General features: G+C 36.8%; 1 protein-coding gene, 1 long non-coding RNA gene and 1 pseudogene across 3 annotated transcripts; 2 read left to right on the forward strand and 1 right to left on the reverse strand.

Moving 5' to 3' along the window:
- Window positions 1–25,007: 25,007 nt before the first annotated feature.
- Window positions 25,008–51,946, forward strand: RGS18 (regulator of G protein signaling 18). Its single transcript, XM_017649991.3, has 5 exons — window positions 25,008–25,329; window positions 25,816–25,917; window positions 26,949–27,010; window positions 42,901–43,067; window positions 44,531–51,946. The coding sequence occupies exons 1-5, from the start codon at window positions 25,211–25,213 to the stop codon at window positions 44,786–44,788; spliced, it is 708 nt and encodes a 235-aa protein (XP_017505480.1). The 5' UTR covers window positions 25,008–25,210; the 3' UTR covers window positions 44,789–51,946.
- A 5,720-nt stretch (window positions 51,947–57,666) lies between these two features.
- On the reverse strand, window positions 57,667–102,244 carry LOC140846136 (uncharacterized). 2 transcript variants are annotated; one of them, XR_012125052.1, is made up of 3 exons: window positions 101,817–102,244; window positions 98,886–98,963; window positions 57,667–57,705 (listed from the first exon to the last, which is right to left on the reverse strand). It is a non-coding gene; the product is annotated as an uncharacterized lncRNA (long non-coding RNA). The 2 variants fall into 2 exon arrangements; XR_012125051.1 differs by lacking the exon at window positions 57,667–57,705 and adding an exon at window positions 95,607–95,697.
- Window positions 100,103–100,952, forward strand: LOC108390756 (calcyclin-binding protein pseudogene; annotated as a pseudogene).
- Window positions 102,245–144,179: the final 41,935 nt, after the last annotated feature.

Raw genomic sequence — 144,179 nt, forward strand, 5'->3', positions numbered from 1 at the left:
CTGCGTGAATTGCACTACGACTATATAATGGACTGCAAGCAAATATGAAAAATAAAAGGCTGATCTAGAAGAATGTCCCTGATATATTGTTAATGGAAAAGGTTTATAGAAACCTGTAATGTATATTCTCCTTTTTTAAACACTAAAGAAAAAAGAAAGATGTGTATCCCAATTAAAATTTGATAACTTGGAGTAGAAAATATAGGTAATTTATGGATTTTCATGCCTGAATTTTTCTATTTTGCTTTAGATCAAATATATTAATTATGCAATAAGAGGTAATCACATACCAAGAACCATTACTTTGGAAAAAATCATTAAAATGATCTGAATGCATCCAGCATGTGGAAAGGATACATAGAGACACAACGGATGAGAGAAGCAAATCACGAATCAAGAGTCATAATCCTCCTAGTACACATTTTCATAGAAAATAGGATCCACGTAGTCAGCCTGAAATACAAGAAAATGACATGTTCATTTTGTACAGAATCCTTAGAGAGACTGGCCAGTATAATGACAACAGAAAAGGCATTTTCCAGCTAACGTCTTCCTATGTTGTTGGATAGTAACTGCACTACTTGGGGTGAGGATTTAATAATGTGGATAACTGTTGAATCACTGTATTGTAGACTTGAAACCAATATAAAACACTGCATATAAACTATGCTTCAATGAAATAAAGAAAGAAAGACATTGGGGGAAAAAAGCATTTTTCCTAAAAGTATCCAGGGCCCTATCCTTTTTTAAATATTGAAGTTCAAAATAAGTTTGATAGATCAAGTGCTAATTTCAGTTCTTCATACTACAAATTCTGAGTTTAGGGATGCTCTCAAACTATTTTTGAAAGTGTATTAGGACTATGTTTTTATCAACTTAATCTTTATTTGTGGACAGAATTAGTATAACTGTCTTTTATTTTCCAAGATGACTATTTATAGGATATTTGGAATATAGACTATTACCAGGACAGAGCATAGTGACAAGTCAATTAGCTGAAATTGTATTTCAGGGCTGGCTGCCTGGGCAAGTGACTTGTGTAGTCAAACAGGGCCCAGTGTGCTGGTCCCCAGATTTAGTATAAGGCTCTGACATGGTCATCTTGAAATTCTTAGTTATTTTTGAACAATAATCACTTAATTTTACTCTGCACAGGACTCCACAAATTATGTAGCTGATCCTGCTTATAGTACATGTTATAACTTGTGAGCTGCATTGTTCTGGGATGAGATGGGAAAAGTCATACCATCAAAACCAGAAGACTGACTCATTGGATGTGAAGTATGCAGGTATTAGGCATACAGCCAAATGCTTATTTGAGTATTGACTAAAGTGAATTAGTTTGAAAGCTATTGGGGAAATTTAGTTTTAGAAAGATTATTATAAGTTTGGTTCCTTGGTAAAGTAGAAATTACTGCTTAAGATTTGTATAGAGCAGAGTATCAAAGCTGTGCATGCATTCATGGTTAGCTTCAAAGGTGTTTTGCTTATTGCTTCAATTATTTCCTGATATAAAAGAACTCCTTTGTAAAGGATTTGAGTTAACAAAATCAGGAAGTAAAGTAGAATTTCTAGAATGGGATGCATTATTTGAGCATGACTTTGACTATGTCAGGATTTGTGACCATCAGAAGCTGGCAATTACAGGCAGGCCCTGGATCTTGTGAGAGTGATAAGAAGCAATTCAACAATTTTCTTCTTACTCATTACATATAGGATTTACCCAAGTTTTGTTCCTGCTTCTTCTGAATTTCTTAAAATGCCTTTCAAAAGACAGGATGTAAGATGACAGTGGTAGCCTTTAAGGAGAACATTTTTTTTTTTAAATGCTAGAAGGTGAGAGAGAAGAGATTTTGTTTTCCTAATAAAAGTGGAACACAGTTTGGGAATATGACACCTCCTCACAAATCTATAAAGAACTGAAAGTTTATGCAATTTTAAAGTACCTCAGGAAATGTTCATGAATATCTTTTAATTCCAAGTCATTTAACTTGCATTTAAACATGCTGTCCTAGCAAAATCATACTGGCAATTTCATTGGTACAAATGAAATAGATCTGAATGAAGTGGGATTTGGGGAAAAGAAAGAAAATTAAAATTATTGCCTTTAGGAAAATAACACTTTTATACGTAAGAAAATTTTAATAACTTTAAGTTTATCTACCAGAAAAAAAAAACTTTTTAAAGAGTTTGAATCCAAGCAATTAGTTGAGCTGGAGAGCCTAGTGTGGGAATCCTCACTCCCTTACTTAGAAGCTAATTTAGGGCACATTGCATAAGCTCTCAGGAGCACATTGCTCATCTTCAAACTAGGGCTGATTGTACTGCTTTTTTCTCGTTGTTGGAAGAGTAAATGTGAAAATATATGCAAAATGATGAGTACATTGTTGATGTGCAACAGATGCAACTTTTCCTCTTGATCTCTATTTTTATTTAATAAAACACTGTATACATATGCCACATGTACAAATATTTGCCTTTCAGTTTATTATCTGTCTACTCAATTGGCATAAAATAGGAGCTAGGGTATGTCTCTCTGTCTTCCCTGCTCCCCTCTTAGCTCCTATGACCTTCTCCCAGGACCTGACTTGTTTTTTCCTCAGTTTCTAGCCTAGGTCAGCTAGTGCCATCAGGTGCTGGGAGGGTATGGAATTCCAGATATAATTTAGGAATTTAGAAATTCCAGATGGGAGGGTAAGTAAAAAAGATGATATCTTTCCAGTCCAAAGACAAGACAAATACATCTCACCACAACCGAGAGTGTCCACCACTTAGCAGTAACTCGGCACGTGAATGCGCTGAAATGAGTCTTCTTTCCTCTTGCGACCACCCTAGAAGCACTTGAGCTCCACCTGATGGATTGGACATCACCGGAAGGTAATGTGGAGCTGGCCCTGCTCTGAGAAAGAGGTAAACCTGGCGGTCAGGGATTCTAGAAAAAGAAGTGTACAGATAACATGTATCCATAAATAAAGAGTGTATTTCGTATAATCAATTAGTTGGTAAGTGAGACACATTTGAACATTTGTTGGATAAATGGACTATTCTGGGATATTTGGATAGTTTTACTGCAGGAAGATGATCACAGCAGAGCCAGCTCAATAAATATTGATCTGACTGAAAGTAGACACAGACTCCACACCGGTTAAATCTTCCCACTAAAAGTACGAATTAGTTAAATTAGAATATCAGATGAAAAGCAGTAAGGCCTCTTACAAGAATAATTAAGCAAGTCTGAATGAGTCCAAAAAATGGCAGTGGAAAAGAATCATTTGCTGTGCTGCTGTTTCCTCTTTGAATCTAAACATGTGTGCACTAAGGAGTATATGGTAGAAAAATTCTGCTCCATGTGAAGTTTTAATTTGTCCAACAATAATAGAGAAAAGACAAGAAGTTATACTGTTCAAAAAATTACTTGACAGTTTAAGGTAAATATTAAGTAAATATGCCTTTGTTTGTCATTAGGACATCACAGTGAGGATCATAAATTACATGCCTGGGAAATGCTGTAACTTAATGACATTAATTTTTTAAATGTTACACAATGCACTGACATGGCAATCTGTACATGACAGTGTATTTTTAAACTGTTTGTATAAGAGAGGTCTTTACATTACTTTATATGTATTTTTATATACAGACTCTATACTTGAATATGCCTGTATGGTTAATTGCCCTGACATTCCTGAAGGAAGAATCTATGTAAGGAAGCTCCTTTTCCTTTCCATGAAAGCATGTTAAGGACCATGCTAAGCTACCTACATCCCAACACTTTGGAAAATTTCCATTCTGTGTCTTGCAACATGTAGCACCTCTAAGTTGACAGACTCAAAGCTTCTTTGCTCCCTAAATTATCAGAGTTTAGGAAATGGGTGTCTTTTCTGGTCAAAGTCTAGTATTGAGTTTGTTCTCACCAACCAACCCATGAAAATATTATCTACTTAAAATTTTTAATAACTGAGAAGAAGTCAAGGAGCAAAGTGTCTTCCAGAGTAAGAACAGTGCATATCTCTCTTTATGTTAACACATGACCTACACATCAGCACATAGTCCAAGAAACATACAGACATATACCACAGATGCACATTCAGATGAAATAACAGTGTTTATAGGAAGTCAATAGCAACCATTTCAGATATTAAATTTAGTATCATTAAATAAAATTGGTTTGATGTAACTATTTAGTAAAGGTGTTCAGCCGTATTGTAATTGGTTTATATATTAATTCCTTATGTAAATTATCTCCACCCTAAGAAATTATTCCATATGTTTTATGTGCATGCTAAAAAATGCTCCTGGGAACTGCAGGGTGATCTCCTTTCCTGCCAAAGGATTTGCACTTAAGATCAGAAAGCAATAAACAGGACTTTTATAAAATAGTCAGAAATGGTGTTATTAAAAGGATTGTCAAAAGATGTTCAAAATCCTGAGTTAAAATAGCTTGGCCACACTCTTAACAAATTACTCCTTTGTTTAAAAATAATTTTTCAAATTAATTTTGCAAAATTATTGTCATAAATATTAAATCCTGTAACTGTTGCCATACTATATAGAAATAAGTAATTTATGCTTTATCTCTTACTCACTTCTATGCAGTGTCCGCACCAACTAGGAACAAATAGGAATACACCTAGAATGAATATTTATGGAACTCTTGGGTTCTAATGCTTGTAACCAAAACTGCATGCTTAAGATCCAGTAATCCCACTTGTAGGTATATATGCAAAGAAAACAAAATCAGAATCTTTAACAGACAAACTGTACTCCCAGCTCATTGCAGCATTATTCATGATAGCCAAGATGTGGTAACAACCTAAGTGTCTGGATGAATGGATAAAGAATATATTGTGTATATATAAAATGGAATATTATTCAGCCATGAGAAAGGAGATCCTGCCATTTGTTACAATAAAGATGGACCCTGAGGGCATCATGCTGAGATAAGTCACCCAAACAAAGACAAATACTGTATGATCTCATTATATGGGTAATCTAAAAAAGCCACCTTCATAAAAACATGGAGTGGTATGATGGTTACCAGGGCCTTGGGGGTGAAAGAAATGGGGAGATGTAGGTCAACTTTCAGTTTTGAATAAGTTGTGAGGATCTAATGTACAGCATGGTGATTATAGTTAACAATGCTGTATTATATACTTGAAAGTTGTCCTCACAGAAAAGGAAATGGTAATTTGGTGATGCAATAGACGTGCTAAGTTAATGCTATGGTGGTAATCATTACACATACTCATGCATGAGTATATGTCAATTATATCTCAATGAAGCTAGAAAAAATAAAATAGGATATGTTTATAATAAAAATTTAAAAAGTAGATTGCTTGCATTCGTCAGTTATTATGTACATGTCCCTAAAAACGCTCATTCATCAATATTGGTAGTGCATCTTTATGTTCTAATCCAGAACATGACATTGTGATAGAGACTGATGAAATTCTGTAAATATGTAAAAATATGTAACTTTTACTCCATGCTATAAAAAAACTGACTTACTTAGTCTTTCTGTAATTTAAAACATGTTCAAAATTACCTTTAGTTTTAATGAAATTATAATAAAGAATCTAATCCTTTTTTCTTTTGCTAAATCCCATACCTCCATGTGTGGACCAAGACCCATCTTTAAACTACATTCAAAAAAATAGAAAATTTGTTGTTTTCCAGTTAAGGATGATGTTTACAATGTAAGGTAATGATCCAAAATGCATATTGAAACATTTCACATTCTATTAAGACCATTTTATAGGACTTTCTTTAGAATAATAGAATAAATTGCAAGCATTGCATGATCTGTGAGATACTCTAATTTCTCTTCTCCTTACTTCACTACCCTTTTCACACACCTTGTTAACCCCTGACTCATTCTTCACACCAAGGGCCACAGGATTAAAGTCTTTGGAAACTTGACAGTTCATCTAAATGTGTGCTCACAGTTAGACCCTCTTCCCTAACTCATAACTCCACCTCTGAATTCCCCTGCAGCTATAAATAACAATTTTTGGCATGTTGATAGCCTCTCCCTCTAAACACTGCATCTCTCTCCTTCTGGGCATGAGGACTGATTCTAGCCCCTGAGGCTTGCTGACCAAGGGCAGTTGCAACTGAAGTGAGACCATCAAGGTTCAACCTTCAACCAATGGTGTGTGTGAAGGGGTAGAAATCGGTGAATAAATGCCCCAGTCTCTCCACCATCTCACAGAGCACACACTTCAGAAGTAGCTCTGCATGGTTTCTCAGAGGGTCTCTAGTAGAATTGAGTCCCAGTTCATCAAAATGTAAACCCACTTATTAACACACATCTTCTTTTTCTTTCTTAGTACTTCCTGGGATTATCACTTAACTGCCTTTTCCCTGTCCTTCTTCCAGGTTTGCTTGACTTCAAAGGAGTGGCAAGCACTCTATTGAGCTAGAGAATTAATAACCAACATAAAAACATTTGATGTATTTTAAACAAACCAAGGCAGGGGAGAGGGACGTCCAGCAGAATAGGACCCTGGGATGAAGCTTTCTGATACTGAGTTGCTAGAAGTTCCCTGAATACATTATTTTATTTACTGCTTCTGCATCTTATTTCATGATATTTTATAATGGAATGTCTTTCCCTAGCTTCTTCACTTGGATACCTTCTTATCCTTAAGAAACAGCTCAGACATTCTGTTTGAGGAACCCAGAGTCAAGTTTTCTCCATAGCAACCAACATGGATTTCATATTACAACACTTTTCACATGATGTTGAGATGGTCTTTGTGAGCCCCAGGCTCCCACACTGCATTGTAAGTTCTTTGGAAACAGAGGCAACAACTCATTCCCCTTTGAGACCCCAGGATAACACAGTGCCTGGTATGTACTAGGCACTTACAATAATAAATGAGTCAACACTTTTTTTCAAAAATCACTTAGATGTTAGTGATTTACCTGTATTAACTCAGTCCTCATGACAACCTCTTGAGGTATGTACTATTATTATCACCATTTCAAAAATGAGGAAACAGAAGCCACATGAGGATAACTGACCTGCAGGCTAGACAGCTGGTAATTTATGGGCCCAGGACAGGCTGAGGCTGGAATCTATTTTCTTTACAACTCTCTGTCATTGCACCTCTTGAATTAAATACCAAACAGTAACATCTAACTAATATGAAACACAATTTCCTATCGTTTTACTAGAAATCTTGGTATCTAATCTGGACTAAACCCTGTTCCATGTCTCTACCTACTTTTCGCAAGAAGCAGCTTTACCTGAAGAAAATGAGATCCTCATTCAAAAAGACATCTCCACCCATATGTTTATCGCAGCACTATTTACAAGAGCCAAGATATAGAAGCAACCTAAGTGTCCACCAGTAGATGAATGGATAAAGAAGATGTGGTACATATACACAATGGAATGTTATTCAGCCATAAGAAGAAAACAAATCCTACCATTTGCAACTACATGGATGGAGCTGGAGGGTATTATGCTCAGGGAAATAAGCCAGGTGGAGAAAGACAAGTACCAAATGAGTTCCCTCATTTGTAGAGTATAACAACAAAGCAAAACTGAAGGAACGAAACAGCAGCAGACTCACAGAACCCAAGAATGGACTAGCGGTTACCAAAGGGGAGGGAGTGGGGAGGGAGGGGAGGGAAGGAGAAGGGGATTAAGGGACACTGTAACTAGCACTCACAAAATAGGCAGGTCATGGGGAGGGCAGTATAGCACAGAGAAGACAAGTAGTGACTTCATAAGTTCATCTTATTACGCTGATCAACAGTGAGTGCAATGGGGTGGGGTGCGGCTTGATAATGTGGGTGATGGTGAAATCATAAAGTTGTTCATGTGAAACCTTCATAAGATTGTATAATCAATGATCCTTTAATTTAAAAAAAAGAAAAAAGAAGCTAAAATTCTTTCTCAAATCAAACAATATTATTTACAGAAACACCAGTAGGAAAATATTTTCAATACTGCATTCCTAAACATCATATGATTTGTAAATAATCAATATAGACTTCCTTGAATCCAGAAATTTACTTCAGATAGATATTGAACACTGCATGAAAAATAAGATGCTCTCTCTGGGTGTTACTGGCTTTTAAGGATTACTACTTTTTTGAGAAAAGATTTAATTATTATTTATGAAATATGAATGATAAATGGCAAATTTTCAATACATTGTTTAACTATGTAAATAAAGCCAAAATGTGATGCTCTTTCTACACAGGCTGTTACTGGCAGTAGACTTGGTAAATTTCAGAGAACAAGCCTCAGGTGACACTGCAAGTCGTGTTTCCCACTGTGCACACCCTATTTCCTGTCCACAGTGGCTATAATGGGCACATAAACTAAAATTTATGCACTATTTAATCTGCAAATGTTCTGTGTCCTTAGCCCTTAGCAATGGAAATATGCCAGTATCTTTTCCTTATATAAAACACCCCTTCTCCATCAGATTTGAGGAAATTTTAACTATGATGGAGTTATAAACTGTTAATGTCATTTCTGCACTGGTAGACCCCTGAAAATTCTTAAATCCAAATGAAGAGTTAAAGTTAGAACATACTGCAGTCATCTGATCAGAAGCGTACAGTACATATCCAAGATAAATTCCATTAAAAACAACTTTAAATGTATCATCTAAGTAAATTTGAGGAACTGCTTAAAAATTTAGTTCTTTGCCAAATCTTAACTGAGAGATAAAATTTCTAAAAGCATTATCGAAATAAAATCAATGGGACAATATAAAGAGCTTTATTTTATTAGCCAAACTGTATCATTTAATATTGAGCTTTACTTTTTACTAACCTAAATTGTCCACAATCTCATTTAAGCCATTATTTTAGGTACATGATTTATCCTCCACATTCTTCTGTTCTAAGAAAATCCAATAAGTAAACAGGGAAACTTTTTAAATGTGATGATTATTTAAAATTTTAACTTCTTTTATCTTTTCTAATAAATGTTGTAATAAAAAGTAACTTTATCAAAAGCAGAAGAAAAAAGGAAAATTAAATGAAAGGCTTTGAAAATATATAGAAACAATATTTGTCCATTAGTAACTGTGTTTACATATCTTATCAAATGCATTCTTTTTATTTTTCCTAAAGTTCTTTTCTAATTTTGTTTCCATAAATCACAGCAATCTCTCCAGCATAAAAAACTATTCAATGAAGCAGTTATATTTCAGGTGTCAGATAGACAGCTTAATATTTTTGTAAGTGCCTACAAAATATTCTTCACTTGTATGGAACTGGGGTTTATCATTAAGTGGGCACACTATTTTTTAAAGGCTTAAAAATCAGGAGTAAATTTAAATACACGTGTGGATCAACAATTTTTTAAAAATTGTTCTGAGGTATTTTAGGTTAAATTACCAAGTAGTATTTTATGAGAATACCTTAATCCTGCAAATTAAAGGAATTTTCAATTTTATCTTTATACTATATAATACCAGAGATAATTATGAAAAATCAATTTGAACATTTCTGTGTCAGAATTTTCAACACTTTTCCCCATTTATAGGCTTTTTATTCTTTTTAAGTGTCAAAAATGAGGCGGTAGCAAGATATGGAAGCAACCTAAGTGTCCATCAGTAGATGAATGGATAAAGAAGATGTGGTACATATACACAATGGAATACTATTCAGCCATAAGAAAGAAACAAATCCTACCATTTGCAACAACAGGGATGGAGCTAGAGGGTATTATACTCAGTGAAATAAGCCAGGCAGAGAAAGACAAGTGCCAAATGATTTCCCTCATTTGTGGAGTATAACAACAAAGCAAAACTGAAGGAACAAAACAGCAGCAGCCTCACAGACTCCAAGAGGGAACTGTTGGTTACCAGAGGGGAGGGGTGGGGGAGGGGGAGTGTGGAGGGAGGGAGGAAGGGGATTGAGGGGTATTATGTTTAGTTCAGGTCCTGCGTTCCTCCACATGGTGTGGGGGATCACGGGGAAGACAGTAGTAGCACAGAGAAGGCAAGTGGTGAATCTGTGGCATCTTGCTACGCTGTTGAACAGTGACTGCATTGGGGTATGGGTGGGGACTTGATAACACGGGTAAATGTAGTAACCACATTGTTCTTTAATGTGATACCTTCATAAGAGTGTATATCAATAATACCTTAATAAAAAGTTAAAAAAAACACGTGGCAGTAGTATTTTGGAGTGCTCTGAAATATTTGAACAAAAAATTGTCCTGCTGATGGAGACTGGAAAGATAGAGTTGAGACGGTTTTGACTTTCGTGTAAGTAGTTCACTGTTTGGGTTTACCATGGATTTCTGGAGTGCCGTGTTACTACCAGAGACCTATGATCCTAACTATCTATGTGTACAAAGCCATGTCTATAAAATGAATACACAGAGTGTCATCATACACTTCATGTTTCATTATTCAAAACATATGCATGCATATGTCATGATGAAGAATGTACAAACTTATTTAAAACCATTAGTAAAATCATGATAGTATCTGTGGTAGTATATTTCTCAATCAGCAGATGCTGAAAGTATCACAACTAGCCTGGTTTAAAATTGTATTGATATCATAAGATTTTGTTTTCAAAATATTTTCAAAACACTGGAAGACTTGCTACTAATAGAGACATTATTTATATTATCAACTTCAGGGTATTGACTGTTCATTTTGAAGGTGACTTAGAGGATAATCTTAATATGTCATTTTATTAAAAGAATCACTTTCTACCAGGAGTAGAGAAATGCAGGACCTGAGTGGATTGTGGAGGCAAAAAAATTCTCTTCTTTCCACAATTACATTTTTTTAGAGATCTGAGCTCTAAAATTTAGGCATTAGTCAAAGAGATTGTAGAGGAAACCTGTATGAACAATGAAATATATGTTTATTCAAAATCACTCTTACCCTAAAAATTATATATTGACATGTAATGAAACTTCAACTATCAGATTATTTCATTTTACCCCCACATTATTTTCTAGCCATTTCTTGTTATGAATATGTGTGTAGGTAAACAGAATAATGGTTCTCCAAAGATGTTTAGGTCTTTTCTCTAGAATTTATGGATATATCACATGGAAAAAAGGAATTAAGATAACAGATGGAATCAAGATTACTAGTTACCAGACCTTAAAGTAGAGAAATTAGCAAGCATTATCCAGGAGGAATCAGTGTGAGTCTTCAAATGTGGAAAGAAACAGAAAATTAGTGTTAAAGTGATGCCATGAAAGAAAGACTCAAATAGACACTGCAGGCTTTGGAGGGGGCAATGAGCAGCCTCTAGAAGCTAGAGTACTTACCCCTAGTGCCTCCAGAAAGGAACACAGCCCTACTGACACTAATTTTGTCCCAGTGAGCCACATCTTGGATTTCTGACCTCCTCCAGAGTTGTAAAAGAATAAATTTGTGTTGCTTTAAGCCACTAGGTTTATGGTAACTTGTTGTACTAGCAATAGGAGGAACTGATAGAGTATGCTAAGGTGTATTGACTTGATAAATATGTAAATTTTCATGAACATAGAAAGAATTCAGGTGAAATAACAATGAATTAGGCTAGCCCTTTCCCAACATAATTGATGAAACATAATGATGTTTGTTGCAGAACTAAACACAGTATAATGAGAGAGACACCCTGCTTCTCCTCAGAAACCAGTATCTGAGCCGGTAAGAATTAGGCAGAAAACTGGATAAGGTGCACCCAGTTGGTGGTGAGGAGCAAAGCACTGGGCCCAGAGCAGTCAGTCGGGGCCAGTTCAGGACCAGAGGGTCTTTGATTTGATCATCACACTGCTGATTCTGAGATAGTGAGTGCAGGTTCTGGCCTTTCTCATAAAGAAAACAGATTCAAAGACTAAACTCAGGACCCTCACCCCAACCAAAAAACAAAACAAAACAAAAAACAGTGTTTCCTGACCATTTCCCTAAAAAAGGTTGAGCCATCCTAAAGGAATGAAGAAGCAGATTTTACCTAGAGAAATAATTTGGGTGCTAAAAGCTATGGGGACCGGGCCAAATTGGACTGCCCCTAGACAGACTCCAAGGTTGACTTTTCATCAGCTTTTCCCCTCATATAATATTAAAAATCATGCCCAGGGGCAGAGATTGAACTTGCCAGTGAGCCATGTTCTGTATGAGGAGCACGTTCTGCCGACTGTGCTTGCACATCCAAATTCCTGAACTTTTTCTCTACATGCTTAGATGTCCCACAACAACCTCAAAACTCTCCCCCCTCCACCTTTGGAGAGCTAGCTAGAGCAATCCCCCTCTGTGCTGCCTCCCTTGTGTTTGAGAATAAACCCCCACAAAGTCTTGTCCAAGGTAAATTTTGGGACTGATGCTAATTCTTCTAGCATAGAACTCAAGGGCCCTAAGATGACAGCATTTCTTCACAAAGGTGGGCAGAACAACAAATGGAGCCACTTGATTCATGGGTAAGTGTGAGTGATCAACAGATTTTAGGACTTGTAGGAGAAGAAATGCCTGGGGGTCAAGAATAGGAGTGAAATTAGAAAGGAAATTATGAATTTTCCAGAAAAGTAACTATAATTTTGTTGCTTAAAAAATCCCAAGTAGTCAAAGGTAGAAAGACTGTCATTTGACTTACATTTGAATTTGCCTCTTAGTGGATTAACAGAGGGGGGAAAAAACACAAAAGAAACCCTTGTTTTTAAAAAAGAGGCAGGGTAGAGGACGGTTAGCTGGTAACTCAAGAGCATCTCAAGGTGACAGAGTAACTTCAGTCCCAGGTCTGGTATCCACTTTGTCGGGAGACCAGTTTTGATAGTACAAAGTTGACCAGGCCCTAGAAGATGGACTTCCGCAATCAAACTTGAAGGAAACTGATAATAAAACGGGAATTAGATTAATGTGTTCAAAACCAGAGCACTTTATCCCTGGGTCTTCTGTTGAGAGCACTTCCTTCTCAGTCTCAAGGCAACTGATGTGCTTGGAAGCCCGAGTCTGTTTGATGCACAGAGAATAAGAGCAAAGGAGTTGGAGGACCTGAAGAATATTTCATTCAGTCATGAAAAAGGTTTATGAACCATCCTTGTTCGAAAACCTAACTTTTCAGTGAGCTGAACACTAATGTCACTTGAAATACTTTTTCTCTCACTTTCTTGGACTTGTGCTAACCTGGAATGATAATGTCAAATTTTAGTATTTAAATCATTTTTATGAGCTTCATGTGAACCATATTTAAATGCAAAGTTATGAAAAATGGTTTAAAATATAAAAAATGTATTTTATTTGTTTCATACATTATTTTTAGTTTTGTTTCTGTCTTAAGGATGAAACCTGGTCACCTGGCATTTGAGGGCTAACTGCCTTCATTAGGAATCCAATTATAAGTAATACTTAATGTTGAATTTCTGAACGTAGTCTCACCCCACTTCCCAGACACACGGTTATTTTATCTATTATTAGTTTCCTTTTCAGTTTTGACATCAGTGACATAGCCTAGACATACCTCACTCTAGCCATCTATATTCTAGCATTAAAAAAAAAGAAAACAAACAAAACTTTTTTGATTAATCCTTAGGGAATGTAGATACAAAAATCGCCAAGTTAAAAGAGCAGAGTAAAACTAAAACTAAAGATTTCCATAACAACTATTTTTCAAAGGTCATCTCTTCTTAACACTTTCTAAGAATGATAAAATACTCATCATAGAAGGAAAGTTGGAGTCATAGGTAATCACTGATAAATGTTAGTGAGTGTAGTCAAGACCACAAAGGAAATGTAAGAATATCACCAAAACAGCAGCCATTGTTATCTTCAAAAAAAGAGTAGTTTGAACTGGTGCAGTCACTATGGAAAATAGTATGGAGATTCCTCAAAAAATTATGAACAGAACTACCACATGACCCAGCTATTCTACTTCTGGGTATTTATCCAAAGAATACAAAACAATTCTTTCACTCCTATGTTCATTAAAATATTATTTACAATAGCCAAGGTATGGATAGAAACTAAGAGGCCATTGATAGATGAAAGGATGAAGAAGATGTGGTATATTTATACAATGGAATACAACTCAGCCATAAAAGAGAATGAAATCTTGCCATTTGCAACAACATGAGTTGACCTTGATGGTATTATGTGAAGTGAGATAAGTCATATGTGGAAAGATAAATACTATGTGATATCACTCATATGTAGAATCTAAAAACAAACAAACCACGAAAAACTGAACAGACAAAATGAAACAAAAACAAACCCAAGGATACAAAGAACAGACTAGTAGGTACCAGAGGAGAAAGAGGCTGGGGTTAAGCAAAATGGGTAAAGGGTGTCAGCTCTATGGTGACGGTAACTAGACTTGCAGTGGTGATCACTTTGTAGTGTACATAGATGTTGAATTATAAAGCTGTAGGCCAGAAAATTATATATTAAGAATGAGAGAGAGAGTAGTGTAAGTGAATATGTGCATGTGGAGTTGGGACAGGATTTCATTATAAAAGCTATCCAGGTCTCTGGGTGAAATGTTCATGAAATTAAAAATAACAACAAAAGTGTGTGGAAATTTCCAACAGAGATACCTACAACTTAGTTATTACTGGCCTCCTCTGATTTAACCTCTTATCTATAGAATATGTGAGCCATGTGTACTGAAAGAGACACTTATAAGTGAATATTACTTCACATGGGTTCGGTGGAGAATAAACATGTTAGAATAAGGATTTCAAGCCTTTGGATTTTCTGTCATTACTTTAAAAATTCTAATCTAAAATCACACTTGTTTTATTTACCCATGTCTTCACTGAAAAAGACTGTGTGAACTTACTGCAGAACCTGCCAAGATGGTACGAGGTGGTCGCTGTCTATGAAGAGCCCTTACTCTGTGAGGGGGACAGTCATGCCCAATTTTTCATATGATGAAGCAAAGGAGGATTCCGAATTCAAGTTCATATAGTGTTCTTGTTTTTATCCGCTCTTGACTTTGGACTTCCCTAAGTATTCCTGTTCATAGAGGCTGCATTTTATGACTCTTTCAGCAATAATCCACTTTTATTAAACTGGAGCCCCTTTAGTGTGGCAGTAAAGTGTGGGGGAAGAGAAACATCATATAATCTTCTGATTAAGTTGCAGTCACGTGGCACGCCTGGTTCTGAGGTTGCGACCTCCACAAGCATTTCTCCAGTGCTGCCCCTTCTTCGCCTTCAGCCCCCACTCCCTTCTCTGGCTGCAGTATTGCCCAATGGCTTCCTTGACATCCTGATGCCAGATGCCTCTGCTTTCCTGCTTCTTCACTGAGATGGGAAGGCTGAAAGGACTTCCCTCCCTTCAGCTGGGATAAAGTTCCGGAACTGGGCTCTGGAAAAGTCCTTTCACCTGGAAAGTGGGCTTTTATTAGGGAGAAAGCTCTGAGGTATTTCACAGTGGCTACTCTTCCTATTTCCTGCCAGAGCCACCAGGGGATCTTTCTCAGACTTTCACCATAAAAACCTGGTAGGATCCTGAAAGGAAAGCCCACACACGTGTGGGGCCCCTAAGGCTGTGGCTCTCAGGAGTTTCTCACCCTCACACTAGTCCCCACCCAGGCTAGTGGAATTCACCAAAATTACCACTTATGTATTCCCAGCAGTTTGTGGCTCTAACAGCTTCTATTCCAGGTAAGCATATCTTGTCTCAATTCCAGGTAAGCATCTCTCTGGATTTACTTATCTCACTAGATTTTGGGCGGCAGTTTGCCCATGAACTAGTTCTCTGATGGGTCCAAAACACCAGTTTTTTCTTGTGCAAAGATAAGAGTTACGACCTCCAAGCTCTTTACATGTTCTGGCCGAAACTAGAAACCACAGCTCAAAAATGAGTAAAGTATAAAGCTTTACTATTGTGATGTAATTTCTAACATTCCCATTTAGAGATGATTTATAAGAAAAATATTCTTGTTTTCATCTCTTTGAAGATGAAACATAAAATAGCAAAAATGTAAAAAATGCATCTGGAGCAAAACTCCTTAAATACAGGTAGAAAAATTATTTTGAACTTAAAAATTATGCACAACATTAATAAAATATCAGTAAAGATACAAACAGTTGCCCCTGCCCTGAAACCAGAGTCAGACAAATTAATTTAAACAATGATACAGAAAAAAAGACTAAATAAAAATATCCAAGAAAACCATGCAACAAAGGGAAGAAGTCTACAAAATAGTTAACATATTATAAAGTCTCTACAGTTTCAAAAATGTGATTACTACGTTTTTGAATAGGCCAATAGGACAAAATTTAAAGTTTACAAATCTCAAATTGGTGGAAAAGATTGCACTTTTAAAACACTATATTGGGACCAATGTATAACCATTTTTAAAAGATAAATATAGATCCTTAACTTGCTACTTACAAAATAATAAGTTCTGAATGCCCCAAAGATTTGAATATTAAAAATGAAACTATACAAGTATTAACAGGAACCATGATAAATTTCATTAAAACCTGGGAGAGTATAGAATTCTTCCTAAAATGACTCCAAGTCCAAAAGTAAAGACTAAAATATTGGAAAAATTTGGCCATATTAAAATAAAAACAGAATTTTATTAAAACATGAGCTAGAAAACCAAAGCAAAAGACAGACAGACTGTGAGACAAATGAAGTATGGAGAAGATAGAAAGGGCTAACATCCTTGATATTCTAAAAAGCTTTTAAAAATCAAAAAGAAAAAGAAAAAAACTCAAGGGGAAATGAGTAGATGCTATAAAAAGTGTTCATGGAAAAGTAAATATAATTGCGATTTAAATAACATGAAACTATGCTCAGCTTCAATCATAGAACAAGGGGAAAACTAACCAAGCATTTAGAGGCATTTATGGAAATATTGGTGATGTCTGAATAAGGTCTTAACATTAGTGGAAGAATAGTGAAATCCAAATAAAGTTTACTTTAGTTACTAGTGATGCACCTATGTTAATTTATCAACTAATGTACCATGGTTATGTAAGATGTGAATAAAGGTGGAAACTGGGGAATAAGTATTTGGAAAGTCCTGTATAATTTTTGCAGCATTTCTATGAATTTAGAACTCTTCCAGAAGAATAAGCTTATTAAAAATTAAATAAATCTTTAATAAAATTTAAAATGTTATAACATATTGGGTCCTAGCAAAATTAGCAATTGAAGATCAGAAAAGAAGCCCTTTACATGACTGCAGATGAAGAACGCTCTCGAACTGTGCAGTAGCAGCGCACACTAATGGAGGATTGCCAGGGTCTGGAGAATGGAAGAGGGGGGCAGGCTAACAGTGTCTTTTTCCAGTTGCAGGTTAAAGCCCCAGAGAAAAAGGAAACTTGTAGGACTCTAGTTAGTAATCACAAGCAAAGAGAGGAATGCTGGACATGGTGCATGAGGAGAGCATTTTCCTGACCAAAAGTTTTTAGCCACTTGCCAATGAGCTTAAGGAAAGCGTAGGAGTTATAAAAATCATTCTGGTTTCAACTCTACCAGCAATATGCTGACAGTGAGCAAGTCACTTCATTATTCTCATTCTTGATTCACTCAACTGTGGATTGAGATTCATCCATAGCTTTGATTCTATGATTTTACAAAGGCAGGTTTCTCGGTCCCTTTGGATATGTTGAATGAAGTTTTATATTTGACAGTGGCATAGAAAATTAAAATACATTGCAATGTAAAAAGGAAATAAAAGTAGTTTTTGTCAGTATATAAAGATTTAAATTCTCACTTCGGCAAGTCCTTCAATGTGGTAAGAGGTAATTTATCATACAATTGCAATGTAAATAAGTTCGACCATAGATACTTATGCCTTTAATTCCTAAAATATTCATCATACTTGCCATAATATTATCTGCAAGTATCATTCAGAAGCAGAGTGCTGGATGTGGAACTGCCCCATGAATGTGCGATCAGCAGGATCCAGATGGTGGGGGACCTACAGCCCAGTTTTTCAACAGATCAATTTTAAGGAAAAGCATGGGATTGATGAGGGACTTACTTAAAAAGACATTAAAGTCGTATTAAGTTTAAAATGGAAAAGATAAATATAATATCAAAGGATGCATATTGGGGTTATAAAGCTAAAAATGAAGTGATCATTATGAAATTTGGGATAATAGTTACCCATGGGAAGATGGACAATTTGTAATTGTGTAGGACGGTGGATGACCTTCTGAGTGGTTGGCAAAGTACTATTTTTTGACCTGAGTAGTGGTTACAAGGATGTTAGCACTTTAATAATTTTTCCAGCATACATTTGTTTTGTGTGTTTTTCAACTTTTCTCTATATTACAATATGTAATAAGATCTTCATGTGTCACTGGAAAAATGCTGTGTGCTACATTTAGAAAAATGAGTAAGATAATCATAGGAATGGAAGTATAGTGCTGAGAATTCAACCAATAATATTGTTAGTATCTTGATATGGTAGCAGTGATTTACCCTGGTGAGCATTTACTAGTGTATGTAAGTACTGAGTCACTATGCTGTACATCTGAAGCCAGTATAATATATCAACTATATTCCAATAAAAAACAAAAAAAGAAAAGTGAAAACAATGTATTTTGTCTTTAAATAAAAAAAGAATAAGAATCTTCCTATAGTCAGTGGCTACAATCAAGTAGAAAAGAAAAGAAAAACAGGTGACAAAATGAGTAACAGAAGCTTGCAATTCTCATTATGCAATTATATGTTGCGTACAGTGGAGCGCAGTGGATGGGGTGCTTAGTTTTGCCTCACTAAGTTATGAATAGCTCTGAAGAAGACATAATGTAATGCTTAAACTTAATATTTAAAATTAAACAATGTTTTCACGGACAAGAAGATGGAGTCATCTATAAAAAGAGGGCCAACTACTTTGTTAAAAATATTTTTAAAAAGGTAAAATCATGGCTCTCATACAAATGTAAAATAAATACTAAAGAATTTGTTTAACTCACAAGGTAATGAGGAAATCAGTAAGATGTTACAGGTTTTTCAAAAGAGAACTCAAAATGTACTTATTTTGGCCATCATAAGTTATTACAATAAATTTATGAATAGACACAAAATTTATAAAATCGCTTGTGCAATAATTGAATACATCTCCACAGGGTTAATCTGAACTTACATGAACAAGAAGCATGAGCATTACTATCAATGTTTGATAATTTATAGAATTGTAAAATACCTCAAAGACAATGAAAAGGGAAGACAACTCCAAAGAGTGAACTGGACAGGACTCTCGGTAATCCAGTCCCAATTTCAAAGTCTGATTATTTTTCCTGACAGTGTAAAGACTAGGTGCTGCAACACAGCATGACCTGTTCTAAGAATGTCAAGAACACTGCACAGCTAGGGTCAAAAAGGTAGAAGGGATGAGGCTGGAAACAGGACTGGAAAGATGGACGGGAACATTTCATGAAGCTAAGGGAAGACTTTTCTTTTGTTTGGCACTAAGAAATATACAAATAAATTTGGAGGGCCATGGTGGCCATTTCCTCTTCATTTTCTGTAGCTCATGTATAACTTAACACAGCAGTTGTGAGCTCAGTGGGAGAGTACAGCAAACTCCTTCAAATAAGGGCATTTCCTCAATGAAGACACTCCCTCTGATACACAGATGCTATCTGTCCTCATTTCCTTATAAATATTTTCAGTGATTGAGGTGAAGTCTCTCTATTGGGGCCCTTCCATGAAGGGTCAAGTGCAGCAATGCCCACAGTAAGCATGCTTTAATGTGGAACCATGCAAGTGTGCAAGAGCCTGCGTGTTCTACTGCTTCTCTGCCCGTGTTTCCTCAAGAAACCATATGCAGATTTTCACTGTGAATCTTAGCAATGTTTGTATCATTTTCCCCTTTGTATTTGATGTAGTCAATGAATTTGTTTTCTAGAAGTAGCAGTAATATTTTATTTTCAAATTAGCATAATCAGAATTTTGGAAGAACTAGTGTGATCCAGTATTTGCACTGTGTTACTATGTTGAAAAATAACCAAATTATTATAACTGACAATAGTTTGGGGATAATTATGAAGAGGGAAACTTAATTAGTTTTCTGGCATCTAAGTTCTTTTAGAATTCCCTTACTACTTGGTAAGTAGTAGAACATGGCTGTTTCCTAGATAAAATCAAACCCTCAGACTTTCAGGTAGAATTAGACAATTAGCCCTTTATTCAGAAAATATAGTTTGCCTATAGATTTATGTTTTCCATTCAATCCACAGAAACAATTTTATCTCCCCCTCATTTCAATTTATCTTTTTCTTACAATTTACCCATTGAAGAACTGGATGTAGTTTCCCCACAGTCCAGATCTCACCTACTGCAGATTTGTGGTGCAGTTCAGCATGTTCTTCTGTCCTCTGTCATTCCTGCTAATTGGCAGTTGGGTCCAGTGACTAGATCAAACTCAGATTTAATCTCTTTGGAAACATGTAAGTAGAGTATGGCAAGGCTATAGGAAGAATGTAATAGTCTGCTTATCCCTCTTTTTGTGATCTGAGCAGTCATTGAAGCTTAACACATAGCTAATCATTTGTTGTTGGTTTAGAAGTTGAAACTTTAATACTATTATTCCATTATTTAATTTGTTAGGATATTTGAAAGATATACTTTCTCTCATCTACTGTTCTGTTACCTACAGTAGAATAAATAGGAAAGGCAGGATAGCTGCTTAATTCTTCCTTTTATTAACCATTTTCATGACAATGGGTTAATTTCTATAATCCTCTGGAGGTAGGCATTTCTTTTTAAATATCACTATGAACCCATAGTTTGATCTGTTCAATCCATTCTAATGATTAAAATTTGAATCAAATGGTATCATTTTAGTTAGTAGAAGACTAGCAGAGTCGGCTCTTGAATAATTATAAATTGGCTCCATTAGTCTTTAACAGCTTCCTTTCTAACCAGATATAACCAGATCTACCAGGCTCATCTAGTACAGTTCCTGTTCAGACCTCAGCAATGTCTCCACTTTTAAATTGAGATTGACTTTATTAAGGAATAACATTTCAAGACCTCAATCTGGGTCTCATTGCCAATGCACTAGTCACTGTATCCATGTCTGTGTAGTCGGAAAGAGGTAGGAAATATTTACAGGTAGGAAAAAATATATATCCTAGTTCCATCCAATATAAAAAGACTAGAGACAATCACCCACCCAGTAGCAACTTCCAGAGTTTATACTGATATTTGCAATCAAACTGCATGACTAAAGAGATTTTAATTAAACTCTTCCCTATTCCATCTATATGTCCGTTATTCCACACTAAGAATTCTGTTTCTGAAGGACACAGGGAAGGATAAATTAGAACATCCACTAATTATTTACTTTCAAAAATTATTCTCAGAATGCCAATACTAATGCTACCACCACTGTGATTATTAAAAGTAAATAAACTAAAGCAAAAAAGCTTTCTTGAATACTCATTCTAAAAGTGTAAGAAAACTAATTTCACATGAAAATAAGCAACAGGGATATATCAAATTCAATTCCATACAAAGTTATAATAAGAAAGTAAGAGAATAAGGAGCATAAATGTATAAATGCACATATTCACAAAAGATAACTCAAACCCAACCTCATTTTAATGGGCTTTGGTTTCTCTTAATATTAAGGAAAAGATGATAAGGATTCCAACTTTCAAATTAATATACTGAAGTTATAAATTAGAAGATAAGTTAGAATATAACACTTGGGAAAGGGTTGCTGAAAACTAATGTTATATTTATTGTATATATTATAAGTAGTCTATTATTGAAAAATTTAAGAAAGCTAATTGAACAGCTATGAATAATTTTAAAGTAATAATAGCAATGACAAAATTCAGTAAAGTAAAAGAATATATCTTTCAGGAAAAAGATGACCATCATAATGGAATAACGGACACAACACATTATTTTCCACTGAAAACAACTTAAAAACTGGATAAAGAGGTATAATACAATTGTTTTCAGAAACTGAAAATAGGTAACATACCCCTGTGATCCTTAATAGAACAGATGAATCAGGCCATGCAACTTCAACCACTTTCTTTAAAGACTTCAGTGCAGAAATGCAAGTCTCATTTAGAGACAGAGAAGTTTACAGGGTGCTCCTTAAAAAGGGCAAAAAGTACTGATTTATTTTGAGGAAATAATGTTCTTCATTTAGTGAGAGCAAGAGGACTAAAATTTGCAAGACAGAGTATAGAAAGTGCACAAGAAGTTTGCACAAACTCAGGGAATTTGACTTTGGCTGATAAGCAGCTCACACAGGATTGACTCCACGAGAACTGGCAAGGGGTACCCACTATAAGATATGCATGAACAATAGCCAGAGCTTGCACAGGACTGACGGACATTCAAGTTCTTAGTATCCAGAATATAAAAGCTTTAATAATCACTCTGGGAATTTATTAGAAGTTTTCACACCTTAGTAATTAATAATCTAGATGCACCATAACAGAGTTCAAATAAAAGACTTTAAAAACAGAGCTGATACTCAAATAACTGCTGGCTCAGACCCCATCATTGTTAGATAAAGACTAAAAAATTGCTATATTTAATATCATAAAATTAAAAATGTCCAGCACCCAATAAACAATCACTAGATATTTAAAGGAGCAAGAAAATATGCCATCATCGGGGGAAATATCAGTGTAAAAACAGATCCAGAATCACAGGGATTAATTTTCAGATAAGAACTTCAATATGGGTATTTAAAATATGTTCAAGTACTTTATAAAAGAGAACACAGTGAGAAGAAAAAAATGCAAATTATTAAAAAATGGAATTTCTGGAGCTGAAATAAAAAATTTATTAGATAACCTTAACAGATTAGGCACTGTAGAAGAAAAGATGAGTGAACATTGCTATGAAGACACCATCATGAACAGTGTCTGAGGAACAAACAGCACAGAGACTGAAGTAAATGGAGGTTTTCCTCAGTGACCAGCAGGACAATGTACGGGCGCACCTGTAATTAGTTTCTCAAGATGGGAGAACAAGAAGCAAAAAATGGGAAACTAGTACCTAAAAGTTTCCAACTTTGATGAAAACTGTAAGCCCACAAGTCCTAAAAGCTTGACAAATCCAAGTCAAATAAACACCTTTCGCATCTTAATCAAATTTTTATAAGTCAGAGAAAAAGAAAAGAATCTGGAAAGTAGCCACAGAAAAAAAGACACATTAGTGCTTAAGACCTATAGCATGAATTTCCAGACTTCTTTGCTGAAATAATGGAGGCCCGAAGACAAAAAATGCAACATTTTTAAAAGCACTGAAAGAAAAAAAAAAGGCAACAGTCACCCTAGAATTCTTTCCTATGAAAATATCCTTCAAACAGAAAATTTAAAAAAATTCAGAAAATCAAAGCTACAGACTATATTGCAAGTCTTTACAGTAAAGGAAACCAATACTGGATGAAAACTCAGGTCTGCACAGAGGAGTGGAGAAAGCCTGAAATGCCAGTCATGTAGGTAAACATAAAATACTGTTCCTTCTCATTAAAAAAACTTAAAAGATAATTGTGCCCAAAAGAATGATTCTTAGGTGAAGTCACGATGCAGAATTTTCCTTTTCTTCTTCTCCTGCTTCCACCTGTGTATGCATAGAGGAAATCCACCTATCTCTCAATTCTCTTTCAGGCCTTTAATGCAGTTTACTTATGTCCATATTTTCACAATATCTCTCTCCATAGTTGTATCAGCTTGTGTACAGCACAACTTGCACACAGTTTCAATAAATCTTATGATAAAAAGTTCAGTAAGTTTATGTCTTTCTCTCCTCTGGATATTGTAATTCAAAAAAGTCTTAAGGACCAGTTGATGTCCATGCTTCTCTGATATTCCCTTGTTTGCATTTACCTTTACAAAATTAAACCTCATATAAATAGAATAAATGCTAATAAATACTAGGGTACATCATAGGGAAAGTATAGTCTGCACTGTCAGCATCTGTTTCCAGCCAAACTTGTCATAAAAAAAGCCCTCATGTATGATATCTTAAACAGTTTTCAGCCAAGGTGAATTTAAAAACATGTTCAAAATAAAGTTACTTTGCATAATAACTAAAAATTTAATTTCACTTCTGCAAATGTTTTGAAGTCCTAGCTGGTATTCCTGACTTTCTTGAAATCAGTAGTTCAAGATGACTGAAAATAAAATAAATTTTCTTTTAGATTTGTTAACTTGTTTTGTAACATATACTCTTTTGGAGGAATTAAAGCTTTCGCTACTGGAGATCAGAGGCTCTTGGGCAGACTAAGGCATATTTCTTTTGGTGATCAAAGGTTCTGATAATTCTGGAGCTCTTTTACTGACGTCTGTATTTTCATAAGAATAAATCACTTAATTCTATCATTTTTGGTTTCTTCTGTAAAATGTAAGTTATGGGCCAGGTCAGTATTTCTTAATATTTAGATACCATGAAATGGGAAAGAAGTGAAGGCTGAACCAACTTGGAGTTACCATTTCTTTGTTAAAAAGGACATAAATAAACAAACTACCATCTCTAGCTAAAATATTTCATTGAAAAACATTTTAATAATTAAAAAGGCAGAAGGGCAAATTCAAAATAAGGAAAGACTTCATACTAAAAAATAAATATATACTTTAAGAAAAAAATTACCTAATTTCTTTCTCATTTTCATCATGGACTGGTACAAATTTCATAAATGTCTAAAGTCATTCCATAGACCTGTACTTAAAAGATTATGGAATGAAACACTTTCTATTGTCTCTTTCAGACTGTAAAACTCTATGACCTATATTCCTATTTCGATACTATATATTAAGCAAAAGTAATTAACATTATATACCACTATGTTGATTAAATGTATTTTACTGAATTCAATGTAATTAAAATAAGTAAAAATACATTTTTAAGAACATGGGGATATAACTCCTAATATTTGATATATTATTGCATCATGACACATTTTAACTCACACTAGACATATTAAAGAACTTTTCAGAAAACTAAGGAAATGACAGCGTCATTTGGGTCTATTAAAGCATCCTTCTGATTGCACAAACTAGAAAGAGAAGTTGCACTGTGGTAACACAAGTCTTTATCTCAGAGACCAAGAGTCATTTTGCAAATTTGTAGTATCATTTCCTTAAACAATGCAGGGCCAAACTGTACTTCTCTTCCTCAGTTCAACATTTTGCAGAAACAGAAACACAGCTCTTGGCTTTTTTCTTTTTTTAAGCATTGCTGACAGAGTGGAGACAAATTTTTATTCTACCATGTATAACTATGGAATAGCATTAACAAGTGAAAGATGTAGTAATTTAGACATTTCTTCATTTTAGAGAGAGAATATGGAAACATCATTGGTTTTCTTTTCTCAATTAAGTATGTGTGAATCAAAAGAAAAAACTTTTTTCAAGTTAATACATGGTTCAGGGAAAGAAGAAACAAGCAAAGAAGCCAAAATCAGGTAAAATCCTAATATTTAAATCATTATTATACTTTTAAAAACATGATTGGTGTTGAATATTTGTTAGCATGGGTTATTAAAATATCTGGTTGAAAATATGTTGCTTATGCTGTTACAATTGCAAAGAATCTTTTTATTTACTAGGAGTAAAGAACTTGTAAATCTAAAGTGTTTAGATTTTTTTTAAAGTGCAGCAATTTTAACCACACAGAAAAACCAGCAACAATCTTTACTGAAATATGATCTCAAAGACTTTACAGTCGCTGAAGGAAAAAACAAATATATTTCACTTACGCTATTCTAGGTCCTCCATAAACATAGTGTTTTAATGAATTCTTTAGCAATCCCATTGTGCATGCGTGGGGGTGGCGGGTGAGTGAGAAGGGGTGTTAAAGTAATTACCAGTCCCAAACTTTTTTGACAATGGGACAGACAGATTTTCATTGTGATCCAAATTGTCCTGAAGCAAATGCCTTTTCATTGCAGAGCTAAGGAAAAAAGAAACAGGCTAAGTCTTCTGGTTCAGAAACCTGAGTTTCACGAAGATACCCACTCCAGTAAATCTGGGCACTTGGCCAGAGAAACAAGGTGAATACCTTTTAATTGCTGGAGGGGGGCCGGGGAGGGGGAGATTTTGCTGGTTTTATCACTAAAGATAAGAAAGAGAAAATTCAGGATTTCTGTTTTTTTGAAAGTTACAAAGTAATTCACGGAAGGTTAGAGATCTCATTTTTAAAAACTAGGAAAACTCCATAAAATCAAACCATTTTAATAGCTTGAATTAAATAATCTTACAAAAATTTAAAGGTGTTCTTTTAAAATTACATACTTGTCCATTTTAAATGATGTATTTTATTCCTTATAAACTGATGAAATACTCATTAGTTTAAGAGTTTTCCCAATGTAATATTGTCATAGAGAAGAGCTATTCATCTCTTTCCTCAGTAATTTGAAAAAATGTCCTAGGTATAATAGCAGGTAAAGCACAAAAAGAGATGTTTTGTAATTTTTAGCTATTTCTTTCATTCAAACAGAAATGGAATAGCCTTATATATTAGTATTACCCAAATTCTTCCAAATATGAAATATGACCGAGAAAGTTCCAAGACAAATAAATATATTCAACTCCCTAAATTATCAACAGCTCTAAAATATTTGGGTTAAAATCTTTTATCCCGTTAAAACTTCATTAGTCAAACTTCCTGTGTTTTAAAAAAAAGTTGCTGCATATTGTGGTAAGAGCTTCAAGGAAATTGCAGTTAAAAAAAGGTTTGATGGAAAGATACTCTCAGTCTAGGTTCTTCTATTTACTTTAAGAAAAATAATTAACCTGATTTCTTTTTCTTTGCTTTTAACCTAACACATGATTATTTTTCCTTAAAAATAAGTCATACACTGATGAGAAAATAGTTTTTTAACACATTATTTCAATTTCCAAAAGAAAGTTGACCAATGCTTTTGAAATTTCCAATGTTATATACAACTTTCATTATGTAATAATGAAAGGAGAAACTCTGTGAAGTATGACTGAAAAGAACAGTATTATAGTTTATGTTCAAGCAGATTCATAAAGAGACTTTCTACCTACTCCATTATAAAACATTTTGTTTCTTGAACAGAGCCTCCCCTGAAGAAGCAGTGGTATGGGGTGAATCATTTGACAAACTACTTTCCCATAAAGGTTAGTGGTATTTTCCCAAAATACTTTATTCTTTACTGGAAAATTATACAAACTATGCATATACCTACACAAAAGAGGCTGTCATAAAAATTTAGTCTGATTGATAATTTATGGCAATCTGTATCTAATCAACAGAAATAGCTAAGAATAGAGTGGTCAACTAATAGAAATATATTTTTTAATATTTTCATCTTATTAAGAATTGCTTAGTGTGGTTAAAATAATATTTCTATGTGCTATGATTAACATTTTAAATTAAATTTTTTTGAATAGAAGCCTTGCTTTTATTAAAGCCCACATTATCCACGCTATTTTTATTAAGTGATCTCAAATTGAAAGTAGAGATAAAATGATAGACATGCAGGAAACCTTCATGAAAAGAGGTTCTTTTTAATTTTCTAAATGCTTCATCTTCATATCAATCACATATTTTTAAAGCAGAATTTGTAGAAGAGTTGAGAATCAGGTGGGTATTTAAGGTGGAGCTTTGTAGATGCGGAAAGTGAGGACAAATACTTGAGTTCCCATTTAACTGTCCAGCTCCATGATAAAGCGTGGTTAGACACAGGCTTCCTGGTCGTTGAGCTATTTCAGTCTTTATTGAGTCCGTGATTTCTTTCAGGTAGCAAAACTGACAGGTTTAACTGAGTAGGCAGTGAGTCTCGGTAACCACGGGATTCATTATTTTCCACACTGAGCCGAGCAGGGTCTGCTTAAGAAGCAATACTTTATCATTACCAAATACCCACACACTTCCTCAAGCCCACAGCTTTTATTTGTATTTCAAATGTTTCCTGTGCCCTACCACATTGTTTTTCTAAACACAAACCCTTCCTAGCTCTTCCTCAGACCATTCCAAGATGAGGCTAGCCAGACTTTCAAATAACTGGTACTCTAATGCTGTTTACAACACTGTCAGGTGGGTTCACACTCTAAGGTCTACTGAAAGAGGGGCTCGCGTTGCTAAGACAGCTGGGAATGCAATATTTGTAATTCAACCTCAAGTACTGTGCTCCATTTGTTGAAACACCGTCTTATCTTTCTTCTCATTATCTGTGTTTTTCTACTTCTTAATTGCCCATCTCTCTGACAGGTCTTGGCAACCAGTTAAGGCTCCTCTGAATTTACTGACCTAAGAATTCTATTTCTGCAGACTATCCCTGGGTTCTCTCCTCCTTCCGTTGGTTGTAAATTCTACCTCTAAATTGTAATATTCACTTAAAGAAAGAAAAGCTATAGGAAGAGAAATCAAAGCTTAATTTAGCCAAGGACATAATCAATGAAAATGGAAAGCAGTGGTTAAAAAAAAAGGAAGTTTGTGCTGAAAAACCGTAACATTCTTCTCCTTCCTTCTTTCACTTTAGTACTCTATCACTTCCTATTGCGAAGAAGACTAACAGCTTTTCTCAACTACTCACCTTTCTTCATTCTCCATATCCAATCCTTTCTTAACTGTTATTAAAATTCTTGCCAAATATATGTCAGATCTGTCCATCCTCACTATCTTGATTCAGGTGTTTGTCAGTTTTTAAGACTAACTATGACAGCCTGTGTAAAACTTTCCTTCACAATCCATGCCCCCCAAATTTGGTTCTTTTTAAAAATCTATTAATTTCCAACATTTTGGCTCATTGCATGAAGCCTGTTAGTCCCTTCACTAGTCAGAGCAAAAATAAAAAAGAGTAGTGGAATTCCTTTATTTATTTATTTGGGATTTGACTCTTATAAGGAAGCAGATGTCTTTTCATCTGTGGATCCTCAAACTCAACACATCACCTGGCAAATAGATTTTTTTTAAACCAAATTTTTTTTATTGAAGTACAGTTGATACATAATTTTATATTGGTTTCAAGCAACACAGTGGTTCAACAATTATCTATATTACAAAGCCTCACCCCAACTAGTGCAGTTACTATCTGTCAGCATAGGAAGATGTCACAGAATCATTGGCTGTATTCCATGTTGTACTACCATCCCTGTGTCACCTGGTAAATATTAAGTGCTCAGATATCATAATCAAATTAGTTGCTACGAAAAAAATTAATTCCTTTGAGATTTGAGTTCTGGTTCTCTTTGGCAATGTAATGATTATATAATCTTAGTTAATTTTCCTAAGCACTCTGACTTTTAGCTTCCTCAGTTACAAATGGAAATTAATAATCCTTTTAGCTCCAATAGAAATCAATGTGTGTCAAGATTAAATGAGATGATGAATAAGAAAGCAGTAACTGTTTGGCACTACACAATGTAAATGGTTACTGCCATTATGAAAAATAATAATTACCAACAATAAATTTAATAATATTTCTCTGTTTTTCAGTCTACTCCCAATTGGAAAATACCACTTAGAAGGTTAAATCTCAAATACAAATATATAAGCTGGATTTATTTCTTTAGCTTAATATATGAGTATTTAATAATTTCACTATACTCTCACAACCCACCCAGAAAGAAGAGAGGTTTAGCAAGGGAAATTAGTGTAGAAAATCCTTCCTTGAAATTTTGTAATCATTCTGTTTTACAAATAGTGAAAACCAAATGGAAAAAATTTATTCTGCTCTTATGTCTCCTTTCTCTACTGGTAGAGATATTTAAAACCTGTATAACAGCAGCAATTTGAATCAAGAGGGGAAAACACAAATAAGACTAAATCAGCACAGACCCATTTGGACATTATTATCATCACTCATAATCAAAGCACTAATTAAATTATGTTTAATTCACAAAAAATTGTGTTACTAGTATTCTTTTAACAAATCCCCTTAACACAATTATTTTAAATGGCACAATCATTATATTAAATTATAAAGTTTAAAATCAGGTAAATAAAAAGCTCTTGGTTGCAATGATTAATTCAGTTCATTTTTATTGAACGACTCTAGGCAAAAATAGAAAAGGGAAGATCTTATATCTGTGTGTGCACATACACACACTTTGAGAAAGATCTTGCTCTATCAGATTTTATAGAGATCAAATATCAAAGTTTTAAATATCAAGAAACTTGGTTAAATACCAAAGTTTCTCAAATTTCTATATGTCATGTCTATATAAAGGGAAGAGAAATTATATTAAATTTTATGAAATGGAACATGGAGTAATAAATCAAACAAAAAATAATAGAAATTTGAGTATTCAATTTGACAAAAATGGCTGATATTACAACCACTGTAGGCTGGTTATTATAGAATGGAGCCACAGAGTAGATGGTTCTTACTCTAGATTCTAGGGATTCGATCAAAATTCACTAGCTAGACAAGGAGATAAAGAGACTATCCAAGCAGAAAGCCAGCGTAGACTTGGGGCATTAATCAGTACAATTTATTTAGAGGACTAAAAAGAAAATAATTCTTTACTGAGAAATATAACTTGAAAAGGACAACTGGCATAGGGTGACAGAGAAGAGACAGGTAAGGCTGAAACAGAAAAGGCCTGGTGTTTGCTCTGTCCTACAGAAATCATAGAAACCTAGGAGTGTTTTAATAATTACACTATTTTATTAAGACTTAATTATTAAAATGTAATTTAACAAAATCACTAATCTGAAAAGATACATGCACTCTTATGTTTATTGCAGCATTATTTACAATAGCTGAAATATATAAACAATCTAAATGTCCATCAATATATAAACATTGTAACTCCAGGGGGAAAACATTCTCCCAGCCTGGGCAAATTTCCTTTGAAACCAAAATAAGTCAAAGGGAGAAATAAAGTGGAAGAAAGCCGTCTATTGCCTACAAGCAGTCATCCACTTCTTCTCACCCATGTCTCTTGCGACCCAGCTGCAAAAAGTGACCCCACCCAACCTCTCCAGTCCTATATACCTTTGCTTCCACTTGTAATCACCTATTGATATGGAGATGGACTACGTCTCTCCACCCCTTGGGAACACTTATTAATATGGAGATGCACTAAGGCCAGGAAAGAGATTCCAAAAATATTGCAATTATACCCACAAATGGATAAAGATTTGGTACACGTATGCCATGGAATATTTCTTCATCATAAAAAAGAATGAAATCTTGACATTTGTGGCAACATGATGGACCTAAAGGGTATCATGTTAAATGAAATAAGCCAGGCAGACAAAGACAAATATATAATTTCACTTTCATGTGGATTCTAAAAACAAAACAAATGAATACACAAAACTGAAATAGATGCATAAACATAGAGAACACACCAGTAATTGCCGTAGAGGTAGGTGAAATAGGTGAAGGGAAAAAATTAGTGAGAATGTTTGATTTCTTGATCTGGGTGATGATTACATGAGTATATACAAATGTCAAAATTTTTAAACTGCATACTAGGTTATAAAAAAATGTAGGTTACCCTCTTAAAATTAAAAAAACACATAGCAGATAAAATCTAAAGAAATCTAAATGAAGTATGGACTTTAATAATACATTAATATTTGTGCATTAATTATGACATATATATATTACCAATGTAATATGATAAAAGTAGGAGCAAACTGGATATGACATGTATGGAAACAGTCTTATCTTTATAAGTTTTCCATAAGTCAAAATCTATTCTAAAAGAAAATGTTTAGTTAAATAAATGAACTACGAAAATGTTAATTAGTAAATTTTAGCACAATGATCCATCAATAATTTAACTTCTGTTCCTCATTTGTTTTATGCAGACATTATGATAATTTTTTTCTGTCATCCCTGTTTATTGTCTGAAATTTCAAAAAGTAATCAGAAAAATATATAATTTAACTACATATATATATAAATCAGTATTTCTAAATGCTCTTTAACAAAAGCAAAAAGAATGAAGAAATCAGAAGCCAGTATCAGACTTTATCTGGCATTCATAATTATCAATTTTGAAGTTAGTCATCAATCTCACTGATTGACTTTATGAAAATAAATGTTATCCATATGAAGTTAGCAAATCACTTTTCAATAAAATTATATATGTATGTATATTATGTTCACACATACCTGTGTGTGTAACACATCTTTGAAAGCAAAATGATGCTGCCAAATAACATTTAACATTGTCTGAAACTTAACATTGTCTGAAACTAATTGTCTACATAGTTTAAAAAGCACTATAGGACTTGCAATGTATCATGTACGCTTCAGAAAATCATTAAAAGAAATTATATAGATGTGCAAGATTTCAGCAGAGAAGAAAAACTAATTCCTGAGCACACAAAAAGGCAAGAGAAAGGTAGAATTGTGTGCATATAATAAGGACAACCTACAGGGCTATAACAAATACAAAAGCGACCCTCAAGATAAAGGCTATTTTGGAAAGAAAATGGATGAAGTTGGTGACTGATTGAATGTATAAATGTGTCATAAAGAGGGGACAGTGAAGAAATAGGAAATGAAGTCAAAGGATGAACCAAAGATCTCTAGATTATTAATTAGAAGATGATAGTGCCTTTTATGGATGAGAAATAGAGGAGAGAGAACAAGATAGGTGAAAAGATAACAGGTTAGCTGCTGGTAAACTTTACCAGTTTTGTAGGATCTTATAGACACACACCTAGAATATGGAAGATTGATTGATTATGGATAGAGATTTCTAACACAATTGATAACTGAAGATTTGTAAGAGAGTGGTATTCCTATGAAGAGTGTCTCTGTCAAAAAGAAAATCTCCCAACTACTACATAAATGTTTATTTCTCTGTCCACCCTTTTTCCCAGATATTGCGAATAATTCCAATATTTTAACATTTTTATTAATGACTATTTGCTTGAACATTTTACACCTGTAATTGCCATTCTATTAAGCTTAATTTTGAGAATAAATCATAATGGATAAGATATAAGTAGAATATGTAAGTCATTGTGCCTCCATGATTTAAAAATATAAACTGATTATGCTGTGAAAAATACTTGTTATTGACTATGAGCAAAGGTGCAAGGAAATGTTTACTTCTGTTTTGGGGAAGGAAGTGAGTACTTCTTACACTTTTCACCTTGTGGCTTTTCAAGTTGCCCTTCCCAATTTTTAAACTACCTATTTTCTGTGTATGTATTTCAGTATTCTGTAAGGTTCAATTTCTGAATCAGGCTGTCCCATAACAAACATGAATTTCTTAATCTAAAGAATAAAAATACATAAAACACAGTCTAGAATATAAATGGATCACATTAATAAATCACTATTGCAAAAATAACTACAATATTCTGTGGCAGGTCAAGAGCTATGAACCCAAATATTAAAGGAGAAACAATACAACCTAGTACTTAGGATATTATAACGTACTTAAGTTTCCAACTTCAGTGTTTCTAGAATTTTTGTTTCATTTGGTTTCTTGGCATCAGAAAAATACTCCAACAGATGCCAGAGGTTCAATTTAGAAACATGCAATTACAAGCATTTCATATTTGTATGGCACATTGAGCCAGCTTCTTCTAGTGTGAATTCTAATCCCAGGTTCTATCAAGCACTTGGGCAGCTGCATTCCCCACTGCCTGCCTTCTAAAGGGCTGTTAGTAGTTACTGCCTTGGTGTGAGAAATAGTTCTATTGTTTGGACTTAATGCAGCTGCCCAAAGTAAGAGAAACAGGAAGTAACTAAGGTGCTGGGATAATCTTACAGAACATTGCATATTACTTCTTTTAAAAGTAATTTTCTTGAAGTTTAAAATAAATGAACTGCTTTCTCTTTCAGCATTAATTTATTGTATCAATATTTATATTACGTCAACAAAGTCCATTCACTTTTATAAAGTCATCATGGGCACTCTAAGCATATAGCACTTTTCCTGATACTAGGAATCTGCAATTGCCCTTCCTCAATCCTTCCTCAATGGGCCTGTTTTGCCCATTAACCTTCATATTCCTTAACAGTGGGGCTTTGTAATTTTATGGCAGTTTAGTGATAAAAATTTTATAATTTTAAACAAAATAAAACTGGGTTCAAACCCCTGCCCTGTCTTTCACTAGCTGTAAATTTAGGGCAACTTAACTCTCTGAACTTCAATTTATTCATGTGTAAAAATGCTTATGCATGACATATGGATACAATAAACCAAAATAAAATAAGCTTTCCCCTTCACTGGGGTCAGTCTAACTTAACTCAGAACCCCAGTAAAGCATTTATTTAGTTTCCTCTTTCCAAACTAGATCTGACCTGAATCGACAGTACTCCCATTGCAAGGTAGCAGGCATTATTTTTACTCTAAAACATACATTTTTAGGTATTTGGGGAAAATTTCTCTAACAGAATGCTGCAAAGAATCATTACCCATTTATATTTCCCTTCTACATTCTGAGAAAAGCATACTACTCAGCATGAGAAATAAATCTTGATAATCAAACACTAAATGAGCTAGAGAAGTAAGAGTGTTTAAATATCAACCACATTGATCATTCCTGCTTTTTGTCAGTGATTAGAATTTGTTGACTCATTCAGGAGCCACTTAGCACTAAGGCCTTGTTAAGAGGGTTCTGTTTGACTAGGAATTATCTTACTAGCATCTAATGACTGCAGACAAGTTCTGAGTTGCTCTTAGTCTTCAGATGCTTTCTCAAATTCTTGCTGAGCCTGACCTTTGTTTGCCTTCCTGGTTTCCTCGCTAATATTTAACCACTAACTTCTGGTGCTCAGGGTCAGTTTACTGCAGAAAGGAAATGGCAGAATCGCCCCTGTGGGAATGAAACTGCCAGAGGAATGAGCAGTGGGATAGAAAAGACCCACATGGTTCTTGGTCACACAGTGGTTGCAGTCATCCCATACTCTGTTCTTAGGAAACACCTGTAAGTAGTCATGTCATTTTCTGACTACTGATTTGAACGTTAAGTTCTTGGATCTCTAATGCATTCAAAAGATTGCTTTACTACTTTAAAGAAAAACGATGCTTCATGAAAGATAAGTTCTGTATGTGGGAGAAATATGTAGTGATAAGAAAAGCATAATTTGAGGATTGTTATCAGTTTTCTATCGCTGCTGTAACAAATTACCACAACTTTGTGGCTTTAAACAACACAAATCTATTATTCTGTAGGTCAGAAGTGCAGTAGGAGTCTCAAAGGAAAAAAAATCAAGGTGTTGGCAGGCTCTTGCTCTTTCTGGAGGGTGTAGGGGAGGATTCATTTTATGCTTGTTTGTGTTTTTGGCAGAATTTAGTTCTTTGCAGTTTTGGACCAAAGTCTCCATTCTCTTGTTGGCTCTAACTTGAGGGTCATTCCCACCTTCTAGAAGCCTCCACATTCTTTGGCTCATGGCAATCTTCTTGCATCTTCAAAGTCAGCAACAGCACCTTATGCTGCATCTCTGACCCACTCTTCAGACTGCCTCTTCCACTTCTCAGGACTCATGTGGATAACCCGGCATAATCACCCATCTCACTGTCCTTAACCATAATTGCACCTGCCAAGTTCCTTTTCCTTGTAAGGTGACACATTCATAGGTTCTGGGGATTAAGCACGGGCATCTTTGGAGGGCTGTTATTCTGCCTACCACAGGAAATATTGTTTTCCTGTGAAAGATACACTTCTACAATTTGTTTGCTTCTTTTGAAAAGTGAGATCTGGAGCAGCTGAACTTACCGGAAACTCAGTTTCCTCATCAATAAAAATGAACATAGGCCATATTCCAGGCATCTGTTGGAAAGATTGTGTAATGCATATAAACAGCACTTAGCCATCACAACCTCTAAACATGTTATAAATGCAAAACGTCTTAGTTATTGCCATAATTCTACCAATAGAGATTCATTCTTCTGTATAAGCGCTAACCATGAGGAACAGTTCCAGAGAGCAGTGAACATAAGAAATGAATATAAGTGAAAATGAGTTAAGTAAAGAACACTATCACTTTATTGCACAACTTTTTTTCCAGCCATAATGCTAAAATTGTTGCTTCTCCTTTTATAAATTGCTGTATTTACACCTTTGATAGTTTGCTCAGAATCTTTGCATTTGTGATCACGGTGGATGTTGGTCTGTAATTTTCTTCCCTTTATTTTTTTTTCTTAAACTTTATTATAGGGTGCATTATATATATGTACATATACATGTCAAGTTTTGGTATTAGAGTTACCCTAGCCTCTTAAAATAAGATGGAAAGTATTCATCCTTCTGATGTTTTCTGTAAAAAGTTGTATAAGATTAGAATAATTTTCTTAAATATTTGATGACATTCACTAGATCTGGGCTCAAAGATTGTTTTCATGGAGGGGAAGGTATTTTTATTATAAAATGTATTTATTAATTGAATTGGGGCTATCAGATTTCCCACTTTGGTGTAAGGCTTTTTTCTTAAACAGTTTCTCCATTTTATTTAAATTATGTTTATTGGCATAAAGTCATTCACAATTTTTCCTTATTATCTTTGTAATATCTGTAAGATCTGTGGTAATATCCCTAATTTGCTTCCCACTATGAAACACGCTTGCTAGGCATTCTGTTTTATTAATGTTTTCAAAGAACCAACTTTTGGATTTGTTAATTTTCTCAACAGTTTGTTTTCTTTTATATAGACTTCTGCCCTGTTTTTATTTTATTTTATTGCCCTTCTACACTGTGCTTATGTTTTCAAGCTTCTTAAAATGGAAACAGATCTTGATTTTTGCATTCTTCCTTTTTCACTAGATAGTTTTTATGCAATAAATTTCCCTCTCAATACTGTTCAAACTATCCCACAAATTTTGATGTGCTGTATTTTCATTACAATTCAATTGTAAATATTTTCTCATTTCTCTTATGATTCCTTCTTTGACCTATGACATATGTATGTTGTTTTATTTCCAAATATTTGGGGACTTTATAGTTACATTACTAGTGTTGATTTTTTATTAGACATTTGTGGACAAAGACACACTCTATAAGGTGTCAATCTTTTGAGGCTTACTTAGATTCCTTTCACATCCTAGCACGTGTTCCAGCTTGGGTGACCTTCCTGTGCACTTGAAAAGATGTGCTGGGTAGACTGTTTTGTGATTGTCAGTTAGGTCAGTTGGGTTAATAATGTTATGCCTTATATATTATCACTGATATTTTACTTGCTCTGTAAATTTATGAATGAACAGAATGAAAATCTACAACTATAATTTTGAAATTTTTTCTACTTCTTTCAGTTTTGTCAGTTTGCTTCGTGTATTTTAAAGCTCTACAATTAAGTCCACATAAAGTTAGGATTGTTATTTACTAGTAATGGTGACCATTTTATAATTGTGAATGGAAATACTCTTTATTTTTGAAGTCACTTTGTCAGCCGCATTAGATTTCCTATGCTTAACTCTTGTGTTGTATGTCATATTTCACCTTTCTTTTACTTTATTTTTAATATTTGTCTTTGGTAGCAAATATATAGTCTAGTTTTAACTTTCAATGAAGTCTGACTTTTAATTGGAGTGTTTATTTAGTCCATTTAAATGAAATGTCATCATTGAAACAGTTGGCCTCTATAGCTACTATCTGTTTATTCTGTTTGTCTCATAATTTTGTTGTTGTTACTCTTTTTCTCCCTTTCTGTCTTTTTCAGATTAAATAATTTCTATCTACCTTCCAGTCTACTTGCCCTTCTGCAGTCTTTAATCTGTTGTTTTGCCCAGCCAATGCAGTTTTTACTTCAGTTCTGGATTTTCCATTTGATTGTTTCTATAGTTTCAGTTTTTCTGCTGACTTTTTGCATCTATTCACTCATAATGTGTTTTTTTACATTCTTTCCCATATTAATAGAAGCTTTTTTAACATCTTTGTATACTATTTCCAACACTTTGAATTCCTTATGGTCAGTTTCTTTTGACTGCTTAGGTTATTGATAATGGGTCACATTAGGCATTTCTTTGCATGTCTAATAAGTTTTTATTGTTTGTGAATATGATGGAATATGTAGGAGTCTAGATCCTGTTGTCTTCCTTTAAACAGTGTTGGGTTATTTTTCTGGCAGTCAGTTAAATCACTAATGGATGCTCATGATTCTTTCTAGCTAGTTTGATCCTTCTAAATCAATCTCTTTCTGATTTGTCTCAGAACTAGGACAAGGGCCTTGACTTAAAGCATAGTATTCATAGCAAAAACATAGCCTTTGTTAAATCTCTCTCCAAAGCCTCCCAGACATAGGTCAATTCTCATGTTTCTATTTTCCTCTTAGCCCCACTTTGAGATTTTGCTTCCTTTTACTCTGTCATGACCTTCCTCTTATTTATAGCTTAGTAGTAATATTTCTAATTAAGTTCTGCATATTATAGATCAAATCAAGGACTTTGTCTACCTTATAGTGCTGGATCTCCAATACCTTAGAAGAATGTCTGGGACAGTTAGTGCTCAATACTTTTTTTCAATAAATTAATGAATTGCTCAATAGAGAGTTCAGGATTAAAGCAAACTTAATTTAATAAGATAGTTGACCAAAGTTAGGAATGTAATGTAGAATTAGGAATATGATTGAATAGCCCACAAATGATATCCAAGTGTACCTCTAGGAAAGTTTGTCAGCTTGTCTGAAGCCATGTAGACTGGCATTTACCACAAACTCAAACCTTGCAGGTTGTAAATACTCATATCCTCAATCTTGTTAGTGTGCCAAGAGGGACTCAGCTGTCAGTAGAAGGCTCACAGTGGCAGAACTCATGAGGCCATCTTCAAAGTTAATAACGATTCAGAAATGAAACTCACTGGTAACTTTCCTTTTCTGTTTGCTCAAAGAAACAAAAGCATAATAAAACTTTGACAAGCTTGAAATTAGGACATTAATTAAGTGTTTAATGACATCAGGTTAAGATAAGGATTCATTTCTTTAATGGATTAGTATATTATTAATTTAATATACTTGTGTGACATGTATTTATAAAAGGACAAGATTTTGCTGGTTTTTATTTGTTTATTGCCTTTTTTATGCTTACTACTCTAACAATTTTTTTTGTAAATATTATAGAACTAATGTTTCATTAAAAACATGAAACATTTCCTGGAACTTTTAATGAAGCTTTGTATTTTTTCTCATGAAGTTACTTATATATTGATTATCTCTTTCAGTTAGTAATTATTGAGTGACTTCTTCATGTTGGAAGTTTGCTGACAAATTAGACAAGGGTCTTCGTCTCATAGACCTTACAGTGCAGCATGAGAGACAGAAGTAAATAAGCAGCTTCTGCCCAATGTTTTGAGTGCTTGGAGCTTAGAGTATAAAAAAGACAGTAGTAAGAGATGAAAGGCACTATTGGAAAATTTTAAAGAATGATAAAACAATATGAAATCTGTACCAGAGAAAGATATTACTGACTGAAATGTGGATAATAAACTAGAAGGATGTGTGAGAAGCAAGGGAAGCCCAGAGTCAGTCACCAATTAGATGTTTGATATGATTATCTATGTGAAAGATAATCCTGGTCCCAATAAAAATATTTCCAGATTACATAACAATATAAGGACAGATTTATGATATATAAAAGAGGTGAAGTCAACAAGATTTGATTATCAGTTAGATGTGGAGTAAGAGGGAAATTGGGAGTCCCTGAGGATGCCAGGGTTGTGGTTTAAGTTGTTGAATGGGTGGTATCATTGAATAAGAATCATTTCTAGGAAAGTTTTGGCTGAGGACATTGAATTCAGCTGTATTATGATTATTTTGGTGGGAAATTCGACGGAGAAGTTTACCACATGTTGGTTAATATGAGGTTGGGGTTCAGGAGAGATATCTGGACTGGAAATGAGTTATGACAATCATCAGCATATTTATTGTATCTGAGTGTTGTTAGAGTGATTCAAGAAATGGAGTTAAAGGAAAAGATGAAGAAGGATAAACTGAGAAGTGAAGTATTCAGAGAATAGTCATAGGTATAAGAGGAAACTTGGGACTGTAAGTGCCATAGCAGAAAATTAGACATATCCCAACTGTGCCTGCTGTCATAGACAGATGAAGTAACATATGGATGGAACAAACAGTTCACTAATAAAACAGTAAGTCATTTTGGTGAAAAAAGATTTAAGTAAAGTGTTGAGTAGAAATCACATATTAGTTTGGGAAGTAAATGAAGTGGATGAGATTAAGAGACTAAATGTAGAAAATTTACTCAAAAGAGAAAGATACAGATCAGTAGATAAAGGAATACTTGAAGTCAAGAGATCATTTTTCCTTTAATGAGTTCTTGTAATAAGATTAAAATATTTTAAGGACATCAAATGAATATTAAACATTAATGATATCAAAATTTAACTCAGAAAAACTTTATTATTTTCCAAGATTTCTTTGTAATGCCTTATTTTGCCTGCAGATGCCAGCCATATGCATAAAGCACAAGGGGAGGTAAGGGCAAAAAGGAGTTTCTGTAAAAATGTTGGAAGAGAAGATAGGAGGATAGTACAGACAAAAAAGGAAATAGAAGGGGAGAGAAAAGGAGAAATATGTAAAGAACAAATCCTAGCAAACTTCACATTTAACCAGGAAACAGAAGAAGTTAAGTCAGCATAGGTGATTGCATAATGTGATCAGATAGTAAGAATTGAGATCTGGTGTCCTACAATCACGGGAAGAAGAGGATCTCAAGAAGGAGGGGGTCAGTGTCATCAAATGCTGGCAAGTGAGGAGTCCAGACAGGACTCATGAAATTTCCCTGCTTAGTAACTTATCTGTGATGGCGGAAAATGAAATAGGTCATAGCCAGAGTGTGAGACCAAATCTAAAGAAAGATTGGCAAAAATCCCTTATATCCAACACAAATGTGAATTTCTTGAGAAGATTTATGAAAAATCCAGAAGGAATATATTTCCCTTTTCTCAATGCTTCTACAATGCACTCTTTTGCATTACTCTTGCCATATGACCTAACAATTTCACTTCTGAGGACTTATTCCAGAGAAACAAAGACTTACTTTACATTAAAAAAAAATCTGTATGTATATGTTCATAGCATCTATATCAATAATAGAAAAAAAACACCTGTATCTCTTTTAATGGGTAAATAACTGATTTTATATCTATACCATGGACATAACATAACAATGAAAAGGAACAAATTAATGGTACATGGATGAATATTGAATATGGATGAACCTCCAGAAAATCAAGCTGAGTGAAAAAAGCCATCCCAGGCAATATATATGATCACATTTCATTTATATAACATTCTTTTTTTTCTTTTGCCAATAATTACCTCTTAAACAAGATGAAGAAACATGACTTGGATATCTACTAAAACAGATTATGAGAAAACATAAAGACATACAATAAAAGTATAAACTAGTATCTCAGAGATATAGTTCATCTTACAGCCTTTTAATTAGAAACTAAAGGAAGCTAAGAAAACAAAAAGTCTATCAGCCTATAACAATCTAACTATAGCTCAGTAATGAGGCCAAACACTCTGTATAATTAATAGAACATCATTATTTAATTCCTTTGTAAGAATTCTAGACTGAGTTTTTAAGAGTTTTCTAAATAAAAATATTCCTGAGGGGAAATAAGGCTGATTTTATACAGGAAGTGTCTTGGCATGAATTCCCTTATTACATATTACATCATGTATAATGCTATTGAATTGACAAAATTATAGCAATAGAGAACAGATTTGTGGTTCCCAGATTTTAAGGAGGAGTTGGGTATAGAAGAGATGTGAGTATAGCTATAAAAGGGGATATGAGACATCCTTATAATGGATGTATTTGGACTATATTCAGTACGTTATCCTTGTTGTGATCTTTTATTATGTTTGCAAAATGTTACATTCATGAAAACTGGATAAAGAGTACATGGGATCTCTAATATTTCCTGCACCAACATGTAGATCTATAAGTTTCTCAAAGTTTAATTTTTAAAAATGCGTATAAGGCCAAAGAAATGGTAGAATGTTATAAATAATCGAAAGAGCACTAGTGTTAAAGTCAGATTGTCTTAAGGTTGAATACTGGGTCTACCGCATTTTTAGTTATGTCAGCTTTACCTGACTGAGCCTTAAATAAATGACACTCATTAAGGTCAGTCAGCATCGCCATCATCACCAAAACCCACATAGAGTACCTACTGTGTGCCAGTCACTGTTTTAAACACTTTACATATTTAAACACCTTTAATTTTCTAAACTGCCCTATAATGTAGTCATATCATTATCTCAGTTTTAAGTAGGGAGACACTGAGGCATGGAAAGGAAAAGTAATTCACTTGGGACTGCATAGTAACTAGGCAAACATGAATCTGAAACCTGGAAATATTCCACAAGACTTAATACCTGCCCTGAACATTGATTGAGCTGAGGACAAAAATAGGGACCCCATACTAAATATGTAACTGTTTGAGAGTCATGAATCAAACCAACAAACTTAAATGTACTGGGTAACCCCTTGGAAGGCTAGGTTTGAGTTTAAAATTCTCGGGCTCTACACAGTTCTACCTTCCTTTTTTCTACGCATGGTTTGGTTCCACATTGTGAGAAGCCTCTTTGCACATTTGACTGGACACCTCAGCACGCAAATTCAAGTCCTGTTCACACTCAGGCATAAGGGCACGCATAACACCAAGTCTGTGTGCTTTGGATGCATGACCTTGGGGAAGAGGACCGTGCAAACCCTGGAATCTCAGAGCCTTTAGATGGGGAATCCCAGGGTACTAGGTATCAGAAGTAAGTTCTAGAAGTAATGGGAAAGTTTCTTGCCTGTCTAGATCAACCCCCACCCTCCTGGGAGAAGTACAGCCTCAAAAGACCCAAAGCAAGGTCCAGAGAAGGGACGCTCTTACTTATGTCTAAGTGTGATACTGACCTCCTTCAACAGGAATGATACTTACTGCTCATTATTGTGAAGATTACAGTTAATTTACACGAGGATACTCACGTATATGGTGCAAGATGTGTAATACTTTGCTGAAGTAAACATGTGGCTATCCTGTTACTATTTGCAGTTAATACTTTCATATCAAGCAGTACATTTTCTTAACATTAATATTTATACTTAAAATATATCATTTTTTTCCTTGGCAGATGGACTGGAGACTTTTACCAGATTTCTTAAGACCGAATTCAGTGAGGAAAATATTGAATTTTGGAAAGCCTGTGAAGATTTCAAGAAAAGCAAAGGACCTCAACAAATGATCTTTAAAGCAAAAGCAATATATGAGAAATTTATACAGAATGATGCTCCACAAGAGGTATAGTAAAGATGTCTTTAAAAATTTACAATGGTTTGAAAAGTTTCTGAGAAAATCTGCCTTCACCAAATAGGTGCCTCCAATACCTTCTACCAGAAAGGTCAGGATTGTGTTGAAGCAAAAATGAGTATTTATATAGATTTTCTACATACAAACGAATTATAAGATATTGCTGTCTAAGTAAAGTTATAATTGAAGTCACTATTCAGGGTTATTTTTATTCTAGATTAAGAGTGAATACAATTGCTTGTGATACTTAAAGTCATCCAGTTAATCCACATTAATCACCTTTGCATAAGCAACCTCTCACAGAAACTAAAGATTTCTGTAAGTGATGAAGTCAAGAAAAATCAAAAAGTTTGATTCATGTACCATTTTAATGTTGGCTCATCTACCCATACAGCTTTGCTGGCCCCCAGATGATTGTTCCTCCGCCTTAAAATAGGGTAAAAGAAAATGCCACAATAGAGAGATGAGGGGAATAGTTCAAGTGAGAAAACAACTGTGATATTTCTTGACTGCTAGCTTAGTATGAAATAATCATATGCTACAATTGCCAAATTACTGTAAAACTAGCAAATATCTTACTATCCTCAAATATGACTAAATAGAATTTCTATATATTTGTTACGTGTTCAATAAATCGCTCTTCATTGAGGCAGTGGAGCTGGAAGTCTCTCAGTGTCTGAGAGTGTTGTTTGACTCTGAACCAGTGTCGCCCGTAAGGCAGCGCCGTCCATGGATATTCCGCACGCAATGATGGCTGTTTTCCTGGTTCCAGTGATTTCAGTCTGTTTTGTTTTTCTGTGTATTATTCTGTTTTCCTCACAGCCAACCTTATGCACAGATTTAAAAGGCAGCTGGTTGTATGGTGTTACCCACAGGGATGGGAAAGGCCCCTACCTGAACACCCAACCGCCATCAGTGAATAGATATATCAAAAGTACTTTTATAAAAAAGATTAAACAATTTTATATCCTTAAAAGATATCCATTTGCAGCATACATTTGCTTGTAGAAAAGCATCATAACATAATGAAAAGAGCACTGGATTAAAAAAAAATAAAGCCCCATGTTGCAATCCCAAATACACCCGACTCACTGTGCCCTCACTCAGAGGGATTTAGTTTCTATAAAGCTTAGTTTCCACTTTGAAAATGAGTTGAACCTAGTGATCTTTATGATACTTACAACATGCCATTATTCTAAATTAGCGAAGATAGAGTGAAGTGTCAAATGAATATCAGCCCAGAGTAAATCACTGGATCCCTAGACCCATAACAGAAAAATCCCCCAGGCATCTAATTGCACTGTGCTCCCCCCAGCATCGGGTCAGTCCTGTATCGTTTCTAACAGGCATTTGCTTAAATAAATTGACTATAATAACATTATCATCATTACCATATTATTATTATTATTATTATTATTATTATTATTATTATTATTATTACCATCATCATCCAGGTCAACCTTGATTTTCACACCAAAGAAATCATTACAAAGAGCATCACCCAACCCACCCTCCACAGTTTCGATGCTGCACAGAGCAGAGTGTACCAGCTTATGGAACAAGACAGTTACGCACGTTTTCTGAAATCTGACATCTATTTAGACTTGATAGAAGGAAGACCTCAGAGACCAACAAATCTTAGAAGACGATCCCGCTCATTTACCTACAATGAATTCCAAGATGTAAAGTCAGATGTTGCCATTTGGTTTTGAGGAAAACTTATTTGGCTCATTTTGATAGCAAACTTGTACATCTGCTTCTAAAATATAGCACGTTTATGTTAACAAATGGGTGCATCTTTTAAGATAAAGTGCATCGTCTGAAAGGGTTTTTAAAATGTAAGTCAAAGCTTTTATTCTAACAATACATACTGTAACTGCCACTATATTCTGTAATACCTTCCATTTGACTTCATTCCATTCATAATAAAAAAAGCTTATTATTTAATTAAAAGACAGTAAAGAAGTAATAAGAATGTTTTATAAGACCATAAAGTTAAGTAAAGGTTAAGCTTTTGTAAAATCGTCAAGTTTGGTGAAATATCTCGTTTGACTTTTTTCTAGATGTTAACAACTAATGCTCAGATATTCATATATTCAGACATTTCCATAATGATGAACATTCAGTCATAGATAGAGTATAAGTGATTCAGTTCTTACAATGACAGAGGACAATCATTTGTCTTTGGTTTACTAACCCCAGCTCAAGAATAGCAATGTGTGATTTCTACTTAGACACCAGCAATAGGAACTTTAGGAAAGTAACATCAATCTCTGTAGAACTTCCAGGTTAAACATAATGTAAGTTGTTGATTGAAGATGGGTTCCACTCATCCCCAAGTGAGCTTGGGTTCACCTCCTTAAGTGGAACACACTTCTGATGGTTACAGACCGTGATTATGCTTAGCTCCAGATGGGGTCTGGATAGAAATAGGTAGATAGAACATCTGCTCATTTGTTAACAGAATTTCTACTAAAAGAGTGGGAAAACAGTGAGTTGAATGATACCCAAAGGAGGTATATCCCAAGAGTAATTAGGGTTCATGTTGGGGCTTTTAGGATTGAGATTAAAAACTAAAAATGAGAGGAAGTAAAGAAGCAAAGAGTCCAAGGCTCTGGAGACGCATGCATCTTCCACACCAGCGCATATTCAGAAAGTCTTCCCCCACTGATCTTTTTCCAAATTTCATTGAATCATTTAATACTATGTTATTTGAATAAGATTTTGCTAATAAATCTATGTCTCTAATTTAAAGAAATGGTTAATTTTAGGTGTATGTGTGTTGCATGATCTGTAAATGTCCATATTTAAAGATGCTATTCATTTGGCTTTGGCAAATACTATTTTAGTTGATGTGTAAAATAGAAAAACTGTAGATCACCTATAATAATTAATATTTTTAATTTCTTCATTCATATAGTTAATAGTTAATATTTGCTTGACCACTAAATCCTCTTACTAATTACTGACTCCTGTCAACTTAGACATAGACATAAACATGTTTTCTTAGTAAGATAGAAAGTACTAATTGAAGTATTTGCCACTGATCTGAATGCTAAATCAATTCCTATACTGTTGTGAATATGAAAAAAAGGTAGCATGCAGTTCAAGGATCAACTAAGAAGTGACTTTTAATTTTATTTGATTTGTATATTATTTTTTGTATCAATGTCTTCAAAGAGTTTGATTGCTTCATACACAGAGTTAATTCTTGATGCAGCTTTCTGATCTCATCAGAAAAATCATGGACTAATTTTTAACATCATTTGTCTAAGGCAACAAATACATATTATGAGCTTTTTCATTTGAAATACTCTTCAGAATTATATGATACCTTGTTTAAATTATGAAATATTCAGTGAGACTCTTCAAAAACATACCAGGACTTTTTGATGAAGTTAATGCCTGACTTCAAGGAATTTGATAGGTGGGGGAAATAACATCACCAAATACAGAAAACAAAACAAGCAATTGAGGAAGTGAAAGAAGCCGAGTAAAAATGTACAGACAGTACTGAATGCTAGCTGAAGCATTGCAGAAGTTACAATAAAAGTCTGAGAATTTGCAAGCCTCAGTGAGATCCTTAAGTGGATGTCTGATCCTCAAAAATTCACTTAACTTTGAAAAAACCTTAACTTCTACTTTCTTTTTAAAGATAAGGACTCAGGATTTCTAATTTCTAATCATCTTTATAGTTTCTACATTTATTGATTCTAAGTGGATTACCTAATATTCTCCAAACAACTCTTGATGGATACCCAAGTAATGAAAACACACAAATAAATGTGGTTAATAAAGAAAGGTTTCAGGCTATTTAAGATGAGTTATTGCTCTAAGAGTAAGGAGTGGTTTTGTAGGAAACTTGGAATTACACAAAGGGAAAGAAACCATAGAAAGTATAGCTTTAAAGTTGGAGTTGGGTTGAGTTAAATAATTAGGGTATCTTGAAGCCCATAGACAAAAGTCAATACCTATGCTGTCATATTTTGTATGTAATAGAAGCTCAACAAATGACTGTGGAGTCAAGTGGGAGATAAAGGAAGCATTATGAGAAAGTGTCATATTTCAGCAAAGAGAAAAGGCTTTAAAATGTGGCATATTTTTATTTGAATCCTGGTTCTGCCACTTATCAAGTGCAGTATACTGGGAAAGTTGCTTAAATATTCTGAACTTCAAGTTTTCATTTGCCATACTGGAATAAGACATTTATAGTGTTCTTAAGATGATTAAATTTTAAAATATTTGTAAAGTGCTAAGTATAGATTGATTTTGATATGTGGACATGATTACCGAAATTATTCCTGGTATTTAAGTATCAGATTTTAATTATAATATATATTTCCCTAATAATGTCTATGTTAAAAATCAAACAAATGTCCTTTGAGAATAATGAGATTTTCTTGAGTAAAATATGGGGACAGTTATTGCTGTCATCAAATCTCATAATTTTGCACTGCATAGAAGAGTAAATAATAATATTTTAGCTAAATGAGGAATATGAGAAAATTATAATCTTAAAAGTCTTCTAAAGACAAAACTGAAAAAATAATGAACTTTTAGTTATATGCAATGTATGCCTTCTTTAAGAAACAAAAAAAAAGGACAGAGCACATTGAAGATGTATACCCATCAAAAGGCTTACAGACTTGAGTATAGCATTAACTAAATTTAAATACATTAAATTTATTTTCATTGTGCCACATTAACTTATCTTTAATTTCCTCACTCTTTAAATACCATGTCTATAAAAGAGAAAAAACAAAAACAAAAACCCTTGCCAATTTAATCACATTTGCTCATCTACATACCTGAAGTCTTTTCAACAATAAAAGTAAAAGGTGATATAATATATCCAAATCCATCTTCTATAACATGTAAAATGAATGAATAAATATTTGTTGAAACTGTATTTTATTTATCTGTTAGATGCTGGACATTCAGAAGTGAATCAGAGAGGAATGAACAGGCGAGAGAAAGAGGGAAAGAAACTTCATTGTATGTTCTCTGATAAAGTTTGAATTCTACAAAATACAGCTGAAAGCCATGTTTTAAAATAGACACTCCTTCATATTTATCCTAAATAGGAAATCTTTGACCGAATTTATCTTTTGAAACTAGAAGTAACCTAGTTTTTCTTTTTCTAATTTCTTTAAGAGAAACAGAGAAGACCCACTAACTTTCACAATTGTGCATCTTTTTTTAAATGAAAGCAGAACTAATAGCAATCACACAGATAAAAACACATTTTATTTAAGACTTGCCTTTTAAATGAACCAATTGTAGAAAAGACCTTCAAAAGAGTAAAAAAAGGAGACAGAGAACATAATTTTAGGCAACATTTTAAGAAATCATATAACTTAAGAAATGAGAGAAAAATTAACAGCATAAGCGGTAAAATATTACATTTGAAACATAGAGCCAGTATGAACTGTGATTCTAAAGGATAAAATCATTTTATAGAAAATACATTTATGTGGAAACTTGCCTTTGAATTGAACTTTCTAGAGTAGAAATGAAACTTTTAGAAATAATAACCAAAGGAAATATTTTAAAAATCATGAATTTAGTAAAAACAACATTATTAGCTTTCAGATTGTATGTTTATAGTTTCATCTCTGACACCTTTACCTATCTGCAGAGAATAAACAGTAGTTGTTAAGTATGAAGACTGAAACATTGCTAAGTTTAGAGCTACTAAAAAATAGCAAAATTTTGCTTAATAGACTATTTATTAGAGCAAGGAAGTGAATGAAAAACATTTAGAAGATTGTTATCGGCCTGTGAAACCCAACAATTATTTTCTGAACATTGAACAACACGCAGAGAAATGTGAATATTTAAACATGAACTCCAAAGAGGTCAAGCCAGTATGAATGATACATGTATTTATCAACCCATACCTGGGAATACTCTGTATCTAATTTAGCCTTGTTTAATTACACAGAGTTTTTGTAGTTCAATAAACATTTGCTGTGCTTTACTTCTTTTCCAGTCATTGTACTGGACTGTAGGAATGAAAAAGCTAATAATATAGTGTAGAGTCTATTGTTGAGGCTATCACACCCAATGGCAAACACACAAACCAATAAATTCCAATAAAACATATAAAACATTCACGTATATTTTGCCTTGTCTATCTCTAAAACGTGGCAAGATAGTTTCACACAATGCAGCAAAACACCAAAGTCACACCTTTGTGTCTTCACAATATGTTTGAGTATATCTTACAGTCTGGGGTCAGATATTGAATTTCTATCTTTCCATTGAAACCTGCTTTAAAATACCAATCTCAGGAGCCCCAAACTGATCTCATGGAAGAGATACATGAAAGTTCATTCACATTATAATATGATTCATTACAGGCTTCCTTAAGTCAAGATCCCAGAAAAGTATTTAGGTATTATTCACCGGAAATTACTTAACATAGAGGCTTACTTAACATAGATAAGTGTAGAGTGTTAAAAGACACTGATTAATGAATATCAACCAAAACATCAGATACATGATGTCTGAAACTATGAAGAAAATTCATTCAAATATCATGATTCAACTGATTAAATTTTATCTATATTTTTCATAAGCATATCTGTTGATATTTCACAAAATAAAATACATTCTCTTAAAAAAGTCACATGATCATGAAGGAAGCAGTAACTTTGTAATATGGTCCATAATTTAGTTTTTTGCTAGCCAATTTAGGTTACACCATGGTTTTTAAAAAGAATTATAAACATATCAAAAAGAAACCACATTTAATTCTAATATAACCTAAACAAATATAAAATCTTAAGAGCATAAATTGAAATTATAAAGACCTCTAATCTTCCAATTTAGAAAGAAGCATTTTAGTACATAATTACATTTCCTTCTAATCTTTTAAAAATCTGCTTAATATTGTCACCATCATTCAGACTGTGGATTATCAATATGAATACTAATTATCAGAGAATTCTGCCTATTGATTACTAAAAATTAAATTTTAAACATTAAAATTCATGTGTGAAAAAAATCTCTTAATTTAAAATACATAATTTATGACATAAATATGAACTAGCCAAATGGAGCCATGAAAAGAATATAGATAAATCTCAAAAATGACAGGTGATGACATACTTGAAGTAAATTCTAGATGGAATATGTGAAAAGATAAGATGTATGAAGACAGGGGCTGAGGAAAAGTCAAGGAAGTCAAAAAAACAGAAATACATGATGGATATAGCAATGTCTTCTAAAAGGCAATATTTAATTAAAATAAAGCCTTGTAGAATGTTTTTGAATGAGAAAAGATGAGAGAATTGAAAATTTTTATTCAAATCATGCATTTTTCCGATAAGAAAATTTTCATTTCATTACTGGCTTTCATTACTTAACTTTTATTCCAGCACTGAACACTAGTGTTGGAAGACTTATCATGTCCCATCAACCTTTCACATTGTTTAAGTCAGAATAATGAAATTATCTCTAGAATAACTTAGAACAATGAAGAATTTGAGTGAAAACATGACTCAGATATCAACCAATATCATTTATTTATTCATCTCATCAATAACAATTTATTAGCGCTTACTAAGTATTCAGATTCTTTTCCAATAAAACACAGCATCAGATGAGTATACTAAATACACCTTCCTGTCAAAAAGTCATCTTTGCTTTATTGGAAATTAAGTCTTAATCAGGGCTCAGTATGAAATTAGAGTATTTTCTTCAAATTTATTTTTACTGATATTATAAATACATGTTATTAGTGAATATATACATTCACATACATCATTATTGAAAAAATGGAAACTATATTAAAGTCAACTGTTTTTTAAATTTAATTTTACTTATAAAATGCCAAAGATGTTATAATTTAATTGAATGGTAATCTTTGAAGCAATGAAAATTAAGAGAATTTTGTTTTATGGAAGAGATGAATGAAGTAAATTAATTGTGCTTATGTATAGTATCTAAATTTGTTAGTCAAAATTCCTAACAGTGTTAAAATTTTAGTCATATGTGTACTTATGACTACATATGCACACCACTCCTGACTTTCAGTTTAAATCACTAAGATACTTAATAATATGTTACACGTTTAATTTAATAACTATTACACAATTGTAAAATACTAAGTTTTGGTAGTTCTGTCTTTGGTTTCTATAATGAGGATATATATCATATATTACAGGAGTTAATCTGTTAAATTCATTTTTAAATAGAAACTACCTTAATTTTTAGATATTTCATTGAATATTTTTTAAGACTTACTAGAACTTCTGATTTATTCTTTTGTTTTTAGAAAGTTTCACTGCTTTTCTCTTATACTTTATATATGCTACATATACTTGCTTCCAAAATTCTAATATATTTATACTGACTATTACTGGTTAAAATTCATAGTATCAAAAGTGAAAATTTAACTTGTTAAGTTTTGACCAAAGAGGTTAAGTTTCTTCTCCATGTTATAAGGCTGAGTCTTTAGCAAGGATATTAAATGGGTTGCTCGGTCAAGTCTCTTCAAAAGGCACATGATAATTCAGACCAGACTTGGCATCAACAAGAGAAAAATTCTCAGATACCAAATGTAAAACCACAGCATACATGTGAAAATTTTGTTGGATGTATGCTTTTTGAAACCCCTAATTACACTACATAAAGTAAAGGAGCACTTAAAGTCATAGTACAACAATGAATCATGCAGAAGGAAATGCTGGCTATGATGGAAATTGGGGAAAGGGGTGGATGTGGGTGGGATGGATGGTGGAGCTCTGGGAGAACCATAGTATTAATCTGTACAAAAACATCCTCATTTAGAAAGAATTCTGTGTATGTATCAATATGCTACATGTAACTGAATCATAGACTTTATTAAACAATCATTGAATCTATTTGTTTTGTTTTGTTTTTCAACCCTTAAAGTTAACAAGCTTGATGATTTTACCTTATATGTTATTCTTTCTTCTACTTCTTTCAAAATTAAAATTGCTGAAATACCAATTGGGTCTCACGTGATTTTATAGACTTGGTTGTTTTATTCCTCAGACTTCATCTCCCTAAACTAAGTAATCATTTACTGAGATTATTCTGAAGTCTATAAATTCTGTCTTTATAGGTGTGTTCCCCTTAAACATGGCTTATAAACAAAACTATCCTGGGTGCAAAAATAACACCTACACTTCTGTTTTTTACTCCATGCATGATGTTACATTAAAAAACACTTTAATACAAAAATTGAATAAGGAAGTTTAGATAAAGGAAGTAAAGTCCATATAATAGGATTTCAGAGTGTTGAAAAATAAATGCAATGTGAATTTAAAACAAACGGTGCATTGGAAGCCCAGAACTTTTCTCCTCCTTCCTTAGTACACAGGTGCTGCTGGACATCACAAGTTTATATTTGTGAATTTTAGGAAGCCAGCGGAGATTTTGCAAACAGAAAATACAGAGCCTGTAATGTTATTTTCTTCAGATATCATTAGATATAACTAAACTCTTTAAAAGCACTCTTGGATAAAATAGAAAATAGTTGATTATTTGTAACAACATGAAAAAAAATTTTTTGTTTCTAGGTATTGAGGAATTTTTGTTTCTTAATATGTCAACATATTTATGGAAATAGAAATTGAGGATCTTCATATATTTACAGAATTGAATTGTCTTTGTCTCAATATGTGTCTCACCAGTTTCAAGCAGTCTGACAAAAACATGAGATATGCCAGTTTAATGGTATTTTCATACCATTAAACTGGCATATCAATAAAATGGTATTTTTTCATGCCATTAAATATTTTCATGTCTTGAAAATATTAAGGGCTAACTGTTACAGGGTCTTTCTTCTTTTCAGCTATATCCCAATATTCTAAACATTGTCTCATTTATATCCTGAGAAAACATTTTATTTTTTTTACCAATTATCTAGAGTCTCATTTCACTTTATAATGGCATTGATGATACAGAATACTAAAGACCTCTCTTAAACCTCACCAATGTGGAAGACGTACTTTCTCAAAAAGGTTTTCCTAAGTAGATTCATTTTACAATTTAATTTCCTTCAATGAGGTAAAGGTCAGTGTGAAGCTATAAGAAAGTTAATTTGCATGAGGTATGCACATGGAATATGAAAATAATATAAAATATTCATAATTCAAGTTTTTAAAAGCCACCTCAAGGCTAAAAAAGCAATTATATAGGGAATGGCTCAACAATTACAACAGTTTTTTTGATGATATCAACTAATACACTTTGATTCTGAGAGACACGAAGAGACAATTGTGTAGGATAGTAACAAATTCTAAGAATTAGCAATCCTTTGTTCTACATTCTTCATATGTTCATCAGCATTAGAAAATGTTTATCAATGCTAAATTTGTCAACCACTAATATAATTCTCTATGCAGTTCTACTAATCTAGTAATTCTACATCAGTTTTGTATCTACGCTGCTTATCAATTTGCCTATCCCCACACTTATACAAGTAATTTTTTAACAATGACAACGAACACATATTGAGTATGTCCCATATTTATCTATTTGAATAAGGCTGAAATTGTGTTCATATTCACAATAGTGTGGCAGACATCTGTTCATCTGTTGCTTCTTTATCTTGAAATCAAGTGACTTTAGTAACAGTGTCATAGAAGTACAGTGTGTCTTGGGGTGACTCAACTGATTCTTACCTTGTTCCCTTCAAATAAAAAAAACAATAATTCTCTATATTTCTTAATAAAGAAGTTTGATTATCTTGAACCCTAATGAGTATATAAAAGAGTTCCTTAAGATTTTATGAAGGATCCTACAAAATATTAATTCTGGGACATGATCCTGTTTCTCTGCTAATCTGAATTGCTGTAATGCCTAAATAAGCATTGACATGCTTATTATTAATGCATGACACATCCTGGCCCCAGATTTCTCTCTGGAGCATCTGGGTGCTGAGTACTACATGTCACAGCATCCTTTCTCCCACAGCCACCTCTGCCTGCGACAGCAGCCCTGACATGGAGTCCCGACTCCTAGGAATTTGCTGGGCTTTGAAGTCTCTGTCTCAGTGAGAACTGTGTTTGAGGGCACAGTCAGTACTTGGGGGTGGGAGCCATGGTGATAAGAGATGAGAAAAAGACACTGAACTGTGGCTGCCTCACACTCAGCTCTTGGGAACCGAAAAGGACATTGCCCAGGTTTCTGTAGGAAGAGCCAAAACCAGGCTTTGAGAGAAACAAAATATGATTTTGCTAAGCTCCTTTTCTATGAGGTCAAAGTCAGATTATGTCACTTAGGGAAACCTGGGTTAAATGATTTTCACTCACTGTCTTCTTTCTTCAATATGATGGAGATCTTACCAGTGTTGGTTTGCTGCTGTTTTAGAATTTATGGTCACTTTTATGATTTTTGTCATTTTCCCCCCAGGTTTTCTTAGTCGATATACTACCCAGAATCCTGGCCCACTGCTAAGTTTGTGGTAGTTTTTCTGCCATAGGAAAAACACTAATAAATGTCCTTAAATCTCCAAGTCCTTTATGTATCAACTTTGCATGACATTTATGTAGTAATCATCTGAAATTAATTCAGTATTAAATATGTATTGAACAAATATTATGTATCATGAACCTATAAGAAGTGCTAGGATACATGAACTGATAAATTAGACATGATCAACCACTCCTTTTTAAAATGCTCTACCCAAAATCGATCAAACATATCAGATGATTTCAGACCAGTGCAAAGTTCAATGGAACCATTGATTTGACTGTACACTTTGAGGCAGACAAAGGCAGAGATGGATTTTTGGGGGCTATTTATTCAATGTTAGGTCATTTACTCCCATAGGGAAAGTTCTTTTTGCAATGATATTTTTAGAGAAGAAATCTGTTCCATTTTTCACCTTGTACTGCTGTGAAGCAATACAAAGACACTAGAAAAGCACTTTAAGCCTCTTGAAGGAAAACAGTTTGTAAATGCAAAAGAAAATTACTACTAAAAAAAGGTATTTTAATGATCTTATTTATAGAATCACCATTATCCAAAATACTTCAATGGTGTCTTATTAATCTAAGAACAGACTTGATTTTAGTTACTTCATCATATCAAGTATCTTCCCCTACCTTTTAAAATATCTTAGGCAATGATTAGTGCTAAAAATGAATGTTAAATGACACTTTTATAATCATAATTTTAACTTTAAGTTAAACAGGCATCAGACTCATAGTTGATTATGGCTTCATAATTTCAGGTCATACAGTCAATTAAAATACAACCAACCTTATATTGATCCTAAGTACAATAAATTTAGAATTCCTGAAACATATGTCAGACTATAATATTGTCTAACCTAATTACTTTATTATTGTTTAACCACCAGTTCTTATAGGCTGCAAAAAGAAACAATTGTTATATTAAAATTCTAATGTCCAATTGCCTACTGCCATACTTAACAACTATAGAAAGCAGAACACTTGAATCAGCTTCCAATGAGAGATGGAATAAAAAACACTACAAATATAGGATACATACCTTTTCAAAAAATGTCAGTGAAACCTGACTATGATTTGATTTGAAAAGAACATTGGTAAAACACTTGTTTTTCATATACATATACACATTCATCAGTCTTTAGTTTGAAGCAGAAAGTAAAATGTCAATTAGAAACACCTACTATTGGTGCTATGGAGTTGACTCTAAACCAGAAAGCCATTGTTGCCATTTCTAGAAACATCTACTGTCATGGCGATTTGGAGATTGATGCCTAGTTAAAACTGTTTTACAAGTAGCTTACAACATGCTAAGTATTTGAACTTCTGAAAAATTCTTGAATGTACTTAAAGTTATCAACAATTTAAATAATTCTATGTTCTCTGAAAAAAAATATTAAAAAAAATATGACATGACTTAAGAAATAAATATCTTTCATGCAGGGTCTCTGTTTTCTCTCATTTAGGAACATTTTCCTTGTTTATCTTGTGACTGAACTTGTGTCTCACATACTAGGAGACTTTACAGGAAGATGAGTTAGAAAAGGTTCAAAAGGTGGTAGAAGGGCAAATGAATTATTCCCACATTAGTTCCTCAAATTCCAGGAATGTGTCAAAAAGAATCACCTGCAGGGACAAAAAAGTGCTTATGAAACTCTACTTATAATAATAAAAGTAGTAAATCCCAGTCACCATTACCCTAGCTGTTTGCTTGCCTATCTTCCCATGAAATCTATGAGTTCCGTAAGGATATGAATGCAGGTAGGCAAACCAGAAAAACATAGTGGCAATGGAGTCTCTCATACCCATGTTTTTTCCTGGCCTTTCCCTTTCTATCTGTGTAATAATTTTATTAGTCAAAAATTAACAGTGGCTTTAAAACGTTTCATTTTTCCCATATAATAAGCAGGCCAGACTGGTCTGGCTGCACAATCTGACATTTGTGGTCTCGTGTCCTTTGGCCTCTTGGCTTTACCTTTGTTCTCTACGCCTTTGGTCCTCGCGATGGCATACGCTGCAGCAACTGCCGGGCTGGTGTCTGTGGCCCAGCAGAAAGAAGAGAAGCTGAAGGAGGAAGGAAGGGGCTTCTTACTAGGGAAGCTCCAGCCCCTTTCTGAAAGGTCGCCCTCCCAAAGAACTTCCACCCCTTCACCTTGACCAGAGCTGTGCTCCGGGGCCAGGGACAACCGAGAGACACAGCTATTTTAATTTTATGATTTTAACTGGGTGACAATTCAATAAAGATAAGGAAAACCTATCACAGCACCAGTCTCATACTGACACTGACACACAATGAATATCAAGTGTAGAAATGAATACACAGAATACACGTATTTAGAAATAAATATTTGCTGAAGTTCTGTTGTTGGTTTTCTATGTGGTGACGCTGTGGCGAGTTATGCACATGTTGTTCGGAGTTAAAATGAACCACATCCTGATTGGGGCGGGGCATTGGGATGTGTATACTGAGATGCTTGCATATCAGTTTATGGGACTATAATTACATATGGCATATACTTATGTGTTTATATGCATTTAATTGTTTAAATAGCAGTATCTAATTTTTTTATTTAAAATATGAGTTTCACTCATGTCAGTGTATTCTTATACTGTCTTTTGAAAGTCATGAGACAGGCAATAATTAATAGATTTATTTCTAGACCATATGGTTTCTCACAGATCAGTTAAGGGTGCACTGAACAGACAGGTAGGAACTCTTAGAACAATGGCTCAAACTTTTACTTCTAAACAAATTAATTCATGTAATGAAGATAGTGTGAATTTCATTGTAACTGTAATGACTGTTCCAATTGCCTGTCTAGTTTACTGTACCTAGCCCAGAATTTAGTTGTTAATATCAGGTGGAATGGTGACCTCAGATCAGAGGGTTATCAACTCTGCATTAAATCGTTTTCATGGTAGATCGGAAGCTGATATTGGTACGCCATTTCCCTCAGTTTGTTTCTCTGCACTATAGTTTTTTAGTTACAAGTACATCTTTGAGCCTTCCTGGGCTCAAATTCTCTTCCTGGGGTGCACAGGAATGGATAATGGTTATAAGCATATAAGCAAAATAACTGGAATATAATGAAGCCTATTTTAAGTCTCTGTTCCAAAACTTAATAGTATGATGGACTTACCCAAGTTGCTAATTGCTGTTTACTCGTAAGTTTTCTCATCTGTCAAATGAAAATAATTATTCTTACTTCATTTACTTATTGTAGGAAAAATGAGATAACACATTTATCCAATTAATATTTGTTTAACAGCCATGATGTTCAAGGTTTATAGTACTTAGTACAGGGAAGTTATTTTACTTTGTCATCAGTAAAATACTTATCGTCTGGCCTACTTGACATCTCTTGATTTTGCTTCTGCTGTGCATTGATGGAAGCCTCGTATTCTTTTCTCAGCGCTACTCTCTGCTGAACACTCCCTGACTCTGAACTAAAAATTGTGCAGTCCTCTGCATATCCTCAGTACTTTTTATTTCCTTAATTTTTGCTTAGATGATTCTCTGAGACTTCTCATCTCTTTTCTCCTGTAGAAATAGTAGACATACCTCAAGATAAGTACAGTGATCTCTCCCTCTTCACACTTCAACTCCTGACGGTGGGAAATGCTCTAAATTCTAAAAACACATTGATCACATTTTGATGCAATTATCCACTACACCTATTTTATGGTTATTTATATCACATCCTGTCATCTTCCCTATAAAAAAGGCTCATTGAAGATACTAACTATGGTTTGTTTTTGTATTCAACATAGAGTCTCATATACAATAGAAATTGAAAAGAGTTTCAATGAATGAATGAATGTCTGAGCTGAAAAGCAGATACTAACTTTTTAAGACTTTACAATAAAAACTGTTTTGAAATATCCACCCCTGTTTTAACTACTTTAAGATGATAGTGGTTGAAATGAGATTAAAAGTCAAATCTAAATGTAAAATTCAGAGGTTTTCCAATTACAATATCCCCTCCCCATTATTTTCCTAATCAAAATGATAAATGAGAAGTACAAAGTTTGAAACATTTAAAGGTACAATTAGAGCATTGATAAAAGGGCTTAGTTAGGTTTATATTCAAACTCAATTTAATCTAAAATATTTTGTCTCATACTAAACTAAAACTAAAGAAGAATCATAATCAGAATTTAATGAAAAAGAGAAACAAAAAGAAAAATGTAATAGGTAATTTCATATGCATTGTCATATATCAGACCCAACATATTTTGTTTTTGAAACTTTAATAATGTGGAGATTTCTGATATTCTCATTCACATTTAGCCCAAATAGCTGTCATTCACCACGTTCTGTGCAAAGCCACTCATACTTTTAAAAGACTCTAGAATTATGTAAAAAAAAATCTTCTTCCAAATCAGTTAACCATACTTCAAATGTCACCCACACCATTGCTTGGCAGTCAAAAAAATTATCAAAGTGAAAAGGTAAATAACGCTAAGATTTACTTCTTACTCCCATCCAAGGACACCAAATCTTCCACATGCTAGCATGATACACTTTGAATTACTCTGGGGAGTTAGAGAGAGAAATGGGCGCAAGAGAAAAATATGTGCAAGAAACACCTATATTTTTATAGCCATGTGTGGATAAAATTACAGTATCTCCAGAATCTCTCACCTGGCCTTAGCTTATCTCCATATCAATAGGTGTTTTCAAGGGGTGGAGAGAAATAGGCTATCTCCATATCAATAGGTGATTACATGGGGGAGGAGGGCATTTCTGGACCAGAGTGGTTTGGTGGGGTCCCTTTTTGCATCTGGGTTGTGAGAGACACAGGCAATAAATGGATTTATTAAAACCCTTCTTTGAAATGACTTTATTTCTCCCTTTGAGTGATTTTGGTAAAAGGTAATTTGCCCCAGGCTGGGAAAATATTACCCACCCCCCTCACCTCTGGTTACACCAGGTCTACCCAGAAGCCAAGTTGTTTATCCACAGAAGATATTAAGAAGACAATTTTAGTACTGATGCCAGCTCTGAGGAGAAGACCCTGCAGCTACCAGCTTTATAGTGCTGGTACTGCTGACGCACAGTTTATTCTTGTTCATGAAAGTGCCTAAGTACTTCTGCAAAATCAGCTTCTCAGAGAGCCCAGACAGCTCCTACCAACATGTCAAAGCTGGGGTAGGCGTGGTTACCCCCAACCATAGAGGGGCTCTTTTCTCTTCCACAGTTATCACACTGGAGTTTCCTCAAGGGATTTTAACATCTAGGAGATAAATAGGTCAAGAAGACTTGGCATGGAAGAAAGCCATGGTGGCAATTTATTTTAACAACCACATATACACAGACACAAGTCTATATAAATTTGAGATTTTTATAAGGAAAAACTATATACTCACAATTTCCCAGGAGGGCCAGTGACTGTGGGGGAAGAGCAAGGTGGCTGAGCGCACAGAAGCTGCCGTAATTCATCTTTACTACAAACACATCAATATTATTCTGTCACTGCCCCCAAACACAGGACAACTTACTTGCAGTTTAGAAAAATAATAGAAATCCACTTCCTTTCATACCAAAGGAGAACTGTAGCACTGTATGAATAAGGAAGATAATAAGAGGAAGATTTTTCCTTGAATTTTAATTTTCAGAAATTCATGTATCTGTTCCCATCACTTCTAAAGTTCCGCTTGTACAAACATTGGCTCATCCCACCATGGAAGTTTTATATGGTTGCCAAGGTATTGGCAATGCATTGAATCATTTAGGTTCTGCCAAAGGGAAAAATAATCACAGAGTTAATTCTGAAAAGTAATTTCTTAGCAAATAATCTAATTGCCTTTTATCATATCAAAGGAAAGAACACTTGGTTTTCTTTCATCTCAAATATGCTAATAGGCACAAATTGCTGAAAAAAATAAAGATTTAATACTCTTTCAATCAAGAAGAAAGATTTTTAATCTAAGGGGATGTTATTTTAGCCATAAAATATGATAAGAATGACTAAACAAAGAATGAGGAAAGCAAAGACACTGTGCACTTATGAGGTTGCTGTCATTACTGAAACTCACTAAGCATGCTCAGTGCATTGGGTCACATATGTAACAAAGGTTGGACCATATCTGACTTCAGAAATAAGGAGGTGAACATTTGTTCTTTTATCTATGGACTATTTTGTATCATTCTCTGTATTGCTTACTGTGTGCATTCAGAGCAATTACATTCAATTTCTGCCATGAAAGATTCAGTATATCAAAACCAAGGTGAAAGTGGAAAACCATTATAAATTAAGCCTGCCAAGAGTATACTAGACTGCATAACAGGACCGTCAAGGAAAACTGTCGGAAACAAGCTACTGCCTTCAGTTTTCAGATAGTCATTATGGATATAAGGCTTTGTACCATCACCAAAAAAAAAAACAAAACTGCAAGTTATTATTGGGAAGATGTAGATCATTGTTAATTTGCCTGCCTTCTTGTTTTAGGTTCATAGTATCTTCCCTTGTAGGGAAGTATTTTTTAACTATGTACTGTAGTATCTTTTTTACCATGGTGATCACAACTAATCCCTTGACACAGTAACATGAAAACCCTCTCTAAGATGCTTATGCAAAGTGATGTTTTTAAGTTTGTTGTGAACAGCCTCTGGATATTACAGCAAAATCAGCAGCATTGTTTGAATACTAGTGTATAAGAAACTTTCTTTCAAGACTGATTCAAAAGCAAGGTGGTGCTGAGACACATCTTGTATAATGAGTAGAATCACAGAGAATATAGATGGCAAAGGGGCATTTAAAACCCGTGAAGAAAAGGTAGCCAAAGTCCAGACACTGGAAAGCACTTGTCATACTCTGAGAATGGCTAGTACATACCTTGGAAATATGGCACATGAAACAGCAGATGGGCATGGGTATCTGCGGGGGGAGCTTTGGGAAGGATGTGGCTGGAAAGAGACTAAGGGGCAAATTGTAAAGAGATTCAGTGGTTACTGAGTTCAGAGAGAGAATGGATTTTGGAGCCAGATTTCATTCCATCATTTAGCAAATATTTTGAGCATCTGTTAAGTACTAGGTATTGTTTCAGATGCTCAGTTCGGTATTGACAAAAAAAACTTCATAGGGCTTCATAGAGGCTGGAGTATGACTAGGATGACAATTAGATTATTATTTACAATAAATTTTAACAAAAATACACTGTCATGCCAATCAGTAATAAAAAGACACCTAACATTTGAGGATGTCAAGGGCAAATTTCTGAGTAAGTAACATTCAAACTAAAAATTGATTGGAATCATAGACCTCTTGGAAAGGAAGAAGGACGCTAACATAAAAAGAGACTGTATCGCAGGAAAAAAGAGAGGAATTATTGCAAAAACAAAAAGTGTATGGAGATGTCAGGATTCAAAGAAATAAGAACCTTCCTCATTGCTGTTGGAATCTAAAACGGGGTAGCAGCTTTGGAAAACTTCCTGCCCATTTTTTCAGAGGTAAAACATAGAGTTACCGTATGACCCAGCAGTTCCATGGAAAATTATACATCCAAGAGAACACTGAAAACACATGTCCACACAAAACATATGCACAAATGCTCATAGCAGCACAACTTACAATAGCTAGAAAGTGGGGAAAAAAAACACATCAGCTGATAGGTAATGAGATGCAATAATATCCATACAGTGGAGTATAACTTGGCAACAAAAAGGAATGAAGTACTTAATCATGCTAAAACATAGACGAACCTTGAAAACATTATGTTAAATGAAAGAACACAGACACATATCAAATGTGTATGATTCCATGTATGACATGTACAAAATAGGCAAATCTAAATAGACAGAACTAGATTTGTGGTTGCCTAAGCTTGCAGGAGGGTGTGGTGGGGAAAAGGGGACTAGAGGACAATAGGGAATCACTGCTGATGGGTGTGGGGCTTCTTTCGGAGGTGATAAAAAGTGTTCTTACTGATTGCCGATGATTGCACCATTCAATGAATACAGTAAAAGCCACTGCATTGTATACTCTAAGTAGGTGAAACGTATGATCTGTGAACTAAGTCTCAATAAAACTATTGGACATATTGCAGAGCCCAGGATGCAGGAAAAAGTCTAAGCGCTTCAAGGAACAGAAAAATCCAGTATAGTTAAAACTGGAAATATATGCTAAATGGTGATACTAGAAAGGTAAGCAAGAGTTAGAGATTTCTGGACCTAAAAGCCATATAGAGAGAAGTTTGGGTTTTATTCTAACACACAAAGAAAACATTAAGTTTTATGAACTAGGAGAATGACATGATCAATTATTTCTTCTAGAGAGGTCATTAGGTTTGACATTAAGGAAAATGGATTAGGGAAAAATAAGACAAGAGGCAAAGAGATCATTAAACTGCTGTAGCAGTAACCCAGGAAAAATGATGGTGAATTGGTCTACTGTATTGGCAGTGGAGACAGAAAGAAATGGATGGCTTGGAAAACAATTTACAGTCATGTACAATGAGACTTGATTTCTTAGAAAGCATGAAAAAGAACGCATGATGGTTAACAGACTATGCCTTGATTCCTGATTTGGCTGTTTGGGTAGGTATTAATATAATTCATGGAAATGAAAAACTGAGGAGATGTAAGGTTTTGTGATGCTGGGTAAAAGGAGACAACATTACCCTATTAACTTTCAAACACCCATGAAATAACCAAGCACACAGGCAAAGTCGGAAAACAGCTGTATGGCTCTAGAGCATAGTGATTAGATGTGAATTAAATTTTTAAGATACTTATAAAAATCATGTCTTTACAATTTTATTCTTCTACATGAATTTTACTCTTTTACAATTCTACAAGAATACATATATTAAAGTTTCCTTTTATATTTCTCATTAACGTTTTGTATTATTCTTTACAGATAAATCATAGAATCAATGAAATGTTTTCTTCCAGTTTGAAAATGTATTCTAAATACAATTTTTAAATTATTTTTGTTGGGGGTACAATACTTTGTATATCACATCACAAGTTAAAATCCATATGTACAAACAAGGCAATAGAGTAAATATTCAGTATTTGATATCTCTATGCATTTTTGATACCTTTTGGTTTTGTGTAAGTCTAACATGTATCTATCAGGCTTTTTAGTAATCTGAAACAATATAAAAACTTTATTCTACTTATTCAAGTAAAATACTGAATATAGGATTTTACTGAAGCATAATGATTAAATTTTGTCACATTAAGATCTTGGCCAATTTCATAAATACTAAAATAATAGTTAAAAATGTTTTTCAAGTCTAGGTTTAAATCAGTAAGTTATACTTGATCTCTGAGGCAATGCATTTTATGTTAAAAGTGTAGATGGTAAGTATGGTAAGTATGGATATGTAATAGGTATCTTTGAAATGAAAGAATCTTTGAAAAAATAAAGTTCTAAAATGAGATTCTTCATTAGATAATGGACATTCAAATAAAATTATAAATATTTTTATAATTTTAGAAACAAAATTAATTGTAAATATTAGATGGTAGTGATTTGTTAAAGTTAGGTGTGGTGCTAGTAAATACTATAAGTTAGAGTAATACTGATAGAAACACCATTATTTGAGCATCTTTTATGTACCAGGAATTAAACTAGATAATGTATGTATGTATTCCTGATCCTCAGAAGAACTGTAAAAGAAATGTACATTTTTATAGCTGAGAAAACTGAGTGGGGGAGAAGAGCATAAGAATCTGGAATTTAAGAAAAGTAATTGGGTCACAATAGCAACATTTACTTACCTACTCCTCTTACTGAATTCTAGAAGGGGAAGTCCCCTTACATTGCATGAAAATGCTTCTAGGAAAATACGGAGTAGATTCTTTTAAATTTAATGCAAAATAAAAAGCACTGTTATATCTCTGTTGTTTAATATATTTACTGTAAACTTGAAATCATGTACTTTCTTCCAAAGTCTTTTAGAGTTTTAGATTATTACAATTTTAGTGATGTTTAGTGCTCACATTTGAATTGCAAGTTTTTAATAAAACTAATATTAATTTTGCCTATATTTTAATTATAAACTTTTCTTTGTATTTTGCTTTGGGTATGTATGTATAAGCACAAGTGCAAAGATGAATTTTTATTCAAAATAATCTTAATAATCTTTGTTTTACAATAGTAAAGTATAAACAAAATTTGTTTTTATCGACTACTGTCTGGATTAGTCTCACTTTCTTTCTATTTTTTTGTTTCACCTGCAATACAGGCCTTCTATAATATGGCAAATTCTCAAAGTCTTAAAGTAAAAAAATGTCCAGAGAAAGCTATACTTAGCAAAAAGATCCATCAGGAATAAAGATGAGATACAGACATATTAAAACTGAGACTAACAACAGAAGAGGTGGATACTTGTCATCCTATATTTGTCAAAACCCCATAGAACATCCAACATAGACTGAACCCAGTGTAAGCTATTGATGATAATGGTGTGTCAGTGTCGGTTCATCCACTTTGACCAATGTCCTGGTGTGGAACGTTAAGGCGGAAGGCTTGCGTGGGGTGGAGGAGAAGGGGAGGAAGTATATGGCAAGTCTCTGTACTTCCTGCTCAGTTTTTCTGTGAACCTAAAAGTGTCCTAAAAAACACATTCTGTATTTTAAAAAAGATGTCAGGTAGAAAGTCAGTGTATCAATCAGTTCTAAGACACAGAAATGACACAATACTTTTAATAGAGAATATTTAATATAAATAATAAGGAACTGTAATGGGAAATTGGGTTAAAGAGAATTTTAAAAATGGAAGAGCAGATACAAATAACAGTCACTATATCATAGCCAAGTAAATGACCCTACCTCCCCCATACTGAGATGAAGGCTGTCCTAGAAAGGGTACAGCTTTAGCTCACTGGATGGTAAGGTTGTTAGGGTGTAGTGCTGGTGCAACTGGCTAGAAATCTACCATCAAGAATGCTGGGGGAAGCTGGGAGAGATGTCACACCTAAGAACTTGATGCAAAGCCACCAGAGAAATGGGAAATCATTAATGGAGATGTGGCTCACCAATGACATTCCACTGTAAAGTCACTTAATGGGGCCCTGGGGGAAGTTCTTGGTGCTGACAGCTGCTGTGTGTCCCAGGGGACTGGTGCTGGATAAACTGTCCCAGGAGCACAGCACTGGAGAAGCCCCGCACAACACAGACACTACTGACAAGGGCACCTTCAAACAAGGAAGAGAACAGTTCCACTGCCCACTGTCTTGTGCACACCCTTCGTTAACAAAATGTAACATCACATAAACCTGCCAAGACAGATTTATAGTGCCAATTTCTGTCCATGATCACAAAACAGTCAATGATGAGTGAATTTTGATCTTAGAAATGATAAATTGGTAATTGGCACCAACAGAGATGCCCCTAGAAATAAAACAAAGAAAAAGTTAAGTAGTTAAGTGAATATAAATCAATATTGACTGCACCAACTATAACAATCATTTATTTGAGCTTTAAGAGAAAATGAAAATAACATGACTACAATAATATATATGTTATTGGACATTAAATATCGTGCATGCAATAGTCTAACCAGCTATTGAAATGGTAAAGGAAAATACAGTAACTATATTAATGGAAAACAAAATTGTTAAAAAATATATATTTCAACCAAAAAGCTGAGAAGAACAAAAATACTTTAAAAAGGCAGTACAAATAGAAAACAAATAGTAACATGGTAGATTTAAACCCAAATAGATCAATAATTATATTAAATGTGAATAAATGTGAACAAATTAAATATTGCAGTTAAGAATGTTAGATTGGAATTTTTTAAAAAAGTAAACATACACTGCTTTTGAAAGACATACCCTAAAGTTCAGAAAGGTAAAATACAAAAGGATGAGAAACAAAAACAACTAAAAAACTGCCCAGAAGAAAGATGAAGTAGCTCTACTAGTATTTTATAAGACAGACTTTAAAGAACAAACATATTAGAATACAGAGAGATAGTTTGTAATGCTGAGAATGTTCATTCATCAGTATGATACAAAAATCCTAACTTTTTATGTACCTAATAACATAGCCTCAAAAAATATAAAACAATAGTGACTGAATAAAAGAGCTACAGACAAAGCAATAAAATCACTGTAAAATACACTTCCCAAATAAATAAGGATTAATTACTATTTAAAAGTGAATTTAGGGAAGTTTTGATGCAGCTTCAGTGTAAAATATGTTTCCCTATATACTATAACCAATCACTAGGAAAATAAAAATTTCAAAGATGCAATATTAGCATCAAAATACATCAAATATCTATATATAAAACAATTGAAAGAAGTTCAAGGCTTATACATTGAAGAATACACAATGTTGCTGAGAGACATTTTAAAAACCTAGAGATATATCATGTTATAGATGGTAAAATTCTACTCTGAAAATATAATTTCCCCCCAAATTAACTTAAAGTTAACAAAAACAAAACACTCACAAAGTCCCAGAGGATATTTTTATAAAATTGACCAATTCTAAACTTTATATGGAAATCTAAATAGCCAATAGCCAAGACATTCTTGAAGAAAACAAGTTGAGTAGACAACCTCTATCAGATACTAACTTCTTAAAAAACTATAGGAAGTAAAATATGGCATTAACCCAAGTAGAGACAAGTAGTCTAATATTAGCAAATTAAAAAGACCATAAAAAGACTTGTTAGTGAATATCCATGTTTTTAAAAAGTTACATCCAACATTCAACCATAAAATTCAATTTCAGGTTCATTGTAGATCTACATGTGACAAGTAAAACAATAAAATAATAATGCTACTATACAATAATATAGGAGAATGTCCTCATGATCTTGGGATAAGGAAATGTATTTTAAACATGACACAAGAAGGATTAACCATAATAACTATCAATATATTGATGAACATTAAAATTAAGATTCTGTTCATCATTAAACTCATGAGAGGGAAAAGGCAAGCTAAAGTATAAAGAAAAGATTTTTTTTGATACATAAAGGCTAAAGAGCTAATAATACCCAGAATAGACAGCTTTTAAAAAGAAAAGAAAAATAATTCTATGGCTCATAGACTGATAACCCAATACAAAAACAAACAGAAAAGCGTCATAAACACCCAAAGATGGTAGATGGTACCCACATGGCCAATAAACATATCAGCAAGTATTCAACATCATTTGTCATCTGCAAAAAATGAAAATTAAAAATACAATGAGATATACACACACATATACAATGCATGCATGTGTGTATGTACCTACGCATATGTGAATCTAACAGAATATGGCTAAAAATAAAGACTGAACAAAATATGTAGTTAAAGAGCAATGGGAACTTCTACATGGTGTTGGTCAAAGTATGAATTTGTAAATGAATACTGAAAGAGAAGTGCCATTGGACAGAAGCCCTATTTCACAAAGAAGTTTCCATGGGGAAGTTGATATGGCTTATCAAAAGTTGGTTGGTGTAGCATTCATACCAGCCAGGTCAGATGTGGGGGGCTGGGGTGGCCTCCACTGGTGGACCTCCCATTCAGGCGTTTTATTTCAGGGTAAAATGAGCTCCATTTTTGGTCCTCATTACTATGCCAGAGGCTTTGATATAGGAATAGTTGCTCCTGGTTTCTATTTCCTAGATTATTTCTTATTCTTTATTTTTTCAGTATATTTTGAAGTCTGTCCTTCATCATTCCTTCTTTCAGTATTTTTTCCCCTTAATTTTAAATGTCCCTTTGTGTGTCATATACTGTTTGGAAAAAGTTACCAAGTTATCTTAAGTAGTAAACAGTTTAAACATAAGTTACCTAAAAACTTTTCAAAAACTGCATTTTATTATGGTTTATAATTCCCTGAAGCCCATGCAAATATTAGATAACATCTCTGGTTTCTAATTTCCTTCAGTAGGGAAGGCTACAAATGTTCAAATATTAAACATACAGTCTTTTCCGAATGGTTAAGAAACTGCATATAATTTTTTTAAAAAAGCTCTGACCCCATCAAAACAATGGCCATTCACACTAATTGTTCCATTAAAATTAGCTGGTGATGTTTAATTCCAGACTCTTTCTCTTTAGCTCAAGAAATTGACAGAGTGGCACCTAACAGTGTATGTTCCTTTTTCACAGGTTAAAATAATTATTCTTTTGAGAACATTTTGTTAACTTCATTTATGGACATCTAAATTCTACCCAAGCCAAAAAAAAAATGTGATAAATGAAAACTCAACAGAAAAAATAACTGGATAGATGTTTTTACACTGTAGAAATACACTTTGGAATAAAAGGTAATTGCATAACTTTAGTAACCTTCCCTTTTACTAGGACATGTGTGAAACAAAACTCAGCTGTCAGATGGAAGTGAAAAGAAGACGATACATAGAAGTAGTGGAGTCTGTGCTTGTCCTCAAGAGATGGAAGCAAAAAGGAGAAAAGTGCTCACAGTGTCAGACACAGCAAGTACGATGAGCAGCTCTTACCACGTAACAATAGAGTCGGGGTTGTTTTCAGTACCTGAGGGGCAGCGCTGCGGCATAAAACAGATGTTATGAAAAAGGTTAAACTGCTTATAGAATTGTTTCAACTGGTTCAGAAAATCCCCCAAACAACCTGGGCTGAATGAATTTACCTCCTTTCATTCAGATATCCTTATGCATGCTTCTTTTTATTATGGTGTGATTGTTTTTCATTTTATTATAGTAATATAAATCATCTTGTAGTATTTTTTTTTCTGAAGAAAAATTTACCAGGTATAATTACTAGGTCCTCCCTAGTGGAAGGTTATTTGTCAGTTCTTTGGTTGATTTTACTCTTCTCTTTAAATTTCAAGAACAGTGATTACATTTACGGATGTGAGAGGGAATTCGTCAGAAACAGACTGTCATTTCTAAAGATGATAAAGGTGAAAGAAACACTAGAGCCAAGCGTGATAACATTTACCCCAATTGTTCTGACATTTTATTTTGCATCAAGAAAATGGAAAATCAAAACACATATTTTTCTCTTATTTTGCTCCACAATTTCATTTATTTATCTACTTGTTATTGTTATTCAAAAGAAATATCAGACATATGAAAAAGTACAATAACCTGTAAGGTTATTTTTATGAGAGTAATTGTGTGATTAGGTAAAGCATATGACATAAAAAGTGGGACTGACTTTACTCAATGGGCTGAAGAGCGACCATTGGTCTATTATGGAAAATGACTCATAACAACGTTCTTGAGAAGCAGATTTTTGGCAAATTGGCAAATTGGATAAAGATTTTAGATGTCAGATCATAAGCTTATCACCCTGCAATAGAATTTAACAAGTGAAGTAGAATAATGAGGATATTAACTTTTTTTTTACTTTTCCTCTGTTCCGTCTTTCAGTTCTCAGCAATCCGCCTTTTGTGAGGCTATTTGACTCATGTACCACATCAGTACTGGTTGTGCTAGAGACACTGCAGGTGAATGAAAAAGCAATGATGATCTGCTAACTTAGCAAAATATTTACAAATATGATTTCTGGTTTCCAGTCTGTGATGTAAAAAAAACTTGGAAGTCATCACTTCCATCCTTACAACAAGAAAAACAAAGTTGAATGCACTGCAAATCAACAACTCTTCTAAATCCTTCAGAACTGGGGTTCCAGGGCAAACCTCTGCCCTGCAAGCTAGACAAACTGATGGATACAGACAATCACAGTTTACCAAGAACAGAAGCCCAGAAGCAGAAACAGCCACAGTTAGAGGTCATATCTGCAGGAAAATTCTGAACTCTAATTGACTGGTGGAGGCTCAGTGTAGACTAGCTTGAAAGTTAGAAACTCCAAGGGGGTCCAGTCTTAGAGAAGCTCCCACATTTTGCCCTAATAGGTTCTGACTGTGAAGATCACAGAATAATCCCCCAGTGCTTCTAGCAGGGAGTGGGGAATTGTAACCATGTGGAAATATGCCCTGAGCCTTCTGTCCTCCTCAACAAGGCCTGCCTGAAAGTAAACCATTTTGTTGGAGCCTAATCCACTGGGATTTTACCAAAGCCTAAGTGGCTCAGGGGCTGGAAAACACCCAACTTTAGCGGCTCTGGCCCTCCATGTGGGGAAGGGAATAGCCAGTGCCAGCTCACTGAAAGACAGAGACCTAACTCTGGGACTATGGAATGCTTCCCCTCTCCAGTTGCCTCACCAGCACATGAATAGAATTCCTGTAATAACAGGGGATTACAGCTAAAAGAGCTGCAAGCTTCAGATCTGACTTTAGAAGTCCTTAGGGCCACCTAAAAACAACAGGAGATGAGATGAAACAAGGATATGAGAGAAAAATTTAGCTTCTGATGTCAAGGCACCAGTAAACAGTAAAAATACCCTAATTCCTAGTCGGATAAACATAGAACTTCCATTAAGTCTATCTACATCAGTTCCTTTTACCTGATAACAATATGTCTCCTCAAAAAATTACAAGGCATGCTAAAAGGCAAAGCACACACTGTGATGAGGCAAATCGAGCATGAGAACCAGATTCATAAATGCAAAGATTTTAGAGTTACCAGACCAGTAATTCAAAATAACTATGATTAATATGGTAAGGGTTCTAATGGAAAGGCTAGACAACATGCAAGAACAGAAAAGTAACAGAAACAAAGTGACAGAAACTCCAATAAAGAATCAGAAGGAAATGTTAGAAATCAAAAATACTGTAACAGAAATGAAAAATGTAGTTGATGAATTTATCAGTTTACTGGACATGGCCAAGGAAAGAATCAAGACCTTGGAAATGTTATTGGTAGAAACTTCCAAACCTGAAACATAAAGAAAAAAAAGATTGAAAAAGATAGAATAGAATATCCAAAAACTAACAGCAGTACCAAAAGAAGAAAATAAGTAAGGGACAGAAGAAATTTTTGAAGAAATGATGACTGAAAATTTTCCAAAATTAATGACAGTCACTAAACCACAGCTCCAGGAAGCTCAGAAAACACCAAGCATATTAAGTACCCAAAAAACCTACCCCTAGTCATATCATATTCAACAGAAAATCTTGAAGAAGATTTTTCTCAGATATTAAGTGTCTTGGACAGAGCACTGGAATGATTGGATAACTAACAAAATATGTGACATATGATACATGATGTAGGTAATAAGGTGTCACATGATCCCATGCCCAGAAGAAAACATTAGTAGAAAAGATACAACAGAAGTACATTCAGAGAACAGAAACTCAAGGAAATGGAGTAGACAGCCATGGTGTGAATTAGGTGAAATGTGGTATTTCCTTTAGCTGATGTTTGGATTTAATTAAGGGTTGGTCAGGAATATTTTGGGAAGGAGAGCTACATGATGAATTTGCCAACCAACCAAGTATGCATTGTTTTTTTCTGTTGTTTGCAAGGTACTCAGTAAAGTACAGTAGATCATAAAAATGCATCAGGCATTTGCCTATTTTTTTAGTAACTTAAAATCTATTGGGAAAGAAATGGTAGTCCTCATATGAAAAGAGTAAACTATGCTTAGAGTCACAGATTTGGAAATCACTTTAATTCTGAAATTAATGTGTGTGGTTTGGGAAATTATTCTATTAGTGAAAGCTTATTCCCTTGTAAGATAAAAAATAGTTAGGCATAGCTCCCGTATATTTTGTGAGGATTAAATAAAAGTATGTGAATAATCCAGCTTATATTAGCAGTTTAATGTATGCCTGCTGAATTTTTGACTGAAGCATTAAGGCATGAAAATTAAATAATATTTAAGACAAACCCAAGGCAGACAAGAGTTGGGGTCAGAGGGGCAATTCCAAAAGCTCTGAGTTCAGGTAAAGGCCATATCACCACAACATGGTTTCATTTGGGAAGATTTAAAAAAAAAAATGTCTCTCTATTTGGATTCCAGAGAATATGCAGTATTTCAATAAACAGAGAAAAGGGAAAGACAGTGATAATGGCAGGAAAGTTTTTGCGCTAAAGCCATAACAGAAACTTAGCAAGAGCAACTTCCTCAGAACAGAGCTATCTTTGTGAAATAAGATCCGTTATCTGAAAAAGTTAATCTTCTCAAATAATGAATCTAAAGCAGAGAAGCATTGGTTTTAACGGCCCATTAATTAAAAAAGCGTGATGAAATCAGTTTGGGAAAGATGCCCTGGTAAGTAGGAGATACTGATGTGCACAGGTTACAGGCTTACATTGGAGGAAGAAGCAACTGGAAGTTAAGACAGTTTCCCAACTTGGGAATTATTTGAGGAATATAGTTTTTGCAGTTGTGTAGAAGTTGTATTCCGTTCAGAGGAAATAGGAGAGCATCTAGCTGGAAGATTATTGCAAACAGCAGCATGCTGCTAAATGCTTAGTTGTTTCTGCACACCTATTCCCTAGTCAAAGCAACTCCAGATATTTCCTATTTCTAGAAAGTGACATTCAAAGAGACGGAAGTTTTCAAAAGTGTAGTCTTAGCTATTTACAATGAACAGTTCAGTGATAATTGCAGGGTTGTGAGTTTAAAATAGGTAGATAAAATTTCTTTTTTTTATAGTAAGAAATGTCAGGAAGAAATGAAGAGAATCAGAAAATATATAGGTTTTATATTTACTTGAATTGTCTTAACTCTTTCACCTGTTGTCCAGAATACTTATCAGCATCTGTGGTTTGTCCTTTTTACTGCTTTTCTTGGTCAACACTGTTCATAAGGTAAGAAATACTCCAGGGATTTTAGGGTTCCCATTTTTTTAATTTACAACATATCCTGAAGGCCCATCTTACATGTGAAAATCATGCTAAAGATAGATAAATTCATTTATTTGCAAATTTTCAACTTAAAAGCTTCTAAAGTGAAAAACACAACTGCAAACCAGAGTAAAAGTGGGTTAATTATTCCTGACACCAAAAAATGTCAATACTGGTCACTTGGCCACTTTAAACACCTGGACTTGAGAAGAACCTTTCGGGGAAAAGCTGCATACAACTAAAAGAGTCTTATCAATTGCATTGTCGGTGTTTAACTCTGGAATAGTAAAATGCTTTCCCCCCAGTCTGGTGTGAGGCAGTTTCGGGTCACTTGAGCACAGCCTATCCCAAAGACTGCACAGAAAAGGTAATTGCAAATGAAGATTCGAAAAAAATTTTGAGCAGGGGCAACATGATTTCAATAAATACACAAAACAGACATTGTTGATGCCTCACCTCATTTTAGGAAATCCCTTACATTTATCTGCTGCTGTTACTTCCAGCAAAGTGACAGCTTTGCCCCTTCTGTGCTGCCTCTCCTGTCTCTGCCCTTACGGCTTTCTCTGGTACCACAGGAGATTGTTGCACTTTATACAAGAATTCATTTCCTGGAGCACTCTTCAAACAATGGAGAAGGGGGCAGGGGATACATGTCCCAGCTGCTCCCGCCTCTGGTGGAACAGGTGTGATGTATGTTTCTCAGAATGTTCCCGGTAACATTCAACCCCAGAGTCCCACACAGTAACACACTTAACGATACACCACGTATTGGCTTTCTACCTTTCTTAACTCACTCTTCGCTTATGCTTTCTGGGATCATCTCCCACATTAAGCACTTACAATCAAACAGCTAGATCCCACTGGCTGGCTATGTTCCCTGGGAGGGCCCAGAGCACGCTCCCTCCTTCAGAGCACACTGAGTGAACCTAGTGAACAGGAAGTATCTTTATCTTAGGTCTGCTTTCAAGGAAAAAAAACAAAAAAACTGAGAGAGTTGGTACCAGAAGTGGTATCTGAAGATTAGATTCTGGAACTGGTGCAGGTCAGCTGCTGCAGGTGCCCGTGGAAGCCATGTCACCGTGGCATGCTAAGACCTGGCAGGCTGCAGCGTCAGTACCATTAAAGAGAATTAGAAGAATATTTGATATCTTGACCTTGGTGAGGGTTAGATGAGTGTGTATTTAAGTCAAAGCTTACCAAGCGGTACAGTAAGATTTGTGCATTTTATCATAGGTATCTCAATGCATATTTTCTAGAAACTATTTTTAAAGAGAATCAAAACCTGAACAAGGGGAAATCCTTACGTTGTTTTTTGAATAGCAATATTCAAATATAATAAAGATGTTATTTTTTCCTAAAAAGAGATCTCATTTCTGCTGAGTTGTGGTGAGGTAGAGGTAGAAGAACTAGGTTAGGCAAGAGTTCTAGTACTTAATGACATGAGGGCAAAGATAACTGTATGGATAGTGGAAATCCTTACAGAAGCCTTTATACAGAAGAATGATAGGCTTAGGGCAGCCAATTATCAAGTAGCAGCAGTTGAAGAGATTTTTCTCTTAACCACATTGAGGACACATTGAACGGATCAATTCTATTTAGCATCTGATCATAAAGATCTTGGAGATACAAAGATGGAATGCATAGCTTCAGCAGGTCACCTGTGCTCTATCTACGGCCCTGAGAAGGAGTGACACCTTGATACTTAGGGAGGGAGTGTTTAGTTGAATACTTGAGAGTTTGAACCCTGTTTCTCCTGAACCCTCCAGCTGCCTGAGAAGTCCCCATCCCTGATCTTGCTGCACAGAAATGCATTCTGCCATTGCTTACAGACCAAGGAAAGGCTTCACCTGAGGGCCATGCCTCATGACGATGTGTGTCCTCACCAATAGTTGTCCCTTCCTCCTTTCACTGTCTCCCATCTGTGGGAGGAAGCAGTTTATTCATGTAGAGAAAGTACAAGACCTGATTAATATGTATTAGCAGGATTAAGGACAGCATATATGGGGGAGAATCTTGACGGTATTAGACCAGCAGCACTATTAGTAGTGGAATATAAGACTGGAATCCGGGAAAAATCATTGATTGAGGGAAGTTCAATGACTCAATATTTCATTTCCTCGCAAAGACATCTGGAGCCAATTTATCACTTTGCTGAGATGGCTCTCAGAAGCTTGGACATGATGGTTGCCTGCAGTAAATGAGCTGGAGGTGCAGCAACAGCCTTGAGAGATTACTGAGGTGGAGATCAGGTGACTCAGAGAGGTAAGCATGTTTTAGTAGGTTTATTACTTGACACCAGAGATCCTGCTAGCTGACTGTGTGCCCCAAGAGGGCCCAGAGGACACTCCCTTCACCAGAGAGCACTAACTGAACCTAGTGAGCAGGAAGCATCAAAAACAAGTGAGTCCCCTTGTGAGATACACACATGCCACAGGAGAAAGAGACTCTACAATAATTAGAGTCCTGTGCCAGCAGAGAAATTGTTCTGATGATCTTAGGGATGAGGAGGCACCCATTATACAGTAAAATAAAAGTTACTACTCTCTTACTGTTACGAAAGAGTTATTTGGTGCTCTCTTTTGAGTTTTGGAAGCAGCATATGAAGGGCCCCCACTCGTAAGATGGCGAACTTCCTGCTTCTCTTCTGGGTCCTTGGTTCCCAACGGTCCACCTGAAGCCCAATCACCTCTCTCCCCCCTCCCAATCCCAGCACCTAGCCAACAGCCACCAGCCCCATAGAAGTAACACCACAATTACCCCATGCCCCTTCCTATATAACCCAGCACCTTTCCCTAATGAAGCGGAACTCTCCGGTGAATTGCTGCTGTGTGTTGCTCCTTCCCTTCATTGGTGCCGAAACCCAGGAGACGGGACACCCCAACTGGGCCCTGTCTTTCCCCCGACACCAGCAGCAGCTTGCCCTTGTCCTCTTTTTCTGGGGCTGTCTCCTCACACTCACCACTCCTCTCTGGCCTTTGGGTAAGTTTTCCCCTGGAGTGGGCCACTCTTCCCTGAGCTATCGCAGCACCATTGACCATGATCATCCGGCAAGGCCCTGATGCTCGGGGACGAGGAGGGAATTCTCCCCACCTCAGGCTGTCACGGCTGCGGCAGACCCTCAGGCCCCTCCTCCAACAGCCATAAATGAGGTGACTCCCCTGCGGATGAGAACGCTCCCTTTTCCCCCTCCTCCTTCTGTTCCTTCTGCCAAAAATTCCTAGTACTAGGTTCCTCGTGACTCTGGCACTCTGCCTTCTTAGAGAAGTCTGGGTGACAACCCACACTTTTTAAGAAATTCCGACTCATATACGAGTCTCTGCAGACCACCAAGGATCATCGGGGATGCCCTTTGTCTCCTTGTGGTCTGCTCCCAGTCTGAGGATCTCCTTTCATCTTCCCCTGTTCATCTCCTTCTCTGTCCTTTAGCCACGGGAGCCTCCTCATCCCTCCCTGAAAGTTCACCTCTTGAATGCCTGCTCAAGCATCTAACTACCCTCTCCCTGACATCTGATATAAAACCAAAACTTCTCTGTAAATACTGCTCCCGAGATTGGCCGACATACCCCCTAGACAATAACAACCAATGGCCCGCAGGGGGAACTCTGGATCCTAACATCACTCGCGATCTTTTTAACTACTACCAGCACCTGAAAACATGGAAGGAGATTCCCTAGATTGAAGCTTTTTGCCTCCTAGCTCAAAATCCCAGCCTCTGCACTACCTGTTCCCCACCCCAAGTTCTCCTAGCCTGCAAGCTGTCTTCCTCCCCTCCCCACACCGCCAGTCCCTCTTTGATTACCTTTGACCCAGCTGATGAACCTCTGCCATACAGGCTTCCCCCTTTGGCCACTCCCCCTCCTACAACCCCTCCACCCTCCACCACCACCGCTGCCTCCACCCCCACAGAAGCCTCCCATCCTCTCCCTTCCCCCTCCTCCCCTCCCTCCACCACTATCTCCTCCCCCACCTCACCCCCTCCTCCTCTGTCCCCCTCACCTCCCCTCTCCCGCAGATCAAGCCTGAGCCTTTCAGCCCCCCTCTAACTAAGTCCCAGGAGCCTCCTCTGTCCTTGCCTCTATCACCTGTCTCTCCCCCACAGACTGAGCCAGAAACCTTCAGTCCCCCTCAGACTCGGTCCGGTGGGCCTCCCAAAATTATTGCCCCCCTCCGGGAGGTGGCAAAACCCAAAGGCATCGTGCGCGTTCACATCCCTTTCTCCCCAGGAGATTTAGCCCAACTTGAGAAACGCCTAGGTTCCTTTTCCACTGATCCCACAACATACATCAGGGAGTTTCAATGGACCCTCCAGTCATACAGCCTCACACATCATGACATTTTCATGCTCCTGGCCAATACCCTCCTCCCTGAAGAGCGTAGACGAGTTTGGGACTTCGCCCAAATGCACGCTACCGAAACCCACAGGACTGACCCCACCTATCCCCCTGGCCCCACCGCTGTCCCTGAACAAGACCCACACTGGGATTATAACACCGCCGTGGGTCTCTGCTCTTGAGATATTTTCACCTCCTGCTTAATAGCAGGTCTGAAAAAGGCAGCTCGTAAAGTAGTCAAATTTCAAAAGCTCCAAGACATAATTCAAAAGAGGGAGGAAACTCCCTCCAAGTTCTTGGACAGACTCACTCAAGCCCTATTACAATCTACCAGCCTGGACCCAGAAACGCCTGACGGAGGACATGTCCTTATGCCATACTTCCTAGCTCAAAGCTACCCTGACATTAAACTAAACTCAAAAAGTTAGAATAGGGCCCCACTACCCCACAGACTGAGATCCTAGCAGTGGCCTTTAAAGTCTTCCATAACCGGGAGGAGGAGAAAGAACGCCGTAAACAAAAGGCTGATCAGGCCAACTTCCAAATGTTGGCCCAGCTGATAAAATCACAACCTGGGTGCCCCTCTGCAAACAAGCCCCGCCCCTGGAGCTTGTTTCAAGTGCAGACAAGAACGACATTGGTCAAGGGCATGCCCCTCCCCCAGATCTCCTACCAACCCATGCCCCAGATGCCACAAAAAGGGCCACTGAGGGTCTGATTGCCCAACCACCCGAAGGGGAGGCTGGACAACAACCCCCATCCTAAGCCCACCGTTGTGGGGCTGGCAGAAGAAGATTGACGGGGCCCAGGGGCTTCTCGCCCAACCATTTCCATCACCAAACAGGAGCCCAGGGTTACTTTAATAGTAGACGGTTGCCCCATCTCCTTCCTCCTAGATACAGGAGCCACCTTCTCGGTCTTGCGAGAATACTGGGGCCCTACCATGCCTGCCATTACTCCTATAGACGGGGCAGGAGGTAAACAGGTTTTCCCATTAAAACCCCCCCCTTTTATGCACAATCCAAGACAATCCCATACCTTTCTCCCACTCCTTCCTGGTTATGCCCCAGTGTCCCATCCCTTTACTGGGATGGGACATCCTTTCTCTCCTCCATGTTTCCATAACTATATCCACTCCCACAGCCCCCAGTACTCACTTTCTGATGGCCCTCATAGCCGACAACCCCCCTCTACCCAGTGAAAGCTCCAGTTCTGCCCTCATACACCCTGTAAATCCCAAAGTTTGGGAGATTACAAGGCCCTCCGTGGCTCTATGTCCTCCTGCCTCTATCAAATTACGTGACCCCTCTCAGTATATCTGTCAGGCCCAATACCCCCTAACCACTTCAGCCCTCATAGGCCTCCACTCATTATTCAGGGCCTTTTAAACAAAAATTATCTCAGACCCACTCACTCCCCATTTAACACCCCCATATTAGCTGTTAAAAAAACCAACGGATCTTTCTGCCTAGTCCAAGATCTCCACCTCATTAACATGGCCATCGTCCCTATCTATCCCTTAGTTCCAAATCCATACACCCTTTTATCGCAGATCTCTGCCTCAACCTCCCACTTCTCAGTCCTAGATCTCAAGGACGCATATTTTTCTATCCCTCTGGACCCCTCCCCCCAAGATTTTTTCACCTTCACCTGGACGGACCCATACACAAGATATTCTGAACAACTCACTTGGACAGTTTTGCCACAAGGCTTCTGAGATAGTCCCCATATTTTTGGACAGGTGCTAGCTCAGGACCTCAAACAGTTTCATCATGATCACTCTGAGTCCACCTTATTACAATATGTGGACGATCTTCTACTCTGCAGTCCCTTGTGGGAACAGTCTCAACTTGACACTGCCTCCCTACTTAACCTTCTAGCTTCCAGAGTTTACCGGGTATCCGCCATCAAAGCTCAAATCTCTTCCCCTCTTGTCACTTATCTCGGATTTCTTCTGTCTCAACAAAGAAAGTCCACTACCTTAGACACTAAACGACTCCTCTCTGACCTGCCCATTCCCAAAACGAAGACAGAAATCCTTTCCTTTCTAGGCCTACCTGGGTATTTTAGAGCGTGGATCCCTAACTTCTCCCTGTTGGCAAGACCCCTATACGACCTCAGCAAGGGCCTCCCTGAAGAACCATTATCCTCCTCACCCCAACACTCCTTCATTAAGCTCCGTCAAGCCCTTGTAGAAGCCCCAGCTCTCCAACCTCCTGATTTGTCAAAGCCCTTCTCATTATATATCCATGAAAGGTCCAGTCAAGCACTAGGAATCCTAGGCCAATATTATGGCCCATCCTTTGCCCCAGTAGCTTATCTCTCCAAGCAATTGGACCCCACAGTTCAGGGATGGGCCCCCTGCTTACGGGCATTAGCTGCTGGGCAGCTCTTGCAGAAAGAAGCTCATAAACTAACATTCGGGGCGCCCCTTACCATTCTGTCCCCACATCACCTAAAGGACCTCTTAACCTGCAAAAGTTTACAGAATTTCCCTCCCTCCAGACTCCTGACCTTACTATCCTCTTTCCTCCAAAATCCAGACATTTCTTTCCTCCCCTGCCCACCCCCTAAATCCAGCTACTCTTACTCTCCTCATACTCCCTCGCATGATTGCCTGGAAGCCCTTCACAACTTCCTTCCATGCCACTCCATGATCTCCGAAGGAGCCCTCTCACACTCCGACCTCATCTGGTTTACTGATGGGTGCTCCTTTAAACATGAGGGCACCCACTACGCAGGATATGCAGTAGTCTCCCTCAAAGATGTCATCGAGGCACGAGCCCTACCCCCCGGTACAACCAATCAACAGGCCAAACCCCTTGCAGCCACCAGAGCTTGCACTCTGGCCCGCAACATGTCTCTCACACTGTACACTGACTCCAAATACGTATTCCACATTCTCTTGTCTCATGTGGTAGTATGGAAAGAATAAGGCCGAACTAAACTCCTAGAGGCTTCACAACTCCCACACCGACTGGGCATAGTCCACTGCAAATCACATCAAAAGGATGACTCCCCCATTGCAAGAGGTAACAACAAAGCTGACAGAGTAGCCCAGTCAGTTGACCTATCAGAAGACACACCAGACAACAATCCGCCTGCCCTTGCGGTTTTAGCCTTATCACAAGACACCCTCTGTTCTCAGGACAAAGAGTCTCTCTTCCACTTCTTACATGATCTGTTCCATCCTAGACCCCAATCCTTGATCCATTTTTTACAATCCTTTTTTTCTCTCTCTCCTGAAGACAAACCCTACTTGATCAAATCACCCACAGGTGTACCATCTGCCAACGCACTAACCCTAATACCCCCCTCAAGGCCTGACCCTTCCCGGCTCATCAAGCAAGGGGTAATGTCCCCGCCGCAGATTGGCAAATAGACTTCACTAACATGCCCCCCGTATGGCGTACCAGATACCTACTCGTTAGTAGATACATTTTCAGGATGGGTTGAAGCTTTCCCCACCACTAACGAACAAGCATCTGCAGTTGCCTCTATCCTCCTCACCCAGATCTTTCCTAGGTTCAGGATGCCCACTTCCTTCCAATCAGATAACGGCCCTGAGTTCACTGCCCAAATTATTCAGAACCTCTCCAAGTCGCTCTCGCTCCCCTGGCATTTACATTGTCCTTATCGACCACAGGCTTCGGGAAAAGTAGAAAGAGCCAATAGGACTCTAAAAGACATCGTGACCAAACTATCTCTAGAATTACACCTTGACTGGGTTTGCTTACTTCCCTTAGCTCTACTCCTCATTCGGGCCCTCCCAAAAAAACCTTCCTTCTTGTTGCCCTTTGAGATCATGTACGGCCGCCCTACTCTACCCCCGGGGCTCCCTTCCCACAAAGAACCAATTCCTCCCAATATGGCCCTTCCGCTACTCTCCTCCACACTGAATTGTGGAAATATCAGGATTGGCTCCTTCCTGATCCATCCGCCTCCCAAAATCCTCCTGTCTTACAGCCCGGCCAACTAGTGTTTTATAAGCCACCAGAGGATCGGCCCTCTCTCACCCCAAAATGGGAAGGTCCACACCCAGTTATTCTCTGCACCCCTCAGCCACCAAGCTCTTACTGACTGATACCCTTGGATTCATATCTCCAGGTTGAAACCAAACACCCAGGACCCACCTTCTCTGGACACCCAAGACCCATCAGTCACAATCCAGAGTCCTTCGGATACAGCCCAAGATGCTGTCTACTCTACCACACCTCATCCCTCTGATCCCTTGAAACTCCGCATCTCCCGTTCACCCCCTTTGCCATCCATACCCGAATCATGATTTTTTCCTCCTTTACTGCTCTCTCACTTTTTTTCCTCATTCCTATTGTCTTCCCCACCACCCCATCCTCCTTTGTATGGCGATTCAAAGTCAAACAGACTTACACACAGCATCAAACAAAAGTTAGTGCCCTCATTGTCACATTAGACTGCCCTCTAAAAGGCTGCTCCGGGCCTTTATACCTCCACTTTCCTCCCTCCACCGAAGTATTCATTTACAGCTACCTTTATTCTCCCTACCCCTGCTTCCTCTATGACCAAAGACAAGCCTATTGCAGGCGATGGCAAGACACCTACGGGGGATGTCCCTACTGGTCTTGCGCCATTCACTACATGGGTGACTTCCAGTACCCACAGTATTACTCCTCCAACCGTTTCATGAAATATCCCAACAGCTCATTCTCCTTATCAATCCCAGATCCCTGGGACTCTTGATGGGCCACTGGGGTCACAGCCTCAGTTTACTACGAGGGGTCCTCAACCCCCCACAGTACCCTTCATATTTCTCGAGAGTATGTTCCCTCTCATTCCCAGATCTTTCAAGTTGCATCCAATATCGAACATTCCAAAAAAGTCATTATCCAAACTCTTGACGGCGCCTCTTCATCTTCTCACCCCTGCCCCTCTTCCAATTCCTCCTACTCTTGGCTACAGCTCATTCAGGGCACCACCATCGTTCTCAACCACACCCTTAACACCGCCAATTGTTTCTTGTGTGCATCACTACAGCACCCACTGCTGGCCACCGTGCCCCTTAACATTTCCAATTACTCCTTTCACGCAGAAGGACAACCCCTCCGCCCCCTGGCAGACATACCCCTATGGGAACCAGAATACGCAGATAATCTCACCATCCACCACTGGGTAGGCCCAACCCCTCCCCCCTCCAGCGCACTTCACTGTCTATCTACACCCCTACCTCCAACTCTAAGACTTTAATGCAACCGGGACACTTCTTTTGATGTAATGGCAGTCTTTTCAACTCACTGCCTCCCGATTCCAGCACACCCTGCATTCTCGTCACCCTAATCCCACAGCTTACATTTTACAGCATGGCAGAATTCCTTGAGCTCCAACCTCCCTTGCCCTTGCACACAAGAAGGGCTGCTTTCCTTCCCATCATGGTCGGCATCTCTTTGGCCACCTCAGCCACTGTGGCAGGATTTTCAGGGGGAGCCTTGGGTCACTCTCTATGGGCAATTAGAGATCTCAATGCCAAACTTGAGGGAGCCCTGACATCCTCTGCCAATTCCCTGGCCTCTCTCCAAAGACAGGTCACTTCGCTAGCTAAGGTCACCCTTCAAAACTGGCGGGCCTTAGATCTGCTTACAGCCAAGAAGGGCGGCACCTGCGTCTTCCTTCTAGAAGAGTGCTGCTATTACATCAACGAATCCAGCATTGTAGAAACTGACATTACCAAACTCACCGACCTTGCCTCCAGCCTCCACTCTGCTTCCAATTCCAACCCATTCTCTTCAATACTAACAAACCCCTTCCTCACCTGGCTCTGGCCCATCGCAGGCCCCATAATAATCATTCTTCTCGCCTGTCTCTTCTTGCTTTGTATAGTAAAGTTTATCAAATCCCAAGTCGGTAAAATCTCTAATCAAATTTTCAACCAGCTTTTACTCAGGAACTATCAGCTTTCAGCCACAGAAGATCCCTCATCCTCACATGACCTCTTCACCACACGCTGTGATGGACCCCTCTCCCCACTGGAAACTGTTCCTGGAAGCACTGGCCACAGATGCCTGGCTTCTGGCACCCATATCCTCCTAGCACCACCATTAAAATCAACAAGTCCTCAACCTATGGTTACAGGGAACCTTCATTGATTTCCAACCTGAAGAAGTCCACATCTACTCATCCTTACTGTGGGGAGTCCTATCAACCCTTTCCTCCCAATCCTCAAGCCCTCACTCCCTTCTCCACCCCCATTCAGCAGGAAGCAGTCAGAGAGAAAGCAACATCCACAACCCTATAGAGGAGAAAGGGGGGAATGAAGGGCCCCCACCCGTAAGATGGCGAACTTCTGGCTTCTCTTCCAGGTCCTCGGTTCCCGACGGCGCCATCTGAAGACCAATCACCTCTCTCCCCCCTCCCAATCCCAGCACCTGGCCAATAGTCACCAGCCCCGTAGAAGAAACACCACAATCACCTCATGCCCCTTCCTATATAACTCAGCACCTTTCCCTAATAAAGCAGAATTCTCCAGTGAATTGCTGCTGTGTGTCGCTCCTTCCTTTCAGCATAGAACATTCTTTCCAATACTTCAAGCCATATTCCAGGTGACTCCATAGGCAAGAAAAGGTTCTTCATCAGATTTAGGATGAAGGACAAGCACTCTGCTTCTGGGACCAATGACTCAGAAATCCAATGGTACTAGAGGTTTCCATGGTAGACAAGAATGCTGTGTGGGGTTCCTTGTGTGCTCTGATAGAAGCTAAAGGGTAGACCTCAAGGAGAAAGCTATGCATCATATTCAAAAGATCTCCTGATATGCTCCTTTTTCCTAGTAGAGACTGGAGTGCCTGACTACAGGACACCAAGTTACAATGAAGCTAGCCCTGGCATTATGACCTAGATATTGCACATCCACTAAGACATAATTTGGGTGTGCACACAACAGAATTCCCCTGTATGTGGAAGTGCTATACTTGGGATAAAACTCTAGTTGACCCAAAGGACACAAATAAGTTGCCTAAACATGTGGCAACCTGGACATGTCACCTATCCCTGTTGCACAGTTGGCTTCCCCGTATCTCACACAAGTGGTCTTGATGTTCCCTATTCAACAGAAAGAAAAGGAGAAAAAAGCCTAAGTCTGTTTTACAGACAGGTTAGCTTGGTATCTGAGGGCAAGTAAAAAAAAAAAAAAAAAAAAGGACACAAAGCTCCTCTCAAGAGTAGCCCTAAGGACTTGGTGAAGAGAAATCTTTCCAGTGGTAAGAGCTTAGAGCTTTAAGCAATATACCTGGTAATCTACTTTTACGGAGGAAAACATAGTTGAGATAAAGATGCATACAGGTTGTTGGGCAATAGCAAATGTCTTCGTTAGTTGTTAGGAGACTAGAAAGATCAACATTGGAAGATTTAATAAAGGAGTTATAATGAAGGGGAATGTAGATGGGTCCCTGTGAATGGACTTGAAGTAGGAAGATTTTTATGTATCATGTAAATATCCACAAGAGAACATCTACTTCAGAGAAGATACTGAACAACTTGTGGAAAAACTTACTTGCCCTGTACATGCCAATCTGCCCCTGTCCTTGGCCATCCCAACTGCTTGCACAGATAACCATGAGCAGAGTGGCAGGGACAGAAGCTATGCCTGAATGCAAAGGCATGGGTTCAACAAGTTATATAGTTATTGTTGCAGGCATTGCTGAATACCTGAACTTAAAACAGCAGAGAACCTCTGGTAGCCTGTGGTATACATCACACCTCTTTTATCATGAAAGGAGTAACAGTTCATCTTTACTGCAATTGAAACTTATTCTGGAATGGCTTTCTTCCTTGCCGCAGGACAAGCCCTGACAGATTTACTGGTGTGGTAAACTAAATAATACTGCAGTAGACCAAGGAAGTCATTTTATAGCAAAGGAGATTATAAAAATGAATATGTGCCCGTAAGATTCATTATTCCTATCATATAGTATGTCACCCAGAAGTTCACACCTTGAATTTTAGAATGGACACTCATAGGTTCATCTAAGACAGCAACTAGGAGGAGACACTCTGCTAGGTTGGAGCAATCTCCTCCGGAATGCGGTGTAAGTGTTGAGTCAGTAACATGCTAATGAGAGTGCCCAGGAGCTAAACGCGTAGAACCAAGAACCATGGGACAAAAGTAGCAATGGTTATTGCTACGCTCAGTCATCTCTTTGGATAATTTTTGTTTGCTTCCCCTGCAACATCAGTCTCTAAAGGTAAATGATCCTTGTACCCTACTGAGAGAAGCAAAGTATGCTTTAACTGGAAGATACACTAGGAGTTCCATTAAACCCAAAGCAACAACTGATACCAAGTCATTTTGGGTGCTTCGTACCAGTAAACAAGAAAACAAAGAAAGGAATTACTATAGTAAGTAGCTAGGTTTGGTGCATCATGACAACAAGCAGAAACATGTCTTAGAACTTGATCAATATGCTGGGACATCTTTTAATGTTCTTATGCCCAGTAATGATAGTAAGAAAACAATTATAGCCACCATATCTGGACAAAGTCAAGGGAACCAGAGTCACATCCTTAAGGGACAAAGGTATGGGTCACTCCCCAAGGTAAGCAACTTAGATCAGAAGAAAAGTGTCTAAGGATTAAGGTAATCTAAAATAGGTAGTAAAGGATGAAGATAAACAATTGTATCATCTGCATTAGTTGCAAAAATAAGATTGTAGTTTGTTTTGCTAATGTTCAATTTAAAGATATTTAAGAGAATGTAATAGCCATCATGGATTTTGAACAACAAATTACTTTCATTCTGGGACATAACAAAAAAATCTAAGAGATGCAAGGGATAAACAATCCTGCTCGTGCCTTATGTTATGTTCCTGTGACCTACCTCAGTTCACCTGAAATTGTGGTTTCTGTCAGGGATGTGCCAGGGATGGATAAGATGTGCCCAAAACAATCTTCTATGAGCAGTGGAAGTCTGTGCATAAACGTCCTAGGCTTCCATTGCCTGGTAAGATAATTCAGAGGCAGGTTTCTCAAAAAATCCCCCAATGGCACTGAGTCCTAGTCAACCACAGTGGCAAACCATTGATAAATGCACATCTGTTTAGCTTTTCTCCTGCCTCTGTTTCTCTTTCCCTTTCTTTCAGACTTCCTAAAATCATCCCCTAAAGGAATTATTGGCATTCAAATCTTTGCTTCAAGATCTGCTTTTGGGAAGACCCATTATAAGTCATACAGTATCTCAAAATGTGCAATATAAAAGTGAAATACGTGTGGTAATATGATTATATATATTCACATACATATAACACAAAATCAATTACATCACTTTATATGAATGTACTGAGGACAATGCCTCTTCTCAGAGACAGATTTTGCCCAGCAGTCATGTGGGTTAGAGGAATATGTGAGTCATCTTCTGAACCTAGCAATAGGAAACATACTAAAATCCTTCTGACCCATAATGAATATAGACATAATATAATTATTTCAGCAAATCAAGCAGAGAATTCAATGTCTAAATGGAAGACAATTAAAATGGTTCCCATTATTCATGCTGAGAAACTGATTCTGGACAGTACACTCATTACAAGAATGTTAGGAAATCAAAGAGCAAATAGGCTGCACAGTCTGACCAACATCACATTTCCTAACAAGTTCTTGGAAGAGCTTTAAAGAGAGAAGTGAACCTACAGAATTAAACAATGAAAGCTGACTCCTTCTACTAAAGCAAAGAAAGCATTTCTTTATAGATTTAAAAACGTAAAATTTTTTGTGAGACACAACGAATATTCTAGATACATTTAAATATCCATATGAACTCAAATAAAGTCTGGAAGTCTGTTTCTGCCCTTTGTTGAAACCTAAGACACCATCATTTTTAATTTCCATTTTTCTAGCCCTATATATGCCAAGGATGGTCAAAGCCTGAAAATTCTTCAGTTATCAAAATCTCAATGCTTAAAATTAATTACAAATTAATCTCTACAAATCAAATGCTGGAAATGCACTCTATATTAAAATAGAGATGAAATAAATGATGATAGAAATGAAGAGTTTTAAAAAGTCAAGTGAAATTATTTAAAAATGTGATGTTTTCAAGTTGTGTTAGCCCAGTTTAATTTGGAATTAGCTGCTCTGTTTTATTTCACTTTACTTTTTCTCCATCCAGAGCTTTTCCTTTCTTTCAACTCCCTTTCTTATTTAATCATGAAGTTAAATAATCTACTCTATTACATTTTTAAGTTTCTTTGAAAGTCACTGTTGTCATGTGGCCCTAAATATTTTGGTTTGAAGGCTGAGGTTGGGTGGCTAAAGGGGGAAGTGGAAAGGAGTTTATATGAATAACTATATTTGGATGCAAACACAGCAGCAAAAAGAAAATGAAAGAAATATTGTGAGCTGTACCTTTTCTGACCTATTCTCTAATTTATACTTTACAAGAATTTAGAAAATCAGACTAAATTATTTATAGAAAACATGAACTTACAATCATTACACCTGTAATCTCCCTATAATTGAAAGTCCAATATATATTTTATTAAAACTCAAGAGTTTTCTCCAAGTAAATAAATTTCATAGAAGAATGTTACCATTCTTGTTATTTATACAATAAGAAATATTTTTAAAGTGTTAAATTATCCAGATTTCATTTTAAGCTATTGTTCAGGATTAAGTTTTTAGCTGATATCCATCCCCATAAATATATCATGTAATTCATATGATTTTATCTTCCATATTGGTGAGGGATAAGACAACCTCAGAATAGAAATATAGAATTATTGCTGAATATTAAATTTTAAAAGTATTTGAAACTTTTCATAATTAATAAAAAGCAAAGTGTCTATAAATGAAACAATTCTTGCTCATAAGAATGATACCATAAATGGAGTACCCCAGAGATGGTTTGGCCCACTTCTTGTTTTGCAAATGAGAAAATCTGCATTAGGGACATTTAATGACAATCCTTAGTGATATAATACTGAACAGTAGACATCTCCTGAATTCTTTTTACCATACCTGCCTTAAATGTAAGGAAGGATCACAGTTTTTGTCTCAGGCAGTAATCATTTCTGACCCCAAATAGATAGGGAGCAACTGATAGGAAGGAAAATATGATTTTTAAGGGTATAAGAAATACCCTCCTATTTTTCAGTAAAAGTGCTTCAAAGTTCCAGACCCATTCAAATTTGACAACCACAAAGCATTAGTTTCCATAAACATAACTTTTTAAATGATCCTGAGATTAATCTATGATAAAACATTAAAGATGATTGAAATGAATCATGAAAATATGAAGCACCATTACTTATTTTATATAATCTTGCTCTTAAATATAAGGGACTAAAAGTATGAATCAATAGATTATGAAAGAAAAAGAGTGTATCCATGTTAGGTATCGTTAATCACGTGTATTGATGTAATTCTTTTTTGGCTTCAAACTTTCAACTACTTTATCTAACTAGTTTCACTATTTGCTTCTCACAAAAGGTGATACTTAATTGAGAAACGTAACTGGTTCTATATATAATATGACCTAGAGAAAGTAGGGCAGTTGATGTCATAGGCAATACAAAAACTGCTGTTATCTGCAAACCCTGAATTTCTCACAGGAATAAAGGCAATTTTCCAGAACAGTCTCATTCTGAACCTAAACTTAGGTAATTCTTTAAAGGAACAAATTGGTTACCAAACTCACATCTATCTTTTCTCTTGGTTCCAATTAAGACTGCTCCAAAATACAGGTTACTTGAGCAGCCACTTCTCCCAGGCAGATGTGGATCCTCTCTACTTTGTTAGCAAGACCTTACGTCAGAGCCCATCAGATGTTGCCTACTTCAATTTGTCTCTATTGCATCTGAAAGAGAAGGTAGCACCCACACTCCATTTTTCTAACAATTTGGATGTCTCCTTAATTGGAAGTAGTAAGGAAGCAAAAATTGAAAAGAACCTTGACTTGCGCCCTAGCAAGTAGAATAAAATCACTTTTTAAAAAAATCATAAACAAAAACAAATTGGGAAAGGAATTACTTTTCTTTTTCAAGAAAGGAAGGACATAGCAGGTGACAGAGCAAAATCAAGGGACCATTGAACAATAAGGAGCCATGAATCAAAATTTTATACATATATATGTAAGTATGCATGTGTATATATGTATGCAAGTATGCATATATGTATGCCTATAATCATATGGATGTATATATATTTAAAATATTAAAACAGGAAGAAACTTCAAAAAGAGATATATATCATTTTCCCTATTTCGTCATTATAACAAAAACCAAGCCACCTTGGATTCAATCCATCTACATGTATACATATAAAATAAGCACAGCAACTTTCAAACTTTTCTGAGGCAAACCTGGAAGCACATAAAATGCTGCTCCAGGTTCTTGGGTATGTTGATATTTCATATTTCAATGTCTTATTTGGAGTTGAGGTTGCTAAGCTATGACAGTGGCCTTAGACTTTGCAGAGCAAATAAAATAAACATATTGAAAACAAATGCAGTGAAAGATATAAGATGATCTTTATCAAAGACTTAAGAAATTTTTGGCCCATTTAAGAAAGAAAAAATGGCCACTTGATTTTTATGAATTTGTATTGTTTCCTATAAATCTCTCTTAAAACCACAATATAAATTTCATCAAGTTGTCACAAGTGAAATATGTTGGTGACACAAATTTGATAAATAATCAAAAAACTAAGAATACTCATGATTTAAATTAAATATATAGTAGATAATTAGCTAGAAAGAAAAACCGGTAATAAGCTTTATAATGCTTGCAGGTCTACATATTTTTCATTCACATCTAAAAATTTTCACATGATCATGAGACTTGCACATCCACACAAAAGCATCATAAGGCTTAAACATCTTTGCTTTTAAAGATGTGTAATTGAACACTTGACCACTTTTTATAAAGCAACACCTTCATGCTACTTTTGAAATGCTTTAAAAGTTTGAACCTCTTTATGAAATTTTCACATAACAAAACCTTTCCTTGTTAAATTTTTATAGAGAGTGTGGTCCCTGGAATCATTTGGGGCTGTAGGAGGAAGACAGTTCAAAATTTCTGTCATTCACTAGCTGTACGGTAACATGTGCCCTGAGCTAAAACCTCCCACATAGAAGTAATGGTAATGGATGAAGGAAGGGAGTAGTAGAAAGGTCCATTGACTGCCATTCAATTTACTGGAATTGCCCACTTAGAATACTTATTTAGACATTACAAGCTTCACTGTCTCAAGTGTGAAGCCTGAATGCACTGAGCTGACATAAGGTACAGGGGCTATCTCCCTCCTTGATTCGTTTTCAGGAAAAAGGAGACTATATACCTTGAGTAAATAGACAAACCACATGCAGGCAGGTGCCTCTGATATGCAGTGACCACATGTAGATTTGTACCTTTATCGTGAGGACCGAACAGGTGACGCTGGTCAAGGGAGCATCTTAAAGGCACACTGCTTCCTTTGTGTGAGTATCTGGCCCTTCCACATGTCAGAAGCTTGGCTAAAGAAATTACATTCCTCTTTGAACATTTTCCAAATAGCCACATTTATTTCTTCTTACAAATATCTTTTTAAAAATAAATTCTAGTTTGTTTATGAGTAATCTGTGAAATTAAATAATATATTTTTATGTTCTTAAAAGGTAAGGCCTTATTAAGCTCCCTGCAATATTTTTGAAAAATAGAAGGATTAAAATCCTCCATGTGTGAAAGAATTTAACTAAAGAATATCATTCTTTTCTTACAAAGCATAGTTTTCTAGGCTGACAGTAGATTTTTCTTGGCAATTCGGAGTATTGCAAATTTAAATGCTTGTGGCAAAAAATAAAAGGTATTTGAAACTAAAATGGTCTGGTTTCCTCTTATCCAAAGTACAGGTAGACCATAAATAACAGATATTGTTACCTTGGTTATGGAGCAAAATTAGTCTGGAAAAACATAAGTGTGTAAAATACACTTTAAAATTGTTCTCTCATGTAATTGCTGTGCTTCCTCTGTTGTGAACAGATCTGTGCAGTTTCTCTTGGTTATTAAGTATTCTGTGAAATGTCTTATTCACATTTACTTTGGTTTCAGGTAACAGACATATATTTCAGGCTAGTACAAAAAGAAATCATATGTTGGAATATTATTCAGATCCCAATGAAGATACTCAGTCTTTGAACTTTAAATAAAATGTTTTTGTATCTATTTAATTCTCAATTTAGCTTACAGTTTTTATCTTTCTCTACTCTCTGTACCCACACAGACATTTAAGTCCATTCTTTTTCTGTCTCAGAACAAACAAAAACAAACCTTCCTAAAAGTCATTTGGTGGTATGACAGACTTGCTAGAAATTTTGGAGACATTGGGATAAACTCACAGTAGTACTGATGGTTAGGAGTATTGGATGCCTGCCTGTGCAGAAGTCATTTAGCCACACAGGCATGAGGCTGAGGGTCTTTCCCTCAAGGCTTTCTCACCTTTACACTTCCCTCACTTCACTAAGCAGAATAACTGAGCTCAGTACTTTTCACTCAGCTCTAGTGTCTACCTCTGTATAAATGCACCCTGATAAAACACAGCCATCTATGACTCCCTCCCACCTCTGTTTCTTAAATGGAAAGGAACAACCTAACTAATTTTCTTTCTGGTATCAGTGGTCATTACAGTCATTAGCGCTATCCCTGAAATATTTCTGATTGTCCTCCTTCAGGGCACGTGGTAGGGTTGTACTTCATGGTCCCTCTGTAATTAGATGAAATGATGTGTCTGATTCTAACCACGGAGTAGTGAGTGATGAACATCCCTTCTGAGCAGAAGTATTTATTTGCCAGTGTGAAGCCCTCTCTCTTCCCTCTGTCATGTCATTAGCAATGCTCATGACGCTGACTGCCTCGGTGTGCCTGAGTGACTAGGGGGAAACACCTCTGCTGACACGGTAGACCTGTTGTCTAGGTAAGAAATAAACATTTGCTTGTATTGTTTGTTATCACAGCAGAAATCATTTCTTCTTACTTTACTTGCTCTTACTATGCAGATGTAGAAAGAAAATTCCATTCCTTCAGTTTTTATCATGGATTTGACCTTCCTCAAAGCCCCCATAGTGCTAGGTAGCAAAAGAAAAAAAAAATTAAGCCTCCGAATGAATGACATCTAGTCCCTTCAAATTTAATACTGTTTTTATTCTGCTTAAACAGTTTCAGGTAGATTCATAGACTGGGTGATTTTCTCTGGCATTGTGGTGAAGAGAGGCTGAAGATCCCAAATCTAAACAGTTAGCCTCGCCCTCTGGAGTTTGCTGGCCCCTGTGGAGAGGATATTTCGTGTGTGACCTGTTCAGTGCCTCCCCTGCTGGCAAAGGACCACATGATGAGCAGCTCTTGGGAGCACAAACTGAGGAGCTCAACCCATCCTTCTCTCAGCCCTGTCTAGGTGCTCTCCTGAGATCTAGGTGTAAGTCCAATTTAGTTCTTGCTGAGAGAGTCTCCTGTGCTCCCCCAAACCCCAGGTTAAGGATCATTTTGTCTAAAATAGAACAACCTTTCTCCTCTCCCAAACTTGACATCTAGCATCACTGACTTTGCTACATGTCCAATTGTTTGAGAAATGCAAGAGCTTCTGGGCAATCTCTCCGTATAAGAACTCCACACCACCAGTTTTCCCTGGTGTGGTCATCCATGGCACAGTGGGCTCAATCTAGAAGGGAGTTTCCTCCCAGAGTCCCAAATGCAAATGAGACAAAAGGCCCCTTGGTTTTGTCTTTGGTTTCAACAAATCGTAATAGATGTCCTACCTCTGGGACTCAAGACAGGAGAGAGAAGTGCAGACAGGTGCACCATGCTGTTCTCCCCACTTTCAGACTCATTCTCGCATTGCCAGCGAGGTCTGAGAACAATGGTCATTCCGCATTAGCTTCTTGCCCCTTTTAATAGACAGCATTGCTCCCCTTCGTTAGGGCTGAAATGGTAGAAAGTTGTTTATTTGTGATCATGTTTGTGAAGATAAAGAATATTATCCCTTTTGTATTGATTATATAATTATGTTTGTGAGGCCAAAGAAAAAAGAGTCATTTGGTTGTCTAAACAAAAAACCTGAATATTTCATGGAAACCAGGATCAAAGAATAGAGCGAGGCTTCCCAGAGGACTGGAACCCACAGTATTAAACAAAAGACATCCCACTTGTCTGTCTCTTACTTTCATGTAGGTCCCACAACTCTGTTCTTATACAAATATACTCCATTTTAATCTTATTTTTCTTTCTTTCTGCAAACCTGATTTTTAGTCTTTGTCATGCATGTTGTCTTACAAAGCACCCCAACCCCAAAGTGACAACCTTAACTGCTGAGTTGATATTAATGAAAGTGAAATAACCAATCCAAGCTGATTGGAATTTCAGAACCATAGCCACAAATTCCAGGAATAGAAGGAGTGGGCTTCTCCTTGGTTTTCCTTATGTGTTTTGTTTATCTGAAACCATCAAATGCATCAGAAACACAAGATCATTGACTTTCACAATTCAGTCTTATAAATAAGGATAAAACTCTCGAATTAAGAAATGCACTATTGAGATACCTAATTTGAGCCAAAAAACATGGTAACTATAGTGTTTGCAGAGCTACTCTCCAAATGCCTTTATTCCTCCTTTCAATGCAAAAAATCATATGGCTTGGGTGTTGAAGACACTGAATAAATGTGTCACTACCACAAACTTTGGGAAGAAATAATCTGAAAAACTGCTGAACAGGTATTATAAGGCAATCATGATCAATTAAAATCACTTCCCAAGGACAAAAATACTGGAGGAAACTAGCTCAGTGGGCCATTTTGTCCTTGTGCCTCTTTCCATCATTGTAATGATTTGTCACCCCATCTGTACAAAACTCCCGCCAATGGAGAATTTACCTATAAGCTTCTCGTTATTGACCAAGACATGTACATAATATGCAACTTCAGTCCCATTTCTGGGTTGTCTGTCTAAATGTAATCACAGTCTTCGTATCTTTAACTAGTTATTGAGATAGCTGATTTATTCATGTAATTTTTCCATTCATCAAACTATTATAATTCATTTTGTTTCTTTTCCTTCGTTTTTATTTCTGTCAGATAAAAATAATTGTAGAGAGAAACATTTTCAAATCAGGTTACCATATTTCTGTGTTTTAACAAAAATTAAATTAAATTTAGTTTAAATTTAACAAAATTAAATGGGCATCTACTAAAAGGCAGGCTGTGTTTTAGACCCCATAGATACTGTCATGAATAAACCAGAAAAGCTTCTTTCCTTTATGGACCTTTTAGTCTAGCAACAGAAGAATGGTAATAAAACAAATAAATAAATAGAAACTAATTTCAGATAGTATTAACTTTTCAGAGATAGTAAAAAGAGCGCTATAACCAACAGTGGATTAGCGTTTGGGTGCTCTTTTAGTTTGTGACATCCAGAGAGACCTCTCGGTGTTCTCAGATCCCCAAGAGGCCAGGATTTTTGTAGTGTACCAGAGAGGAAGACAAATTATAATTTTCAAATAACTGCCTAATCAGGAGAACAGGTTAGAAAGGAGAGAAAGAGGTAAGTGAAGAAATTAAAAACAAGGCTACTCGGCATGAGTAACAAACAGAGTTTGTGGGAAGGGAGTGTCAGAACACCCATAGAAACTGGGGGAGAAAAAAATCAGGTTGAACAATTCAAGTTACATGAGTTACTCAGATGGTCAAATAGGCAAATAAGTATAAAAGCCTAGACTGCTTAAGAGACTTGGATGTGTTATTTTCTCCCTAAACTTATATTTTAATCTCATAAGGTTTTTTTCTCCCATTCCCCATAGACACTTGTAATTCCACTAGCTTTGAGTGACAGCACTTAAAGTTCCTTAACATGGTGGTTTTCTCTCCTTCCTTTACCTTTCTAGTTGTTCCTTCTGTTTCCAAGGCTCTCTCCCTCTGTTTTCAATTGTTAGCACCAATGTATCTTTCATGAATTAGCCTAAACATCACTTCTCTTATCAGTTGGCTTGCATTGCATTCAAGCAACAGGAAACCCTACTCAACCGGCTTAAATAATGACAGAATTTATTGGTTCATGTAGCTGGAAATCCAGAGGAAGGAGGTATTTCTAAATGAGCCTACTGCCCCAGCTGTTCCAGCTCAATCAATTTCTCCTTATTTGTCTTGGCTGGAAACATCTCTGTGTGTTGCTCAAATCCTTAGTCTGCATAGATACAAAATAGCTATAGCATTTCCTGGATCCTGTTGAAGGAAGAAATCAGCATTCAATATCTGAAAAAGAAAACTTACCCAGTAAGCAAAGAAGGAATGTTTTTTTAGGCAGACTCTCCCTAAGGAAAGTTGATCCTACGTAGGGTTTTAGGAAGCAATGATTTAAGAGACTGGTGGGTCTTCAGAGGTGGGACTGTTGAGGTATTAGTTGAGCTTTGCTTTGGGGAATATAGCTTCTGGAGTGGGGCTGTTGCTAACCTCATACCTAGTCTTCAATGTCCAAAGAAAGAGAACAGAGTTACTTTTGGAAACCCTTTTGTGAGATCACAGAATATGCTTTCCTAGAAGTCCCTTTTTAGCTTGTCCTTTCATCACACTGGCCAAAATCATACTGCATGCTTATTTTTGAACACGTCCATATAGACTTAGAAATATTATATGCTAATTAGTTAAGAACTAACCATTTCAAAAGAAATCAATCAAGGAAAGACTGTTAGCACTTGATTGGCTTAGCCATTATACAGCTCTGGCTGCCCATCCCAACTTATCTGGCAAATAGCTACCTACCTTCCTAACAGGAGAAAGTAACAGGTAATGCCCACAGCACGTTTGTGTATTTACTCTGAGACACGGTAAAGAAGAGATCAATTGCTCAAGATTATTCTTCTTCAAGCCTACCTGAAATGTTAAATGCTAGTTTTCAATATATATTTTTATATATATAAAAGTAATTTGTGCCCATGAATAAAACATAATCTGAGGAAGAAATAAGCAAAGATTCTCATGGAAGATCACACTAGAGGGGAGTTTTCATGGATGAGGAAGTCTTAGCCATGTAATTAAGGATAGTCTAACACTCCCACGTAACCTTACAGGTGGAGATTGGTAGTCCTATGAATTATACTTCAAGGAGAGTGAGAATCGTGAGGTTTCGTTCAGGTGAATGCTCAGGCCATTTCTTTTGCCTCTATCTTTACTTATGAAATCCCTTACACAATAGTCCTAATAAGCACGTATGTCTTGAGAGCACTAAAGAAAAAAGAAGGAAGCAAGAAGAAGGAAATGAGTGCCAGAAATAAAGATTGTAATGTACCATCAGCTGGTTTCATGTTCCTCACATTTTGTCCAGTGGCACCATGTGAGGGGTACTGTGATTCGCTGTCTATATGCCCCTTCAGAAATGAGCTTCTTATTCCCTAGCTATGGAAACACTGCTAAGAGATGACCTTCAACTATCAGGTCTCCTTGTGTACTGTCTCAGCTAAGGAAAACTGACTTGCCCACGACCACACCTCTTTCCAAAGGCAGCCTGTGATCCAGGGCTGATCAAGGTAAGGGTGGAAGTTCATACTCCTTGTCCAACTTGGGGTGATTCTGAAGACCCATCTTAATTGTCCATCTGCATGGCCGCTCAGCTTCCCTTTCTGCCCGATCTGGCGTCTTTTTTTTTTGCTCGCATTGACTCTCATCCCAGGACTCCTCTCTCAGCCTAGTACAGCTCCCGAGATCCTATGAGACTGGGCTTCCTCTGAGAGGACTGGGTCTCTACAGCTGTTTCTCAGGTTTGATTCTGTCATCCTCCGGAAGGTCATGGCTCATAAAAGGGTGAACCCTTTCCCCAGGCAAAACAATAAGAATTCCACTGAATTTTCCAGTGGCTGCCACTTGGATCCTTTGGGCTCTTCATGCCAAAGGCCCAGCAGGAAGGCAGAGGGGTCGTTATCTTGTCAGATATAATTTATCCTGATCATGAGAAGGTGGTGGAGCTGGGGGAACACAAGGGGAGCAGGGAGGAACACTTTACCACCCAAGTGGTGCTCTTGGACAGTTGTGATGGTGAATGGGTAAAGGAGGAACTCCCCACTAAGAAGGACATAGAAACTAGGGTCTCATGTCTCTCAAAGCTGATAGTCTGTGTCATGACTAATAGACCACTGTGACTGGCAGGGGTCCTTGCTCAGTGAGGGATGTCTAGAATGGGCAGTAGAGGAGGGAATGTCAGCTGTGTTCCAGTGGTCATTTGCATTGTGGGGGCTGAAATTTGTCCTGTTTACCTTCCTCTGTTAAGTTTCCTCAGGAAAAGGGACCCACCAGAATAGTTTCTCCCAGAATCTATAAGGGGAACTGTGGTGGAAAATATGACACACACCCCTAATCCATCTTCAGAATGACATGAATATTCCCCTTTGCTGGGAGTCCTGCCAAAGACAGCTCTTATCTCAGACCTCTTTTTGGACCGCCTTGGATGAAGAAACTTGCCTCTCTAAGGTCATGCCTCCAATCCGGAGCATTCTACATTCTATAACTGATCATCTGGCAGTAAAGATGCAACTGTGGAAAGTGTAGAAAAAAATGTAGAAAAGGCCTGACTTTCTTTGAGACAATTCTGAACCCCAGTCCCTGTGGGGGTCAGCAGAGGCCTTTATTAGGAAGACTTCACAACTGAACATCTGCCTGTTTCTGCTTCCTTTTCTCCATTTAACAGTGTTGATCCCAAAAACACTAAATAAACATCCTGCATGCTAATCTTTGTCTCAGAATTTGCTTCCCAGGGCATCCAACCTATACATAGGTACATGGTCAATAGAAATGGTTTCTCAAACTTCATTTGCTATTATATCATCAAAGGTTGATGCCATACCCAGTTTTTTCTTTGGATAGTCAAAGCCAAGTTTCATATATAATTGGATTCTAATGGTAGAATAACCACTATTTAAATGCTTACTATCTGTGAAATTAACTTTTAAAATATTCTGACAATTTTAGACTTCAACAATATTACAGTTAGTTTGCACAGAATGTTTTCCTTTCTTTTCCTTTTAGTATTTATTGTAGAAAATTCAATAATAATTTAAATGACTGCAAATAAAGCCCTTAAAAGTTAGATAAATAAAGAACAAATACTAATTCAAGATTATTTTTCTTCCATGAAGTCTCCCTCACTTCTCTCAGCATCTTGGCAGTAAAAATGCAAAACTCATAGTTACTTTTATCACTATTGAAAGTATTTTGAAAGGTTTTTGGAAATACTGTGTCTTTATAGAGACTCAGATGCAAAACAAACATTTAAGTACTAAAAATAAATAAGCAAACAAATAGAAGACTGAATTGAATAATATTTCTTAAATGCAACTGATATGGACTCAGCACACTAATTTCGAAATACAAAAACTTTTGCAAGCATTGATTTTGTTAGTGAAATTAACTTTTACACTTACCTCTCTAATGCATCTGCATGCCAAATTCTGAAATTCTATTTGCATATTCCAGTGAAGATTAACTAGCCTGCCACAGCTCTGAAAAGCAGGAGAGGACAAATCATTAATATCATTAGCTTAATATATTGTTTATGACAACTCCAAAGAACAGGAATATAAAAAAACTGGAAATCTCAGCACAGAAATCAGAGAAAAGTGTTTGTTTTGAATAGGAGAAAATTTGTTTAATAGTTTACTAGTCAAGTAGCTCATGAAAACAACCAAGGTAATTCAAATAGTAAGCAGACCTTATTTGGGGGAGAACCAGGACATTAAAAGGAATGAGTCTTGATGGCCACATTACTTCTGCTCTTCTCAAATGGTACTATATCCTCAAGTATTTTATACACTTGTTGGAAAAGATTTTTAAACATTAATTTGTTCTGTAGTAAAATTATATTATGTAAGTGCTTTAAATGCTAAAGCCTAGTGTGATTAAGCGATGCTGAAAGTATTGTGATGTTATAGAAAACTAGTGAACTCATATTCAATAAAAGGTGCCAGAGCTCCAATTATCTGCCTACAGATTACAATTTGAGTTTGTGTATGTAGGCTTGTAAAAACAATTTTAAAGAAAATATATCCTACAAATTTGTATAAGAATTTTCTTTGGTATTTATGGCCATTTTATTCCCATCTCATATTTTCAGGACTTATAAGTTGTGTACAATCTCAGTTATCCCTTCCAAAACATAAACCTGTCCTTCGTATCTCTTTGACACACTGCTTCCCAGATTTTAGGAAAGGACTAAATTCACCATTCAGATGTCCAAATCATTGATTCTTCATATCATCCAAGGAATGTGTTCCTCCATCCTTTACATGTCTCCAAATCTTACTTATTCCTCAAAACCCAGCTCTGTCCCTCTAGCTTCTCAACAAAAATTTCTGCTTGAAATTTTCGTTACCTTAAGGTCTGTTCCATATGTATTAACTATTAACATTAACTTATTTATCATTATTTTAATCTCCCATTTGTGTCTAATGTGTCTCCATGGAAACAGTGTAACTAATTTTAAAGCCTTCTGTTTTTGTATCCTTGATGCACACTGGGATGAGTAAGGAACCAAAAACATTTGCTGATATATTGGACAATCAAAGATTCTTCTTTCATTTATGTAAAGTTTAAGATACCTTAAAACTAAATGATGGGTGCACGGAGGTTGCGGCTTGTGCCATTCGACCTCAGCTCTGGGTGCGGCGTTTCCGGCCTCCCCTGTGCGGTTGTAGCTTGGGCCTTACGGACCCAGCCAAACCATGGCTTCAGCTGCGGAAGAGCTACAGAAAGATCTAGAAGAGGTGAAGGTGCTGCTGGAAAAGGCCACTAGAAAAAGAATACATGATGCCCTTACAGCTGAAAAATCCAAGATTGAGACAGAAATCAAGAACAAGATGCAACAGAAATCACAGAGGAAAGCAGAACCTCTTGACAGTGAAAAGCCAACTGCTGTGGTCGCCCCCATTACAATGGGATATACAGTGAAAATCAGTAATTATGGATGGGATCAGTCAGAGAAGTTTGTGAAAATCTATGTCACTCTGACTGGAGTTCATCAAGTCCCTGCTGAGAATGTGCAGGTGCATTTCACAGAGAGGTCATTTGATCTTTTGGTAAAGAATCTAAATGGGAAGAGTTATTCCATGATTGTGAACAATCTCTTGAAACCTATCTCTGTGGAAGGCAGTTCAAAAAAAGTCAAGACAGATACACTTCTTATCTTATGTAGAAAGAACGCGGAAAACACACGGTGGGACTACCTGACTCAGGTTGAGAAGAAACACAAAGAGAAAGAAAAACCCTCCTATGACAATGAAACAGACCCTAGTGAGGGATTGATGAATGTTCTAAAGAAAATTTATGAAGATGGAGATGATGATATGAAGTGAACCATTAATAAAGCCTGGGTGGAATCAAGAGAGAAGCAAGCCAAAGGAGACACAGAATTTTGAGACTTTAAAGTCCATTTGGGAACTGTGATATGGAAATATTATGTTTTCAGTAAAGAAATTTGGTGAGTTGCACAGATACATCTGACAGATAACCATTTACACAGCCTCCTAAGTAAAGGCAGTAAATTCTCCATTTCATTCTGGAGGATTTATTTAAATAAAATACACTTATCAAACACTTCCTCCAAAGATGGTTTCCTTAGTAACCTGGTCATTTTGTTCAAGATAGAGTAATAATGCATTTCTGTGTGAAATGTAAAAAAGCAAGTCTTGACTAATGCAAATGCCATTGTTCAGTGTAGAAATAGAAAAGTTATTGTTTGCTTTTAAGTTCCTGACATAAGCTCCCTCCTGTGTAAGAATTATTAAAAATAAAACCTGAACTTTTGCATAAAAAAAAACTAAATGATGGGCTGAGAATATTGATACTTAAGCATTAATTTGTGATCTTTTTTTAGTGGAGCTCAATATTCTTACGAATTCCAAGGTTTAGCTCAAAAACAAAAAAAAGAAAATTTCATGTAGGTACATTCAATAATATTAAGAAAGGAGATGTGTTTTCATGCTTTGTGTCAAAAAGTTATATTCTTAATAAAGTTAACTAAGTTACCTTGCAGAGATGTGTGGTATTATTTTTGAAAACGGAATCAGTTCTAGAGAAAATTCATTCCACATTATTTATATCAACAAATAATAATTCTCCTGTCTCAGTATCCTCAGGTGTCCTTAACACTGAGCAACTAGAGCAGCTTGAGAAGAAAGTTTGGTCAGAGGCCTGTTTAGAATGTGTCAGATACACCATATTATATTCTTCCCAGCATATTATGTGGGATCTGGTGTGGTGGTTTGTACAGCAGCAAGTTTGTTAAGGTATTTCTCAGCACTTACAGGACAAATTGTGTAAGATTTTGGAGATGGAAGGAAAGCGCCTACCGTTCCTACCTGAAGGCTCTCGTGGTTACCCACGTGACACACACCCAGGGCTGCGCAGCATGTCCAGCTTGCCCTGACCCCTTCGCGCTCTGCACACAGCTCTCACGGCCGGCCCCGCTGAACAGGAGAAGCAAAGGCTCATCATGCAACAATCACAATGGCTTCACATAGATTGCTCCAAATTGGTAAATATGAACACTTGGCTTATCAGATTGGCTGGTCAACGGCAACTCTGATCATCCAGTTTCCATTTTCAGAACTCCACTTTCTGAATTCTCTCCACGACTATGTAAGTTGTGATTTCTCTAATATATCCCTGATGCAGATTGTATTTTCCAAAGATGGCCACAATAACATCTCCGGTTCTCCACGATCTCACAGTATGACTTGGACGTGGACATTCCTTCCAATAGGTGCCGGCATCTATTCCTCACCCTTATGTATTGAATCTGGGAAGACATTTGTGACGACCTCAAGCAACAGAACGTGATAGTGACGGCGCCTTGTGATTTCAGAATCAGGTCGTCATATCGTCGTGTACTTTCACGTTGCTTTCTTTGAATGCTCACTGTTGGAACTCATCTATTTCATCAACTATGAAAGAATTTATTTCACTTCAACATGTGAACATCTTTTTCAATTCACTAAAATATTTTCACATCCTTCAAAATATTTCCCTGTAATTGAGTAAAATTTATCACAAAACATGTTTCACGTATAACCTACTTAAAGTTTCCTTTTAAATATTTCACTGTCAACGTAATTTTTACATCACTAGAACAAAAGATGCTGATTTACAGTCTTCAAAGATCTTTCAATAATTTCACATACAACAGCCACAGATTATCATTCACAGTAGTTGTGAAAAAAAATAGAAAATGCAAAGTTCTCAGGTTCATGTGATGAAACCCTTGAAATATCATTTGTTCTTCTCAGGACCCCATAATACAATTCAGTGCGTTTATTCAGTGAAAAAAAAAATGTATAGAGAAAAAGCTTTATAATAGAATATCTTGATTACCATTTGAACTATAATAAGTAGAAATTCTTCTTTTGAATGAGTAAGTATCCTAATAAATGCAGAAGACATTAATAGATCTTATGTATTTTTTAGTGGGGCCTTTCAATTTCATATTCTTTGAACCAAATTTTGTTTTCCATTTACTATGCAATGATTCACAAATTCCTATAATGAGCCATAGTACTTGCTTTGACTTTGTATGTAGTCTGAGAGCTGGGCATCCATCTGCTCCTTTGTCTTTGTCCCCCAGTCTATCCATCATCTCCACCCATAAACAATCATTGATCCACTGTCTGCCTTTATCAATTTGACTATTCTGGATATTTTATATAATTGAAGTAATAAAATATTTAGTTCTTTGTTACTGGCCTCTTTGGTCATCTATGTTCTTTGGAGAAATGTCTATTCACACACTTTGCTACTTTTAAAATTTTTATTAGTTTTCTTTTTGTTATTGGATTGTATTAATTCTTTAAATATTCTTGCTACAAACCCCTTAACAGATGAGATGCATAATTTGCCAAAAACATTATTCCGTTCTGTGGGTTGTCATTTCACATCCTTAATGTTTTCCTATGAAGCACAAAGGTTTTATTTATTTTTTTATGATTTCCAGTTTATTTTTTCTCTTTCATTGTGCTTTGATGTCACATCTAAGAAATCATTACCTAATGCAACATCATGAAAATTTATGTCTATTCTTCTTCTAAGAGTTTATAATTTCAGTTCTTACACTTAAGTCTTTAATCCATTTTGAGTTAATTTTTTATAAGTTGTGGGATAGCACCTCAGGTTCATTCTTTTTTATATGGATATCCAGTTGTCTCAGCACAGATTATTAAGACTATTCTTTCCCCACTGAATTATCCCGGCATACCTGTTGAAAAGCAACTAGCTGAAATGTAAGGACTTATTTTTGGACTTGCAATTCTATTCCTTTGATCTGTATGTCTACCCTATGCCAGTATAACATTTCCTTGATTATTGGGAAATGTTCATTCTCCAACTTTGTGCTTCTTTTTCAAGATTTGTTGGCTCTTCGGGGTCTCTTGAGTTTCTGTATCAATTTTAGGATCAATTTATAAGCTTATCAAAAATAATCATCTGAGATTTTGATAGAGATCATAATAAACCTAGAGTTCACTTTTGGGATATTGCCATCTCAAGTCTTCTGATCCATGAAAATTGTATGTCTTTCTGTTTATTTAGGTCTTTCAAAGTTTCCTTCCAGACTATGTCCTAATTTGAGACAGTAAGTTTTTACATAACTTTTATTAAGTTTTTATTCCTATGTATTTTATTCCTTTTCATGCTGTGGTTAATGAAAATGTTTGCTATTGGTGGTGGTGGTGGTGGTTATTTCACATTGATGTATAAAAATTCAACTGATTTTTGTATATTGATCTTGCGTCTTGCTATCATGCAATCATGGTGAACCCTGTTCTTTGTTCTAAAATATTTTTGGTGGATTCTTTAGGCTTTCATAAATGTAACATTGTATCATAGTTACATAGAGCTAGTTTTCCTTGTTCCTTTCTTTTTTGGGTGCCTTTGGTTTTGTTTTCTTACCTAATTCTCCCAGCTAGATTGGAAGAGGTGAGAGCAGACATCCTTGTCTTGTCCTGCTTTGAGGTGGAAAACTTGGATTTTTCATCATTAAGTACAATGTTACTTATGGGCTTTTTATAAATGCCTTATATAGGTTGAGGAAGTTCCCATCTATTCATAGTTTGTTGATCCTATTTAATAAAAAGCAGTGTGTATTTTGTCAAATGGTTTTCATTTGTCTATTAAGTTGATTGTGTGATTTTTGTCCATGATTATACTGATGTAGTGTTTTATAGTCATATGAATTGTGTTTCAGTTATTAAGCTAACCTTGCTTTCTGGGATAAATCCCATTTTGTCATGGCAAGTAATCCATGTATTATGCTGTAAGAGTTAGGTTTGCAAGTATTTTGTTGAGGATTTTTGCATCTATCTTCACAAGGAATATTGGTCCATAGTTTTCTTCATATGCAATGTCTTTGCTAGATTTTGGTATCATGGTAACACTGGCCTCATAAAACAAGTTGGGAAGTGTTCTCTCCTCTTCTACTTTTTGAAAAGTTCATAAAAAAAATAGTATTAATTCTTCTTTGAAGGTTTGGTGGAATTCACCAGGTAAAGCCATCTGGTCCTTGACTTTTCTTTGTGGAACTTGTTTGTATTATTAATTTTATCTCATTACTTGTTATATGTCTCTTTAGGAACTTCTATTTCTTTTTGAAGCAATTTCAGTAGTTTGTAGAGAAAAAAAGAAGTCATACTGACAGTATTAGCAGAGCTGCCTTTGTCCTGTGATCTCTCTGTTAGGCTGTCTACCTTACTTGGTTATACCTAGAACCCACACTCCATTAATTATTGGCTGGCTCTTATTTTCAACAATGCCCTTGTTTTTCAGCAGTTTGTTTCAATTAAATTCATGCAGGGGTAGCTTTGAAGCCAGTCATGTCTTTTTTTTTTCTAATCCTAGCAGAGCTCTTCATAGAAATCTCATTTCCTTTTCCTCTGTTGAACTATCTCACCTAGGGTTTTATTTGTTGTTGCACTAATTAACAGAAGCTATTGTTTCCTAGAACATGCTTAGCCTTGTGCGTCTATACACTGTATTTTAAGTAAAATCAGCTCGCTTGCAGACAGGTTCAGAGCTACTTGTTCTTGTGCACTATTTCACTTCCTGAGCAAAATCTCTGAGCCATTCCTCAGGATGCTGGAGGAGGCAGTAGCCTTTGATCTTCTTGACTTGCCTTTCCTAGAGAGGAACTTCTGCCCTATGAGTAAACTGGAATGAAGATGGTCAGGGGCCCAGGATTTCCCACCTTCACACCCAGGGTTACAGCCTCCATATTCTGGGTGGGAATGCGTGGAGGACGAAGGCAGTCTCTGACCTTAGCACGCTCACCAGGAACTCAGTTTCTTCATCTTGGAAATGGAAGGAATGAAAAGCGTTATGACACGTTCCTTCTAGTGAGGTGTGGTGATCCCTGACTGGGAGTCGAGGAGACAGGAAGCCCCATATATTTAGCCACATTCTCCCAGAGTTGAACTTCCATCAAGCTGAGCTGAGGACTGGAAGGCTAGAGGATGAGCTTTTACTGAAAGCCATACACTCTTAGGACAATTTCCAGAGAATGTAGGTTTCGTTTTGTTTTGTTTATCATTTTCACCACCTTTCCATGGAGATCTTCCTGTCACCATTCCAAAAATGGAAACTAACACACTATTTTTATTTCTATATTAAAGATATAGAAACTGTGAATTTCATGACTTCCTAAGCTCCCTTAACTAGTGAATAGCAAAACTGAGATATGATTCTAGGCATCCTCTACTGTGCCGACTATCATGACAAAGAATGTGTGTGTGTGTGTGTGTGTATTTGTGAGAGTTACCTTAATAAATGAAGAATAACACTGCTCCATTTTCTTAGAATTCATTTACTCTGCAAGACATGATTTAGTACCGCCTATGTGCCAGCCCAGGTGCTAGAAATAATGACTATTAAGATGAGTGATAGCTCCATATAGCTTACAATGCAGTAAGATCGGTTGTTTAAGTGATATCTATTCATCCTTTGATGAGCAGGATTTTCCTGTGAGTATATCCAGTGTCTTGTAAGACCCTTACTTGGCTGTCTAGTGGATGCCTCAAATTTATTAAGCCCAAAACCTGATTTTGAATGCTGCTTTCTCCCATCTGTTTCTACACCATTTCTTCATATTAATAAATGCTATCACTGACCTCCCAAGTTGTCAAGTCATGGAAGAGGGTTTATTTAGATTCATTCCTTACTCTTGTCTCTTACATCACAATTCTTAACAAGCTACATACACTTTCTAAAATACATCTCCAATCCATTCATTTCTCCTCATCACCAGCAGTTCCATAATCAAATATTCCTCAATATTATTGCACTGCAGCGGACTACTGATTGGTTTATTACTTCCACTTTTTTTGACATATAATCCATTTTCCACACAACAGCTACACTGAGATCCTTAGAGAAAAAAATAGATTGGGTGCTGTAATTCTCTTCCAGTGATATTCTATTGCATTTACAGAAAATTTAAATTCCTGCTCTTAATTTTTAAGGCCTTTTATTATGTAGTCTTTACCTACATTTTCAGTTTTGCTTCCTACCAATTTCTGCAGTGTTTGCACTGTTACTCTTTCTATTTCTGAAGAACATCCAATTTATAACTCCCATAGGGCTGTATCACATATTAGTTCTTTTTCCTGGAAATCTCTTGACTAGGTATCTACTTGACTGACTCTTTCTTGACCTCCAGTTCTCATTCCAATTCTCAAAGAGGTTTTGTGAGATCAGCAATTGCAATGTAGCCTTGAACACTATTTATACTTTTAAAAAATTACTTCTTTGTATATTCTTGATATTCACTTTTAATATATTTAAGTCTATCTGAAATAATCTTCCTTACTTGTTTAATTTCATATTGTTGCCTCATTCCCTTGGAAAATAATAAGGCATCTTATAGTACAAATTGAAAATACGTAAATGAATAAATGAAAATGAGTAAATGAAATAATACTGTTCTATGAACTATATGTTGAGAAACAGCCTTTAAAAAGGTATATTAATTAGGAAAACACTATTTTATGATATATTATTGTTTGAACATAATAGAAGTTTAATTTTTCTTCACAGTAATTACTGCACAAATGTTCCTGATCAGTACTAATCCAAGTGTTGGTTCAGAGACCTAGAATTCCTCCATTTTATGTTCTGTGTCCTCAACACATTACTTCCAAGATCATTATGCTTTTCTCTATCAAGCCAGTGAAAGAAGAAGAAACAAGTAGAGAAGCTAGGCTTTTACCTTTACCGTGATCCAGAGTTGACAAACTTCAATGCAAGAATTACTCAGTGGTTAACATTTAGACCCAAAGGAGGACGCAGCTACTTTACAGCCACAACTTGTACTACAGGATACTCATGGTCATGATACTTTGCACCATAGGGTGCTTAAATTCTGGAAATCTCTCTGCTAGTATATTACAATGGTGACCTATCTTTGTTTACATTTTTTTTTTACATTTTCTCTGTCAGGTTTACAAATGAAGTTAATATTCAGAATCCCAATTTATTATATCATATTGTTTGGGAAGCATGTTCAGAGACATTTATAGACAACATCTGGCAAGCTTAAAACTTCCATAAGTAAGACCTCAAAAGCACAGTTTATTCTATTAACTCATTATTTTCTTTATATTGTATTTTTTCATTTTATTTCCTGTTTGTTCTGATTTCTTCAGATGATGAAATAAAGTTCCACACAGAATACATACAGGAGAAATAAAAATATAGTAAGACATGTATAATAAAACATGCAATTGCATTTTTAAAGATAAAAACATTTGATGGGTAAATTTATAAAAGAAAACTTGCATTTTTTAAGTATAAATGACTGAAAGAAATGTTTGGATTCTTGAGCATTTCTAATTTCTCTTTTGAGATTCTGTGTTGATTCTTATTGATAAGTCCCATGGTCTCCAGGCACCAAACATTCTCATATGACATAATTATCCTTATTATACAAGTCCCTTATTTCTTAGTTCTACTTAGGAATTTGTTCAATGTTCATTTTTTATTGTATGGTTACATTTGAGGATTAAATATGTTTTACTGCCCTTGAACACCATTCAAAATATGTCTTAAGTTTCATGTAAGTTTTCAATATGGTATACTGGGTCAATAAACAAGTAACTTAAGTTGTTCTCTCCATTTTCTACTCTAAAATGGGGAATAATAATAGCATCTACCTCATAGGGTTATTTGAATGATAAATTCAGTCTTTTTTAAACAATTAGCAGAGTGCTTAGTGATTTGTACAGTCCGCTATTTAAAATGAAACACAGTGTTCAATGGACCTGTTTAATTACAGTAATATCATATTCCACTTTTGTGGGTGGTGCTCTAGTCCTTTTACTGAGTCATCCAACTTTGGTATAATAGCCAACTACAGAAAAGGAAACTGCAGCAATTTGGTTTTATAATTAATTTTCTCCTACACTCTGACTTCATAAATAATACTAATAGTGATAAAGAATTTGGCTATTTTTGTTTTCAGATAGGAAAATGACAATAATGACATTATCCCACAATGATATGGAAGCTGTTAGGACTTTGAGTTCCTTATGATTTATGAACAAGTTAAAGGGAAAAATTTTTATTCTCTAAGTTTATTCTCTACCTTTCTCTACAAAGCCCTGTCCTCTTGAGCTTCAGGTTCAAATAATACTCTACATATCTACCCATATCTAACCAAAATGCAAAGTTTGAGGACACAATACTAAGACTGCTCTCACTGGTGACACCACATGCAAGTTTGGGAGTTCTCCAAAACCACCCTCAGTTTTAATAATTCATTAGAAGGATTTTTAGAACCCACTCAAAGCCCTCATGTTCTTGGTTTTGGCTATTACAGGGAAAGGATATAAATAAGAATCAGTCACAGGGAGAGACACATAGAGCAGAATCTAGAAGTGTTCTAAACCTGAAGCTTCTATTGACCTCAGAAGAATTACCCTCCCAGATTGATATGATAATGTGCAGAGTATTGCCAACCAGAGGAGATCCCATGAGCCTCAATGTCCAGAGTTTTTATTGATGATTGATAATGTAGGCATAATTGATTAGTTCATTGTTTACCCAAGTGTTTGAACTCAGTCTCAGGACCACTGATACTGCATGACCCAAAGCATCCAACCAAAATCACATGATTAGTCTTTCCCATATTAAATCACATTATTGGTCTTTTCCACACTAAATCACATGATTGGTCTTATTGACACAGCCCATTCTATGACTACTAGGTATATCTGTTCCCAGTCTAAATAAAGGCACTTCTTTTATGTGTGACATAGGTTATCTCTTAGAGGCCAAACACAAAGGGCACACCTCTCTTTGGACAAGGCCAAATTCTTCACTATACAGTGTCATCAGCAAGAGACTGCTGATTTTCTGTGCATATGTCAACTTCTGTCCCTAAAACAATTGATTTAGTTTCACAGTCAAACTTTCCAAGAAAGAAGACTGACTGGTTTGTCACTATCATGCAGGTCATGTGGAAATCTCACCTAAACAACTTCAAAGTCCAAAGTTTACAATAAACACTAAGTACCATGATTTTATTAAATTGATAATTGCATTTAAATATAAAATGTATCTATTTATTTGCCTAAAGCTACTTCTTTTATGTGTAAAATGGAAAGAAAACATTGATACATAAAGCAGGCAAAAGAGGGAGTTGGTTAGAGTTGGTTATCAATTTTACTCCGTTGTCTATATCTTAACTTCTTGGTCCAAATCATGGTTTGTCCATATTCAATGATTTTTAGTAAATGGGAAAATGCATCTTTCATCAATAATCCACTTTCACGTCTAACTTCTCTTTAAAGCAGAATGACTTTTCTTATACTTGATCCAAATTACTCTTGCTCAAATTTGAATAAATCTTCTTTGTTCTGTTTTTAGCTTTCAGTTCAAGCACTACATTGGAGAATGAAGGTACACAAAACATTATTATTAACCATTTCTCAGATACGTTAAAGTCACTTTAAAGTTTAATTCTTTTTTTCCACATTTGACCATTCTCACTATAGAGTCATAGTAAATCTAGTAAAAGATAGAGTGCAGGAAACACTTAAAATTATTCTAAAATATTCTCTTGAACAAAACTATATGCAAATGGTTGCCCAGACTGCATTTTTTAAAGTTTCTTAACGTATATAGTAGAAAAATGGTCTCCATTCCTCACAACAGGTCATGGAAACAACAAAAGGGTTAGATCTTTTGCATCCTCGGTTTCTCAGTATTGGAATTGTTGATTATGTTGCTCAGCAATGTGAAAATCAGTGGTACCTTAGGATCTTGTATCCTCTGGTAAAAACTATATATATATATTTTTTTTAAACTTTTTATTAAGGTATGATTGATAGACACTCTTATGAAGGTTTCACATGAAAAAAAAAAATGTGGTCACTACATTTACCCATATTATCAGGTCCCCACCCATACCCCAGTGCAGTCACTGTCCATCAGTGCAGCAAGTTGCCAGAGATCCACTATGTCCCTTCTGTGTGCTACACTGTTCTCCCCATGATACCCCACACCATGTGTACTAAACATAATACCCCTCAGTCCCCTTTTCCCTCCCTCCCCACCCGCCCTCCTACACCCCTCTCCTTTGGTCACCACTAGTTCATTCTTGGAGTTTCTGAGTCTGCTGCCATTTTGTTCCTTCAGTTTTGCCTCATTGTTATACTCCACAAATAAGGGAAATCATTTGGCATCTGTCTTTCTCCACCTGACTTATTTCACTGAGCATAATGTCCTGCAGCTTCATCCATGTTGTTGCAAATAGTAGAATTTGTTTCTTTCTTATGGCTGAATAGTATTCTATTGTATATATGTACCACATCTTCTTTATCCATTCATCTACTGCTGGACACTCAGGTTGCTTCTATATCTTGGCTATTGTAAAATGTGCTGCAATGAGCATAGGAGTGTATATGTCTTTTTGAATCTGAGAAGTTGTATTCTTTGGATATATTCCAAGGAGTGGGATTCCTGGGTCCAATCCCACTCCTTGGTATTCCTGGGATACCAACAGAATGATAGTTCTATTTTTAGTTTTTTGAGGAACCTCCATGTTGCTTTCCACAATGGTTGAACTAGCTTACATTCCCACCAGCAGTGTAGGAGGGTTCCCCTTTCTCCACATCCTCACCAACATTTGTTGTTTTTAGTCTTTTCAACACTGGCCATCCTTACTGGTGTGAGGTGATATCTTATTGTGGTTTTAATTTGCATTTCCCTGATGATTAGTGATGTGGAGCATCTTTTCATGTGTCTGTTGCCCATCTGAATTTCTTCTTTGGAGAACCATCTCTTCATATCCTCTGCCCATTTGTTAATTGGGTTATTTACTTTTTGGGTGCTGAGGTGTGCAAGTTCTTTATATATTTTGGATGTTAACCCTTTGTCAGATATGTCATTTACAAATATATTCTCCCATACTGTAGGATGCCTTTTTATTTTGTTGATGACATCCTTTGCTATACAAAACCTTTTTAGTTTGATGTAGTCCCATGAGTTCATTTTTGCTTTTGTTTCCTGTTCTCGAGGGGATGGGTTCAGGAAGAAGTTGCTCATGCTTATATTCAGGAGATGTTTGCCTATGTTGTCTTCTAAGAATTTTATGGTTTCATGACTTACATTCAAGTCTTTAATCCATTTCAACTTTACTTTTGTGTATGGGGTTAGACAATAATCCAGTTTCATTCTCTTGCATGTACCTGTCCAGTTTTGCTAACACCAGCTGTTGAAGAGGCTGTCATTTCCCCATTGTGTGTCCATGGCTCCTTTATCATATATTAATTGACCATATATGGTTGGATTTATATCAGGGCTCTCTAGTCTGTTCCATTGGTCTACGGGTCTGTTCTTGTGTCAATACCAAATTGTCTTGATTACTGTGGCTTTGTAGTAGAGCTTGAAGTTGGGGAGCATAATTCCCCTGCTTTATTTTTCCTTCTCAGGATTGATTTGGCTATTTGAGGTCTTTTGTGGTTCCATATGAATTTTACAATGATTTCCTCTAGTTCGTTGAAGAATGCTGTTGGTATTTTGACAGGCATTGCATGGAATCTGTAGATTGCTTTAGGCAGGATGGCCATTTTGACAATATTAATTCTTCTTATCCATGAGTAGGGGATGTGTTTCCATTTATTGGTATCTTCTTTAATTTCTCTCATGAGTGTCTTGTAGTTTTCAGAGTATAGGTCTTTCATTTCCTTGGTTAGGTTTATTCCTAGGTATTTTATTATTTTTCATGCAGTTGTGAATGGAATTGTTTTCCTAATTTCTCTCTCTGCTAGTTCATTGTTAGTGTATAGGAATGCCGCAGATTTCTGTGGATTAATTTTGTATGCTGCAACTTTGATGAATTCAGATATTAGATCTAGTAGTTTTGGAATAGATTCTTTAGGGTTTTTTATGTACAATACCATGTCATCTGCAAACAGGGATAATTTAACATCTTCCTTGCCAATCTGGATGACTTTTATTTCTTTGTGTTGTCTGATTGCTGTGGCAAGGACCTCCAGTACTATGTTGAATAGAAGTGGGGAGAGTGGGCATCCTTGTCTTGTTCCCAATCTTAAAGGAAAAGCTTTCAGTTTCTCTCTGTTAAGTATAATGTTGGCTGTGGGTGTGTCATATATGGCCTTTAATATGTTGAGGTGCATGCCCTCTATACCCATTTTGTTGAGAGTTTTTATCATGAATGGATGTTGAATTTTGTCAAATGCTTTCTCAGCCTCTATGGAGATGATCATGTGGTTTTTGTCCTTCTTTTTGTTGATGTGGTGGATGATGTTGATGGGTTTTCAAATGTTGTACCATCCTTGCATCCCTGGAATAAATCCAACTTGATCATGAATTCAGTTTGCTAATATTTTGTTGAGTATTTTTGCATCTATGTTCATCAGAGATATTGGTCTCTAATTTTCTTTTTTTGTGGTGTCTTTGCCTGGTTTTGGTATTAGAGTGATACTGGCCTCATAGAATGAGTTTGGAGGTATTCCCTCCTCTTCTATTTTTTGGAAAACTTTAAGGAAAATTGGCATTAGGTCTTCACTAAATGTTTGATAAAATTCAGCGGTGAAGCTATCTGGTTCAGGAATTTTGTTCTTAGGTAGATTTTTGATTACCAGTTCAATTTCATTGCTGGTAATTGGTCTGTTCGGATTTTCTGTTTCTTCCTTGGTCAGCCTTGGAAGGTTGTATTTTTCTAGAAAGTTGTCCATTCCTTCTAGATTATCCAGTTTGTTAGCATATAATTTTTCATAGTATTCTCTAATAATTCTTTGTATTTCTGTTGTGTCCATAGTGATATTTCCTTTCTCATTTCTGATTCTGTTTATGTGTGTAGACTCTCTTTTTTTCTTGATATGTCTGGCTAGGGGTTTATCTATTTTGTTTATTTTCTCAAAGAACCAGCTCTTGCTTTAATTGATTCTTTCTATTCCTTTATTCTTCTCAATTTTATTTATTTCTGCTCTAATCTTTATTATGTCCTGCCTTCTACTGACTTTGGGCCTCATTTGTTGTTCTTTTTCTAGTTTCATTAATTGTGAGTTTAGACTGCTTATATGGGATTGTTCTTCTTTCTTGAGGTAGGCCTGTATTAGAATATACTTTCCTTTTTGACCAGCCTTGGCTGCAACCCACAGATTTTGCGGTGTTGAATTATTGTTGTCATTTGTCTCCATATATCGCTTGATCTCTGTTTTTATATGGTCATTGATCCATTGGTTATTTAGGAGCCTGTTGTGAAGCCTCCATGTGTTTGTGGGATTTTTTGTTTTCTTTGCATAATTTATTTCTAGTTTCATAGCCTTGTGATCTGAGAAACTGGTTGGTACAATATCAATATTTTTTAATTTACTGAGGCTCTTTTTGTGGCCTAGTATATGATCTATTCTTGAAAATATTCCATGTGCACATGAGAAGAATGTGTATTCTGTTGCTTTGGGTGTAGAGTTCTGTAGATGTCTGTTAGGTCCATCTGTTCTACTGTGTTGCTCAGTGCCTCTGTCTCCTTACTTGTCTTCTGTCTGGTTAATCTGTCCTTCAGAGTGAGTGGAGTGTTGAAGTCTCCTAGAATGAATGTATTGCATTCTACTTCCCCTTTCAATTCTGTTAGTATTTGTTTCACATATGTGGGTGCTCCTGTATTGGGAGCATAGATATTTGTCCCGTCCTGCAGGACTATAAACAGGGGCCGACGACCTGGAGGAGAGAATTGAAAAAAAAAAAAAGAGAGAGGCAGAGGACACAAAGAACGACCAGCAAGACAGGATGTCTGATCAAGCTGGCACAGTTTATTGTTTGCAGGCTCAATTTATACAGGTTAGCAAGTAAGGGGTGGGTCAGGAGATAATTGGACCTTACGTGGTGCCGGCGGGGAGGTGTAGAGGGGTGATTGGGTCTTGGTTGGCACCGGCGGGAATGGAGGACCCAGAAGAGAAGAGGGGAGTTCGCCATTTTGGGGGTGGGGGCCCTTGGGAGGGAGGTTTTAAGGGAGGGGCTTTCCCCTGGGGCAGAGGGTGTTTCTTGATTAACAAAGGACAGAAAAAGCACATGTTGCGAGGTAGCCTAACCACTAGCTCTAACCTAGAAAAACATATGTTGCGAGGTAACCTAACCACTAGCTCTAACCTAGGAGTTCACTAAATGCGTTTCTTGGTAATAGGGGAAAACTTGTTTCTAATGCGTGGATGGATTCATTGTTGCTGACTTTACAGGAAAGACTTTACTCAAACGTTGCTGTTGTCTTAAGGCTTTTGTGACCAAGTCTGCCTAAAGGCCCACAGGTTTGCTCCCAACATATATTTATAATGGTTATATCTTCCTGTTGGATTGACCCCTTTATCATTAAGTAATGTCCTTCTTTGTCTCTTGTCACTTTCTGTGTTTTGAAGTCTATTTTGTGTGATACAAGTACAGCAACTACTGGTTTTTTCTCACTGTTAGTTGCATGAAATATTTTTTTCCATCCCTTCACTTTTAGTCTGTGTATGTCTTTGGGTTTAAAGTGAGTCTCTTGCAGGCAGCATATAGATGGGTCTTGTTTTTTTATCTATTCAGTGACTCTATGTCTTTTGATTGCTGCATTCAGTCCATTTACATTTAGGGTGATTATCAATAGGTATGTACTTATTGCCATTGCAGGCTTTAGATTCGTGGTTACCAAAGGTTCAAGGTTAATTTCCTTACTATCTAAGTGTCTAACTTAACTCACTTAGTATGCTGTTACAAACACAATCTAAAGGTTCTTTTCTTTTTCTCCTCCTTTTTCTTCCTCCTCCATTCTTCATATATTAGGTATTACCTTCTGTATTCTTTGTCTATCCCTTGATTGACTTTGGGGATAGTTAATTTAATTCTGCATTTGCTTAGTAATTAGCTGTTCTACTTTCTTTACTGTGGTTTTATTACCTCTGTTGACAGCTATTAAACCTTAGGAACACTTCCATCTATAGCAGTCCCTCCAAAATAGACCATAGAGATGGTTTGTGGGAGGTAAATTCTCTCAGCTTTTGCTTATCTGGAAATTGTTTAATCCCTCCTTCAATTTTAAATGATAATCTTGCTGGATAAAGTAATCTTGGTTCCAGGCCCTTCTGCTTCATTGCATTAAACACATCATGACACTCCCTTCTGGCCTGTAAGGTTTCTTTTAAGAAGTCTAATGTTAGCCTGGTGGGCTTTCCTTTGTATATGATCTTATTTCTCTCTCTGGCTGCTTTTGATAGTCTATCCTTATCCTTGATCTTTGCCAATTTTATTACTATATGTCTTGGTGTTGTCTTCCTTGGGTCTCTTGTGTTGGGAGATCTGTGGATCTCCATGGCCTGAGAGACTATCTCCTCCCCCAGATTGGGGAAGTTTTCAGCAACTACCTCCTCAAAGACACTTTCTATCCCTTTCTCTCTCTCTTCTTCTTCTTCTGGTATCCCTATAATGCAAATATTGTTCCATTTGGATTGGTCACACAGTTCTCTCAATATTCTTTCATTCTTAGAGATCCTTTTTCTCTCTGTGCCTCAGCTTCTTTGTATTCCTCTTCTCTAGTTTCTATTTCATTTATTGTCTCCTCCACCATATCCAACCTGCTTTTAATGCCCTCCATCGTGCTCTTCAGCAATTGGATCTCCAACCTGAATTCATTCCTGAGTTCTTGGATATCTTTCCATACCTCCATTGGCATGCTGATGATTTTTATTTTGAACTCCCTTCCTGGAAGAGTCATAAGGTCCATATCATTTAAATCTTTCTCAAGAGTTACATTAATTTTACTCTGGATCAGGTTCCTTTGGCGTTTCATATTTGTATATGGCGTCCTCTAGTGTCCAGAAGCTCTACTCTGGAGCTGCTCAGCCCCTGAAGCAATGTCGGGGGTCACAGGGCAGCGGTATTGGTGCCTGGGGGGAGGAAAGAGCTGTACCCCACCTCCCGGCTGCTGTGCCTGTCTCCACTGCCTGAACCAGTGGGCCAAGCACACAGGTATAAGCTTTTGTCCCAGAGCAGCCGGATATGGGTCCCTGATTTCCACAAGTGGCTGGAATCTCAGTCTCTCCAGGAATTCTGCCTGTATTAGCTTTACAACCCGGTAATCATGCGAATATCATGAAAGCACCATGAAATGTAGGTTTGTGCTCCCAGAGCAGATCTCCAGAGCTAGGTATTCAGCAGTCCCAGGCTTTCCACTCCCTTCCTGTTCAGTTTCTTTTCCTCCCTCTGGTGAGCTGGGGTGGGGGAAGGGCTTGGGTCCCGCCAAGCCATTCTTTGGTACGTTACCCTGTTCCGTGAGGTCTGCTCTTTTCTCCAGGTGTGTGCAGTCTGACGCCATTCTCTTCCCTGTTGCTCTCTCAGGATTAGTTGTGCCAACTATATTTTCTAATGGTATCCAGTTTTAGGAGGAAGCCTCTGTCTCTCCTCTCACACTGCCATCTTTAATCCTCTGGTAAAAACAATATTTAACAGTTTGTTTATAATGTAGTTTCCTAAATGCAAAATATCTACAGCACTCTAGAACACCTGGCTTTAGGGTCATCTAATTAAACTCATTGGGAATATACTTGAGGAATGTTTATTTTCTAACTACATTATATGAAGTGTAATGTGAGTGTATGGTGTGGGTATATAAATATAAATAGGTACATCATACTATTTTTATGTGTGAACTTGCACTAGATGTGAAATTTGTGAATTGTTTATACATCAACAACCAAGTGATTTACAGGAAGAACTGGTGATACTTGCTACCTAACTTAGAAGTTCTACTTAAACCTTCACTAGGACAGCTATAAAACCATCCCACCAACTCTTTGCTAAAGCCTTTCTTCTATATTGTAGGCAACTTATTAATCATAACAGTCTAATCTAGGTAGATAACCCTCTCAATATGTCTTAAAGTTTGAGGGGCACAACAATCAAAATAACTCTGGTTAAGTCCCAGAAATTCTGAGGTACCAAAACCTGCTTAATTTTTCTGGCATCTATGAAATCAGTAAAATGTCTGCAGAAAACTACATGTTAGACAGAGGGAATATATAGGGAAATCCTATGTAACATGTGTCTTCAAGATGCTTACATTAGGCTTGCATAGATTTGTAAGTTAATAAGGGTAAAAGACATTGTGATTGTTTTGATAAAATATATGACCAAGGTTTTAGAATATGAAAGACATCCTAAAATTGAGGAGGTGGAAAATGAGAGAATGACACAGAGGAAAAAAAAAAGCAACTGAACATAGACACAAAGGTATAAAATGATGTGCATTTGGGTGAACATAAGTATTACAATGCAGCTGTAGAATAATTTAAGACAGAGCAGAGAAGTAGAGGAAAGGCCTTGTATACCATGCCTACCCAAATGGAAATGAGAAAAAGTGATAAACTTTGATCTGATTATTGAAAACATCAGTACTGAATTTAAAACAATTACATTAATGTGAAAGTGATTGAATTGGAACTGGAGACACAGGGGTTAAAGATAACAATATAAGAAAGGAAGCCAAATTGGAGAACCATTTATGGATTTGGGGGATATTAAATGATCCTAAGAAATTTTTTTAAAAACTGGACTAAGTATCCCTAAGGGAATTTTATAAGGATGTAGAAATGAGAGAATTTGATAATAAGAAAGTACTACTAAGTTATAGTAGTCAGTAATGTTGTTCACTGAACATTTCTGAGTTTCCATTTGTGATCACATGGAAGGATGTTACTTCCTAAACCCTTGTTTTGGATGATGAATTATAAGCCAAAGTTAGGTATTTCACTTCTGGACAGGATCATTTATTTAATTGTCAGCACAAAAAACCTCTCATCTGTGCTTCCTTCTGGCTCATGAACAGCAATGCAGAAAATTCAGGCTACTCTAAAAGCCAGTGTTCCTGAGAAATTAAGGTGATTGGAGTTCCTTGCACACCTGCACTAGGTCTATAGCATGAATGAGAAATAAACCTCTGTTGTTCTAAGTCACTGATGTTTTAGAGCTGTTTATTACCACAGCATAATATATCCTGCTCTGACTGATTCAGAAGTCACTGGTGTAAGAAAAAGACAAATGGACCAATAGAACAAAATGGAGAGCTCACAGAGAGATACACATACGGACACTCTACGAATAAGGCACCCCACAAATCAACAAGAAGGAAAGATTGTTTGATGTGGGAAAACTGGCTCACTCTATGAACCAGTAAAAAACTGGATCTCTACCTGAGAGCACAGAAAAATTAGAAATCTAGATAGAAAAAATGTCCAGTAAAAAAAATGTTGGAAAATCATTGTGACCAAACAGATAAAAAGAACTTCTTAATTAAAATTTTCAAAATACAATCCAATAAGGAAAAAATACACAAATAAATCTGAAAATCAACAAGAAAAAAATCTGCAATTCCAAAAGAAAAATAAACATATGTCAGATCCTTTCCAACAGAGAAAAGCAAACAGGTTGACAAGTAGACGATGAGGTACTCAAAATCAGTTCCCAGGGAAGTACACAAAAGCAATAATGACATATTATTTTACTCCTGTTTGAAAGCTGCCTAATGCCAAGTGTTGGGCATGCACAAGCCTGTATTCTCTGCTTTGAAAAGATATATTGATACAGCCATAACTGGAAGGCAGTCTTGAATTATTAAATAAAATATACACATTCTCTTCTTGAGCACATATAGGGAGATTTTCACAAAGATGGTTTAGAGGCCATGTAAATAGATGTTCAGTGAAAGATTGTTTATAGAGATGAGGAGAATAGATGGGTGAACTCTATTCAAAGCTCATCATGGAATATTATGAGGCAGTTGGAAGCAACACATTAGCGGTACATCTAAAAACATGAATAATCTTAAAAACTGATTATTTTTTAAAGGAAACTAAATTATGTCATATAAACCTATTTATGTATATTCAATGTCTGCAGGAAAAAAATCATTTGAAAAGACATAGCAACAAGCATAAAAGGCTCATTAACATGGTTGCCTATTTTGAGTGGGGAATGTAAAATGGGAGTCAAGTAAAAGGATTAAAAAAAAGTAAACAAGCAAATAGGATGAAAAAAAAAGGAAGGAAAAGATACAGTTCTCCATTTCAAATGTTGCCTCCTGCAAATTGGGAACTCTATGTTATAGTGAAACAACAAAAAATGCTCTTCTTTTGAGATAACATTTTGATACTAACTGTAATGATCTTTATAAATCATCTAAAAGACAGAAATCAAAAAGTTATGATTTTTGCATTCATTTCTTCTAGACTTCCTGCAGAAGAAAAGGATAATATGGTTTCAATTGTTCTGAGCAAATCAGTTTTATTCAAGTGTTATGAAAATAGTTTGTATACATGGATTCTAAAGTACTTCCAGGATTCACTATGTACTTTCACAAGACATCTCAAACTTATCTATGCAATATAAATTTTTTTTTTCATATTGAAAGCTAATACTTTGCTATGCCTACTCTCAGATTTTATTTAGGTCCTTCTCTTTCCACAATTGTTTAATCTGCTCATCTCTCAGACTTTGGGTCTCCCATTCTGATAGAAGATGGAACCCTATGTTTGGTGTTAAGCATGAGAGATAATTGCAAAATGAAATGTGAAAAACAACACTAGCTGTGACTTTGCAATCTTACTACATAGTTGTAAAGTGCACAGTTAGGTATTAATGCCTATATTGTTTACTAACAATTCCATAAACAAAGACAGAAAGAAATGACCTAGACACAGCTACACAGTCTAGCTGGATAAAAGAGATTTGTGAGTGTGTATATCTATTAATGATCTATTACTCTAGGGAACAGAGCACTAGACTACGTCTGACATGTTGCACCAAATGCATTCAGAAAAATGTGAACTGAACAGACATCGAGAAAACAAAGAGGATCCATGAGAGATTGATTCATGTTTCACGTGATCAGCGCCTGTGAGACCAATGGACTTGAGGGAAAATTGCCGATTGTGAAGAGAAAGAATGAACTTTTCTGCTGCAGGAGGTCTAGAGAAAAATGAATGTAAGCTGCAATGACTCAGAATTGCCATTTCGATAAATGTTCATGGACCGAGTGTATGTCACAAGACAGTGCTAGTCAATTTGTGTAGTAGAAGAAAAAGTAAAGAATACTATTAAGAGAAATCAAAGTTTAACATGTAACAGCATCCTTCTTATATCAAAATAAAACACAATATTCACCATGAAGAATAAAAGAATAAAGCTATTACAGGATGAATGTTTTAAGCTTGAGAAACAGAGGAGTGCTTACTAGTCACAGAACATGTTTAATTCTTCTGAAGACATAATAGATTCTATACTTTAATACAACAGATAATATAAAAGTTTGACTTCAAATGCAAACCTGCAATTATCGTTTCATGTCTTGAATTGCTCACTACAATATTCAATCACACATTGGTAATGTGCTTTTCTCTAATTTGTCACTTATTTCTTTCCTACAAGCAATGCTACTGACAAAAAGTCATACTCATTCATGTCTTTCAAAATAAAGCACTTCCTTACTTTTGTCTCATTCAACACTAAATTTAAACATACAGGCATTAGCTTAGTGTCACAGTTCTAGATGCAAGACTATACATACCTGATATAACCCTGTTTTATATCAGGTCCTCTTTTACCTTCATTTCAATCAATACTTTTCTCATCTTATGTCTAAATAGTAGCCCCTAGTTATTTGTGTGTTATCACTAAAGATCTTTTTCTGTATTTATTGTCTCTAAAAAGGAATTGATCTGCAGCACCAATAATAGTAAACAATAAAATAACTAAATTAGAAACTTGAGCATAAAAGTGTTTTCCAGTGCATTAAGAAAGAAACCCTTGGGTCAAAATATTCTGAATATACTCACCATCAGTGGTTTTTCCATTTTTTCTCACATGGAAGGTTAGTAAAAGGATTATTAGCAATTAGAGGAATTCTGATATATGTGTCATTCATGTAAAGATATATATTTATTATGTGAAAAAATATATATTTCTTCATTTACCATAATCAGAAGTGCAGACACAGAGGCTTTACTTATTGCTATTACTTGTATTCCAACAACCCTAACTATTGTGACAAACTTGTAAAAGAGAAACAACTTCTGTGTTAAAATCCATTTCTGTGCATGTATTTCTTAAAGAAAATTGCTAAGCATAGTTGTGAACATGAAATCTAATGCCATGAAAAAAACATTAACCCTGCACCGAGATGAAACCAAAGTGAAAAGTAGAACATTCGGCAATAATCAAAGAAAACATCATTATTTGGCCAGTAGCTCCTACTTACAGAGAAACATTTTTTGCTTTTGAAGGAAAGCACTTGCTTCTGTTAGAGAATTAAACAGATTTTTAAGTCTTTAATCTTGCCTAATTTTTAATACTATCATTCATATTCACATTACATGTCTTATAAAATATCTAGCATTTTCAAGTCTTATTATTTTGAGAAGCACAAATTAAAATGAAAGAAATAGAATAAATTCATTCCTCAGAAACAACACATATAAATCCAGTAAAAAGCAATACTTCACAATTCATACATGGAAAACAAAACAGAGTAGAACAATTAAAAATAACTGAAAATTAACTTCTTTTTTATTAACATAAAGTTGATAAGAAAAAAATATCAGATTTGAGGTCTTAGAACACAGTTGCTGGGATCTTTCCTTAAAGAAAGATGTCTAGAATTTAACATTAACTCCTAGAAAATATTTTGATCAAGAAATTAATTATCAGAAAGTTACATCTCTTCCTCCAAGACTGTTGTAAAATGTTTATCAACTAATTACAAGAAAAGTGACAAAATTCAAGTAAAGAAGAAAAATTACTATAAGGTACGTTCTGTCATTCACACAGATGGCAATAGGAGGAAATGTGATTATATTTCACTATAAATGGATTGTCCTCTTTTATTATTTTACACCTAAAAAGGTGGCCTGTTGTTTTTGCATCCTAAAGTAGAGATAGTTTCTTTTATATAAAATCTGTCGTTTAGAACTTAGTGGTTAAGAGGGTTTCTGTAGTCAGACTTCTTGGGCTTAGAAACCTGCTTAGCAAATTGCTAGACAGATCTCGAGAAAGCCTCTCCTCTACCTCAGTTTCTTTATCTCTAAAAGAGAGCTAATAATAGTATTTACCTCATAATAGTCTTTTGATTAAATGAAATAATGCATTGGGTGAGAGTTCCGTAAATGTAAACTATTATTAGAGTTGTTTAATCTTAGGAAAGAGTCATGTAAAGATCTAATTATCGTAATTGGACAAATAAAAACAGGTGTCATGACAAATTTATTAGCAATTGTTATGGTACATTTAATTCTTACCTGGAGAATAGTCTTAGGAAAGGTCACATGGATGAGGGGATATTTCAGTTGAACACTGGAGAATGAACAAGTTTCCAAAAGACAGATATAAGGCAAGAGGCTTAGAGAACAGAATAAAAAGGTATAGAGTTATGAAAATGCATGACATACTCAGAAAACATCATATAGTCTTGTATGATTGGGAAGTATATTTAAAAATAAATACCTTGATTAATTAATCAAAGTATTTGATTAATTAATCAAATTCATTTTCTTCAAAATGGTATTACTAAAGCAAATGAGGAAATGATTAAAAATTTTTGTCTCACTCTTCTTTGCTCAATTTTCCTGCTGTTCTCTATGGAAAAATCCCACCGTGAAAGAGAAATTAACAACCTCTTTGAGTCAAACAGCCAATGAGAATTCTAGCCAAAATCACAGCAGATTTTTACTAGTTAAGAGTTCCTAAAATGCCAAGTTTCTTGTGGATGTGCTGATCTAAACTGAACTTCAGCATCCACCAGGAAGCCTGAGCGAAGCTCTCTCTTAGCAGGACGGGGCTTAATGAAGCTGGATTTCAGTGCCGCTGCTTGTAGTACTCAGGGCTGACTGTGACCTGCTTCCTTGCTCTGTCAGAGCCGAGGCAGTGAGTACGCATTTCTCACAGAGCAGAGAACTCAAAGCAAGAGCCCATGAGTTAGCGAAAGGCAGTGGAGCTTCCTCCTGAGAGTTCCACCATCTGCACCTGCTGAATCCCTTAGGGATGGGTCAGTCTATGGATGCAGTCATGATTTGATTTTAGAGGTCTGGTGCACTCTTTATCCCCATAACTACCCTGCTTATTCTCCTGCTTCTAGCCTAAGGTAGACTTTTACGAACAATGTTAGTGCTGAGCTGGATTTAGGATCAGCACCTTCCATAACACCTGCAGTGTTGGTAGAGGCCTCGGAGCCTGTCTATAGCATCAACCTAGGTTCTTCCTTTTGTTGTGCTTTTGGACCCACAATCCCAGGTCAGGTTCACGATCAGCAGCCACTCACTCATAAGACTTGAGGCAGCCTGGTAACGTCGCTGTTTGCATATGAGATATGATTCTGCTCATTTCAGATCACACCCAGCACTGCAGTTCTCCACTTGCAATCACTGCCTTGTATTATTCACCATTTCTGACTCTTGTCATTTAAATTCAGCACAGGCTTCCTTCTACATTCATTCTGAAGGAGCCCTGTGTTTTGGAATATTTGGAATAGGAGTATTACTCTCTGTTCTGTATACTTTCCTCTATCACAAAAATCCTCACTGTAACTCCTCGTATTATATTACATTACATACATCATATTATAATTATTTATCTATAGATTTTCTCCATTAGTCTGTGAATTTGGGGAAGTGAGGGATCTTCTTTTACTGATATTTCAAATATCAAAACCAAAGCCCAGAAAAATGTCTGGCATGAAATACATGTTCAATAGATGTTTCTTGAATTAATGAATGAACTACCTGTTACCCCAAAACTAATTTTTGCACTACACAGAGTGCTAATACTAATGATTCATTTATTTGTGCATAAACATTATCCTTTTACTATGATTTTTCAAAACTATGAATACTTTTTTTTAAGTAGCACAATAAGCCTTTAATACATAGCTATAAACCCCTTTATTATAACTCTCTTCTAAGATTGGAGTAGCTAAGACTGAATGAGCAGAACTATGAATGAGCAAAACTACCCAGAATCCTGAGGGCAAACGCTTTCTGTTTCCCAGCTTCTGCAGAAATAAAAGATCTCCTAAAGCAATGGAATCTCCAGCATTGCCATTACCAATATTATCAAACCAGCCACAAGGGTTGTTATTTGTGTAGAATTACCTGAAGCTTCTAGCTCCTTAGTGTCTGAGATAGATGGTATGGATTTTAATACAAATGTTTAAACTCACTTAAGCTTTTTGCATAGTGAAGGTTAAATGACCATTAAAATGGAAGGTTCCATGTGTTATTTTAGTACACAGCCAAAAAAAATGCATATAGTACAAAACAGAATCTATTACATTAATGATCTATGCTGAAGTGGCAAAAATATATTAGAGAAATGATTCATTGATTCCATCAACGTTTCCTCCATCAACTTGCATTTTCAGAGAGATGCAATGCTCATTTTTCTTTGGAACATTCTGTAGTAAATGACGACTTAATTCCTCTGTCAAAATAACATTCTCAAAGGCAAGCCCAGACAATTATACAAAATAACATCTTTGTGCCAAATACATCTCAGCTCTTTCTCAGGTACATTTTCTTTGTTTACAATGACAGTAACATTTTGACAATATTTCTGTATCTGGTATGTAACCCAAACAACAAAAAAAGATGACTAACCTATGATCTTGAACAGCTGCCATGGATGCAGTATCAGGAAATACATATTTTTTTAATCTTCTTTTAAAAACCTCAAAACAACTCAGACTTGACCTTGGAGATTAATCAGTGCACAAGGAAATGAGATCTAGCCGAAGGACTCTCTGGCTCTACCAGGCATGGTCAGTGTCAGTGATGGGCACCAACTGGTGCATCTCAAGTTGACCTTACATGGGTGAGAGATGAGAAGGCAGAAGTCCTGTCAGCTGTCATATGAGCCTAATAACCTGCCTACCTTGTACAAAGGTATCCTTTAGAGAAAACTGCCCCAACTCAGTTGGCTATTTTGAATTTTATTTCCCAAATTTAGTGATTACGGTTTTTGAGCTGAGCCTTTAAAGGGGTTTAGATACATTTTATAGTCACAGTAGATGGAAAATCCATTGATCATGAGTGAAAAAATGTACATGTCGATGCCTGTCCAACTGGAATCTGTAGACTTCTATAGTTAAAGAGAATATTTTCAGCAGCTTAAAATGTTTAAAATTGACAGACATATTTATAAATTTAGAAGAAAGAATGCCTCTTAGTACAGTGGTTGCTAGGTAAATTCCTTCAGTATAATTCCTTAGGAACAAAGAGCAATGAAAGAATTAAACTAGGCCTCTCTTTCTGAGATATAAAAGTAACATATGCCAGGAGAAGGAAGGCTATTCTCTTCATGCTCTCCCTAGAAATGCTACACAATGTGCTGTTCCTTTATATACTGCGTGATTTAGCTCCATTCTTGGCCTTTTATGCTCTCCTCTGTATCAGGAGGGTCTGGGAGCTGGAAAACTACATTTTCTGGACTTTCTTGCAAGATGATTAACCTTCAGATTCTGCCAGTGCAAAATAACTGGCAAGGAAATGGGAGACTAGAATAAAGGGAGAGGTCAGCGCCTTTTTCTTTGCTGCTCTGGCAGTGCCTTCAGCATTGCAGGTGAAATCATGGGCAAGTGGAAGCACCTGGGTTCTTTCTAAAGCATACAGTTCTCATCCTGACAGACAGTGGCTGTGATGTGCGCACTCACGCAGCTTTAGCAACAGCTTGTGGGCACTGATTCTAGTGACAACAGTGAGAGAGCAAGCACATGCCGCGCCAGGGAAAATGCAGTCTTGGGGCTTCCTGTAGTCACCGACAGTCCTACTGCCCAGTGATTGTGCCCTCTGGGCAATGCTGTTTTCCTTTCTATTCCTCCAATCCTGGTAGAGTAGAAACTTGATGCACATTTTAATATCAGCATAACCATACTGGCCATTCTACTTTCCTTCAATGCCCACAATATCAACTATTTCCTCTGTATGTTTGGTTTCCATATCCCTCTTCTTAAGTCCACATCTGTGTTTCTAATTGCTGATATACTCACTACTATCAACCAAATGTGTCCTCCCTTTCCCAGGTTCACACAGAAGCCCTAATCCCCAGTGTGAAGGGTATTTGGAGGTCACATCTTTGAGGGGTAATTAGGTCATAAGGGTGCAGTCCGTGTGAGGAAATTGGTGCCTTTATAAAGTCATGAAGAGACCATAACTCCCTCTCTCTCCGTAATGTAAGGGTATAGCAAGGTAGCCGTCTGTGCATCAGAAAGAGGGCCCTCATCAAGAACCTAACCCTGCCAGTACCCCAATCTTGAACTTCCAGCCTGTGTAACTGTAAGAAATAAAAATTTGTCATTTAAGCCACCCTGCCTATGGTATTTTAGTTATAGTAGTCTCAACTAAGATAGTCACCATAATAATAATATATTTCAAAAAGAACAAGTCCAAAATTCGGCTTTTCTCTTCCCCAGACTAATACCTGTACCTGCTCTTCTTCCTGAATACAACATTAAATATAATTACTCAAATCCCCCAGGCTCAAAACTTCAAGCCAGCCTGGAATCACTTCTTTCAAGCTCTTACAGCTCAAGTCAATTATCAAGTAAATTTTAATTCACAAACACCTTCAGAGTCATGCCTCAAAATCTGTCAATTACATTGAAAATGAATTTCCTTCTACCATTAAAGGGCTTTATAATGTATACTTATTTTGCAGTTATACTTCATGTGCATTAAAATTGGACTTTATCTTGCTCAGCTTTGCCATTGATCAGGCTGATTACTTTACTTGGATTTTCTGTCCCTAAGCATTTCTTAAGTTCTGTATCAAATGCTATCTCTTCATGGATACTTCTGTGACCAACTGGCCTTCATTTAGTATCCAATAACACTTTTTAATATCTCAATAAGATGCATTATAGGTAAAATTGCCATATTTATAGAATCTCTCACCTGGCCTTAGTCCATCTCCATATCAATAGATGTTTCCAAGGGGTGGAGAGAAGTTTCTTGAGATATTGGAAAGGGTTATCAAGGAGAGAGACACACTTAAGGGTCACTTGGAGGCTAGGCAATGACCTATGGATGCCCTTGAGAAAGAGAGACAGTTATTGACAAGTCAGGTCATGGTCCTAGAAGATAGGTTAGCTGCTAGGGAGTAGGCCGCTGGAGAATCGCATTGCAGGAGGCCGCTGGGGAGGGAGAGGAAGAATCAGTGCCTTCAGCCCCAGAGATGGTAGACGAGATGTCAGGGTAGTATGAGCAGGTGGGGCCGAAGTCTGAACTGTGGCTAAAGCCACCACCTGAGGCTCCACACCTCTTGTAAAAAGGCCTGCATAGTTGTAATTAAGAAAATAAAAATACAACAACTGAGGGCTCCTCAGGGGGAGGAGCTGCCCCCTCCCCAGGTTGTGGAGCACTCCATGCTCTACCCTTACACCCAGGATGAGCTGGTGGATATGAGCATCTGGTTTCAGCAGAAGCCTTTGGAACCTCTACCTACATGGCTTTTGATTTGGGGGATAAGGGGGTGGAAAACATTGTTATGTCAGGTTCTAAAATGGGTAGATTGGCTTCCCTGATGACTCGCCCTTCCTTCCAGCAGTGCTTGCAAGGTGCCTGTTACACCTCAGGGAATCAGGCACTTCTGGATTGGCTGACAGCAGCCATCAGAGCAGATTGGCCTCATCAGGATGATTTACTATACATACCTACTAGCTGGAAAACATGCAGAGCCCCAGCAGGTGTTTTGGGAGCTGGGCATGAAAATATCATCTTTAATATGGACCCCCAGGGCCCTGATGAGTTCTTCACCATAGGATGAGAAATCTGGTGCTCCATACAGCTCCCCCAATTCTCTTTGGGTCCCCAGTGACTATTCTTGCCCCCAAATAGGGCAGCCAATAAGTGATGCTACTTACACTTTAGTAGATCTGGGGGAGGTTGTAGCAATAAAAACACAAAAAGAAGCACAGGCTATGACTAAAAGAAGAGGAGCAAAGGGCCTCCTGAAGGTCTCAAGGTCTCATATGTGGGTTGATTTGATAACGGCCGCTGAAGTGAAAGAAAAAGTTGATGGGCAGCCCAATAGGATCTTGTTAGAACTGTGGCACCAATTAAAGCCAGAGCAGCAGTTCCAGCTGCTGAAGTCCAGGATGTGGAAAACAGAGTCAAGGCCTCATGCCCGGCCTGTGTCCCTGCAAAACTTCATGGGAGACACTGCTCAGGCTCCACCTGGGCCCTCACCCCCACAAGAGGATGATTGGGCAGTTTGACTGAGAAGGCTCAAGGCCCCCACCTTGGGGGACATGGTGGGGAGTAGAGGCCACATGTAGAATTAGTAATCCATTGGTCCCCTGTGAATGTGTACAATGTGTTCTGGTGCTAGTGAACACAAAAGCTGAATATTCTCTGATTTATGGCAATCCTGAGTGTTTTCCTGGGACCCTTGTTGTGATTGATGGCTGTGGGGATAAGGCATTTAGACATTTAGAGTGAAGAAAGCCCAAATCCCATTGGGGTTAGGGCGTTTACCACCAAAGGAGAACACTGTGTACATTTCTCCCATCCGTGAATATATTGTGGGGATGGCTACAGACCACTGCAGGTAAATTCAGACTGAGGGTACATGTGGTAAAGGCAGTCCTGAGGGGACATGACAAGCACCCACCTGTTGCTCTGCCTGTACCTCAGTGGGTGACAAATACTAAGAGGTATAAATTTCCTGGGAGGCACAAGGAAATCAGAGAAACTCAATAGGAGTTGGAGAAGGTGGGCATCATAAATCCCACTCATAGTCTTTTTAATTCCCTGATGTGGCCAGTGAAAAAGCCGGGATAACAGGGAATTGAATAAAGTCACACCCCCTTTGCATGCTGCTGTCCCCTCTATAGCAGCCCTTATGGACACCCTCAGTCATGAACTAGGGACGTATCATTATGTTGTGGACCTTGCTAATGCTTTCCTCTCTATAGACATAGCAGAGGAAAGCCAGGAACAGTTTGCCCTCATGTGGGAAGGCCCACAGTGGACATTCACTGACTTTCTACAGGGATACATCCACAGTCTCACCATTGGTCATGGACTTGTAGCCAAGGATATGGCCACAGGGAAGAAACAGCAAATTGTGTGGCTGTACCACTACATTGATGATATTATGCTCACATCTGATTCTCTTGCAGATTTGGAAGGGGCAGTTCCTAGACTGCTGCAGCATCTACAGGAGAAAGGATGGGCTGTGAGTAGCACCAAGGTTCAGGGACCTGGTTTGTCTGTGAAATTCTTGCAGGTTATCTGGTCAGGTAAAACTACAGTTATCCCAGAAGCAATCATAGACAAGGCCCAGGCTTTCCCCACCCCACCACTGTAGCAGTATTACAAGAGTTTTTGGCTCTTTTGGGCTACTGAAGAGGGTTTATCCTGTACTTGGCACAAATTCTGAAGCCTCATACCGGTTGGCACAAAAGGGTATTAGGTAGGACTGGGATGAGACATGGGCAGCTGGTTTTACTGTTGCTAAGTGAGCAGTCAAGGCCATACAGGCCTTGGTTATAATGGACACATTGAGGCCATGTGAGTTAGATGTTCATGTAACCAAAGATGGTTATGGATGAGGTCTTTGGCAGTGGCTTGAATGGACACACCAACCTTTTGGATTCTGGTCACAATTATGGAAAGGAGCAGAGGTCTGTTAGACCTTGATAGGGAAGCAACTGGCTGCTGTGTACCATGCCTTGCTGGCTACGGAGCCCATCACCAGAACAGCTCCAACCAAGGTAATAACCTCCTATCCCATTGTGGGACGGGTGCAAGACTGGACCCAAAGACCATGGATTGATGTGGCATAGATGCCTACACTGGCCCATTAGGGCACATATTTACAGCAGCATAGTGCCCTCTCTATTAGCCCCTTAAGTGGAGAACTCTAACGCTTATTGGGGCCACTGACATATACCAGTGGAAAGCAGGAGGAACTTGCTTTTGAGCCTTTGGTAGCAGAGAATCCTTATCAGGAGTAAATATCCTCTATATATGAAGATGCTTGGTATACAGATGGCTCCAGTCATGGGCAGCCCCAAAGAGGAGAACTGTGGCTTTCCATCAAACTGAGACAATACAGATGGAGGATGGAGAGGGGAAAAACAGCCAGTGGGCTGAATTGAGGGAGTATGGCTCATGATCAGCCAGGAGCCCTTCCCTATAGCAGTCTGCACCGACAGCTGGACCATCTATCATGGCTTGACCCTGTGGCTACCAACATGGTACCAGGCCAACTGGATGGTGGTCACTGTTCACTTTGAGGGTAAGAGTTTTGGCAAGACCTATGGGCCTCTAGTCAGACTAAGACAGTTACTGTATGTCATGTGACTCACCATTTGCCTTTGGCATCCCCAGGGAATGATGAAGCAGACACATTGGCCCAGGTGCACTGGCTAGAAGGAAAGCCTGCCTCTGATGTAGCCCAATGGTTACATCAGCGTTTTTTGCACACAGGGCAAAAGACAATTTGGGCTGTAACACTTCAGTAGTGCTGGCTGTTGACCTTTGATGAAGTCAGCGGAGCCCAGAAGGAGTGCCTTGTGTCCTCTAAGAGGGACTAACACCAACTGCCACAGCAGCATGGGACAATAGTAAAGAGGCCAATACCCCTTGTCAGGTGGGTGATAGACTAGAGTGGGCCTCCGCCTATATCAGAAGGGTATCAGTATGCCATGACTTTGTGGACCCAGCTTCTGAACTGTTGGTTGCTTTTTTGGCATGTCATACAGATCAGCAAATGACCAAAAGGGGCTTAGAGCATCTCTTTGGAGCTTATGGCCAGCTGCGGGTGATTGAGAGCCATCAAGGTACCCACTTTACTAAACATGCATAACATGAATAGGTGCAGCAGTTAGGAATAGTTTAATGTATCACATAACCCTACTAGGGCAGGCGTGGTAGAGAGGTACAATGGTTTGTTGAAATATGGCCTGAAGTCAGACACCAATAGTGTACAGAGCTGTTCAGTTCACTTATAGACAGTGCTACAGCGTTTAAATGAGAATCCCCGAAAAGGAGCATTGAGCCCTGTGGATATGCTAACACACCCTTGCTGCCTCTCCTATACAACTGTATGTGAAAGTCAAGTAAGAGTTATTGAAGCCAGGGTATGGCCAGCAGAGCAACATCCTGCTGCCAGCCCCTACTGCACTAAGCCCCAGAGACTCTGTTGAGTGGACATGGCCCTGGACATTTTGACACATGGACCAGGGATGGCTGGCTCTCCTGGCACCTTGGGGAAAAGGCCTGGAAGCTGGCCTCCTGTGTGTTCCTAGACTAAAAGCACTGAGGCCCCCAAAGATTCTGGTCATGTACCTAAAACATCCAGGAAGTAAGAGCATCTTACGGGGAAGTTTTGTTTCATCTTTATGGCAAGTGCATGTACCTCCCATAGCCCTATATATTGACCCATCTGTAATTCCCACAGGGAGGGGTTGAAAGTCTGGTATACGAGACCAGGACGAGATCCCATTCCTGCCACTGTCCTATAACAGGGCCACTCTTTTGCATGCATTACACCTGACAGACAAGATTTGCCTATGCTGGTGTCATTAAAACATGTATCTTATTGCCCTTAAGTTTATTTTCTCCTACAGTCCTTGTGGCCTGGACCTACCTCCTGGCTGTAGCTGTGGTGTGATGATTGCTCTGAACTTCCTACCTGTTCATCTACTGCCTGCCTGTGGAATGGGCGAGCTATGGACTTAATCTGCATAGGACCTTGAACCTAGCTGGACCCTCCAGCTTGAGGATTATCATGATTTTATTTATGTTGTTATTGTATGTTATTAGTCTGGTTGCAGTGTCCAGTTTTCTCACACAGGAGCCATTGTGGAAGATAGGCAGTGAGTAGATTGTGAGATGAGATTTCTGGAGGCTTGGGTTGTGGGTAAAATTCCAGAATCTCTCACCAGGCCTTAGTTCATCTCCATATCAATAGAGGTTTCTAAGGGGTAGAGAGAAGTAGTCCATCTCCATAGACCTTAGCAATAGTTGATTACAAGCTGGGTGCAGAGTCAGCACGTACCTGGACTGGAGAGTTTGGTGGATTCTTTTTGCAGCTGGGTCACCAGAGACGCTGGTGAGCAGAAGTAGACAACTGCTTGTAAGCAATAAATGGGTTTAGCCCACTTTTTTTCTCTCTTTGATGGATTTTGGCTTCAAAGGTTACTTTCCCTGAGCTGGAAACATATTTTCCCCTTGGAGTTACATGCATATATTTCTTATTTTTATTATAGCTTTCAATAAATATTTGAATGCCTACTATATTATAGAGCCTTTTCTCAGCAAGGAGAATTAGAGGAAAAGGAAGACACTGTTTCAGAAATCAAGGTATTCAAAATTTAGTGGGCAAAAATAGATCAAAATAGACAATTTACAATAAACCAGTGCTATTATACTCTACCAATTGTAGTGGAAAGCTACTATTTTAAGCTTCTACTGAATTATTTAATTTGTTCCTCAAAAATCCATATTAGGCATTATTAGTATGATCCCCAATTTACACATAAGGAAATAGACAAGCTAAGAGGTTAATAAGTTATAATTGTTAAGTGTTAGAGCTGGAATGAAAACCAAGGTAATTTAATTTCAGAATCCAAGTGCTAAATTAATGCATATACTGGATAAATTGCTGTGAAACACCACTCTTTAACAGTTAAGTCCTCATAGAAATCAGGAATAATATATTAATCAGGGTTCTCCTGAGGAAAAAAAAAACCATAGGAGATAGAGTAAGAGAGAGAAAGAGATAGAGAGAGGTACAGATACAGACAGGTATGTACTGCAAGGCACTGGGTCATGTAGTTATGGAGGCTGAGCAGTTCCCCAATATACCATGTGCAAGCTGAAGACCCAGAAAATCTGATAGTATTATTCAGTCCCCATCCCAAGGCCCAGGAGTCAGAGAGGACATATGGCTTAGCTCAAACAGCCGAGCAGAGAATGTAGTGGGAAGAGTGCATTCTCCTGTCCTCTGTCTTGTATTCTGCTCAGATCCTCAGTTGATTAGCTAGTGCCCCCTCCACATTGGTGAGGTCCATGTGCTTTACTGAGTCCAGCAATTGAAATGCTAATCTCATCCTCACAGACACACTTTGAAATAATGTTTAGCCAAATATCTGGACACCTCTGATACAGCCAAGTTGTCACATAATATTACTCATTCTAGATTGCTTAACAGGGATGATTAAATTTAAGTTTAGTATAGACAATGTGTAGTCAAAAGTTGGAGGTACTATTCCAGGCAATGAAAAAAAATCTGAAATATAAATGTTTGGGACCTTTTGATGCCCAGTAGTATGAGGGCTGGGAGAAAGAATAACGAAATAGGAAATGGCAAGGGATAGGACTAGAAAGGTAGACTGGAATCAGATTGGGACTCTGTTGCAAGGTGCAGGCATCATGTTAAAAAGGATACATTTCTCACAGTGTCAAGGAGACACCAACAGAGGTATATGATGTACACAATTCTTGAAATAGTTTGGTGATGAGGAAACAAGTCACAAAATTGGCTGATAGTCCAAATGATATAAATAATGAAGATGTGATTACCAGGAGCAGAAGTATTATAAAAAAATAAGAAAATACAGTATTTTCTTTTCATATAGTAAACACTCAAATATTAAAGAATTAAATGAGAAATATATGCTAATTCTAAATCATGACCAAGCAGTTCTTTCTCCAAGTCTTTTTCAGTACATGCACTTGTCTTTCTTCTCTCCCATATGTTTAGCTAAACTAAATGAATATTCCATCAATGCATTATGAATGAATGTATGGGATATGTGAGACAAGACAGACTAAGCTGGGAATTTGGGCTGTAAAACTTAAAGAATGTCCATTTGAAGGATTAATTCTGAAAGTGATTTTTAGCATCTCAACATTGTGAAACAACCCGAAACATTTTACTACCTGTTAATGGTCAAATCCATTTCTCCATATGGCACAATCTGCAGAATGTCAGAATTATAGTTTTGGGAAAGATCAGATAGATCATTTAGTTCAACTTTTGAAAGAGTATATGGCTACACTGGTTGGAAATGCTTCCCAGAAAAAAAATTACTCTATAAACCAGTAGTCTCCCTAAATTCTCTATTATAAGCCCATAAGAAAGTTAAAGGCAGTGAGAGAAGGAGTAAAATTAGCACAACTGTAATTGAGGACACTAACTAAGAAAGGTTGAGAAGCTGAAAATATATTATGCCATTTTTCCAATGGTTCAATAGCCTCAGCTTATTATATTCCAAAGAACTGATTATCCTGTGCTGATTACATGCACTGCTATAATTAATATAAAGTTTTCCCTTATATAGAACTAAAATCTGCCTCTCTATAAAATTAACTCTGAGCTCAAAGGATGCAAAATGTAATGGGCACTATTATTTTAATGACAGTATTATAAATAAGGAAAGAAAATAAGCATGGTTTGTATGTAATTCTGAGATAATTACATTAAAATACTTAAATGGCTCAGTATCATTAGTACCAGCACAGTCAGAAACCACAAAAAATATTTTTGATTTTGTTTTGTTCCAGGAATGTTCTAGGGATTGCGATTTAAACCTGAGCAGCAGACCTGGGTTGACCCCTATAAAGATTTAAGTCCATAGGGAGTTAATAAATAAAAAAATTGAATTTACTGTGATATGGACAATAATAGAAGTATAGACTGCAGAACACATGGCAGTTGCTCAAAATAGACTTCAGAGGAAAGCTTGGAGCACACTTCCCAGATGCAGAGTTATCATAGCAGAATGTTCTAGGCAGAAGGAAAAGCCTAGTTCATATTTTAATGTCGTTTCACATGGCTACATTCAGTGTAAAGTGGACACTGGAAACGGTGTGAAAAAGGAAGGTGAGCGCTAACTCAGTGAGAGGGTCAGTTGCTATGTTCAGGAATGGTCGAATGATGGTCACTGAGTAAAATGTAAAGCAGAGGAGTGATGTGGCCGTGTTTCATTCGAGAAATGGTTTCAAGGTGGAGAATGAACTGGAAAGGGCAATTCTCTTTCTAAGACAATTTTTTTTTGTTTTGTTTTGTTTTTTTGTCATTTTTTAAAAATTATTTTTTATTGAAGGGTAGTTGACACACAGTATTACATTAGTTTCAGGTGTACAACACAGTGATTCAACATTTATATACATGATAATTCTAGCTACCAGCTATCACCATACCAACTTGTTACAATATTTTGACTATATTCCTTATGCTATACATTACATCCCGGTTACTTATTTATTTTACAATTGGAAGTCTGTACTTCTTTTTTTTTTTTTTTGAGAGGGCATCTCTCATATTTATTGATCAAATGGTTGTTAACAACAATAAAATTCTGTATAGGGGAGTCAATGCTCAATGCGCAATCATTAATCCACCCCAAGCCTAATTCTCGTCAGTCTCCAACCTTCTAAAGCATAGCGAACAAGTTCTTACATGGTGAACAGTACAAGGGCAGTCATCACAGAAACTTTCGGTTTTGCTCATGCATTATGAACTATAAACAATCAGTTCAAATATGAATATTCGTTTGATTTTTATACTTGATTTCTATGTGGATACCACATTTATCTGTTTATTATTATTTTTAATAAAATGCTGAAGTGGTAGGTAGATGCAAGATAAAGGTAGAAAACATAGTTTAGTGTTGTAAGAGAGCAAATGTAGATGATCAGGTGTGTGCCTGTAGATTAAGTGTTAATCCAAGCTAGACAAGGGCAATAAAACATCCACGGATGCAGAAGATTTCTCTCAAAACAGGGGGGGGTGAGGTTCTAAGCCTCACCTCTGTTGATCCACAATTTCTCACCTGATGGCCCCCCTGCAACTGTGCCTGTCTTAGGTTGTTCCTCCCTTGAGGAATCTTACCCGTCTCTGGCTAACCAGTCATCTTCCAGGGCCATACAGGGAAATGTAAAGTTGGTAAGTGAGAGAGAAGCCTTATTGTTTGAAAAGGTTAGCTTTTTATTTCTTTGCATATTTATGCCCTGGGGCTTCTATGCCCAGCATTTGTCTTGAGGTATCTTTACCACCTGGAAGAATTATGATACTCCATAAATTCTATATGAGGCACGAATTCTATTTAAGGGTTGTAATTAGGAAGGAAGAAGAAAAGCTATAGAAGTAGCAGGCGGAAGAAAACATGGGAAGATTGATCATTTCCTTGACATATCTTCTTGTAGAGTAACTTCAGCATGTATAGGTTTTAAACTACTAATTAAATTGCGCACACACATTAACATAATAGGAGTACAGTTACATAACCAAAGCAGACCTATAATTACCAGCCATCTCCAGTGAAACCAAGAAAACCAGTTAGGCACCTTAGGCATTTGTGAAAACTTATCTGTGATATGGTGGATATTGTCCAACTGAACTTGCACAGTCTGAGAGAAATCAGACAAATTAAAACAACCCATTCCTGGGGACTGTTCACATCCCATATGTTCTTTTAACAGTAGATAGTCTGTAGTTGTAAGATTTTGAGTGCTACAATTTGCACTTCTCCTAATTCTTGGTTGAGTTCCAACAGTATAGATCCAGTCAATTTGTTGTTTTACTGTATGCACAGGCCGGCTTAGATATCTCCTTCTTCATTCCCATGGCAAGTCCAGGAACCGGTGGGATGAGTGCATCTACACCTGTAGCAGCATGTGGATCTTTGTTGGGGTTTTTTGATGATCCTCTTCTGGTATGAGTCTTCCAGAGAGTGCTGATGTTGGAAGTTCTTTTTCATATCGTATCTTAGTTCATTTTCTGGGTAGCCAAAGTAGGCTTTGATCCTCTGTATAAACACAAAAAGACCCTTTGACCACAGTTTGATATGCCCTTTATACCATTGTGTAGAACTCATTGAAGGTCACCACACAGGAAATTCTTTTTTTTTTTAAGAGAAAGGAATATTATCAGAAAAATGGACCTCCATAGCTGATCATCTGACACCCTTTAAGTGAACAAAATTAAGGATATTTAAACCATGCATTAATCGGTGATTTACAGTTAGTTTTATCCTATCAAAGAGTAATCCCACTTTTCTTTCTTTCTTTTTTTTGTTATCATTAATCTACACTTAGATGATGAATATTATGTTTACTAGGCTCTCCCCTATACCAGGTTCCCCGTATAAACCCCTTTACAGTCACTGTCCATCAGCATAACAAAATGTTGTAGAATCACTACTTGTCCTCTCTGTGTTGTACAGCCCTCCCCTTTCTCCCACCCCCCCATGCATGCTAATCTTAATACCCTCCTTCTTCTTCCCCCTCCCTTTTCCCCCCTACCCACACATCCTCCCCAGTCCCTTTCCCTTTGGTACCTGTTAGTCCATTCCTGAGTTCTGTGATTCTGCTGCTGTTTTGTTCCTTCACTTTTTCCTTTGTTCTTATACTCCACAGATGAGTGAAATCATTTGGTATTTCTCTTTCTTTGCTTGGCTTATTTCACTGAGCATAATACCCTCCAGCTCCATCCATGTTGCTGCAAATGGTAGGATTTGCCCTTTTCTTATGGCTGAGTAGTGTTCCATTGTGTATATGTACCACATCTTCTTTATCCATTCATCTATCGATGGACATTTAGGTTGCTTCCAATTCTTGGCTATTATAAATAGTGCTGCAATAAACATAGGGGTGCATCTGTCTTTCTCAAACTTGATTGCTGTGTTCTTAGCGTAAATTCCTAGGAGTGGAATTCCTGGGTCAAATGGTAAGTCTGTTTTGAGCATTTTGATGTAACTCCATACTGCTTTCCACAATGGTTGAACTAATTTACATTCCCACCAGCAGTGTAGGAGGGTTCCCCTTTCTCCACAGCCTCGCCAACATTTGTTGTTGTTTGTCTTTTGGATGGCAGCCATCCTTACTGGTGTGAGGTGATATCTCTTTGTAGTTTTAATTTGCATTTCTCTGATCATTAGCGATGTGGAGCATCTTTTCATGTGTCTGTTGGCCATCTGTATTTCTTTTTTGGAGACCTGTCTGTTCAGTTCCTCTGCCCATTTTTTAATTGGGTTATTTGTTTTTTGTTTGTTGAGACGTGTGAGCTCTTTATATATTCTGGACTTCAAGCCTTTATTGGATCTGTCATTTTCAAAAATATTCTCCCATACTGTAGGGTTCCTTTTTGTTCTATTGATGGTGTCTTTTGCTGTACAGAAGCTTTTCAGCTTAATATAGTCCCACTTGTTCATTTTTGCTGTTGTTTTCCTTGCCCGGGGAGATATGTTCAAGAAGAGGTCACTCATGTTTATGTCTAAGAGGTTTTTGCCTATGTTTTTTTCCAAGAGTTTAATGGTTTCATGGCTTACATTCAGGTCTTTGATCCATTTTGAGTTTACTTTTGTATATGGGGTTAGACAATGGTCCAGTTTCATTCTACTACATGTAGGGGTGCAGTTTTGCCAGCACCATCTGTTGAAGAGACTGTCATTTTGCCATTATATGTGCATGGTTCCTTTATCAAATATTAATTGACCATATATGTCTGGGTTAATGTCTGGATTCTCTAGTCTGTTCCATTGGTCTGTGGCTCTGTTCTTGTGCCAGTACCAAATTGTCTTGATTACTATGGCTTTGTAGTAGAGCTTGAAGTTGGGGAGTGAGATCCCCCCTACTTTACTCTTCTTTCTCAGGATTGCTTTGGCTATTCGGGGTCTTTGGTGTTTCCATATGAATTTTTGAATTATTTGTTCCAGTTCATTGAAGAATGTTGCTGGTAGTTTCATAGGGATTGCATCAAATCTGTATATTGCTTTGGGCAGGATGGCCATTTTGACAATATTAATTCTTCCTAGCCATGAGCATGGGATCAGTTTCCATCTGTTAGTGTCCCCTTTAATTTCTCTTAATAGTGACTTGTAGTTTTCAGAGTATAAGTCTTTCACTTCTTTGGTTAGGTTTATTCCTAGGTATTTTATTTTTTTTGATGCAATTGTGAATGGAGTTGTTTTCCCGATTTCTCTTTCTGTTGGTTCATTGTTAGTGTATTGGAAAGCCACAGATCTGTGTGTGTTAATTTTGCATCCTGCAACTTTGCTGTATTCCGACATCAGTTCCAGTAGTTTTGGGGTGGAGTCTTCAGGGTCCCTCATGTACAGCATCATGTCATCTGCAAACAGTGACAGTTTAACCTCTTCTTTACCAATCTGGACTCCCTGTATTTTTTTGTTTTGTCTGATTGCCATGGTGAGGACCTCCAGCACTATGTTATATAATAGTGGGGAGAGTGGGCATCCCTGTCTAGTTCCCGATCTCAGAGGAAAAGCTTTCAGCTTCTCTCTGTTTAATATAATGTTGGCTGTGGGTTTATCATATATGGCCTTTATTAATTTGAGGTACTTGCCCTCTATTCCCATTTTGCTGAGAGTTTTTATCATGAATGGATGTTGAACTTTGTCAAATGCTTTTTCAGCATCTATGGAGATGATCATGTGGTTTTTGTCTTTCTTTTTGTTGATGTGGTGGATGACGATGATGGACTTTCGAATGTTGTACCATCCTTGCATCCCTGGGATGAATCCCACTTGGTCATGGTGTACGATCCTTTTGATATATTTTTGAATTCGTTTTGCTAATATTTTGTTGAGTATTTTTGCATCTACGTTCATCAGGGATATTGGTCTGTAGTTTTCTTTTTTGGTGGGGTCTTTGCCTGGTTTTGGTGTTAGGGTGATGTTAGCTTCATAGAATGAGTTTGGGAGTATCCCCTCCTCTTCTATTTTTTGGAAAACTTTAAGGAGAATGGGTATTATGTCTTCCCTGTATGTCTGATAAAATTCTGAGGTGAATCCATCTGGCCCGGGGGTTTTGTTCTTTGGTAGTTTTTTGATTACTGCTTCAATTTTGTTGCTGCTAATTGGTCTGTTTAGATTTTCTGTTTCTTTCTGGGTCAGTCTTGGAAGGTTGTATTTTTCTAGGAAGTTGTCCGTTTCTCCTAGGTTTCCAAGCTTGTTAGCATATAGGTTTTCATAGTACTCACTAATAATTCTTTGTACTTCTGTGGGGTCCGTCGTGATTTTTCCTTTCTCAGTTCTGATACTGTTGATTTGTGTTGACTCTCTTTTCCTCTTAGTAAGTCTGGCTAGAGGCTTATCAATTTTGTTTATTTTCTCAAAGAACAAGCTCTTGGTTTCATTGATTTCTGCTATTGTTTTATTCTTCTCAATTTTATTTATTTCTTCTCTGATCTTTATTATGTCCATCCTTCTGCTGACCTTAGGCCTCATTTGTTCTTCTTTTTCCAATTTCTATAATTGTGACATTAGACCATTCATTTGGGATTGTTCTTCCTTTTTTAAATATGCCTGGATTGCTATATACTTTCCTCGTAAGACTGCTTTTGCTGTGTCCCACAGTAGTTGGGGCTTTGTGTTGTTGTTGTCATTTGTTTCCATATATTGCTGGATCTCCATTTTGATTTGGCCATTGATCCATTGATTATTTAGGAGCGTGTTGTTAAGCCTCCATGTGTTTGTGAGTCTTTTTGCTTTCTTTGTACAGTTTATTTCTAGTTTTATGCCTTTGTGGTCTGAAAAGTTGGTTGGTAGGATTTCAATCTTTTGGAATTTACTGAGGCTCTTTTTGTGGCCTAGTATGTGGTCTATTTTGGAGAATGTTCCATGTGCACTTGAGAAGAATGTGTATCCTGTTGCTTTTGGATGTGGAGTTCTGTAGATGTCTATTAGGTGCATCTGTTCTAGTGCATTGTTCAGTGCCTCTGTGTCCTTACTTCTTTTCTGTCTGGTGGATCTGTCCTTTGGAGTGAGTGGTGTGTTGAAGTCTCCTAGAATGAATGCATTGCATTCTATTTCCTCCTTTAGTTCTGTTAGTATTTGTTTCACATATGCTGGTGCTCCTGTGTGGGGTGCATATATATTTAGAATGGTTATATCCTCTTGTTGGACTGAGCCCTTTATCATTATGTAATGTCCTTCTTTATCTTTTGTTACTTTCTTTATTTTGAAGTCTGTTTTGTCTGATACCAGAATTGCAACACCTGCTTTCTTCTCTCTGTTGTTTGCATGACATATCTTTTTCCATCCCTTGACTTTAAGTCTGTGCATGTCTTTGGGTTTGAGGTGAGTCTCTTGTAAGCAGCATATGGATGGCTCTTGCTTTTTTATCCATTCTGTTACTCTGTGTCTTTTGATTGGTGCATTCAGTCCATTTACATTTAGGGTGATTATTGAAAGGTATGTACTTATTGCAGGCTTTAAGTCTGTGGTTACCAAAGGTTCAGGGTTAGCTTCTTTACTATCTTACTGTCTAACTTAACTCACTTGTTGAGCTATTACAAACACGGTCTGATGATTCTTTTTTTCTCTTCCTTCTTATTCCTCTTCCTCCCTTCTTCATATGTTGGGTGTTTTGTTCTGTGCTCTTTTTAGGAGTGCTCCCATCTAAAGCAGTCCCTGTAGGATTCCCTGTAGAGGTGGTTTGTGGGAGGCAAATTCCCTCAACTTTTGCTTGTCTGGGAATTGTTTAATCTCTCCTTCATATTTAAATGATATTCATGCTGGATACAGTAGTATTGGTTCGAGGCCCTTCTGTTTCATTGCATTAAGTATATCATGCCATTCTCTTCTGGCCTGTAGGGTTTCTGTTGAGAAGTCTGATGATAGTCTGATGGGTTTTCCTTTGTAGGTAACCTTTTTTTTCTCTCTTGCTGCCTTTAATACTTTGTCGTTGTCTTTGATCTTTGCCATTTTAATTATTATGTGTCTTGGTGTTGCCCTCCTTGGATCCCTTGTCATGGGTAGTTCTGTGTACCTCTGTGGTCTGAGAGGCCATTTCCTCCCATAGTTTGGGGAAGTTTTTGGCAATTATTTCTTCAAAGACACTTTCTATCCCTTTTTCTCTCTCTTCTTCTTCTGGTACCCCTATAATGCAGATATGGTTCCGTTTCAATTGGTCACTCAGCTCTCTTCGAATTCTTTCATTCCTGGAGATCCTTTTGTCTCTCTCTGCATCCACTTCTCTGCATTCCTGTTCTCTGTTTTCTCGTCTATTAATGGTCTCTTGCATCTCATCCATTCTGTTTTGAAGTCCTTCCAGAGCTTGTTTTATTTCTGTATTCTCCTTCCTTAGTTCTTGCATATTTCTCACAAGTCCATCAGCATGGTTATGACTTTTGTTTTGAATTCTTTTTCAGGAAGACTGGTTAAATCTATCTCCCCAGGTTCCTTCTCAGGGGAAGATGTAGCAGGTGCTGAAGCTGTCTGGGTTACTCTTGTCTGGCTCATATTTTTTTGCCTTTTCATGTTGACAGGTGCTATTGACTGTCAGCTGGAAGGGCCAAACTTTTCACTTGCTACTAGCCTTTCTTTACTGGGACAACTGCGACCCCTAGTGGCTTGTGTTGGGTAATTGGTTGTAGACAGGTCTTTGTGTCTTGCCCGGCCAATATGGAGGAATCTCCCTTTCTGGGGGTGTGGTCTGCCTTAGGCTGCTTCTCTGCTTTCGCAGCGCCCGGAGGAATGATGGACTGGGGGGCTGTTTGGCTGTTTACCTCTGTGAGGAGTCTCAGAGCTGTTGCCCAGAGGGTTAGTGCACCCAGGTTTCCCTGTAACTTCCAGCCACTGGGCTGTGACCTGTGTTCTTTCCATCCAGCTGTTACGTCCCTGTCCCTTTAAGACTTTCAAAAAGCACTCGCTTTTCTTTGTCACAGGGGTATCAGCTTTGGAACCCGCTCAGAGGTCTTGCTGCCCTGATTCCCTAGTTTCCAGCCCTCCACACATGCACTGTGTCTGCGCTCTGGTGCGGGTGGCTGGGGCTGGGTGTTTAGCATTCCTGGGCTCCCTCTCCCTCCTGCTGGGAGCTGGGGGGAGGCGTGCTTGGGCCTCACTGGGCCAGGGGTTGTATCTTACCCCTTTCACCAGGCGCTGGGCTCTCACATGTGTGGATGTAGTCTGGCTGTTGTCCTGTGTCTTCTGGTCTCTCTTTAGGATTAGTTGTATTTGTTGTATTTTCAAAAATATATATGTTTTTGGGAGGAGATTCCCACTGTCCTACTCACTCTGCCATGTTGGCTCCACCCCCTTGTTTCTAAGACAATTTAGAAAATGTTTTCAGTAATCCAAGTAACAGAAGATTATATGTCCTGGACTGGGGCAATTGCTATATGGATGGTAAAATGCAGAGAAGTTCAGAAGGTATTTATGGACTAGAATTGATGAGGAC

The sequence above is a fragment of the Manis javanica genome, chromosome 14 (genome assembly GCF_040802235.1).
Source record: "Manis javanica isolate MJ-LG chromosome 14, MJ_LKY, whole genome shotgun sequence".
NCBI classification, from domain to species: Eukaryota; Metazoa; Chordata; class Mammalia; order Pholidota; family Manidae; genus Manis; species Manis javanica.

Coding starts and splice junctions, on each gene's coding strand:
- RGS18 (XM_017649991.3), top strand. CDS start 25,211: ATGGAAACATCATTGGTTTTCTTTTCTCAATTAAGTATGTGTGAATCA. Junction 25,330..25,815: donor AGCAAAGAAGCCAAAATCAG/GTAAAATCCTAA, acceptor TTTTCATTGCAG/AGCTAAGGAAAAAAGAAACA. Junction 43,068..44,530: donor AGAATGATGCTCCACAAGAG/GTATAGTAAAGA, acceptor ATCATCATCCAG/GTCAACCTTGATTTTCACAC.